The 126,559-nt window shown below is 47.5% G+C and overlaps 6 protein-coding genes across 25 annotated transcripts; 3 read left to right on the forward strand and 3 right to left on the reverse strand.

Annotated features, from left to right (window-relative positions):
- Positions 1–10,917: 10,917 nt before the first annotated feature.
- Positions 10,918–54,040, reverse strand: CSAD (cysteine sulfinic acid decarboxylase). 10 transcript variants are annotated; one of them, XM_049883245.1, is made up of 16 exons: positions 53,883–54,040; positions 32,122–32,154; positions 31,729–31,865; positions 30,892–31,018; positions 30,715–30,805; positions 30,187–30,293; positions 29,633–29,748; positions 28,857–28,936; positions 28,499–28,553; positions 15,239–15,355; positions 15,098–15,162; positions 14,725–14,806; positions 14,089–14,288; positions 13,817–13,868; positions 13,599–13,688; positions 10,918–12,446 (listed from the first exon to the last, which is right to left on the reverse strand). In XM_049883245.1, exons 3-16 carry the CDS (start codon positions 31,852–31,854, stop codon positions 12,273–12,275), a joined length of 1,482 nt encoding a protein of 493 aa, XP_049739202.1. In that variant the 5' UTR covers positions 31,855–31,865; positions 32,122–32,154; positions 53,883–54,040; the 3' UTR covers positions 10,918–12,272. The 10 variants fall into 10 exon arrangements, with proteins under 10 accessions (XP_049739202.1, XP_049739200.1, XP_049739203.1 ...); XM_049883243.1 differs by having other exon boundaries at positions 32,122–32,277; XM_049883246.1 differs by having other exon boundaries at positions 53,754–53,963.
- ZNF740 (zinc finger protein 740) lies at positions 53,414–62,993 on the forward strand. 3 transcript variants are annotated; one of them, XM_049883263.1, is made up of 7 exons: positions 53,414–53,505; positions 54,346–54,660; positions 56,999–57,148; positions 57,492–57,581; positions 58,079–58,202; positions 58,598–58,716; positions 59,698–62,993. In XM_049883263.1, the coding sequence occupies exons 2-7, from the start codon at positions 54,652–54,654 to the stop codon at positions 59,785–59,787; spliced, it is 582 nt and encodes a 193-aa protein (XP_049739220.1). In that variant the 5' UTR covers positions 53,414–53,505; positions 54,346–54,651; the 3' UTR covers positions 59,788–62,993. The 3 variants fall into 3 exon arrangements, with proteins under 3 accessions (XP_049739220.1, XP_049739219.1, XP_049739218.1); XM_049883262.1 differs by having other exon boundaries at positions 54,346–54,861; positions 58,598–59,791; XM_049883261.1 differs by having other exon boundaries at positions 58,598–59,791.
- Positions 62,994–63,468: 475 nt separating this feature from the next.
- On the reverse strand, positions 63,469–76,115 carry ITGB7 (integrin subunit beta 7). Its single transcript, XM_049883238.1, has 15 exons — positions 76,015–76,115; positions 72,041–72,244; positions 70,419–70,620; positions 70,154–70,324; positions 69,260–69,501; positions 68,715–68,873; positions 68,305–68,400; positions 68,068–68,157; positions 66,448–66,594; positions 65,967–66,160; positions 65,374–65,597; positions 64,910–65,129; positions 64,561–64,769; positions 64,092–64,252; positions 63,469–63,794 (listed from the first exon to the last, which is right to left on the reverse strand). The coding sequence occupies exons 2-15, from the start codon at positions 72,239–72,241 to the stop codon at positions 63,714–63,716; spliced, it is 2,397 nt and encodes a 798-aa protein (XP_049739195.1). The 5' UTR covers positions 72,242–72,244; positions 76,015–76,115; the 3' UTR covers positions 63,469–63,713.
- Positions 76,116–78,600: 2,485 nt separating this feature from the next.
- RARG (retinoic acid receptor gamma) lies at positions 78,601–100,831 on the reverse strand. 8 transcript variants are annotated; one of them, XM_049883258.1, is made up of 11 exons: positions 100,574–100,798; positions 99,756–99,822; positions 95,470–95,485; positions 95,154–95,246; positions 83,797–83,945; positions 83,262–83,460; positions 82,446–82,606; positions 82,045–82,221; positions 81,292–81,496; positions 80,687–80,845; positions 78,601–79,887 (listed from the first exon to the last, which is right to left on the reverse strand). In XM_049883258.1, exons 4-11 carry the CDS (start codon positions 95,215–95,217, stop codon positions 79,697–79,699), a joined length of 1,305 nt encoding a protein of 434 aa, XP_049739215.1. In that variant the 5' UTR covers positions 95,218–95,246; positions 95,470–95,485; positions 99,756–99,822; positions 100,574–100,798; the 3' UTR covers positions 78,601–79,696. The 8 variants fall into 8 exon arrangements, with proteins under 8 accessions (XP_049739215.1, XP_049739209.1, XP_049739212.1 ...); XM_049883252.1 differs by having other exon boundaries at positions 95,154–95,485; positions 100,574–100,831; XM_049883255.1 differs by having other exon boundaries at positions 83,262–83,403; positions 95,154–95,485.
- A 7,159-nt stretch (positions 100,832–107,990) lies between these two features.
- LOC126075481 (uncharacterized) lies at positions 107,991–108,815 on the forward strand. The gene has a single exon (XM_049883264.1). The coding sequence runs from the start codon at positions 108,145–108,147 to the stop codon at positions 108,670–108,672; it is 528 nt and encodes a 175-aa protein (XP_049739221.1). The 5' UTR covers positions 107,991–108,144; the 3' UTR covers positions 108,673–108,815.
- Positions 108,816–116,705: 7,890 nt separating this feature from the next.
- On the forward strand, positions 116,706–119,098 carry MFSD5 (major facilitator superfamily domain containing 5). 2 transcript variants are annotated; one of them, XM_049883259.1, is made up of 2 exons: positions 116,706–116,896; positions 117,488–119,098. In XM_049883259.1, exon 2 carries the CDS (start codon positions 117,506–117,508, stop codon positions 118,856–118,858), a length of 1,353 nt encoding a protein of 450 aa, XP_049739216.1. In that variant the 5' UTR covers positions 116,706–116,896; positions 117,488–117,505; the 3' UTR covers positions 118,859–119,098. The 2 variants fall into 2 exon arrangements, with proteins under 2 accessions (XP_049739216.1, XP_049739217.1); XM_049883260.1 differs by having other exon boundaries at positions 116,846–116,896; positions 117,428–119,098.
- The last annotated feature ends 7,461 nt before the right edge of the window (positions 119,099–126,559 follow it).

Consider the following 126,559-nt stretch of genomic DNA (forward strand, 5'->3'; position numbering starts at 1 on the left):
CGTACGAGATCAAAAGAGCAACACGTGCCTAGGAACAAAGACAAAAAGGTGGGAAGAGACAGGAAAACTGGAAGAATGGACACTGTGAACTGGGGTGGAAAGGGAAAAGGGCAAAGTGCAGACGATGTGAGATTGCAGCCAATACCATGAAACAGTTTACGTATAAGTGTTTGAAGGAGAAACTAATTTCCTCTGTAAACTTTCACCTAAATCGCATACACACACACACACACACACACACACACACACAACTAGCTTTTGATTTCATTGAGTTTCTCCATGGTTTTTCTGTTTTCTACTTCATTGATTTTTGCTCTAATCTTTTAATTTCCTTTCTTCTTCTTACTTTGAGTTTAATTTTTCTTTTTTTGCCAGATTCTTAAAGTGGAAGTTGAGGTCATTGATTTGAGATTTTTTTTCTTTTATAATACAAATGTTTAGTGCTATAAAGCAGTGCTTTAAGTGCCTCTCACAACTTTTGATATGTTGTGTTTGCATTTTCATCCAGTTCAAAATACTTGGAATTTTCACTTTTGATTTATTCTTTGACCTATGGGTTATTTAGAAGTGGGTTATTCTCTAGTTTCCAAATATTTGGTGATTTTCCATATATCTTTTTCTTATTTATTTCTAACTTAAACAATTTTGGTTGGAGAACATCCTTTGTATGATTTGAGTTGTTTTCAATTTTTGTAGATTTATTGCACAGAACATGGTCTATCTTCGTAAGTGTTTAGTGTGCACTTGAAAAGAATGTATATTCTGTTGGGTAGATTAGTCTATAACTAATAATAATTTAATTGGGGTGTTTAGACCATTTGCATTTTTGTGTGTGTGCATGAGTGACTTAGGAGATGCTATGAGTTACAAAGAAGAACTGTTCCATACAGTTTTCCGGGCTGTAAACTTTACGGAAGCAAATCACCAGACCTGTTTCTTCTGCAGTGCTGCTGGGTGGGTTTGAACTGCTAATTTTTTGGTTACCAGCCAACTACAAACTATTCATGCCACCCAGGAACCTTTAGATCATTTACAATATGATTACATATCTGGTTTAAATCTACCCTCTTGCTCTTGCTTTTTATTTGTTTTGTCTGTTGTTTGTCCCTTTTTTTTCTTTTTTCTGCCTTCTTTTGGGTTAATTATGATTCCACAAGTGGAATGAATGGCAAACTTGATTTCATTTCTTATATCTTAATGTGTGTTCTTTATTCATTTTATTTTTTGCTGCTTTGTTATTTTGGAAGTTCTACTATAGTTTTCCATTCCCTTAATAATTACCTTCCCTTCCCAGCACTCATAATCAAACCCGTATTTCTCTACCATTACTTGAAAATATACCAATTATTTCCTCAATTAAGATGTTTTATTTTCTGCCACTTCTACCTTATAAAAGAAAACTTTAGAATATTTTTACTTACCTCTCTCACTCTGCTTCCAATTCTTAGGTTTTGCTGAGAGGTATAATATTTATGGTTCTAGAGATAATTAGGTGTATATCAACTCCCGCGAAGCTTTAACGGTATAATATTTTGCCAGGTTAGTTGTTCTTACTACTCCTTATTTTCCTCTGTCTTGACGTCTCTGTTCTCCAACCAAATCTTTCCTCAGTTGAGGTATGGGATTGTTATACTCTCTGAACCTTTTGTATCTCCAAATATCTTACTTTTGCCCTGACAGGTGAATGCTTTCTCAGCTGGGTATGAGATTCCTGATAGCCATCCTTTTCTCTGCTTTCTCACTTTAGCTTCCAATGTTGCAGATTAAAAGTTCTATGCAATCTGATTCATTTCCCTTTATGGGTAACCTGCTCTGTCTAGAATTTGAAAAAAAACTTATCCTTGGAGCTCAGAGGTTTGACATCTAGATGTGTGTATTTTTTTGTATCTTTCTTTGCCCTTCCATCTACAAGCTGAGATCTTCCTTCAGACCAGCAAAATACTACTCTGTTCTTTAATTATTGCCTCTCCTCCATCTATTCCTTTTCCTCCTTTTGGAACTAATGTATTTGAATTTTAGGACTACCAGATCTATTCTCCAAGTCACATATTTTCCTCAAAATTTCCATCTCTTTGTATTATTTGCTCTGTGCTTTGAGATATTTTTTCCACTTAGTCTTCCAAACCACTAATTTGAGTCTCAGCAGTGACCACCCTCTCTTTCAATACATATACTGAATATTTTAGTTGAAAATATGTTTTTTAGTTCCAGAAAGTATTTTTTTGGTACAGGACATGAATCACTAGCAGCTCCTAATATTTTCTTGAGTTGTCATATACCTCTTCCAGAAGTTCCTTTGCTTTCTGGTGGGCAGGGAAACCAGTTATAATGACCTCACCCCCGAAGGGTCAAGCCTTTCTGAGTCACACTGTTCCAATATTCCTATGGACCTGATCTCTGCTCAGGGGCTCTCCAAAGCTGGTCTCCATGTTCCTGCTTGGTGAGGGTGAGAAAGCTCTTCACCAGCTCTCTATACCAGGCCTTCTCCTCGCTCAGCCCCAGTCTAATCCTTCACTTGCAGCACCCTGCCTGCTGGCTCCAGCAGCCTCATGGCTCAGGAGAGGCTGGTGTCTGGAGGTGGAAGAGTGGAAATTCCCTTAGAACAGTGGTTCTCAAACTTGAGCATGCATTAGAATCACCTTAAGAACTGAATACAGATTGCCGAAGCCCACCCCCAGAGTTTATGACTCATTTATTCGCTCTGGGTAGGTACGGAGAATGCTGTTGCTACTGATCCAGGGATCACACTTTGAGAACCACTGCTTTAGAATACACCAAACCCAGCCCTCCTTCTTCTTCCCCACTCCCTCCTTCTTGTTTTCCTCCTCTTCCTCTTCCTCCTCCTTCTCTCGTCCTAATCTTAAATTATACTCTTTTATGGTTAAAAAATTCACCATTTGTCAGGGAGATATTGTCTCCTCATTTTATGTTTGGCCCTTCAACTTGTTCATAGTACTAAGGCTTTTACAGAAGTAGGCTCCATCCAGGCCCCCTCCTTCACAAAAGCCCTCAAAGGTGGTTCCCACCTAAGCCCTGACTCCTACTCTGAGAAAGGGACTTGGGCAGAGGGCTGAAAAAATCCCAGGGCAAGATGCTGTAAGGCAGAGCTGAAGAGGAGGAGAAGTTGGTCAGACCAAAAGGACCCTCCTTTGTGCAGCCTCAGAATTGCTTTCACGCTTTCGTACCCTTGTATTACCTTTGTGCCCAGAGGGCCGTAACAGAGCCATCCCGGCCCTCACTACAGGACCCTCAGTGGTCCATGGGGAATGCAGCACCTCTGTGCATGCACTTTGGGAAGCATGTGGGGCAGCAAGCGTCTGGGGTGGGAGTGCACTCGCAAACAAGGAAAGTTCTGGGGCTATCCTTCCGCCCAGTGCGATTTCCTCTGGCTTTCAGTCTGGCTCCAGGCCTGCAAGTCTTGCCCTCTCTCCTCTCTGTTGCCTCATCTGTGTCCCCCAAACTCTGGACCCACCCACTTGCTTCCAAGTTGCCTTCCCTTCACCCCTTTGATTTTGTCCTGTCTTCTTATCTAAATCTCCTTGCCTACCCTGGGTGCCCCATATAACACTCACTCCACTATTCTGTGTGACTTCCATAACTCTCGTATTCCACTATTCTGCCTTCCTCTCTCCCATGACACCCTCCCACACACTCCACTGTTTGGAGCCCCCTTCCCATAGCACACACTCTACTTTTCTGGAACACAGACCTCAAACGGGCATTTCAGCAATGTCCAATGATCCTTCCCACTCTCCAAAAGAACTATATCATTCTATTCTGTCCTTCCATCATCCATCTCCAAGTCTGCAGATCCACCTGGTCAGCCCTGGTCTATTTCACTTCTCTCCTGTTTACCTGGAGAATTAGTCCTCTTCACATCAAAGGCCATTCCCTCTCTTCTCACCTTTTCAAACACTCTATCCCTTTGATGATCTCCATGCATCATCCCCTTCTTTCACCTCTCTATCAAATTGTTCCCATCAGCATCCAGATAGGCTCCTTTACTATGTCCCAGCTATAATATCCCTGCTCTTCATCCCACGTCCTCTGCTGTCCCCCTTCTCAGCTCCCTGTCATAGCCAAACTTCCTGAAACAGTTTTCTGGGCTCACTCTCACTGGTTTCTCACTTTTGTTTTAATCATGTGTCTACAAAGGTGCCTCTCCATATTTTAGTATGGATTCTTAACCAGTCTCTATTGCTTTCTGTCATTTCCCTTCCCATTAATATATGACAAATCCATAGGTATTGTTGAAAAACATGCTATTTCCCATTCTATTTCATTCATCACTGTTTTTTAATCAAAGATGTGTCAGTGGTACCACAGGTAAAGTTAATTTATTTCCACTGACACCTGCATAGTATTCCATTATATGCACATACTACATTTTACATATGCCTTTACGTTGTGGCAGCCATCTAGCAAGGGCCTAAGGGAGCAGGAGCTGGTTCTTAAGGCATATTTCATTTCATTAAGAACTGCCAGGTGTTCTCCAGAATGGGTACACCTGGAGCCATTTACACTCTCATCATGTAAGTGTGAGATGAGGATTCCCATTTCCTCATATTCTCAAAAGCACTAGGTATCTAACTTATTTTGCATATAGATAGCCAGTTGTTCCAATACCATTTGTTGAAAAGACTATCCTTTCTCCACTGAATTGTCCTTGCACCTTTGTTAAAAATCAATTGTATATGTGTGGTTCTATTTCTGTACTCTCATTTTTGTTCCATTAATCTATTTAACTATATTTATGCCCATACCACACTGTTTTGATTACTGTAACTTTACAATAAATCTTGAAATCAGGTAGTATAAGTCCTCCAGCTTTTTTCTTTTTCAAAGTTCGTTTCCTGTTCACTCTAGTTAGAGTTTTATTGCTACCGATCTTCTCAAAAAAACAGCTTTTGTTTCATTGAGCTTCTTTCCTTTTTTTTTTAAATTTCGTTGACCTGTGCTTTAATCCTTATTATTTCATTTCTCCTGCTTACTTTGGGTTTAATTTGTTCTTAGTTTTCTAGCTTCTTAAGGTGGAAACTGAGGACATTGATTTTAGACTTTTCTTCTTTTCTGATATAGGTGTTTAATGCTATAAATTTTCCTCTAAGTACTGCTTCACCTTTATCCCATAAATTTTGATTTTTTTTTTTATTTAGCTCAAAATACTTTCTATTTTCCCTTTTAAATTCTTCCTTGATTCATGGATTATTTATAAGTATGTTCTTTAGATTCCATATACTTTAGGATTGTCAAGCTATTGTTCTGTTATTGATTTCTAATTTATTTTGGTCAGAGAATATACTTTGTATAACTTGAATCTTTTAAAACTCATTGAGACTTGTTTTACTGCCCAGAATATGGTCCCAAATATGAATATGATATGAAAACCAGAAGACATTACGAGAAAACTACAGACCAATATCCCTCATAATATAGATGTAAACATTCTTAGCACATTATAGCAAATTGAGTCTACCAATATAGAAAAGGGTTATATACCATGATTAAGTGGGGTTTACCCCAGGAATTCAAGGTTGGTTTAATTTTCAAAAATTAACCAATGTAATTCAACATATTAAACAGACTAACAAAGAAAAACCATACTATCATCTCAATAGATGCAGAAAAGACGTTAGCTAAAATCTAAAATTCATTCCTGATAAAAACTCTCAGCAGACTGGGAAGAGAGGGAACTTTCTCAACCTGATAAAGAATATCTATAAAAAATCTATAGCTGTAAACACCTATATTTAAAAAGAAGAAAAATTTCAAATCAATAAACTAAGCTTCCACTTTGTTGCTGTTGTTAGCTGCCGGCGAGTTGATTCCAACTCATGGCATTTAAGACACTGGAAAAAGACATTGAAAAAAGACAAGGCAAACAGAAGGAAGGAGTTAATAAAAATTAAAGCAGAAATAAATGAAATATAGAATAGAGAAAAATCAATGGAACCAATAAGTGGCTCTTTGAAAAGATCAACAAAACGTTCTACTGGATGTTCTAACTACAGAAATTAGGCGGTGTTGTTGCTGTTCCCTCTGCCAGTGAAGATAGACTTGAATGTTATGTATGCCAGATGTTGACACTGGGATTTTCTTTAGAGGAGAGATTTTAAACTACAAATTCAGTTTCTTTAATACATAAGGACTACTCAGTTCAGCTATTTCTTCTTGAGTAAGCTTTGGTAGTTTGTGTCTTTCAAAAAATGTTATCCATTTCATCCATGTTGTGGAATTTATTGACATAAATGTGTTTCCTTATTATCCTTTTAGTGTTTGTAGTGTTGTCACTTCTCTCATTCCTGGTACTGATGATCTGAATCTTCTCTTTTTTCCACCTCTAGTTGACATTAAAAGCACTTCAACACCTGAGCTAACTTTAAGATGTATGTGGTCATAACAAAAAGTTTAAAATAACATGCTATAAACTAAGGAGATGTGCAAGCTAATTATGTTGGCACAAGAGAATTTGCTAAAAATGAACTCCAGGAATATTTTCAAAACTAGGCCATTAGATTGACTGGATCCCTCTAACATGTAGAAACTGGCTCCCAATAACTGACAAAGTATCAGCCTAGAAGAAAAAGGGCAAAATCAAGTTAACCTGTCCAAAGGACTAGTGGACCACATGAACCACAGCCTCCACCAGCACAAGGCCAGAAGAACTAGTGGTGCCGCTACCGCCACTGACCACTCTACAAAGGACCACAATAGAAGGTCCTGGACAGAGTGGGAAAAAACGTAGAACAAAATTCAAATTCACGAAAAAGACCAGACTTACTGGTCTGACAGAGACTGGAGGAACCTCCAAGATGATGGCCTGCAGACACCCTTCAAACTCAGAACTGAAGCCACTCCCGAAGTTCACCTTTCAGCCAAAGATTAGACAATGACACACACGAGGAACATGCTTCTTAGATCAATCAAGTATATGTGACCAAACGGGCAACAACTGCCCAAAAAGCAAAGGCAGGAAGGGACCAGAAAACTGAATGAATGCAACGGGGACCCTGTGGTGAAACGGGGGGAGTTATGACAAATTGTGGGGATTGGAACCAATGTCATGAAACAGTTTGTGTATACATTTTTGAATGAGAAGCTAATTTGCTCTGTAAGCTTTCACCCAGAGCACAATTAAAAAAAAAAAAAATCAGGTTATCTTCCATTTTCTCTGCTGTCACTGTGCTAGCTTCCAGGGCACATCACTTCCCCCTTTAAAGCTCTGGCTTTTGGTTTCCCTTAGCACACCAAACTGCACAGCCTTAGTGGTGGAAATGGTTACGGTAAGACACTGGGCTGCTAACTGAAAAGTTGGTGGTTTGAACCCACTCAGCGGTGCCCCGGAAGAAAGGCCTGGTAATCTGCTCCTGAAAGATCACAGCTGTGAAAACCCTATGGAACACAGTTCTACTCTGAAACACATGGGGTCACCATAAGTCAGAATCAATTCATAGGCAATTGATTACTGGTTAGTTAAGTACCTGACACCATTTTAAGAGGCAGCCATACAAAATTTCTGCTCTTAGAAAACTTACATTCTAGTTGAGTGAGACAGAAAATTTAAAAATAAGTAAAATACAGAGTATGCCAGATGCTTATATGAGAAAAACAGGACAGCTAAGGGGATAGCAGTGCAAGAATGGGAGACGCAAATGTAATTTCAAATAGAATAGGCAGGAAAGATTCACTGAGGAGGTGACATCAGAACAAAGATCTGAAGGCAACCAGGAATCCAGCCAGGCAAATGGATGAACATTCTAGGCAAAATGGGACAGCAGGGGTATGGCTCAGTTGAAGGGTAAAACCAAAACCAAATCTGTCAAGTGATAGAGACCCTACAAAACCCATTGCCATGGAGTCGATTCCAACTCATAGTGACCCTATAGGATAGAGAACTACTCCACAAGTTTTTCAAGGAACAGCTGGTGGATTCGAACTGCTTACCTTTTGGTTAGCAGCTGTGGCACGCTGTAGCTCTTAACCACTGCACCATCAGGGCCCCAGAAACCCTATAGGACAGAGTAAAACTGTCCCACAGGGTTCTCAAGGCTGTAAATCTTTATGGAAGCAGACTGCCACATCTTTTTCCCATTGAATGGTTGTGGTTTTGAACTACCACCCTTTTGGTTAGCAGCCAAGCACTTAACCACTGTGCCACCAGGGCTCCAGATGAAGGATGACTGGTGTCAAATCTTTAAAATATTTTTCTCCTCCTCCTTTTTTTATTGTGCTTTAGGTGAAAGTTCACAGCTCAAGTTAGTTTCTCATACAAAAATTTATACACTATTTGTTATGTGACCCTAGTTACTATCCCTATAATGTGACAGCACACCTGCCCCTTTCCACCCCAGATTTCCCGTGTCCATTCAACCAGCTCCTATCCCTTTCTGCCTTGTCGTGTCGTCTCCGGACAGGAGCTGCCCATTTAGTCTCATGTATCTACTTGAACTAAAAAGCATACTCTTCACAAGTATCATTTTGGTGTATAGTCCAGTCTAATCTTTGTCTGAAGAGTTGGTTTCAGGAATGGTTTTAGTTCTGGGTTAACAGAGTCTGGGGACCATGTCTTCTGGGGTTCCTCTAGTCTTAGACCATTAAGTCTGGTCTTTTTATAGGAATTTGAGTTCTGCACCCCACTTTTCTCCTGCTCCTTCAGGGGTTCTCTGTTGTGTTCCATGTCAGGGTGGTCATTGGTGGTAGCCAGGTACCATCCAGTTCTGATCTCAGGCTGATGGGGTCTCTGGTTTATGTGGTTCATTTTCTCTCTTGGGCTCATATTTTCATTGTCTTTGTTGTTCTTCATTCTCCTTTGCTTGAGGTGGGTTGGCACCAATTGATGCATCTTAGATGGCTGCTCATAGCTTTTAAGAACCCAGACGCCACTCATCAAAGCAGGATGCAGAACATTTTCTTAATAAACTTGGTTATGCCAATTGACCTAGATGCTAGATGTCCCCTGAAGCCATGGTCCCCAGACCCCCGCCCCTGCTACTCTGCCCCTCAGATTGTTTGGTTGTGTTCAGAAAACTTAGTCCAGTTGTGCTGACTTCCCCTGTATTTTGTGTTGTCTTTTTCCCTTTACCTAGTTTTTGTCTACTATCTAGTTAGGAAACCTTATCTAGTAAGGAAACCCTGGTGGTGTAGTGGTTAAGTGCAACAGCTGCTAACCAGAAGGTTGGCAGTTCGAAACCACCAGGTGCTCCTTGGAAGCTCTATGGGGCAGTTCTACTCTGTCCTATAGGGTCACTATGAGTTGGAATCAACTCAGAAGGCAGTGGATTTGGCCTTTTTTTTTTTTAAATCTAGTTAGTGAATTCTCCTCTCCCTCCCTCCCCACCCTCATAACTATCAAATAATATTTTCTTCTGTGTTTAAACCTTGAGTTCTTATAATAGTAGTCTCATACAATATTTGTCCTTTTGCGACTAAGTTCACTCAGCATAATGCCTTCCAGATTCATTCATGTTGTGAGACGTTTCATGGATCCATCATTGTTCTTTATCGTTTAGTATTCCGTTGTGTGACTATACCATAATTTGCTTATCCATTCGTCCGTTAACGGGCACTTAGATTGTCTCCATCTCTTTGCTACTGTGAACAGCGCTGCGATGAACATGGGATGTGCATCTGTCTATTTGTGTAAAGGCTCTTATTTCTCTAGGCTATATTCCAAGGAGTGGGATTGCCGGATTATACGGTACCTCTATTTCTAGCTTTTTAAGGAAGCGCCAAAAAATCTGAAAAACTCTTTGAGGGCAGGGAAAGGGGTTACACATAGTGGGAGTTCAGGAAATGCTGACGGGAGAGAGGGAGGAGACAGACAGAGAGACTGATGCTTGAATCCAGAGGTTCTGAGGTTGAATTTTGGGAAGAGAAGAAAAGTAACAGCAGTTTTATGACCTTGGAAAAAAAATAGGTGATTAAGTGATTTTATGTCCTGTGTTTCTGGCCTTCTCTTAAAACTATTTCCCAAATGGAGATGGTTCAAAGAACTTGAAGAGTTTGTTTTTGTTTTTACTTGCTCGCTTTGCTTTGGGTTGAAAATAAGGATTTTTCTTGTTTGCTTTTTTACTATATTTGAGACATTTTAAGGCATACAGGATCATTTAAGATTAGAGCTTGAAATTCAAATGATGAATATTCTCAAAGCAATTTTATTATTTGGAAGAAATTAAAATACCATTTATAACAAGAACAACAAGTTTATAAGGGAATTATGAATAGAAAGGCTTCTTCTCCCCATATGGTCAAGAGAATTGGGTCTGTGATTTGGATGTTCTTTTGCTATGGTTTGTACAGTCTGTATTTGCCTCTTCAAATAGGTTTGGATGACTTTTACATGACCATTTTATTGTTTTCATAAATGATATTTTTAGGAGTTGGAAATAACAAAAAGTTCTGGTTGGCTTGTGACTAGTCCTTAATAGTTTGTGTAGCAAAATGCCTCTTTCCCAGAAAGTGACAGAGGAGGGATACCAGCCCAGGATTTTAAGTGTTAAGAGGATATTTTTATGTAAGACGGTAGCAAAACCAGAGGATCTAACAGTGGTTTAGTTACTGGTTTTGTTTTTAACTTGGCTTCTGTTGTTTTAATCACAGAAGGAAAATTCTTGTGCATATGTGTATGCATAAGGATTTTTCAAGAATGATAAACAGACAAGGCTCCGCTCCCAAGATACAACCAGTGCGCACTTTGTTTTCAGTTTTACTAAAGTGCCATTGATTTTTGAGCAACTTCACTTCTGGTTTTTGCCCTCCCACAAAAGATTATTGGGAAAAATATTCTTCCCATCTTTAGTCTCTCTTACATCTACTCTCCCCCCCACCTTTTTTCCATAAAGAAAAAGTTATATTTTCCATCGTCTGATTGAGCTTAAAGATAACAAACTTTAAAACATCCCAAGAGACTATAACAGAACTTATAACTTTATTACTTTTCTATTACAAAAGTAATGCATAGTCATCATATAATAAGAGAGGAGCACAAAAGATATAAAGACGTAGATTTAAAAACTGCCCATTATTCCATCCCAGAGAAAACTAGTATCATTTGGGCATATTTCACTTCATCAAACTTTTCCTATGTGTTTTGTTTGTTTTTATTGTGCTTTACGTGAAAGTTTACAGAGCAAATTAGTTTCCCATTCGATAATTTATTCACAAAGTGTTCCATGACATTGGTTGCAATCCCACAAAGTATCAGCACTCTCCCCAATTCCACCCTGAGTTTCCTTTACCCATTTGTCTGGTATTCCTGCCCCTTCCTGCCTTCTCATCTTTGCTTTTGGGCAAATGTTTCCCTTTGGTCTCATATAGTTCATTCTTCTAAGGAGCACTTTCCTCACGGGTGTTATTGTTTATTTTGGAGGCCTGTCTCTTATTTGGCTGAAAGGTGATCTCTAGGAGTAACTTCAGGTCCAAGTAAGAAGGGTGATCAAGGGTCATAGTCTCGTGAGCAACTCCAGCCTCTATCAGACCAGTAAGTCTGGTCTTATGAATTTGGATTTTGTTCTACATATTTCTCCCACTCTGTCCGGGATCCTCTATTGTAATCCTGGACAGAATGGCTGGTAGTGGCAGCAGGGCACTATCTAGTTCTTCTGGTCTAGGCTAGTAGTGGAGGCTATGGTTCCTGTGGGCCATTAGTCCTTTGGACTAATTGTTTCCTTGAGTCTTTGGTCTTCTTTACTTGTCTTTGCTTCAGACAGGGAGAGACCAATAATTGTATCTTAGATGGCCACTTACAAGTTTTTAAGACCCCAGAGACACTCAACAAAGTAGAATGTACAACACTGACTTTATGAGCTATGTTATGCCAATTGACCTAGATGTCCCCTATCCTATGTGTGTTTGAACACAGTTCAGATATTACTGTATATAAAATCTTATATCCAGCTTTTTCAACATTATATTAAAGGCATTTTTTTCTCAGTCAATAAAAATTCTCTTTATAAACATTAATTTTAAGGACAGAATAACATTTCATCATATGAATATACTATGTTTTGTTTTGTTTTAATATATATTCTCTGTTACCTTGAAAACCCTACGAAGCAGTTCTACTCTGCACACATGGGTTCGCCATGAGTCGGAATTGAGCCAGTGGCAACTAATAATAATAACAACATTAAATATTTAGTAGAGAATTTAGACGGTCAATGCATCTAAACAGCGTTAAGGCCACTTTGTTTTCCAGAAAGGAAAGGTTGTTCTTGAGAACACAAGAAGGGAATACAGAGAGAGACTCGGTGACAGGTGGTGGTGGGAGAGGCTCACAGGTCCTGACCTAGCCGTTCCAGCTCGTCCAGGAGGAAGTCCATATCGGCCTGGGTCAGCATGGGGTTGACCACAACCATTCGGAAGAAGTTGGCCCGGGCCCCATGGGGCTGGTAGCCAATCATCATGGAGCCCTCCTTCACCATGCGTTCCTTGAGTACGGGCGCCACCTGTGGGAATGCAGCCTGGGGTCAGGTGAGAGGTGGGCTGGTTTTCTGGCTAGCCCTGCTAGCCCAAGATGCTTTCCCTCCCTATCCAGCCACCCTCCTGAGGAAGCCTTCCTTGCTCTGATCCTGATCACGGCCCCAGTTTACCTTTTGACCACACCCAACCTGCTTTGCCCGCTCTGTTGTTGTTGTTAGCTGCTGTCAAGTTGGCCTCCAACCCACTGTGGATCTGACTGTTGTGATCCGCAGGGTTTTCACAGGCTGATTTTCAAAAGCAGATGGCTATTCTACCTGCTTTTTCCCCCATCTCTCCTATCTCCAAAAGCTATCATTTTCTGCCATATTCTGACTTTTCCCTGATTCCCAACACTGCTTTGGGTCTAGCTCCAAGCCTTAGTCATCCTTAATGCTTTCTCTGCTCTCTTAATTCCTATAATACCTTTCATCTGTACCCTATGATGAAACATGTAATTTATAAAGCTTCTTTGAACACAATGGTTTCAAATAGGTACCCCTTGTTTTCTGAAATAACATTAAAATCTCCTTAAGGGCAAGAAAATGTTTGTCCTTTCGGGTCATCTGCAGCACCTGGTACTGATCTATACTTAGGGACCAAGACAGGACATTCTCCTTGCCTCTAGAAAGCATGGCTGGACTGGCCATACTGGGCTGTTTGGTCCCCAGCAACAGTGAGTAAAGTGCTTCTGTGATCTTTCTGCCTCACATCTCTGTCCTGGGGCCTCAGCTCTCAGCAAAGGCCCAGCACAGAGGTCTAGGTACTGCACACTGGTGACTTCTCCTATAATGCCCCTCTCTGTTATTCTTAATTTCCATAAACATACATTGATCCCCCACCACTGTAAAAAAGAGAAGTTGGTGTTTTCTCCCAGTCCACAACCCCACCTCAGGAGCAAGGGACCAGCAAAGGGAACTGCCATACCACTCAAAGCCAGCAGGGGGCAGAGGCGCATCAGCAACATCAAAACCAGAACCATTGCGGTCAAGTCGATTTTGACTCATAGTGACCCTATAGGACAGAGTAGAACTGCCCCATAGATTTGAACTGCTGACCTTTTGGTTAGCACCCGCAGCACTTAACCACTAAGCCCAGGTCCCTGAAAACCGGTTACACAGAGCCAAGAAGAGAAAACCTACCTTAGCCAACTTTTCACTGTAATCAGGGCTCTCCTGTTTCCCCCGCAGGCTGGGGGGCACGAACCAGAAACACACATTGACAAATTCAGGCTGGGAGGCATGAGGAAGGGGAAGATGTGAGCTGAGGAAGGAGACCATTTTCTCTCTCACTGTCCCTACCTCCCCCATCGGGTCTCTGGTGTGTGGGACAGGCTGGGAATGGGGGTATGGTATCATACCTCCATGACCAACTCAAATCCTTCCCTCTTCTTTATTTCCTCCACCAGGTACCTGTAAACACAAATGGAGGAGAAAAGACAGAAACAGAACCATAAGATACACAGAAAAAAACAGTTGGGTGGGTAGATATGTAGAGACCCACGGAGAATGGAGAATTGGCCAAAGAGACAACGAGAGAGAGGGGAGCGATGTGGGGGTAGCCCTGAAAGCAGGAAAGGAGAGAGGGGGACAGACTCAAAGTTGGAGGACTGGGACCCCTCCCCACTCCTACCGAGCAAGGGCAAAAGCCTGGTCAACACGCTGCTCCAGCCCCTGCCCGCCCTGTGCCTTCCACATGAGCCACAGCTTCAGACAGTCCACACGGCGGCCACACTGCACCACCTTGTCTCCTGTGTCCAGAGCTACATCGTAGAATTTGTCCTGCTGGAACAGGTAGCTGGCCTGGGACCCATGGCAGCTCTTGAGCAGGTTCTGTGTAGGTGTGGAAACACTGTCAGACCCCACCCTCTCCAACAAGGCTTTCCTCTGCGACTGCATCAGAGTATTTCTTAGCTCAGTCTACCCATTTCTCTCCTTAGAATTGGATGCAAGTTGACTCAGGCTCCTTCTTCTGATGTTTTTCCAACACCCAGAGTTCTTCCCAAACTCTACCCAGGATCCCTCCTGTTGCAACTTTAAGCTGGAAACTTTTTCCTTTGCATGAAGAAAGGCCACTGAGGGAGGAAGGGAGGCCAGTATGGGGGATTAGGGTGGTCACAGATATTCAGCTTCAGATAGAGAACACAGCAAGGCCTGGGCTCTCTCTAAGGTGGGGTAGGGGAAAAAGCCGGAGCTCCAGAGTGACAGGTGGAGCTGGACAGGGTTGGGGCCAGGCCAGGGGTTGGGGTTGGGGCAGAGGCAGTCCCACCGAGGTATCCTGGAGAAGAAGAGCTGAGCACTGCAGGCCTGCTGTGAGGAGCTTGTGGGGATTCCATGCCACGGAGTTAGCCCTGGGGTACAGCACAGCAAAGTTGGATCAGTTGGCCCATCTTCAAGCTGCCCAACCAGAGCCCCCATTCCTCTTCTAGATCTCCAGGGAAGAAGCTTTAGTCTCACCTCCACCCACCAGTCAGGAAGACTTCCCATGTCTGACCTCTGACCTCCCAGCCCCAATCAACCATGTCTCTAATCATTCCCACCTGCCCCTTTCCCCCAACCTCATCCTAAGCTCCCTAGTCTATGGCTATTCTCTGGATCAAGGATTTGAAGAAGGGATTCAGGGAGAAGGGAATCATACCTACCTCTGGATTCCATCCAGAAGGTGTCTGTGTGTCTGTGACAACAGGACACTCCCACCCCAGGCGGCCTGCAGAGCAGGAGGAACAACATGGGCCTTGGCCTCGGTTCAGTCCCTCCCATCCCCAGGCCCAAGGCTCACTCACATCCACATGCAGCCACAGTCCATGACGCTGGCACACATCAGCAATTGCCTCCAGGGGGTCAAAGGCCCCCAGCACGGTGGTGCCAGAGGTGGCACTGACCAGGAATGGCACGGCACCCTGTGGCAAAGATGCAGAGGGGAGAAACAGACCATAGGGTCGTCTCAAAAGCTACTCAGAGCCTAGTGCTGGGCCCCAGCTCTAAGCTATTTGCATGTCTGGCCTGAGCCCATTTCAACATCACAACAATATGGTATTGACCCCTTTAATTTGCAGACAGGGACAAAGGGATTCAGAAATATTAAGAAACTTGCCCCAACAGAAGAATGAAGTTGGACCCATACCTCACACGGTACATCAAAATTAACTCAAAATGGATCAAAGACCTAAATATAAGAATTAAAGCTATAAAATTCTTAGAACAAAACATAGGAGTAATGCTTTGGGATCTACTTTTTAACAACAGATTCTTAGGTATGACCCCAAAAGCATGACCAACAACAGACAAAATAGATAAACTGAATTTCATCAAAATGAAAAACTTCTATACATTAAAGGATTTATCAACAAAGTGAAGAGACAACCTACAGACTGGGAGAAGACATTTGGGAATTACATATCTTATAATAATTTAATTCAGACTGTATGAACTTCTAGAACTCAACAACAAAAAGACTCTATTTAAAAATGGCCCAAAAGTGGAAACAACCGAAATGTTCATAAACAGATGAACGGATAAACAAAATGTGGTATATACACATGATAGAATACTATTCAGCCATGAAAAGAAATGAAGTCCTGATGCATGCCACAACATGGATGAATCTTGAAAACATCATGCTGAGCAAAATAAGTCAGCTGCAAAAGAACAAATACTGTATGATCTCACTTATATGAAATAGGCAAATACGTAGAAACCAAAGATTATTAGTGCTAACCAGAGGCAGGAGAGAAGGGAAAGGGGGAGTTTGTCCTTGGAGGGCACTGAGTTTATGTTAAAGGTGGTGGAATGGTTTAGAAAAGGATTGTAGGAATGCTTGCGCAACTTGAAGATAACAGCACTGAATTTTACCTGTAGAAATTGTTGGGATGGCATACCTTTTGTTTTATACATTTTTCACCACAATTAAAAAAGAAAAAAAATAGGGAGGTCAAATCACTTGGATAGATAGTTCACCAAAGAAGATATACAAATGGCCAAAAAGCATATGAAAAGATGTTCAGCTGTCATTAGCCACTGAAACCCAACCCACTGCCATTGACTCATATTGACCCTACAGGACAGAGTAGAACTGCCCCATAGGGTTTGCAAGGAGCACCTGGTGAATTCAAACTGCTGACCTTTTGGTTAGCAGCTGAACTCTTATTAACCACTATGCCATCAGGGTTTTCCATAGCCACTAGGGAAACACAAATCAAAACCACAATGAGATACCACTTCATCCCCACTAGATGGCTATTATCGGAAAAAATGAAAAACAGCCAAGTGTTGGTAAGGATGTGGAGAAACTGACACCCTCATCCATTGCTGGTGGGGTTGTAAAATGGTGCATCCCCTATGGAAAACAGTATGCTGATTCCTCAAAAAGTTAAACACAGAACTATCATATGGCTCAGCAATTTCATTCCTAGGTATATAACCAAAAGAAATGAAAGCTGGGACTCAAACAGACACTTGCACACCAATGTTTATTGCAGCTTATTCACAAGAGCCAGAAGGTAGAAACAACCTGAGTATTCGTCAACCAATGACTGGATGGACAAAATGTGGTATATGCATACAATGGAATATTATTCAGCTATAAAGAGAAATGAAGTTCTGCTACATGGATGACATGGATGAACTGTGAAAATATGGTGAGTGAGATAAGTCTAACACAAAAGAACAAACATTAGATGACCGACTTATATGAAATACCCAGAATAGGCAAATGCACAGGGACCAAAGTTTATTAGTGGTTACCAGGCTGGTTCTTGTTGTTGTTAGCTGTTGTCAGGTCGATTCTAACTCACAGTGATCGGATAGGACAGGGTAGAACTGCTCCACAGGGTTTCCAATGAGCGGCTAGTGGATTTGAACTGCCGACCTTTTGGTAAGCAGCGGAGCTCTTAACCACTATGCCACCAGGGTTCCATTCCAGGCAAAAGGGGGCAGCAGGGACACGCCTCATTTGAAAGATGAAACCAAAATCAAACCTACTGAGTAATAGTTGGGCTGGGGGAAATTGGGCAATATTACTTAAGGGGTACTGCGTTTCTGTTAAGGGTGGTGGAAAAAAATAGGAACTACAGAGTGGTGACATCTTCGCAGCAGATTTACCCAGTGGAATGCGTCTTTTGATTTCTTGACTGCTGCTTCCATGGGTATTGATTGTGGATCCAAGTAAAATGAAATCCTTGACAACTTCAATCTTTTCTCTGTTTATCATGATGTTGCTTATTGGTCCAGTTGCGAGGATTTTTGTTTTCTTTATGTTGAGGTGCAATCCATGCTGAAGACTGTGGTCTCTGATCTTCATTAGTAAGTGCTTCAAGTCCTCTTCACTTTCAGCAAGCAAGGTTGTGTCATCTGCATAACACAGGTTGTTAATGAGTCTTCCTCCAATCCTGATGCCCCATTCATCTTCATACAGTCCAGCTTCTCGGATTATCTGCTCAGCAAACAGACTGAATAGGTATGGTGAAAGGATACAACCCTGACACACACCTTTCCTGATTTTAAACCAATCAGTATCCACTTGTTCTGTCCAAACAACTGCCTCTTGATCTATGTAAAGGTTCCTCAAAAGCACAATTAAGTGTTCTGGAGTTCCCATTCTTCACAATGTTATCCATAATTTGTTATGATCCACACAGTCGAATGCCTTTGCACAGTCAATAAAACACTGGTAAACATCCTTCTGGTATTCTCTGCTTTCAGCCAGGACCCATCTGACATCAGCAATGATGTCCCTGGTTCCACGTCCTCTTCTGAAACCAGCCTGAATTTCTGGCAGTTCCCTGTCGATATACTGCTACAGCTGTTTTTGAATAATCTTTAGCAAAGTTTTGCTTGCGTGTGACATTAATGATATTGTTCTGTAATTTCCACATTCGGCTGGATCACGTTTCTTGGGAGTAGGCATAAATATGGATCTCTCCCAGTCAGTTGGCCAGGAGGCTATCTTCCATATTTCTTGGCACAGATGATTGAGCACCTCCAGCACTACATCTGTTTGTTGAAACGTCTCAATTGATATTCCATCAATTCCTGCAGCCTTGTTTTTCGCCAATGCCTTCAGAGCAGCTTGGACTTCTTCCTTCGGTACCATCGGTTCCTGATCATATGCCACCTCTTGAAATGGTTGAACATCAATTAATTATTTTTGCTATAGTGACTATGTATATTCCTTCCATCTTCTTTTGATGCTTCCTGCGTTGTTCAATATGTTCCCTGTAGAACCCTTCCCTATTTCAACTCAAGGATTGAATTTTTTCCTCAGTTCTTTCAGCTTGAGAAACGCCAAGCATGTTCTTCCCTTTTGGTTTTCTATCTCCAGCTCTTTGCACATGTCATTACAATACTTTACTTCGTCTTCTCGAGCCACCCTTTGAAATATTCTGTTCAGTTCTTTTACTTCATCATTTCTTCCTTTTGCTTTAGCTGCTGGGTGTTCGTGAGTAAGTTTGAGAGTCTCCTCTGACATCCATCCTGGTCTTTTCTTTCTTTCCTGTCTTTTCAATGACTCTTGCTTTCTTCATATATGATGTCATTTCACAACTCATCTGGTCTTCGGTCACTAGTGTTCAACGCGTCAAATCTACTTTTTTTTTTTTAATAATTTTTATTGCGCTTTAAGTTTACAAATCAAGTCAGTCTGTCACATATAAGCTTATATACACCTTACTACATACTCCCATTTACTCTCCCCCTAATGAGTTAGCCTGCTCCCTTCTTCCAGTCTCTCCTTTTGTGACCGTTTTGCCAGTTTTTAACCCTCTCTATCCTCCCATCTCCCCTCCAGACAGGAAGTGCCAATACAGTCTCAAGTGCCCACCTGATACAAGTAGCTCACTCTTCATCAGCATCTCTCTCCAACCCATTGTCCAGTCCCTTCCACGTCTGATGAGTAGTCTTCGGGAATGGTTCCTGTCCTGGGCCAACAGAAGGTTTGGGGACCATGACCACCGGGATTCTTCTAGTCTCAGTCAGACCATTAAGTCTGGGCTTTTTATGAGAATTTGGGGTCTGCATCCCACTGTTCTCCTGCTCCCTCAGGGGTTCTCTGTTGTGCTCCCTGTCAGGGCAGTCATCGGTTGTGGCCGGGCACCATCTAGTTCTTCTGGTCTCAGGATGATGTAAGTCTCTAGTTCACGTGGCCCTTTCTGTCTCGGGCTCATAGTTATCGTGTGACCCTTGGTGTTCTTCATTCTCCTTTGATCCAGGTGGGTTGAGACCAATTGATGCATCTTAGATGGCCGCTTGTTAGCCTTTAAGACCCCAGACACCACAGTTCAAAGTGGGATGCAGAATGTTTTCATAATAGAGTTTATTATGCCAATTGACTTAGAAGTCCCCTTAAGCCATAGTCCCCAAACCCCCGCCCTTGCTCCGCTGACCTTTGAAGCATTCAGTTTATCCCGGAAACTTCTTTGCTTTTGGTCCAGTCCAGTTGAGCTGACCTTCCCTGTATTGAGTATTGTCCTTCCCTTCACCTAAAGTAGTTCTTATCTACTAACTAATCAGTAAATAACCCTCTCCCACCCTCCCTCCCTCCCCCATCTCGTAACCACAAAAGAATGTGTTCTTCTCAGTTTATACTATTTCTGAAGAACTTACAATAGTGGTCTTATACAGTATTTGTCCTTTTGCATCTAATTTCACTCAGCATAATGCCTTCCAGGTTCTCCATGTTATGAAATGTTTCACAGACTCATCACTGTTCCTTATAGAAGCGTAGTATTCCATTGTGTGAATATACCATAATTTATTTAACCATTCATCTGTTGATGGAACCTTGGTTGCTTCCAGCTTTTTGCTATTGTAAACAGTGCTGCAATAAACATGGGTGTGCATATATCTGTTCGTGTAAAGGCTCTTATTTCTCCAGGGTATATTCCTAGGAGTGGGATTTCTGGGTTGTATGGTAGCTCTATTTCTAACTTTTTAAGAAAATGCCAGCTAGATTTCCAAAGAGGTTGTACCATTTTACATTCCCACCAGCAGTGTATAGGAGTTCCAATCTCTCCACAGCCCCTCCAACATTTATCATTTTATGTTTTTTGGATTCATGCCAGCCTTGTTGGAGTGAGACGGAATCTCATCATAGTTTTAATTTGCATTTCTCTAATGGCTAATGATCGAGAGCATTTTCTCATGTGTCTGTTAGCTGCCTAAATATCTTCTTTAGTGAAGTGCGTGTTCATATCCTTTGCCCATTTTTTGATTGGGTTGTTTGTCTTTCTGTGGTTGAGTTTTAACAGAATCATATAGATTTTAGAGAAGAGGCACTGGTCAGAGATGTCATAGCTGAAATTTTTTTCCCAATCTGTAGGTGGTCTTTTTACTCTTTTGGTGAAGTCTTTAGATGAGCATAGGCGTTTGATTTTTACGAGCTCCCAGATATCTGGTTTCTCTTCAACATTTTTAGTAATGTTTTGTATTCTGTTTATGCCTTGTATTAGGGCTTCTGACGTTGTCCCTATTTTTTCTTCCATGATCTTTATCGTTTTAGTCTTTATGTTTAGGTCTTTGATCCACCTGGAGTTAGTTTTTGTGCATGGTGTGAGGTATGGGTCCTGTTTCATTTTTTTGCAAATGGATATCCAGTTATGCCAGCACCATCAAATCTACTCTTGAGATGGTCTCTAAATTCAGGTGGGATATACTCAAGGTCATATTTTGCCTCTCATGGACTTGCTCTGATTTTCTTCAGTTTCAGCTTGAACTTGCATATGAGCAAATGATGGTCCGTTCCACAGTTGGCCCCTGGCCTTGTTCTGACTGATGATATTGAGCTTTTCTAACATCTCTTTCCACAGATGTAGTCAATTTGATTCCTGTGTGTTCCATCTGGTGAGGTCCATGTGTACAGTCGCCATTTATGTTGGTGAAAGAAGGTATTTGCAATGAAGAAGTCATCAGTCTTGCAAAATTCTATCATTCGATCTCCAGCATTGTTTCTATCACCAAGGCCATAGTTTCCAACTACTGATCCGTCTTCATTTTCAACTTTAGAATGTACCAAGTATGAATGTAGGAAAATTGGAGGTCATCAAAAATAAAATTGGAACACATATCCTAGGCATTAGTGAGCTGAAATAGACTGGTATTGGCCATTTTGTATCAGACTATCATATGGTCTACTATGCTGGGAATGACAAATTGAAGAGGAATGGCGTCACATTCATCTTCAAAAAGAACATTTCAAGATCTATCCTGAAGTACAACGCTGTCAGTGATAGGATAACATCCATACACCTACAAGGAAGACTAGTTAATATGACTATTATTCAAATTTACACAGTACATCAACAGGGAACTCCCAGAAATTCAATCTGGATTCAGAAGAGGATGTGGAACAAGGGATATCAGTGCTGATGTCAGATGGAACTTCGCTGGAAGCAGAGAGTACCAGAAAAATGTTTACCTGTGTTTTACTGACTATGCAAAAGCATTCAACTGTGTGGATCATAACAAATTATGGATAACATTGAGAATTCTAGGACACTTACTGGTGCTCACGAAGAACCTGTACTTAGACCAAGAGACAGTTGTTCAAACAGAACAAGGGGATACGGTGTGGTTTAAAACAGGAAAGGTGTACATCAGGGTTGCACACTTCCACCATACTTATTCAATCTGTATGCTGAGCAAAGAGTCCAAGAAGCTGCATTATGTCAAGAAGAACATGGTATCAGGATTGGAAGAAGGCTCATTAACAACCTGCAATATGCAGATGACACAACCTTGCCTGCTGAAAGTGAAGAGAACTTGAAGCACTTACTGAAGAAGATCAAAGAGTACAACCTTCAGTATGGATTATACCTCAATGTAAAGAAGACAAAAATTCTCATAACTGGGCCAACAAGCAGCATCATAATAAATGGAGGAAAAATTAAAATTGTCAAGGATTTCATTTTACTTTGGATCCACAATCAACAGCCATGGAAGCAGCAGTCAAGAAATCAAATGATGTATCTCAACAGGCAAATCTGCTGCAAATGACCTCTTTCAAGTGTTAAAAAGCAAAGCTGTCACTCAATAAGGTGCACTTGACCTGACCCAAGCCATGGTATTTTCAATCGCCTCATATGCATGTGAAAGCTGGACAATGAATAAGGAAGACCGAAGAAGAACTGATGCCTTTGAATTATGGTGTTGGCAAAGAATATTGAATATACCGTGGACTGATAGAAGAATGCACAAATCTGTCTTGCAAAAAGCACAGCCAAAATGCTCCTTAGAAGAGAGGATGAGGAGACTTCGTCTCAAGTACTCTGGACATGTTATCAGGAAGGACCAGTCCCTAGAGAAGGACATCATGCTTGGTAAAGTAGAGGATCAGTGAAAAAGGGGAACACCCTCAATGAGATGGACTGACAAAATGGCTGCAACAATGGGCTCAAACATAACAGCAACTGTAAGGATGGTGCAGGACTGGGCAGTGTTTCTATGGCGCACAGAGTCACTATGAGTTGGAACCGACTCGATGGCACCTAACAACAACAACAATAAAAGGATGGCTATAATCAACGAGATGGATGTTATGGATTGAACTGAGTACCCCCAAAGTATGTATTAGAATTCTAACCCCTATCTATACCTGTGGATGTAGTATTGGTTGGGAACAGGATTGTCTTTGTTATGCTAATGAGGCCGATCAGTGCAGGGCGTGTCTTAAACCTAATCTTTCTGAGTTATAAGAAGAGCAGATTAGACACAGAAGGAAGCACAAACGGAGGAAAGATAAAAAACCAAAAACCAAATCCATTGCCTCATAGTGACCCTATAGGACAGAGTAGAACTGCCCCATAGAGTTTCCAAGGAGTGCCTGGTGGATTTGAACTGCCGACCTTTAGGTTAGCAGCCACAGCACTTAACCAGTATACCACCAGGGTTTCCAGAGGAAAGATAGATGCATGTAAAGATCGTGAAGATTGACAAGGAAATCGAGGAACACCAGGGCTACAGAAACTCCCCAGAACTCATAGAAAGTGAGCCTTCCCCTACAGCCAGTGTCTTGAATTTGGACTTCCAGCCTCCTAAACCCACTTGTGGTATTTCTGTTACAGCAGCACTAAGAAGCTGAGACAACAAATAATAACAAATGTTGGTGGAAATGTGGGAAAATTAGAACTGTTTAAAAACTACTGGTGGGATTGTAAATTGGTCCAGCTACTATGGAAAATAGTCTGACAGTCCCTCAATAGATTAAATATAGAGTTATCATATGACCCAGCAATTCCAGTCTGGCTATATACCCAAAAGAAATGTAAACATATGTTCACACAAAAACTTGTACATGAATGTTCATAATACCGTTATTCTTAATATCCAAAAAGTAAAAACAACCCAAATGTCCATCAACTGATGCATGGATAAATAAAACGTGGTATGGCTATATAATGAAATATTATTTATTTAGCCATAAAAAGGAATGAAGTACTGATACATAATACAACATAGATGAATCTTGAAAACATTATGTTTTCAAGCATAAATGGATATTATGTGAAAGAAACCAATCATGAAAGACCACTTATAATATAAATCCATTTATAAATGTCCAGAATAGGCAAATCCATATAAACAAAAGTAGTTTGGTGATTTCCTAGAGCTGGAGAGAGATACGGAGGTTGGGGATTGATGGCTGAAAGGTACAGTTTCTTTTTAGGATGATGAAAATGCTCTAAAATGGACCGTGTTGATGGTTGGTGAATATACTAAAATCATTGCATTGTATACTTTAAATGGGTGAATTACGTGGTATGTGAATCATATCTCAGTAAAACTGTTACCAAAAGAAGTTCAAACAATAAGAAGTGGAACTCCACTATTCTAACTGCTGCCCATTCAGCTGCTCAGAGATAACATCTATATGCCAATGAATATAAACTTTTCTAAATAACAAAAATGGACACCCTGGTGGTGTCGTGGTTATGAGTTCGCCTGCTAACCAAAAGGTAGGCAGTTCGAATCTACTAGGTGTTCCTTGGAAACCCTACGGGACAGTTATACTCTGTTCTTCAGGTTCACTGTGAGTCAGAATTGACTCGACAGCAACAGGTTTGGTTTTTTTTTTTAAATAACAAAAATAGGCTCATAGTGTCCACAGTATATACTTTATATAGGAAGATATTCTCATGTTAGTATAAATATTCCTATCTTATTCTTTTTAATGGCTATACGGTACTCTAATAATAATAGTAACAACAGTAGCAGCAGCAGCAGAAATGGAAACTAATATTTATATAGTACTTCTATGTGACAGGCACTGTTTTAAGTGCTTTGCATATACTAATTCATGTAATCCTTATAATAGCTCTATGTGGTAATGTCAGCATTACGCCCATTTTACAGAGGAAGAAAGTGAGTCACACACACACACACAAAAAAAAAACCCACACCTGTTGATGTCAATTGCTTTTGACTCATAGAAACCCTATAGGACAGAGTAGAACTGCCCCATAGTCCTTCCAAGGGGTGGCTGGTGGATTCGAACTCCTAAGCTTTTGGTTAGCAGCCAAGCTCTTAATCACTGCGCCACCAGGGCTCTAAGACACACAGATATACCATAATTTATTTTCTCTACTGATAGACATTTTAAGTTGTTTCCATTTTTTTTTTTTAATTTTACACTTTGCTCCAATAAACATTCTCATGCACAGAATTATATACACTTGTGATGATAATTTATAGCATAAATCCCTAGCCCTGGAACTCCTGAGTTGGTGGATAGATACATTTAAAAAAGTATATGTTGTTGTTGTTAACGCTGTCAAGTCAGCCTTCAAGTCACAGCAACTTGTTGTTGTCAGAGTAGAACTGCTCTACAGGGATTTCCTAGCTATAATCTGCTCTTTTATAGCTCCATGGAAGAAAGGCCTGGCAAACTGCTTCCGTAAAGATTATTCTGCCAACACACGTGTTGCTGTGAGTTGGGGGCTGACTTGATTGCAGCTAACAACATATTGTTTTTTAAATGTATCTATCCACTGACCCAGGAGTTCCACTGCTAGGGATTTAAGGAATGAACAAGTCTGTCTCAGAAGAAGTACAACCAGAATGCTCCTCAGAAGCAAAGATGGCGAGACTACATCTCACATACTTTGGACGTGTTATCAGGAGGCATCAGTCTCTGAAGAAGGACATCATGCTTGGTAGAGTAGAGGGTCAGTAAGAAAGAGGAAGACACTCAGCGAGATGGACTGACACAGTGGCTGCAGCAATGGGCTCAAGCATAACATCAATTGTGGACATGGCGCAGGACCAGGCAGTGTTTCGTTCTGTTGTGCACAGGGTCAATATGAGTCAGAACCAACTTAACGACACCAAACAACAAGGAGCTGCTGGGTGGGTTTGAACCGCCACCTTTAGGTTAGCAGCCAATCGCAAACTGCTTGTACCACCCAGGCCCCTTAAAAAATTGTATTAAAAAAAAAAAATTGCCATCCAGTTGATTGTGATTCACAGCGCCCCATGTGTTAGAGTGGAACTGCTCCATAGGGTTTTCTTGGCGGTATCTTTTAGGCCTTTCTTCCACGGTGCCACTGGGTGGGTTAGAACAGCCAACCTTCAGTTAGTAGATAAGCACAAACTATTTATGCCAACTGCCCTCCAAGATGATTGCAGCATTTTACATCCCCTCAACGTGCAGCAGAGTGCTAGTGCCTCCGCATTTCCCACCACTCACAGCCTGCAGTCTTTACCGCTGTCCCACTATCTTCCTCAGCATCTCCCTCTGCATAGAAGCCTTCCCCACTGTACTTCAGGCCCCCAACACCTGCCTGTGGTGCTGCCTGGGACTCCATTCAGTGACTCGATCTTGCCTGTCAGACTCTGATCCTGCCTGGGTATCTCAGAATCCCTGAGGGTAGCCCAGAGAGGCCTGGGCCCTCAGGTTCCCAGGGAGCACTCCAGCTCACAGGGGAGATGGGCATGAAGATCAAGAAGAGGGACGAAGGGAGTTGTTATTGCATTTAAACATGTCCCCAAAAATACATGTTATAAATCCTAAACCCTATACCTGTGGTAACCCTGGTGGCATAGGGTTTAAGAGCTTGGCTGCTAACCAAAAGGTCGACAGTTTAAACCTACCAGGCGCTCCCTGGAAACCCTATGGGGCAGTTCTGTTCTGTCCTAGAGGGTAGCTATGAGTCGGAACTGACTCGACAACAGCAACAGGTTGGGTTTTTTTTCGTTTTTTTTTTTTATACCTATAGTTATAATCCCATTTGGGAATGATTTGTGTTATGGTAATGAGGCAGTAGTAGGGGTGTTTTAGGTTAATCTCTTTTAAGATATAAAAGAGCAGATTAAGCAAGTAAGCACAAATGGAGGGGAAGATACATGCCACATGAATGCCAAGGACCTCCCCCCAGAGCAGAGAGAGAGAGAAAGACAGCTCTCCCCTAGAGCTGGTGTCCTGAATTCAGACTTCTATGCTTCTACACTGTGAGAAAAAAAAATTCTGTTCATTCACACTTATACACTGCTGGTGGGAATATAAAATGGTACAACCACTTTGGAAATCAATTTGGCACTTCCTTAAAAAGCTAGATATAGAACTACCATAGGATCCGGCAATCCCACTCCTTGGAATATAGCCTAGAAAAATAAGAGCCTTTACACAAAGAGATATATGCACACCCATGTTCATTGCAGCACTGTTTACAATAGCAAAAAGATAGAATCAACCAAGGTGCCCATCAACGGATGAATGGATAAATTATGGTATATTCACACAATGGAATACTACACATCGATAAAGAACAATGACAAATCTGTGAAACATTTCATAACATGGAGGAACCTGGAAGGCATTATGCTGAGTGAAATTAGCCTGTTATAAAAGGGAAAATATTGTATGATACCACTATTAAAAGAACTCAAGAAATAGTTTAAACAGAGAAGAAAATATTCTTTGATGGTTATGACGGTGCAGAGGGAGAGAGGAAGAGAGGTATTCGCTAATTAGATAGTAGACAAGAACTATTTTAGGTGAAGGGAAAGACAACACACGATACAGGAGAGGTCAGCACAACTGGACTAAACCAAAAGCAAAGGAGTTTCCTGAATAAACCAAACACTTTGAAGGCCAGCGTAGCAGGAGTGGGGGTTTGGGTACCATAGGCTCAGAGGACATCTAGGTCAATTGGCATAATAAAATCAATTAAGAAAACATTCTATATCCCACTTTGGAGAGTGGCGTCTGGGATCTTAAACGCTAGCCAGTGGCCATCTAAGATGCATCAATTGGTCTCAACCCACCTGGAGCAAAGGAGAATGAAGAACACCAAAGACACAAGGTAATTATGAGCCCAAGAGACAGAAAGGGCCACATAAACCAGAGACTACATCAGCCTGAGACCAGAAGAACTAGATGGTGCCCAGCTACAACCGATGAGTGCCCTGACAGGGAACACAACAGAGAACCCCTGAGGGAGCAGGAGAGCAGTGGGATGCAGACCTCAAATTCTCATAAAAAGACCAGACTTAATGGTCTGACTGAGATCAGAAGGACCCCGGGGGTCATGGTGTCCAGACCTTCTGTTAGCCCAAGATAGGAACCATTCCCAAAGCCAACTCTTCAGACAGGGATTGGACTGGACTATGGGATAGAAAATGATACTGGTGAGGAGTGGGCTTCTTGGATCAAGTAGACACATTAGACTATGCAGGCAGTTCCTGTCTGGAGGGGAGATGAGAAGGCCGAGGGAGACAGAAACTGGCTGAATGGACACGAAAATAGAGGGTGGAGAAAAGGAGTGTGCTGTCTCATTAGTGGGAGAGCAACTAGGAGTATACCCAGTATACAGCAAGGTGCATATAAATTTTTGTGTGAGTGGCTGACTTGGTTTGTAAACTTTCCCTTTTAGTACAATAAAAATTAAAAAGAGAAAAAAAAAATCTCTTCATTAAAGCCACCCACTTGTGGTATTTCTGTTATAGCAGCAGCAGATAACTAAGACAGGTGCATCCAGTAGGGAGAACCCCAACAAAGTTCCAAGAAAGGGGTGGAGGGGCCCTGCTCTACTGCCCAGCACCCCTGGCTCACTCACCTCAGCCTCGGCCAGGCTGATCTGCCTCTCCAGATCCTCAGGGATCATTTTCCCTCTGGAAGAGAAAACTGGGTGGATAGAGAAGTCATAGATTCTCTAGGCCAGGAGGAGAAACTGTTGAATAGAGTAAGGTAGAGTTAGCAATGCAGAGGCCCTAATGCTGGCTTCTCCCTAAAAGGGGCAAAACAAATCTCAGGGAACAGGGTGGAAGACACGAGGGGTAGGAAAAGCAATTCTGCAGGAAAAGAAAGGGGAGGGATGCCCACCAGGTTATGGGCCTGAGACCAGAGCATTCTGGCAACAGGAAGGTACACTGTGAGAAACTGGGTCAGAGTCATATGGACAGAAGGACCTTCACCTCTCATCCGCCTTGACCACTCGAACACTGTCAGTGCCAAGTCCCAGAAAAGCAGCTCCTTTCTTGATGGAATAGTGACACTGCAGAGGAAGGCAGAAGGCAGGTTAGGACAACATGGACCAGAGGCCAGAGGGCAAGGTCAATGAGGAGGATAGAGACTGGTAAAGTGTGAGCTGCAATCGATGGGATCCTGTACACCAGGGCTTCTCAAATGTTAACGTACACACTGATCACCTGGGTGTCTTGCTAAAATACAGTCACAGTCAGTAGATCTGGGGTGTGGCCTGAGATTCTGCATTTCTAACCAGCTCCCCTCAGAAAAAAACCAAACCTATTGCCCATTGCCATGGTGTCAATTCCAACTCATAGCAACCCTATAGGACAGAGTAGAACTGCCCCATAGGGTTTCCAAGGAGCAACTGGTGGATTTGAACTGCCAACCTTTTTGGTTAAAAGCTGAGCTCTTGACCACTGTGCCATCAGGGCTCCCAGGAGATACCAACGCTACTGGCCCATGGACCACACTTTTGAGTGTCAAGAGCGTAGACTGTGTTCACTGGACCTGTTTCTCCTCACCCCGCCCCCAAACAGAAGGCAAAGCGAACAGGGGCTAAAGTTCACTTGGCCCTCTTAATTGGAAGAAAGCATATCTGCCCAGGGACAAGCTGATCTCAGAGCAGATGGGTCAGGGCAAGCAGATGACCTCAGGAGTCTCTGACTCAGCTGGCTAGAGGTTGGAATGAAGAGCCCAGGGTTGCGCTGTGCCTCTTTCCCACCTCCTCTGATGTGAAGAGGGCCAGCGGTGGCAGTGACCGGAGGCCCCTCTGCTTGCAATCTGGGTAGCGCTGATAGCGGGCCAGGTTCATAGCATACATGTTGGAGATGGAGCCACCTGTCACAGGAAGAGGTGGTAGCAAGAGGGTAGGGCAGTGGATCAAGGCTGGAACTTGCCTCTCCTTGCCCCTCTGCCCAGAAAAGCTGACCAAAGGAGAGGTGACTGGCTCTCAGGTCACAGCTGGGCTCTATGAAGGGCACAGGGATAACTGGCACAGCTCCAGCACCCTCCCAACTACCCCCTCCACACCCTGGGTGGCTCCCAGGAGAAAGCCCCGACCAGAGGGAGCAAGCACTACACCACTGATCCTAGGGACTGGTAGGCAAAGGCTAGGATAAGGCAGGCTAGGCACTGTCCTCCCCGGTCTGGCCAGGACCCAGCTGGAAAGACAACAAAGAAGAATGACCCTGTCCTGCCAGTTGTTCAAGCAAGAGAATGTGGGGGAGGTAGAGCCCTTAAAAAAGCCAAGGAAATGGTCCCCTGCTTCTCACATACCAGGGCAGAAGACCCCATCCCCAAAGCTCCAGCCCACCAGGGCCCGGAGTTTCTTCAGCACCTCCTCTTCCATGAGTATAAACACAGGGGCAATTTCATATGTGTACCTGCCAGGAGAAGGAACAATGAGAAAGGGACAGAAGATAGAGGGGCTGTGGATTAGGCCCTTAATCTAGAGAGGAACCAAAGAAAGGGGTGGTGACAATGAGCGGGGGAAAGGGTCCACAAAAAAGAACAAGTTAGTGACAACGAACCAGAGAAGCAGGAATGAGAAAACAATGGGATAGAAGAAGGTAGTTAGCACTAAGCAAGTCAATTATAGTCACCACTGCCCATGAGGAGGCATGGGAAAGCTTGGAGAATGGGGGTCCAAAGGATACGTGAGAAAAGACTCTACCAACAGAGATTCCCAAGAAGCAGTACAGAAGAGAGAGAGAAGAAAAAAAAATTATCCTCTACCCACAAAGGCACTCTCTCCCCGATGCCCAAATTTTTGAGGTGGTGGAGAGGGTCTGTGGGATGGCTCACTGGCTGGTGTTGAGGCTCTCAGTGATAATCCGTCCAGCAAGAGAGTGGGGATCCAACCCTGAAAAGAGCTGGTTGAAGAACCGAGGGTGACCTGCAGGGGGGTGGTAGGACAGCGAGTTCAGGGTTGAACTGGGGTATGAACCCCAGAGATTCCTTCCACCAGATCCCAGGACCCACAGGTCTTCACACTGTAGCGAATCACAGTCCGGCACCGCTCCAGGATCTGCTCTTTCGACTCCCCCTGGCTCCGCAGCTCCAAATCCAGCAGCTCTTTTAGTTCCTCTGGTTCCTTCCACTCACAGACCTAGGAGAAGAAAGGGAGACTCGGGGGTATATAAACCCACAGATTGGTTGCCTGAACTACATCTCAATAGACACAACGTACAACCAACTTACATTAAAAACATCAACTTAGGCAGACCCTGGACACCCTTTGAACTCAGTGCTGAAGTCATTCCTGAGGTTCATTCTTTAGCCAAAGATTAGACAGGCTCATAAAACAAGCAATAATACACATAGCTCAACCATGTGTATGAGAGTAAATGGTCACACCAGCTCAGGGGCAAGGACGAGAAGGTAGGAGAGGACAGGAGAGCTAAATGAATGGAAATGGGGAACCCAAGGTCGAGAAGGGGCAAGTGCTGATACGTCACAGGGTTGGTAACTGATGTCACAAGATAATATGTGTATTAATTGTTTAGTGGGAAACTAATTTGCTTTGTAAACCTTCATCTAAAGCACAGTTTAAAAAAGTCACCTTAGGAATATTTTCAAAGCAACACATAACAAAAAAAAAACCAAACCCTTTGCCATTGAGTCGACTCCGACTCATGGAGGCCCTATAGCAAGGGGAAATAAATACAGTGAGACTCAGTATCTAAATTCCTAAGGCATACAGGAAGCCAGTGATGCATTCTGGGGAGAAGCCTTCTCAAAGGAAGGAAGGTCTGAGTCAGAGTTTGAAAGGGAAAGGGAAGGTTTGATGGGGAAGAGGAGGAGGGAGAAATTACCCACCTTCTCACAGGCACTGGTCCCTTTCTGAATGGCCTCATCCACAATGATCCCAAACACGTCCCACAGCAGGGCTTCTGTGGCCATGGGATCCCCATCAAGGGAAGAGAGTGGTTCTGAGTCAGCCATCAAGACAAAATCTGCGAGCAGAACAGGTATTATTCCCTCCATAGCCTACGTACCCCACCTGGACCTAGTCAGCAAGGACCCCAACCGCTCAACAGGCCCAAGGCCCCAGTCTGACAGCTCAGTCCCAACCTTCACTGCACAGAAAGAGCAAGTGAGAGGGTCCAGGGAAAAAGCCAGTGGAAACAGGTAGGAGAAAGAGGGTGGTTAGCACTAAGCGGGTGAATTACAGTGTCCACCACCCACCTAATGCAAAGACAAGAGGCTTACCTTTCTGCTCAGGTCTCTTTCTGTTCAGGTGAGCTGAAGACAGAGTACACAATTAGCTTTTCAGAAGAGCAGGACCAGAACAGTGGAGGGAGTGGGGTATAGGCAGCAGTCAGGTGACCATGACATCACTTCTCATGACCGTTGCCCTAAGGAGAACTTAGACAGATTTTAGATAGAGATAGTAGGCTAAGTCTCCTGAATAATCATTAGCTGAAGGGGAACTGAAATAAAGTTAAAGACAAAAACACATGCTACAATACATTAATCTCAGGGTTGAAAGGTGTGGAGAGCAAGCAGGGAAGAGACGATTCCCACTGTGAATCAAAGGGCCCAGAGTAGAGACACAGGGAATGTGTGACCAGGAGCCAAGGGAAGTGGGGACAGGATCTGGGGGCTAAGGGGGTAGGAAGCTTGTGAGAGGCCAGCTGCAGGGATGAAATGGTCAGGCAGACCTCAGAGGCCAGTCTCTTTTGCATCCCAACCTTCAGAGTTTTTTCAGAATGGGTCTGATTTCTAAAGCACTATATTAGAAAAGGAAGGAAAGGAGGTTATAATGAGGAAGCATTTTGTTAAACAACCATAGCCCTGTGCCTTGCAAACTGAAAGTGCTCATTAAACTAGAGTTGTTTAAATGAGCACCAACTGTCTTCATGACACTGTTCTGGGAACTGAGGGAACCTCCCTGTCCCATTGTAAAGACAAAGATGCATGTGCAACAGTTGTGGACCAGGGCATGACAGGATGCCAAACCTATGTGCTTTCAGGACTCAGGAAGGGAGAAGACTGATGGAGGCTGACAACTAGGGAAGAGCTGCAGTGGAATTGGAGCTGAATCCTGAAAGTGGGTAGGAGAATTGGGATGGGTGAAAGGGAGGAAGAAGAAGGGGCATTCAGGACCAGGGTAAAGGAATACCATGGGCTTACATTGCTAATGAGCAGGGCTTGTTTTGAGGTCAGTGAAGGTACCTGCTGGCCTGCGTAGAAGGTCTGCACAGGGTGACAGGGGAGCAAAGATAGGGTGGATAGAGCCGCACAAGATTATGGGGAGCCTAGAAGGTCAGCCAGGCCAAGGGATCTGAATTTTATCCTGCAGGAAATGGGAAGTCACTGAAAGATTCCATGACAAGGAGTAACAGGATGAAACTACTGCTCTCCGAAGACCAGTTCAGCAGAAGGATGCAGAAGAATTAATAGGCTGTTGTAGTAAACCAGGCAAGAGGTGATCCACACTTGAATAAGGGTGGTGTTGGTAGCAAAGGACAGTTATAAACATCTGCAGGTCTGTTCACTCACTGGATTCCACTGAATTCAACAATTATGGAGAAAGAAGAATCAAAGGTGACCCTAGGGTTTTACTTCTGGGTGACTGGAAAAACGATGGTGTCCCTAGAAGAAATAGGGATGCAGAAAGGGGAAGCTGGATTGAAAATAAAAGTTATTTCTTAGAAATACTGCATTAAGACTCATCCAAGTGGAGGCCTCCTGAGACTACAGATACTTACAAGGGAAGTCAGGCCCAGAGCTGTGATGAGATGCTAGAGTGGAAAGCAAATTTGAGAGTCAAGGTATAACTGAAACCTTACGATGGCCTCCATTCCCCAAGGGAGAGAGTATGCAGAGAGATGGCCAGGGAGAGGGAGCAAGCATCAAGGCCTGGGGGGTCACCAAGGTCACTCAATGAGTGGGCAAGAGGATCAAGAAAATCTGCTCTGGATGACATTATCCTATACACAGAAAACCCTAAAGAATTCTCAAGAAAACTACTGAAACTAATAGAAGGGTTCAGCAGAGTTTCAAGATACAAGATAAACACACAAAAATCAGTTGGATTCCTCTATACCAATAAAAAGAACATTGAAGAGGAAATCACCAAATCAATACCATTTACAGTAGCCCCCAAGAAGATACTTAGGAATAAGTCTTACCAGAGATGTAGAAGACCTATACATAGAAAACTAGGAGACACTACTGCAAGAAACCAAAAGAGACCTACAAAAGTGGAAAAACATACCTTGCTCATGGATAGAAAGACTTAACATGGTAAAAATGTCTGTTCTACCAAAAGTGATCTATAGATACAATGCAATTCTGATCCAAATTCCAACAACATTTTTTAATGTTATGGAGAAACAAATCACCAACCTCATATGGAAGGGAAAGAGGTCCTGGATAAGTAAAGCCTTACTGATAAAGAAGAGCAAAGTGGGAGGCCTCACCCTACCTGATTTTAGAACCTATTATACCACCACTGTAGTTAAAACAGCCTGATATTGGTACAACAACAAGATACATAGACCAATGGAACAGAATCAAGAATCCAGACATAAATCCACCCACATATGCGCAGCTGATATTTGACAAAGACCCAAAGTCAGTTAAATACGGCAAAGACAGTCTATTTAACAAATGGTGCTGGCATAGCTGGATATCCATCTGCAAAAAAAATGAAACAACACCCATGTGTCACACCATGCACAAAAACTAACTCAAAACGGATCAAAGACCTAAATGTAAAATCTAAAACGATAAAGATCATGGAAGAAAAAATAGGGACAACACTAGGAGCCCAAATACATGGCATAAACAGTATACAAAACATTACTAACAACGCAGAAGAGAAACCAGATAACTGGGAACTCCTAAAAATCAAAACACCTTTGCTCATCCGAAGACTTCACCAAAAGAGTAAAAAGATTACCTACAGACCGGGAAAAAGTTTTTAGCTATGACATTTCTGATCAGCACCTGATTTCTAAAATCTACACAATACTGCAAAAACTCAACCGCAAAAAGACAAATAACCCAATTAAAAAATGGGCAAAGGATATGAACAGACGCTTCACTAAAGAAGACATTCAGGTGGCTAACAGATACAGGAGGAAATGCTCATGATCATTAGCCATTAGAGAAATGCAAATCAAAACTACAACGAGATTTCATCTCACTCCAACAAGATTGGCATTAATCTAAAAAACACAACATAATAAATGCTGGAGAGCCTATGGAGAGACTGGAATACTTAAACACTGCTGGTGGGAATGTAAAATGGTACAACCACTTTGGAAATCAATTTGGTGCTTCCTTAAAAATCTAGAAATAGAACTACCATATGATCCAGCAATCCCACTCCTTGGAATATAGCCTAGAAAAATAAGAGCCTTTACAGGAATGCATATACCCACACCCATGTTCATTGCAGCACTGTTTACAGTAGCAAAAAGATGGAAGCAACCAAGGTGCCTATCAATCGATGAATAGATAAATAAATTATGGTATATTCACACAATGGAACACTATGAATCGCTAAAGAACAGTGATAAATCTATGAAACATTTCATAACATGGAGGAATCTGGAAGATATTATGCTGCGTGAAATTAGTCAGTTGCAAAAGGACAAATATTGTATAAGACCACTATTGTAAGTACTCAAGATACAGTTTAAACAGAGAAGAAAATATTCTTTGATGGTTATGAGAGGGGGGAGGGAGCGTGGGAGAGGGGTATTCACTAATTAAATAGTTTATAAGAACTACTTTAGGTGATGGGAAAGACAACACACAATACAGGAGAGGCCAGCACAACTGGACTAAACCAAAAGCAAAGAAGTTTCCAGAATAAACTGAATGCTTCGAAGGCCAGCATAGCAGGGGCAGGGGTTTGGGGACCATGGTTTCAGGGGACGTCTAAGTCAACTGACGTAATAAAATCTATTAAGAAAACATTTTGCATCCCACCTTGGAGAGAAGTGTCTGGGGTCTTAAACGCTAGCAAGTGGCCATCTAAGATGCTTCGATTGGTCTCAACCCACCTGGATCAAAGGAGAATGAAGAACACCAAGGACATAAGGTAATTACGAGCCCGAGAGACAGAAAGGGCCACATAAACCAGAGACTACATCTGCCTGAGACCAGAAGAGCTAGATGGTGCCTGGCTACAACGGATGACTGCCCTGAGAGGGAACACAACAGAGAACCCCTGAGGGAGCAGGAGAGCAGTGGGATGCAGACCCCAAATTCTCATAAAAAGACCAGAATTAATGGTCTGAGACTAGAAGGACCCCGGTGGCCATGGTCCCCAGACCTTCTGCTGGCCCAGGACAGGAACCATTCCCAAAGCCAACTCTTCAGACATGGATTGGACTGGGCAATGGGTTGGAGAGAGATGCTGGTTAGGAGAGAGCTTCTTGGAATAGGTGGACGCTTGAGACTATGTTGGCATCTCCTCCCTGGAGGGGAGATGAGAGGGTAGAGGGGGTTAGAAGCTGGTGAAATGGACACAAAAAGAGAGAGTGGAGGGAGGGGGCGGGCTGCCTCATTAGGGGTAGAGCAATTGGGAGTATTCAGCAAGGTGTATATAAGTTTTTGTGTGTGAGACTGACTTGATTTGTAAACTTTCACTTAAAGCACAATAAAAATAAAAGAATGAAAAGAAAGATATTTCGTAACATGTGAAAATTATATAAAATTCAAATATAAGTGTCCATAAAGAAAGTTTAACTGAAATCCAGTCATGCTCTTCATTTACAGACTGTCTAAGACTGCTTTCGCCCCATTTAACAGCAGAATTGAGTAACTGTAACAAAAAGACTATGTGGTCTGCGAAGTCTAAGAAATAGAAATCTGGCCCTCATAGAGCCAAGTTTTTCAACCTGTGATCTGGGATATAAAATACATACCGTCTGCTCATTTTTTATATCATCTGTCATATAATTTAAAGCCAGGCTCCCTTTATACTTTCTATCTTCATATTTCATGTTGCCTCCTCATTGACATTCAATTGGATTCCAACTTAAGTTTAACAACAATTATTGTAAAAAGAATAAAATTTGTATGACACACACACAAAAAAGAATGACTCAAGAAACAACCTAATCTTGTAGATTGAGTTCAACCTCATTACCATAACTGCCTCTAATCCTGCCTCATTAACATCGTAAAGGTAGGATTTACAACACTTAGGAAAATCACATCGGATGAAAAAATGGTGGACAATCACACAATACTGGCAATCATGGCCTAGCTAAATTGACACACATTTTGAGGGGACACAATTTAATCTGTAATATTCCACCCTTTAGCCCCCCAAAATTCATGTCCTTGCCACATGCAAAACACATTTACCCCATCATATCATAGCAAAAGTCTTAAATCAACTCAAAGTCCAAAATCCAAAACTTCCTCTTCATCTGTGAAATCTAAAATATATCTGCTTCCAAAGTGTAATGGTGGAACAGGCACAAAGTACAAGGTAGACATTTCCATTACAAATAGTAGAAATTGGAGGGAAAGAACGGATAGCAGGCACCAAGTAGGTTAGCAGAACATATTACATTAGCTTTCAAGGCTTGAAAAATAATCCTCTGTTCTCTGAGACCATTTAGGTAATGGCCCTGCCCTCTCCGGATTCTGGGTGGAGGTCCCTCGGCCCTGGGCTTCAGCTCCACCTTCTAGACCCACTGGAATGGCAACTCTAGTTCCTCAGCTTTGGGTGACCCTGTTCTCCTAGTCCATCTGAATGGCAACTCTACCCCCTCAGCCCCGGGAGGCCCCATTCTTCTCCCCCTTGGGCATGGCAGCCCTGCCCCTTCAGCTTTGGGCAGCAGATCTGACCCCAGCCCACTGGCACTTGTGAAAGCCAGCCCCACACTCCAGAACCAAGATGGTGAAGATCTGACTCTTTGAAACCTAGAAGGCTATGGCTCCACTCTCTGAGATCCAGCAGGCCATGGTTCCATTCTTTGAGACTGAGGCAGCTCTGCTTCCTGTGTTCCTTTTCTCTTCAGCTTCTGTTTCCTGGTTCCTTGGCCTCTCCGCCCTCAGGCCCTTGGGCCAGCTGGCTTCTGCCCTACTTGGGCAAGTATTCCAAATCTCTTTAACTCCAAGGATAAGTAGACTTCCTGCAAAGCAACAGAACTCAGCTCTCTCTTTCCATGGGTTAGCTACAGTGCTGTGTCGAGCCGGTTCTCGGTTCTGCTCCTTCTCGCCATCTGCGCCATCTCCGGTGTAACAGCTCTCCTCACTTCCTTCTGTGTCCTCATCAGAATCATCTTTGATGTCCACAATCCCACCAACAGTCTCTTGAAGGAAATCTAGGCTTTTACTATTAGGCACTTTAAAACTCTTCCAAACTCTACCTATTCATAGTTTTGAAACCGCTTCTACATTTTAGGTATCTGTTAGAGCAGCATCCCATTCCCAGTACCAAATTCTGCCTTAGTTATCTTGTGCTGCTATAACAGAAATACCACAAATGGATGGCTTTAACAAAGAGAAGTTTATTCTCACAGTCTAGGAGGCCAGAAGTCCAAATTCAGGGTGCCAGTTCCAGCTGAAAGTTTTCTCTCTCTGTCAGTTCTAGAGCAAAGTCCTTGTTTTCAATCTCCCCTGGTCTAGGAGCTTCTCAGCACAGGGACCCCAAGTACATAGGACGCTCTCCTCTCCTGGTTCTTCATTCTTGATGGCATGAGGTTCCCCCCTTGCTAGCTTCTGCTTCTCTCTTTTATATTTCAAAAGAGACTGACTCAAGATACAACCTATTCTTATAGACTGAGTCCTGCTTCATTACATAACTGCCTCTAATCCTGCATCATTACTGGGAATCATAGCCTAGCTAAGTTGAAACATTTGGGGGGAACACAATTCAATCCATAGAATCAGAATTGACTAAACCCATTGCCATTGAGTTGATTCCAACTTGTAGCGACCCTATAGGACAGAGTAGAACTGCCCCATACAGTTTCAAAGGAGCACCTGGTGGATTCAAACTGCCAACCTTTTGGTTAGCAGTCATAGCTCTTAAGCACTACACCACAGGGTTTTCCAGAATTGACTAGAAGGCACTAACAACAACAAGCTATCTTGGAGGGCAGGAGGGAAGGGCACAGCTGAAAACACACGGATTACATAAAAATCTGTGCAAGGAACAGTCAGACCCTCATTCTCCTCCCCCAGCATAATCACCCAGGCAACACCCCTCCACTCCACCTATTTCCAAGGAAGCAGGAGGTTTGTCCCCCGGAGAAAATGAAACAAGGAAGCTGGGACTTAGGGGCACCAGGTGCAGCAGGAGGTAAAGATGAGGCACTATACTGAAAATAGGAGGATTACGAGAACATTACATATCAAATTAATCCCTTCCCCCCAATCAGCTCTCAGAACTGGTAGCCAGAGGTAAACCCTTTAGAGCCAGGAGACTGGAAGATTCCTCTCTGGAGAAACTCAACTCCAGAGCCCCAGAGAAGAGATGTACGGATGCTCTTATTTCAGTCCTTGCCCAATCACCAGTCAATACAATAAAATACAGTCAATACCTTCCAATACGTCTTAAGTGCCTTGCTCTTAAATGTGAGCAGAGAGCCAAGGATTACCACACACTTGAGGAAAACCCCAACCATGACCTACATGAACAGACAAACTGAACAAAGGCATTCGGTGCAAGCAGAGAAACACAGGAAGCAGCAGAAGGCCTCAAAAATATGATATTGCATCCATGAAAAAAACAGGTTGCTCTCAAAAAGAAATACGCAGAGAACAAGGAGAAGTGCTAGCATTGTGTGACTGTCCCCCATTTTGTCATTTGATGTGATTTTCCTGTACGTTGTACATCCTACCTCTTTGATGTTAATGAGGCAGGATTGGAGGCAGTTATGTTAATGAAGCAGGACTCAATCTGCAAGATTAGGTTGTATCTTGAGTCAATGAAAAATCACACAAAAAGACTAAGATAAAGTCAAAAAAACCACACAGAAAGACAAAAATTATAGAGATGGACAATAAGAGAGAAAACATAAGAACTTTAGAAGGTCAATCCAAAAAGTCCAATATTCAACAAACAAGAAGTTTCAAAACTAGAGAAGAAAAAAAAGGAGGGAAAGAAATTCTCAAACAAAGTTTTTCAGAACAGAAGGATAGATTCAAATAATCCACTGAATGCCCAACATGTAGTCGTATTATAAAATCATTTCAGAGTAATGGAAGATCCCAAGACTTCCAGAGATAAAACCAACCAAACCAAAACTAGACCAGAAATGAAGGAGAACCAGATTACATCAAACTTCTCCAACAAAGGAGAGAAGTGAAGGGATTTGTCAAGCTGTAATGAAGGTGGTACCAGAAAAACACCGGACTATCAGTCTTCAGAGGGAAAAATAAGTGGGGACTGTGTTCAACTGGACACTCAATGCTGCCCCGCAACACAACTAGTTTTCAACTGTCAGCTCTAACTGTCTGTAGCAACTCTTTCAAAATTTTTCCACACCTCTCAAACTACTGACCCATCTACCTGCTCCCTCCCTCCCTCCCTCTCTAATTTCAATTTTCTTAGGGTTAAAAAAAAAGCCATCAAAATTCACAACTTTTTGCAACCTGAGCTCTGGATCTCTTCATTCATTAAATATTTACTTAGTACCTAGTATGTAAGGAGCCCTGGTGGCACAGTGGTTAAGCGCTTGGCTACAAACCAAAAGGTCGGCAGTTTGAACCCACCAGCTGTTCCACAGGAGAAAGATCTGGCAGTCTTTTCCACAAAGATTACAGCCTTGGAATTCCTATGGGGCAGTCCTACTCTGTCCTATAGGATCTCTATGAGTGGGAATCAACTCCAGAGCAACAGGTATGGACAGGTACCTAGTATGTATGGTCCCTGGGTGGTGCAAATTGTTTGCACTCAGACTATCAAAGGTTGGCAGTTCAAATCCACCCAGCCACTCCCTAGCTCCCTAGCTATCTCCTTCCGTAAAGATTACAGCCAAGGGCTTAGGTGGTCACTGGAGGTAATGTGGAGAGCTCTGCCCTCAGGAAATTCACAGTCTAAAGCCAAAGTAACAAACTGGGAGTAAGCCAAATCCCACCTACAGTCAGGGTTTTGTTTGGCTTACACAGTATGTCTAAAAACTTTTTAAAATAATTGCCAGCACTCGAAGTTGTTTCACATTAATAAAATGCTTCCAGCTTCTTGAGAAAAAATCAGAATACCTGGCAACACAGTGCCTGAATTAATAAAAAGCAACAATCAGCTGCTGTTGGAGCTGCCTCTTAATATTGTTTTTAAATCATTCATTATTATTATTTGTATTTCATTATGGTCCTTTCGATGCCTTCCATTTTTTGATTAAGCAATACATTCACATAGTTCAAAAATCAAAACAATATAAAAATATTAATGTAGTAAAGAATCTAATTCTGACCCCGTCCCTTACGTCCCATTCCTGCTCCCCACTCTGACAGGCAACCCTTCCATTAGTTTCTTGGGTACCTTCCAGGGTTTTGAATGCAAATGCCAACAAATGTGAATGTATATATTCTTATTTTCCTCCTTCTTCACACAAAAGATGGCATATAATCACTGGTCTGCACCTTACTCTTTTTCAGCTAACAACGTATGGGTCATCTTAACATGTCAGTACATGAAAAAATTCCCCTTTTTTTCATATAACAATTTTGTTGGGATGTAATTCGTATACTATAAAATATACCTCATAAAACCAAAAGGTCGGGTAGTTTGAATCCACCAGCCACTCCTTGGAAACTCTATGGGCAGTTCTACTCTGTCCTATAGAGTCGCTATGAGTCAGAAGCGACTCGACGGCAATGGGCGAAAGTATATAAAAATCAGTGGTTTTTAGTATATTCACGAAGTTGTGCAATCATCATCACGATCTAATTCCAGAACGTTTTCATCACCCCAAAAAGGAACTCATTAGCAGTCACTCCCATTTTCCCCTGCCCCCGAGTCCTGGCAATCACTAACCTACTTTCTGTCTCTACGTATTTGCCTCATCTGGACATTCATATAAATGAATCATACAATATGTGATTTTTTGTGATGAGCTTCTTTCACTTGGCATGATGTTTTCAAGGTTCATCCATGTTGCATGCATCAGTACTTCATTCCTTTTTATGGTGGGATAATATTCCATTGTATGGACATACCATATCTGATTTATACATTTATCAGTTGATGGACATTTGTTGTTTCCACTTCTGGCCTATTACGAATAACGTGGCTATGAATACTGATATATAAGTTTTCGTGTGGATATATGTTTTCATTTCCCTTGAGTACATACCTGGGAGTAGAACTGCTGAGTCATATGGTAACTCTCTGTGTTTTAACTTTCTGAGAAAGTGGTGAACCACGTTATTTTACATTCCCACCAGCAATTCATAAGGGTTCCAATTTTTCCACATCCTCACACCAACACTTGTTATTATTCATCTTTTTTATTATAGTCATCTACATTTATAATTTTGATAGAGATTATCAACATCCATACAGGTTGTATCAATGTATGAAAATACCTGTGTTCTTAGCCTCAGCAACAGAACACGTGGTCAAACTTCTGGACCTTTCGTACTTAAAGAGTGAAAAACGGTATCTCAGTGTATTTTTAATTTGGTTGCACTCCTGTATTAGTTTTTCTGTGGTAACAAATGACCTCAATATGTCACTGGCTTACAACAACGGAAATTTGCTTCTCTTTCATGGCTTATGTTGGCATTGGGGTTGACTGCAGCTCATTCACATATCTTTATTCTGAGTCCCATTGTAAGGAACAGCCTCTGAGACACACTGTTCTCGTGACAGAGGGAAAAGAGCAAAGGCAGGGAAAACCATGCAACAACCCTAAAAATTTCTGCTCAGACCTAGCATACGGCATATATGCTCACATTCCATTGACCACATAAAGTCACATGGCTAAGCCGTAGGGCAGTTGGGTGAGGATATATATTCCTTCCACAGGGGGCACTGCAAAATACAGAGCAAAGAATGAAGATGTAAAATCCCCTTACAAGGCCATGGCACACAAGCCCTTTAGTAGGGGTTTGCATTCTGTTTCACCTCAGTCTGCATTACCCACCTTTCACCACAGACATCTGATTCTGAACCGCTGGTCTAAAGGTTTCCTCCCCTTTCCCCTCAGTAATGCCCTCTTCATTACTCCCTCTCATTTCAACTCTCCTTCCTACTGCCTCTTTCTCATAGCATTTAAAATTGTTCAAGCCTCTCACATGTCCCCTTCCAACCACCTCTTCACAGCCAACCTTCTTGAAAGAGTTGCCTCCACTCTGTCTTCACTTTTTCTTCTCTCAACTTTGCTCAGCCCACTGCCATGTGGCTTTCACCTTCAAGGTTACCAAGAATTTCCCTGCCTCCAATCCAATGGACACATCTCATCTTTATCTTATTTGACCCCTCTGGAGCCATCAATCATGGTTCACCAGTCCCAACTTGAAACATTTTCTTCCACTGGCTTCCATATTACTACCCCTAGCTTTCCCCCTCTCTCTGACCATTCCCCAATTTTCTTGGCAGTTTCACCTTCCTCTGACCTCCCTTAAATGCTAGAGTTCCTCAGGGTTCTGTCCCTGGGCCTCCTCCATCTGCACTCTGCACTTCTCCCTGGGCAATCCTGCCCACTGCCAGGGCTACATGCTGGTGACTTTTCTATCCCAGACCTCTCTCCTGAGCCCCAAATCCATGAAGCCACTCCTCCTACAGGTATTTTACACTCAATATGTCCAAATCTGAGCTCATTATCGGCCCTGTCAAACCTGCTCTTCTTTCTGGTGTCTTTAGCTTGGTGAATGGCATCATCCACTACCAGTTGCTCAAACCAGAGAGCTGAATGCCATCCTTGAACTATTCTCTCCCCCTCCTCCCTAAATCCTTCCACTTCTCTCCATCTCTACTGGCATTTCCCTGCCAGGATCATGCCTGGTTTACTCCAATAGTTCCAACTGATCTCCTGCCTCCTAATCCTTGACTAATTTTTTTTCCTTTTAATCTTCCAATGCTGTTATACCTTTCTCTTTCTCTCCTTCAAAAATATCAGCACAACATTAAAACCTGCGTAAAGCTTCACCTCTGGGCTATGTTTTAATATTCCTTTCCTTAAAAATACTTTAAAGGGAAAAATGGTAACTTTAGTTAAGAAACCTGGGACACACCACCTTGATCCAAGTGACCAAAGGTAACATCACCAATAATGGGACAGACTGACATCATGGGCCTCCTGATGTGAGGCACAGAGAAGCACTCAAAATCACTTATGCCTGAATTTAATCATGAGGAAACTGGTATGTCTAAATTGAGGGTCATTCTACAAAACAACTAGCTTATGCTCTTCAAAAACATCTATGTCATAAAAATCAAAGAAAGGTTGAGGAACTGTTCCAAATAGGAGGCTAGAGACGTTATAACCAAATGTAATGGGTAATCTAGATTGACTCCTGGATAAGGAATGAAAAAACCTACTATAAAGAACATTATTGGAACAACTGGTGGAACGTGAATATGGACGGTGTGATAAATAACAGTATTCTATCAATGTTAAATTTCCTGAATTTGATCACTGTATTGTGCTTATGTATGTTCTGGTTCTTAGAAAAAGTGCTGAAACGCTTAGCAACACAGGAGATGCTATCTGCAACTTTCTCTTAAATAGTTCAGAAAAAAGCAATACCTGGTAGCACAGTGGTTAAGCGTTTGGCTGCTAACCAAGAAGCCAGCAGTTTGAATCCACCAGCCGCTCCTTGGAAACCCTATCGGGCAGTTCTTCTCTGTCCTGTAGGGTCGCCAGAGTCAGAATCGACTAGACAACAATGGGTTTTTATATGAATGTAGCTACATGCATTTTAAAAAATAACAGCTTTACTGAGATATAATTCATACACCATAAAGTTCATCTTTTTAAAGTGTACAACTCAGTCGTTTTTAGTAGACCCACAAAGTTCTGCATTAATCACCACTACCCAATTCCAGAACATTTTCATCATCCCAAACAGAAACTCCATACCCATTAGCAGTCACTTCCCATACCCCTCTCCCTCCAGTATACATGTGTTTAATTGAAAAAAAAAAAAAAAAACCTGAAAAAGAAGGGAAAAGACTTCAAAATATTAACTCTGGTTATTTTTGGGTATTAGAATTATGGGTGACTTTAATTTTCTTATTTATAGGAGTCCGTGGGTGGTGCAAATGGTTAATGCGCTCAGCTGCTAACCGAAAGGAGACCTACTTCCAAAATATCCACCACTGAGAACCCTATGGAGCACAGTAATGCTCTGACACACATGGGGTCATCGAAAGTCGGAATCAACTTGACAGGAACTGGTTTTTATAATTTTATGCAGCAATTTAATATTACTTACGTAATGTAAAAAAGTAAAGATTATTTTTAAATTACAAAAAGATTAAGGGGTAACAAGAACTTCCAAAATATACAAATCATCAAACTCAAGGAAATGTCCCTAGTGAGTACCTGATGTGCTTTCCCAATTCCTCAATTCACTATCATCAAAATGGACTAAGGGGTGGCAAAGGTATGCATATACTGTTCATCTCTCTATTACAGAGCCCCAGCTGGCTCTCTGACAGGGGAATGGGTTCAGCTAGTTCAGCCACCATGGACTGTCTACTAGCCCAGATGCTGTATCTGCCCTGTGCGTGGCCAAAAGGTCAGCACAGAGACTCGAGTATAAAATAAAGGCATGATCCCCACAACAGAGTGGGGAGCTCAGGAAGAAAAGGCAGGAATGAATGGGTAACTCCACTCAATTAGCCCAGGGCTGATTTCAAGGAGAAAATACTCAGGCTCTGCAGGAGGAGATAGGGAGCTGGTGTGGGGGAAAGACCTACTAGTAATCTTTACCATGCAATTTGAATACGGGGAGGGGTGGGCTAGAGAACTGGGTTAGGGAAGGTCACAAAGGAAGAGGCTTGCCTGGGGCAAAGGGATAAAGGTAGCTGCCTCTCAAAAGCGCTTCCAATCAGGTTTACTGTTAGTTAAAACACTGCCCTCTCTGCCACCTGTCAAAAAGCCCCACTGATTAAACACCCACATTAATACAGAGGCATCAACTCTCTTCTTGTGTATGTTGTTTTCTCTGCTTCTACATCATAAATTTCTGGGGGGAGAGGGCTAAATTTTACCTTCTTTAATAAAGCACCAAACACAGAATGTTGTTGTTATTAGTTGCCCATGAGTCAATTCCATCTTATGGTGACCCATGTATGCTGAGTAGAACTGCTCCACACGGTTTTCAAGGCTGGGACCTTTTGGAAGCAGATTGCCAGGCCTGTCTTCCCAGGTACCTCTGGGTGGATAAACATAAAAAAATAAAACCCGTTGCCATAGAGTCGATTCCAACTCATAGCAACCCTATAAGGACAGAGTAGAACTGCCCCCATAAGGTTTCCAAGGAGCACCTGGTAGATTCAAACTGCCAACCTTTTGGTTAGCAGCCACAGCTCTTAACCACTACGCCACCACGGTTTCCAAACATAGGCACCTGAAAAAATGTTAAGTTTCCTTCTTGCACAAAGGCACTCAGTAAACATTTGCTGAAACAATCAACTATTTCCAGGTACTGAAAAATAATGCTGCATTCCACTCATACTTGATTTGCATAAACGAAGAGGAATCTATATTAATGATAGCTTAGCAAAGGATGTTTTCTTCTCAAAGCCTTCTCACCTATTATCTCATTTTACCCTCACAGTAGTGCTAGAAATTAGCCACAGTAGGTATTTATTTATTCATCCTCCTTTTCAAGATGAGGACTCTTTGGCTGGAGAAGGTGAACTAATTTGTCCAAGATTACAAAGCGATATGGGAACAAGCCTAGATCACTGATTTTCTGACTACTAAGTTCCTACCTCTCTCATTACAACACTGGTTCCATTTAACTCTGACATTTCTCACTACCTTTCACCATACATGAAAACAAACATCAGCCAAGATAAAAAGAAACTGAAAATACAAAAGGATAAGACTACCAGAAGGAAGTACAGGGAGATGTTTTAATAATTTTAAGGTAGCATGTCACAAAAGCCACAGGCAAATCTCACTACATAAAATTTTGAAAATTCTGTGTAAAGGAAGACACCATTAAAGTGGTTCAAAATCACTCATGGCTTTATCTCTCAATATTTTACCTACTCAATATTTTTCAAAATGTTTTTGCCTCTCCTTGCAATTATTCTTTTCCCTGTAAATTTTTAGATCAGCATTAAGTTCCACACAAAATCCTACTTTACTTAGAGTTTAATTAATGTAATCTATATATATGAAACCCTGATAGCATAGTGGTTAAGAGCTACAGCTGCTAAGCAAATGGTCAGCAGTTCGAATCCACCAAGCTCTCCTTGGAAATCTTACAGGGCAGTTCTATTCTGTCCTATACGGTCCCTATCAGTCAGAATCAGCTTGATAGCAATGGGTTTGGTTTTTTTTAACAGCAAAAATCAATGTCTATGCAGTATTAGGCATTAATTTTTACTATAAAAAGCCAAAACCCGCTGCCGTCGAGTCAATTCTGACTCATAGTGACCCTACAGGAAAGAGTAGAACTGCCCCATACGGTTTCCAAGGAGCGCCTGTTAGATTTGAAACGCCGACCTTTTGGTTAGCAGCCATAACTCTTAACCACTACGCCACCAGGGTTTCCAATTTTTATTATATGTTACATTAAATTAAATTCTATGCAGTATTAGGAGCCCTGGTGGTGCAGTGATTAAGAGCTTGGCTGCTAAGCAAAAAGTCGGCCAGTTCGAATTCACCAGCCACTCCTCAGAAACCCCATGGGGCAGTTCTACTCTGTCCTATAGGGTCACTATGAGTCAGAATCACTTGATGGCAACGGTTTTTCTATGCGATATAGAGTTTTCCTATTCGTAGACATGGTAAAACTCTCCACTCGATCAAGTCCTTTTTGTCTTTCACTAAAATAGTATGGTTTTCTTAATACATCATTTGCAGTTTCCTATTAAATTTCTTGACATATAATTTTTTACTGTGAATAAGATAATCTATGAAATTTTACAGCTGGTATTGTTCTTGTAGTTTATTTATATAATTTTTGTTTGTTAATCTTACATCGGCCATGTTGTTGTATTCCCTTGTTTTAATATTTTGTAAGTTGATTCTCTTTGTAGATGAATATATTGTATGAAAATAATGAGACTTGTAGGTGGCTAGGACCTCTAGTAGAATATTAGTTTTGATGATAAACATTCTTGTCTTGTTCCTGTCTTTGACAGAAATATTTCAACTATTTTCCCATAAAGCAGACTTCCAGCCTTTTAAAAAGTTGAAAGATAAATGAAAAACTGAGACAGAAAAAACTGAAATACATATGACAAAGAATGAAGAGTTAATACCCTGAATAGTGACAGGATTTCTACCAATCAATAAGAAACAGACAAATTGTCTACTTTTTCTTTAATGGACAAAGGATATGAACAGGCAATTTAAAGAAATAATTAAAAGGGTCAAAAAGCAATGAGATGCTCAACTTTACTATTATTAACACACAAAGTAAAACAACAATAAAATGCTATTTTTCACCTACCAAACTGTCAACTGTATAAAAAATTCACAGCATCCAGAATTGCCAAAGTTGTAGGAAATGGGGATATTTACACACTGTTCTGAGTGGGCTTATAAGCTGTTACAAATTTTTGAAAGTCAATTTCACAGAATCTATCAAAATTTAAAATACACATATCTTATCTACAAATCTATAAATCCAAAAGGTTAACTATATAAGGATGTTCATTAAGGCACTGTATAAAAAGCAAAAAGCTGGAACTAACTTGAGTTCATTATGTTACTACTAGGGCTAGATAAAGTACAAACATAAAACAGAATAGTATGCAACAATTTTTTAAATATAAAATGACTTAAAACATTGTCAACCTTGAGCATTGTGCTCAAAAAAAAAAAGCGTTATCTATATAAGCCTAAAGGGTCAACAGCTATTTTTTTTTTATTGTACTTTAAGTGAAAGTTTACAAATCAATCTCTCATATAAAAATTTACATACACTTTGCTACATACTCCTAGTTGCTTTCTCCTTAATGAGACAGCATACTCCTCAACACCCTGTATTCCCATGTCCATTCAGCCAGCTTCTGTCCCCCTCTGACTTCTCATCTCCCCTCCAGACAGGAGTTGCCCATATAGTCTAATGTGTCTACTTGAGCCAAAAAGCTCACTTCTCACCAGCATCATTTTCCATCTTATAGTCCAGTCCAATCCCTGTCTGAAGAGTTGGCTTTGGGAATGGTTCCTATCTTGGGATAACAGGTCTGGGGACCATGACTTCCGAGGTCCTTCTAGTCTCAGTCAGACCATTAAATCTGGTCTTTTTACGAGAATTTGGGGTCTGCATCCCACTGCTCTCCTGCTCCCTCAGGGGTTCCCTGTTGTGTTCCCTGTTAGGGCAGTTATCGGTTGTGGGCGGGCACCAACTAATTCTTCTGGTCTCAGGATGATGTAAGTCTCTAGTTTATGTCGCCCCTTCTGCCTCTTGGGCTCATAATTACCTTTTGTCCTTGGTGTTTTTCATTCTTCCTTGCTCCAGGTGGGTTGACACCAATTGATGCATCTTAGATGGCCAGTGGCTAGCGTTTAAGACCCCAGATGCCACTCTCCAAAGTGGGATGCAGAATGTTTTCTTAATAAATTTTATTTTGCCAATTGACCTAGATGTCCCCTCAAACCATGGTCCCCAAACCCCCGTCCCTGCTACTCCGGCATTTGAAGTGTTCTGTTTATTTAGGACACTTCTTTGCTTCTGGTTTAGTCCAGTTGTGCTGACCTCTTCGGTATTGTGTGTTGTCTTTCCCTTCACCAAAAATAGTTCTTATCTACTATCTAATTAGTGAAAACCCCTCTCCCTCCCTCCCTCCCCACTCTTGTAACCACCAAAGAATATCTTCTTCTCTGCTTAAACTATTTCTCGAGTTCTTGTAATAGTGGTCTTATACAATATTTGTCCTGTTGCAAATAATTTCACTCAGCATAATGCCTTCCAGATTCCTCCATGTTATGAAATGTTTCACAGATTCATCACTGTTCTTTATCGATGCGTAGTATTCCATTGTGTGAATATATCATAATTTATTTACACATTCACCCGCTGACAGGCACCTTGGTTGCTTCCAACTTTTTGCTATTATAAACAGTGCTGCAGTGAACATAGGTGTGCACATATCTGTTTGTGTAAAGGTTCTTATTTCTCTAGGATATATTCCAAGGAGGGGGATTACTGGATTGTATGGTAGTTCTACTTTTAGCTTTTGAAGGACGCGCCAAATAGATTTCCAAAGGGGTTGTACCATTTTACATTCCCACCAGCAGTATATAAGTGTTTCAGTCTCTCCACAGCCACTCTAACATTTATTCTGTTGTGTTTTTTGGATTAATGCCTGCCTTGTTGGACCAAGATGGAATCTCACTGTAAATTTGATTCGCATTTCTCTAATGGCTAATGATCATGAGCATTTCCTCATGGATCTATTAGCTACCTGAATGTCTTCTTTAGTGAAGTGCCCGTTCATATCCTTTGCCCATTTTTTAATTGAGTTATTTGTCTTTTTGTGGTTGAGTTTTTGTGGTATCATGTAGGTTTTAGAGATCAGATGCTGATCGGAAATATCACAGCTAAAAAGTTTTTCCCAGTCTGTAGGTAATCTTTTTACTCTTTTGGTGAAGTCTTTGGATGAGCACAGGTGTTTGATTTTTAGGAGTACCCTGTTATCTAGTTTCTCTTCTGGTGCTTGTGCATTGTTAGTAATGTTTTGTATACTGTTTATGCCACATATTAGGGCTCCTAACGTTGTCCCTATTTTTTTTTCCATGACTTTTTATCGTTTTAGATTTTATATTTAGGTCTTTGATCCATTTTGAGTTAGTTTTTGTGCATGGTGTGAGGTACGGGTCTTGTTTCGTTTTTTTGCAGATGGATATCCAGTTATGCCAGCACCATTTGTTAAAAAGACTGTCTTTTCCATATTTAACTGACTTTGGGCCTTTGTCAAATATCAGTTGCTCACTTGTGGATGGATTTATGTCTGGATTCTTAATTCTGTTCCACTGGTCTATATATCTGTTTCAACAACTATTTTAAAGCGTAAGTGAGAATGTTAGTAGGCAGGGATTTTAGGTAAATGGAAGTGAAACAACTAGAAAAGAAATAACAAGAATGTTGACACAATATGAAAAATGTAACCAACTTCATCCATCATTATGTCTAGAGACTGTGGAATGGGAGTAGGTTTTGCCGTGCATATTTTTAAAAAATAATAAAATTAATATTAAAAAAATGTAAACTGACTTAGAAGACACCTAAAATACATTTGTGTGGCACATCGCAGGTGCTCAATAAATATGTACTAGATGAAAAAATATTTTTGTATGAGCATAGGAAAATGTGCGGAGGTACATATGCCGAACTGAAAACAGTGACTGCATTCAGTAGCGTGGGATAGTAGAAGGTGACACTAAACATTTTTTGCCTTTTATACTTTTGCATTGCTTGGATTTTTTGAAAAATAAACAAACAAAAAAAAACCCCAAACCCACTGCCATCGATTCTGACTCATAGCAACCCCACAGGATTTCCAAGGCTGTAAATGTCTATGAAGCAGACTTCCATATCTTTCTCCTGAGGAGCCGCTAATGGTTCCAAACCCCTGACCCTTCGGTTAGTAGTCCAGTGCTTTAACCACTGCACCACCAGGGCTCAATAAGTATGAACTACTTTTAAAGAAGACTTATTAGGACTAATGGACCACAATTGCCACAATCTCCTCTAGATTGAGCCCAGAACAACTAGATGGTGCCTGGTTAGCACTACTGACTATTCTGACAGAGATCATAAGAGAGTGTCCCGGACAGAGCGGGAAGAAAATGGAAAACAAAATTAAAATTCACACACACACAAAAATACCAGACTTGCTGGTCTGACAGAGGCTGGAGAAACCCCAAGAGTATGGCCCCCTGGACACCCTTTTAACTCAGTACTGAAGTCACTGTCGAGGTTCACCCTTCAGCCAAAGATCAGACAAGTCTACAGGGCAAACAATAACACACATGAGGGGCGTGCTTTGTAGTTCCATGAAGTGTACAAGACTAAACGGGCATACCAGCCCAAAAGCAAAGACAAAAGGCAAGAAGGGACAGGAAAACTGAAGGAATGGAAACAAGGAATCTGGGTGAAAGGGAGTGTTGACACATTGCGGGATTGACAACCAATGTCACAAAGCAATTTGTGTATTAACTGTTTACTGGGAAGCTGATTTGTAAACTTTCACCTAAAGCACAATAAAAAAATTTTTTATATTGAAAATAATAAATTAAAAAACTTATTTCTGGTGACATTTCTCTCCACTTTGTCTCAATTTTATGACAAGCCTTAGAGCACGAAGAACTTACTTTCAATGGCCCAAAATGTGGGGTGCTCAAAGAAATAAAGCTTGTGTACAGAAAATGGTTGGGAATCCTTGACTTTTCTCATAGAGTTTTAGGTATCGCCAATAATTCTCCTAAACTCACAACCTGTTAGCACCTACAGCAGAAACTGAGATCTAAATGCTTTCTTCCTTTCATCAAGTGAACTTTACACATAGTCCATCTTTAGCAGGGGCCCTCCCTAATGCCTAAAGCTGGGGATAGAGTTTGAGGAAAGGTTCGTTTCTATTTTCCCAAAAAGTCTAGCTCAGGGGCCAATCTGTAGCGCTAAGTCTCTATCGAACCTATCGCCTCCTTGAGGGGAGTCCCATGGCCTTTTCCAGGCGAGGAGGCCAATGTTAAGACGCTGGACCGTCTGGAATAAAGGCGGTTAGCGGCATAAGGTAAATGGGCCGGCCTGGGGCGTGCGGACATCTGCAGAGACTTGAGTAGTGCGGCGTAGAGAAAGCGTCTGAGAGAGGACTCATTTTCAACCTGTGGTTGAGTGTTCACGGTAGGGAGGCCCAGAATCTACAGATCTCGACCTGATGGAAAGCCTCAGGGTGGACAACCCTGGCCAAGTTCCGTAAAAATACCGGTACAAGCTATTCTGGCCCTACTTGGGGCTTCAGGTCCAGAAGCGACGAAAGGAACGTCCCTGAGGGAGGGAAAGTGATAGCGCTTTTCAAACAGATTTAAGCAACTCACCTAGCAAACCCTCACAACGAGTACCCAGCACATAATTATTTCAGGACCCTTCTTCGTGCCCTCAGTCAAGATGGCCGCCAAGGCTCACCCTCGCCATAACGCAGGCGCCGTCCCGCTAGCCCATCCTCTTGCCGTCCCTCCCAGCGCCGGCACCGCCCACTCGCCGGCTGCACCCACCCCTCCCTGCGTCCCCAGCCTCACCCTCTTTCAGGTTGCCCCCGCCCGTCAGACTCCCAAGCCCGGAAGTGGATGTTGCTGCTCGGCGGAGCGGACGAGGGGGAGGGGGAAGTGCTTCCGGGGAAACGGGCCCCGGGTTGGTGTTTGTAAACTTGCCTCAGTCCCGGCGGGGGCAGTGGCGGCCGCGGGGTTGGCACGGTTTGCTGGGGCCTGGAGGAGGCGCCGCGTGGCGGGGGAGACAGTGAGAGGCCACGCCTGGCAGGTAGGAATACGCCCCAGGGAGGTCAGCGTCGTCCGGGCAGACGGCAGCGCTTCAGCAGCTCGCAGGCCGCGGGACGCCGCGCGGGAAGGGGGAGGGGAAGAAAGGAGGGGCGCGTGGCGAAGGGAGGGGGCTCGCGGAAGGAGGGGAAGGGGCCGCGCGCGTGCACCGCCCCCAACCCGCGCGTCCGGCCGCGTCCCTGGCCCGGGAGAGCGGGTATTGATTGAGGGAGCACGGGCTCGAGCACGCACCTTGCGCGCTCCACGGCGCTCTCCTCTGGGTTGGTGCCGCCCGCTCAGCTGCTGGCTGGCAGAAGGGAGGGGACGTGCCGCGCAGAGCTTCGCCTCCCTGCCCTTCACCTCCGCAGCGAGTTTCCGTACCTTCGGGCGACTCAGAGAACCCGCAGGAGTGAGCCAGTCTGGGCGCACACTGCCAGTCCAGTTTCTGCTGGCCACCAGGCGTTCAGCGATGGCCCCTGAGGTTTCTTTCACCTCGGTTCTCCAGGCCGCCTATGTAGACTGCTAGTTTTCTGGGCCAGCCCACTCGGCACAGAAGCCTCAAAGGGCCTCCGCCCCCTTCTTCCATTCCTGTATTAGCAAATCCCAGTGCTTGCTCTGTGGGCAAAGCTCCTCCATAAGGAGCCCCAGTTACTTTTGCTCCTGTTGGCAACCCCTCCTTGCCCTAGAGACCTGTTTCTTCTACTGACCTAGAAAGAAAACTCTGCTAGTCTCATGACTACTTTTTGAGCCTCAAGAGCTTCCAGCAAAAAAGCTCATCCCCACCACAGGTTGTATGGCCTGAGGATGTTGCTCTTAATGGCCCCATCTCCCTTTCTGGTTTCAGATTTCCGAAACAGATCGTGAGCCTCAACGAGAGAATTCAACTGGAAAACCAAGACTGGCAGACTCTTTTTCAGACAATAGGCAGGAGGCAGGCAGAGTCCAGGGATTCTTGGAACACCTGTCTTTACTTCGGAGGACACTAAGTTCTATTTGAAGGCAAAGGCAGTTCAATATGGCAGCAGGACTGAAGGGACACAAAGGAGTCGTTACAGTGATTTGGTGACAGTTCTTCAAGCTACAGTGTCTTAAGGAAAAGTGGATTAAGAAACTCCTGAACTTTTGGGGTTGCATTAAGTGAGAAATCAGCATGGCTCAGGTAAAAAGCTCTAGAGTCCTCCTACTTCAAGATCACTGGGAAGCGTGTTTGCATTTTCACTCTCGAATGCTGCCTTAGTCAACATATTGAGCAACCCCAGTGAGCCAAACTCTCTATTAAGCACCAGGGGGAAATCTAGAGGAAGGAAAGGAGAAAGGCCACAGCCCCTGCCTTCAGGGAGCTTCCAGTCAAATGAAGGAGGTAGGCTATACTAAATCACAGGCACCGATGGGACATTTACAAAGCAACATGTACTCAGTTCATACTTGGCATATTAACTGCTAAGGGGCATGAGGGAGTGAACAGTCTGGTGAATGCTTCATTTGTTTTTCAGCAAGAATTTATTGAGCTGCTGTTACATGTAAGGCATTGTGCTAGGAATGTAAAGATGAATAAGACACTGTTCCTGCCCTCAGCGAGCTTCCAGGCTAGTTGGCAGGGATAGGGGATGGAGACACACTATATTTTTTATCTTTCTCCTCAGAGCACCTTGCGTAGTGGCTGGCTAGTGGTAGAAATTCAGTGAATCTTTATTGATAGAAGGAATGTTTAATAATAGAGGTATGTACATTGCAGAGTAGGGAATAATACCTCTGTCTGAGTGAACAAAGATGAGGCTTGAAGGATACATAGGATTTTGCTGGATAAGACATTCAGACAGAGAAGGACATTCAGACAAGGGGAACTGCATGGGCAGGGGCTTAGAGGCATAGGAGAACATGATGCAGATGGGGGAACTATGGGTAGTTGGCTGCTAATGGGGTGAGAGATTTTCACGTGGATAATGGTGGAGGGGAGAGTTGTCTCCTGGAGGAGAAAACAGAGTCTAACCCAAGGGGCTTTTATGTCTTGCTAAGGAATTAGACTTTAGGGAATAGGGACTCTGAAGAATGTTAAACAACAAGAGTGACTGCAGATCGGTGTATTTAGAAGGTAATTGTCATTGTGGAGTGGAGGATGGATTGGAGAATCAGAATGACCAGATAGGCTATTGTAGTTGTATGTGTAGAAGTGCTGTGTGCATGCATCCCCAAAGCTGCTCTAAGCTCTCTTCCAGGGAACCTCCCCTGCCAGTCTCTCCAGGATGGCAGCCTGATTATAGTATAATTGGCTTTCTTCCAGCTGCCTCGCATGCACAGCTTCCTCCTTTCCATGCTGAGTAGGAACCCTTCAGTTTCTTCTTCCTTTGTCTGTTTGCATCGCACTTTGCAGCAACTCTTGTTCTGAGAAGGCTGCCTTTCACTAAGCAGTAGCTTAGCACTGGGCACCACTAAGCATTTTATGTCTTCATTTAATTCTCATCAAACCTATGAGGATAGGTGTTCCAATAGGCATTTTGCATTTAAGGCTTAAGGAGGTTGAGTAACTTGCCCAAGATTACACAGTTTGTGAACAGCAGAGCTAAGGTTTTTTTAACTCCAGACCTTTTGCTCCAAAGTCCCTGAAGCAGGGCAAAGGCGTCCCAGGTTATAGTAATAATAGAAAAACAAATTTTTCTGTAAGTCACTTTTGGGAGTTTGCTGACCAACTGTTTTTTGAAAGTTTTCTTCGGTAAAAAAAGTATACTCTCTAGTGCTAACTAAGCAAAGTTCATTTGAAGCATGTAGTGATGAAAAGTGAAAATTTGCTTAAACATCCCTTGCTTAAGTAGCTTTTTAAACTATGTGAAGCAGGGAAAGTGAAGAAATTTGGACATACATGCACACATATAAATGGCCTAGGGGGTCAAGAAAAGTTGTATATTCAACTCTAGAATCTTTCCAAGTGGTTTAATTTTTATACCCTTTGTAATTGACAACGCTTGGGGAATTTTAAATGCGAAGGGAGAAATGACCTGAGTTTACTGATAAACATATTTGTGGGACATGATAGAATATATAGTTGGCACCGGTGAGGTCTGCCACTCAGAAATGGGTTCTGTGAACCTGAGTGCTATTGGGAGAAGAAGAACGGTCCCCTAGGAATCTGTCATTTCAGTGGGTCAACAGAACAGACCCTCATGCCCATTCACAGTTGAGGCTTAGAGGTATCTTCAAAGTAATACATACGTACACATATTGTATGTGGTAACAGTACTGATGACACTGACGTGTTGATAATACTTGATTATTCGCTTGATCTGTATATAAATGGTGAGGGACTTCAGAATAAGTAATTAGTTCCTGGTGAGATGAGTTAGGGAGGACTCTTGAAAGAAGCAGGGTTTGGAAGTGACGAGCGACACTCTGGAGAGAAGCAGTTTGTCTATAGTTGGGTATAAAAGGTAGTTCTATAGGATGGCAGCCTGTTTTGCCCTGCCCTGCCAGGTGACCTGACACCTTATCTCCTTTCAACTTAGGCAAGTCTCCTGGCTTGTGAAGGCCTAGCAGGTGTGAGTCTGGTTCCCACTGCAGCCAGCAAGAAGATGATGCTGAGCCAGATTGCCAACAAGCAGGCCGAGAATGGCGAGCGGGCAGGTAGCCCTGATGTCCTGAGGTGCTCGAGTCAGGTACAGCGCTTGAGTCCATTGTGGCACCTGGGGGTCGGGTGGCCCAAGCTCTCTGCCTGGAAATGCCAGGCTTTGATTCCTCAGTGCTTTCGTTTAGGGAAGTGGGGAAAAGGAATCCAGTTGGGGAATGAATGAAGTGGATATTTTAGAGCGCTAATGAAGGTGTTTTCTCTATACCCCTTAAGGCCAGGGTCCATAGAGAGGAGATGAGTGGATACTTTCTCTAAATCTTTGGTGCAGGTGGTTTACTCTCATTTATAATTGTATGTCTGAAAACAGCATCTGGTTTCCTGTCTTGTATTCTGAGATGGACTATGAGTTTAGATTTGATTTGTATTTAAAGGGCCACCGAAAAGACAGTGATAAGTCCCGGAGCCGCAAAGATGATGACAGCTTGGCTGAGGCCTCTCATTCAAAGAAGACTGTTAAAAAGGCAGGTAATGGGGTAATTCCCTGAACTTGTGCAGTTGGGTAATGGTGTAATCCTCCTCCTCCCCTGTGACTCAACTTTGAGCTTTTCCTGGACATTTTGGTCCCTCACAGCCAGTAAATGTGTCACCTTGATTTCATCCAGAAACCACTGTGGTAGTTGATCTCTGCCCTCTCTGGAACATCTTTGCTAAGGGAAAGAAGTGGGTAGGCATGAGACCCTTTGGCAGAGGTCCAGGCAGATTTCCCCTCCGGTCATATTCAGAGTGTTAGGTTTGACAAGGCAGACAGCTTACCCACCACACCTCCTTCCCCAGAAGGGGGTCTATTAATGTTAAGCAATATGAGAGATGATAGCATCTTTAGTCAAAGCAGGGAGAAGAGCAAACCAAGCCACAGACAGGTTCCTTTGTCCAGCAGCTGGAGGAGGACACAGTAGAATGGTATCTCCAGGAAAGACACAGAGGAGTAGCCTCATGACTTGCCTGATATTTGCCCTAGGTGGTGGTAGTGGAACAAAATGGTTCTTTTCAAGTAAAGATTCCCAAAAATTTTATTTGTCAACACTGCTTTGGAGCCTTTAGGAGCAGTTACCACCTCAAGAGGCACATCCTCATTCACACTGGTAAGTCTCTTGTCTATATTCAAAGGGAGAGAGTAGTCTATCGCTTGTGTTCTGTGTGTGTGTAGAACCTTAGTTGGATTTATTTTAAAGTGCACATACTAGAAATGGAGGAAGAAGGTAAGTGAATGAGGTAAAGAGGTTGCATGGCTCTCTGTCTGCTGCCAGTGGGACCATCAGCTTTGAGGACCTCTCCCCATTTATGGTAGCTTAGACGGCACTGGGTATTTTTTCTGGGTTTTTTAGGTGTCTATACATTATACGATGACAGTGGGTTTGATTTTGTTTTTTTCTGTTATACGTTAATAAGAATTAAATTGTTTGGGACTACACCTGGAATGAGTTTCCCTACCATATATATATCTCCTGAAATTCACTTCTCTCTCTACCTGGGCCAGGTGAGAAGCCATTTGAGTGTGATATATGTGATATGCGCTTCATCCAGAAGTACCACCTGGAGCGCCACAAGCGTGTACACAGTGGTGAAAAGCCTTACCAATGTGAACGGTGCCATCAGGTAAGGCTTATATGTCATCCCCCAACCTCCACACACAAAATTTTCCTTGACCAGGGCCATTCCCCACTCTGCCTCGACAAGGAGCCACCTGGTGTTCCTTACCCTGATAGGGTCAGTGCCTCAGAAGAGGTGCAACTTGCTGTTCTTATGCAGTTGATTAATGGTGGGGGCCGTTAGAATAATCATAATAAAGACAACAGTAGCATTTCTTAAATGTTTATGTCTGGCACTGTAACAAGTTACTTTACGTAGATTATTTCATCTAATCCTCACAGTAGCTCTGTAATGAACTACTGTGTAAAGTTGTCTTTATCCTCATTTCGTATATGGGGAAGTTGAGATTCAGAGCGGTTAAGTTTCCCAAGGACACAGGAGATAAAGACCAGAGCTGGGATTCAATCAAACTTCAAAGCTCCCGTACTTTGGAGGAAGAGAGAAAATCTCTGCCCTGGATGGCAGTGTCCGATCTGATGAGAATGTCAGAGCCAGGACCAAAATTGGACAAGAACAAGAGATGGGAATGATAACAGCTAACACTTCCTGGATGTTTTGCTGGGTCTCAAGCATTATTCCATGCTCTTACATCGAATATTCAAAACACGAGAATGAAAGTTCCATGAGGGCAGAGACTTTGTCCCACTGGTTCTCAAGTATATCCTCAGCACCAAGAGCTGTACCTGCCTCAAGATAGATATTCAGTAAATTTTGGTGACTAAAGGAGCCTTGCTGTGAGCAGATCATTTTAGCCCTTTCTTACAAATGAGCATACCGATTCAGGACTGTTAGATAATTTGCCCAAGGTCACACAGGTAGTAAGTCTGCAGCCAGGACTCAGACCTGGGCACTCTGGCTCCAGAGCTTGCATTCCTAACTGCTGTGTGCTTATGCCATCTGTGTACATACTGAGGAGACATAGAGTGTGATGTGTGCCAACAGGTGGCCGAGTTTCTTTTAGGCACTTAACCCTCCCTCTCTTCTCAGTGTTTTTCTCGGACAGATCGATTACTCAGACACAAACGGATGTGCCAAGGGTGCCAGTCCAAGACTTCCGACGGGCAGTTTTCTCTATAGGTGCAAGGGGCCCCAGGTGGTGGGAGTGATCAGAAGAATCTACCGAAGAGCTCACCCCCTCTGGTCGATGGTCCCACCACCACCCTGTCTGTATCTGCCCCCTCCTGGAGGAGTGGACCCAGGAGACCAGAAGAGTACATCAGGGGACAGAAGCCCCAGAGCCTCAGTTCTGTAAATAATCTGAGACTATGAGTATCTCGGGGAAGTTCTACAGCATTCCTGGGTGGGCGAACTAGTCTCTGGACCCTTGGCTGAGGTTGTAAGAGGGGGACTCAAGGTACAGGACCAAGACTGAAGTGTGGCTCCCACAACCTTGGACTCCAGCTGGCAGCTGAAAAGGAAAAGATTGGGGAAAAGAATTTTTTTGTTTCTTTGTTTTGTTCTTGTTTTTGTTTATTCAAAAGCAATTTCAGCAGGTAAACTATGAATAGAGGTCATCTGGATGCATAGAGTCCTGGTACAAAGCAGGGACTATGACTAGTCCAGCCCTCCCCGGAAATTGAGCTTTTAGTTGCAGTCGATCCTCAGTATTCCACAGCCCTGTACCTCACCTCCTGTATAAGGGAGACTAGGATCAGGGATGGCAGCTGAGCTTACTTGGGCCTCCTTACACACTGTGGGGACAAAAGGAAGAACAGCGGGAGGAACAGATAAGGGCTGGATCCAAGAAGAGTGAACAGGTACCTCTTACTTCCTCAGGGGACAAGCGTGAGTTGTGCCCATGGGTATTGTAATGGCCCATGCCGCACAGGTACCTGATGGGGTCAGCTCAAGTGCCTTTTTGGAGGAAACTTGGGTGGGAGTGACCCATAAAGCCCTTTCCTTTCCTTCTCTCTTTGGGCAGTTTTTGGAGATAGTTTGTGGCTACCTCACTGCCATTGACTTCTGAAGCCAGACAGAGGTGTTGAGTGGGAGAAATGGATGTCAAAGTGAGTTCTCTCTTTGTGCCCTCTTAGGAACAGCCCAAGACTAGTCCAAAGTTGGGCAACAGCTGTTGGAAAAAAAAAACAAATTTGGTGTCCTCTGACATGACCGTTGAGCAGTAGGGGCTGTTCTGCCTGCCCGAGTCCTATCACTGTATTCAGGTAGAGAAGGGATCTGGTTTTTTGTCCCAAAGAACAAGATCTTGGCTTCCTTCTTGATGGCCATTCCTACCCAACAGTGAATGGTGAGAGAGGGTGGAGTCTGCAGAGAAAGAACTGAGGGAGAAACCTAAAGTATTTAGGTTTTATTCTTAACCAACATTCTTTGCTCCTCTCTGCTCCCACACCACCACCCTATTGACTCCCCAAAAAGTGATCAGGTGTGTATGTGGTATGTGAGTGTTCGTGTTTGTGTGCTTGGAGGAGATGGCGTATTATTGAGCCAAACCCTTTTCAGGCCCTCAACTTCAGGGAGGGTGTGGGTAAAACAACCTCCTCCCTCCCAAACCTGAAGGGTACTTGAGAACCCAGCAGGAGCTGAGGAACTCAGTTTAGGGGACAGGAGAGCTTTGTTTTGGAGGGTTTTAAAAAATTGATTGAATAGACTGGTTGTTAGGGTGTTCTGATCCAAGCCAGGGGCTTGTGAACATGAGCTTTCTAAGGTGAAATAAAAACGCTTTCTTCCTGTTAGGGAAAGGATCCTTATGGGAAGTGCTAGGGATTGGTTGACCCCCACTGTGGCCTGCCCTGACCTATGGGGACAGGGGAACTATCTTAGGAATAATCATGGAGACTGGGTAAATCTGAACACCAAGTTGTCATGGAGGCCTGAGATGGCAACCTCCAGGAAGTGTGATTTCATTTCCCAGGAAGTGTAGGGAATAAACAGCAGCAGCAAACTCCTGGCTAGTCTCAAGGGGGGGGTCTTCCATATTTCTGAGGTATGAACATTTGTTTTATGAACATTTTAGGGGAAAAAGGAGGCAGGGGACCTTTTAGATTTTCCCTGAGAGCATCTGAGATGCCTTGTGGGAGAGACCGGAGAATGTGTTTGCTGTTTTATACTCTTCCAGCTTTATACCGAAGCTCCCGTTTGATACTGTCCAGATCTTAGACCTCAGCCTTTGAATTTGTCCTGTGGTCCCTGCAAGCAGGCGCATCTTTCTGCATATGAGCCAGCCCCCTTCCTGGTAGAGGGCTCTGATGAGGCTGGGGTTTTTCTGTTTCGTCTCTGGGAATATATTCTGGAAAGCAGGATACATTTAGAAAAAATTATCCTCCCAAAAACACTTTTGAAAAGAGGGGATAGCTAATCCAGGATTGGGGTGTGGGGTGGAGGGGAATCACAGGAGTGATCAATGGCCCTAAGTTTGGGAGTGTGTTCAAGATGAGAGCGTGCCCTGGCCCTTCACACAGGCCTTGGCTTCCTGCCTAGGTGAGTGTGAGGGAAGGAATTTCTGGTCATATGGGCAAAGGGGCATACCAGAACCACCCTGCCAAGGATTGAGGTGGGGGGAGGAATTCAGGAGCACGTCGTTGGTTCAGTCATCCAGGTGCTGACATTCTAGAGCAGTGGATGTGTGAGGAGAGAGGAGCAAATGGGTGAGAGGAGTGATTTAATGCCCAGAGGGCCCAGGAGCCCCACTTATACCCCAGGGAAACCACAGACTTAAGATGGCTGCAAAGGCTCCTTAGTCCAATGCTCTACCTCTCCTGCAGGGGTGGAGCCTAGCACTGGAAAGATGCCTCAGGTGTGTTTGGAGTGGGGGAAGGGAGGTGGGGCAGGCTCTCAGAGACCAGGTTGTGGAATGTGGGGGCCTGGGAAAGAGTAGCGCCAGTTTCTGGGTGGGCAGCTGCCCCAGGCCCTGCCAGCCCTGTCCTTCCCAGCACCCCAAGTCTTTTCCATCCACCCTCCAACAGCCTCTTGTCATCACTTAGCTACTGATTGTACCCCATGGCTTGATATGGGAGGGTTAAATGAGGTGTGGAGTCCCACCACAACTTTTAACCCTCTCCCCCAGGTGCCCTTTGCCTCTGCTGTGGCTCTGGGACTTTTATCTTCAACAATCCCCTTCCTACCCTTCCTCTCTACCCTTTTTTTTTTTTTTTTTAATATACTTATTTTGCTATTGGGGGAGGGGAGTATCAAATGAACAAGATCACTTTTAAATGGTAGTTTTTATAAGATGTTATAAACTTGTATCTTTTTACCATTAAAGTGCAGTGTATGTTCCTTCGTGATATATTTAGGATATTTAATAAAAAGAAAATGGGGCTTTTCTACATATTATCTCCTCTTTGGGGGAAACAGACTTTGGGGAAGCTTTTCACTAGGGCCTGAGTGGTTTCCTTCATCCCCCCCAAGTGTGACCACCACACAACTTTGAACACCCTACAGACCAGTGTTTTAAAACTGTCTCCCATCCTACAGAGGAGCAGTAAGTAGGTATAAAGAGCATTGATTCTGAACAAGTGAGAAAATGTGTACAGCAAGACGGAATGAGGTTAGATAATCAGCAAATCTGGTAATTCTCAGTATGTGGTTTGTATCCCTCATGCATCAGAAATACCTGGGAAGTGAATTCACCAACCCATTCCAGACCTGGTGAATCAGCCTGTTTCATGATTCAGCACATTGAATTTTGAAAACCTCTTTATGCCCTCAGTGGCTGGAGGGGGAATGAACAGGGTTTTCCGGAGGCCCAGGCTAACTAGCCTGCTTTGGCCTTGGTGGGGTAGAGCAAAATGACAGCTGAGGTCTGAGATACGACTTTATTGTACACTTGGGTGGAGGGAACGCCCACTCCTTGTGAGGTAGGAAAGCTAAGTCTCAGCAGTAGGAGGCAGCCCTCTTGGGTATCTCTGAAAATAAAGTAAGGTGGAAACTGCCCCTTGGCAATGGACGGGTTCCCTGCCAGGCTGCTGCCTGATAGACCCCTGCCATCCCACAAAATGCCCCTTGTCCCAGAGAGAAGAGCCCCAAGGCGAGTGTCCCTCCCCCAGTCAGAGAGGGGGACTCTCTCTTCCTTGAAAGCGAGGATTGAAGGTTGTCGTGATGGCGCTTTTGTAGAGAGGATTGTTGTCCTGGGGAAAGAGATTAGAAATTAGGAGGAAAGGTCCCAGAATTCCTCATCCGCTTTAGCCCTAAGAGGCCAGCCTAGGACTTGAGCAGGACCCTAAAAGCTGATGGAAGCTGACAGAGGGATGGGGCGGAGAAGTAAGGGTAAGTGTGCAGAGGAAGGACAGACCAAGGTGAGTATGGCCTAGGTGGGAGGAGTCAGGGCTGGGTCTGGGGTGGGGAAGCAGAGAGCAAGAAAGGGATCCTACCAGGGAAAGCAAGTAAAACCCAGCCCAGAGGGACAGGAGACAGAATGTTTTCACCTGGTTCCAGTTAAGTTGCTGCTGCTCCTTCTCAAAGCGACTGTATTCCCGGCGATCATAAATTTCCACTGAGATCCGGTAAGCCAGGACCAGCACCAGACCCACTGCCACGATGCCCCCTACACAGCCCAGTACAATGGCCTGGGTGTGGTCTGCTCCCTCTATGGGGGGGAACAGGACCCAAATGTTTGAGGGCTGGAGCACAGGGATAGATCAACAATTGCCTCCACTGTACCCGGTCTCATCTAGCCTCCCCAGCCCTGCCTGGCATTGAAAGCAAAGGGAACCCTGTAGGACCCAAAGATATTCTCAGGACCCAGAGCCTTTGCCTTAAGCTCGTAGTCCATCGCCTTTGCCTTGTGATTCATAGCTTTGCTTCAACTCCCAGCCTGGTTTCCCATTATCTTTACCTCCCCATCAAACATGCAGGGTTGCACTTGGCATGCCCACAGCATCCCCACCCACTTACTTTCCTGGGGTCTCACTCTCAACACCACCCTGCCTCCGGCCTCCTCCTCCACCAGGAAGAAGAATAGCTGGTTGTCCAGGGTCCTCTCTTTGCACCAGCCATCATCCAGGATGGGGGCCAAAGCCAGAGTCACGTTGGCATGGGCGCAAGCCATGCTGCAATTGGTGGTCAGGGGACCAGTCCCGAAGGCTCCGCACTCTGCACAGTCCCTGTCCAGCAAACCCCAAGAAGTTACCAGGTGGGCATAACCCTATTGGTCCTCACCCCAACACATGCAGAAAGGAGAGCAAAAGTGCTCACCAAGACGCCCCGTACCCTTGCTCCCAAGATGCAGGACCTGCAGCCTCACCTGTGTCTCTCGCATGGTGTCTTGCAGCCTGGGCACTGATCACATAAAGCACCGTAGTAGCCGTCCAGGCACTGGCAGCGGTTGCATTTGCAGTGTCCATGCCCACTGCAGAGGCCTCCTTCAGAACTGACACAACTGTCCACGGACCCACTGCATTCGCAGGCTCTGCCCGTGCGGTTGGCATGACAGTGACATACTCCACATTGGCAGCGCCCAAAGCCTGGGGCAGAGTCATGCATGCAGTGACAACCATATTCCCCACACACAATTGGACATCCTATGCCGCCACAGCTGCCTAGAGTTGACCTATTCCCCTCACTGGCCTAAGCACCCAATCCCTCTTAAGTATGCCAGACACATCCAGAACCTTTGATACTTGCTCATAGTGCCATAAATCTCCCAGAGCCTAAGTGCCCTTGGGATAGCCTCTCAGACCCTACCCTTTTCCCAAAAGCTCCAGGTACCTCCACAGAGGATGCCCTCGTGTCGCTCACAGCTGGCATCATCACACTCGCATAGACGCCCGGAGCTTTGTCCACTGCAGCTACAGCGTCCACACTGGCACCGACCCTTCCCGCTGCATAGAGGGCCTGTCCCATTGGGGGCCCGGCACCCAGATTCCAGATCCGGGGAGGACAGCTCAGCCTCAGAGCACTCACAGAGCCGACCCCGACGCCCGGGGGCACAGCTGGAAAGAGGAGGCAAAGGGGTAATGGGGAGAAGGTGGGTCACAGAGTTTGGCCATCCCATGATCTGTCATTCCCAGGGTCCTCTAAACCCAAGTTTCCACAAATATTGGGAAGAGACGTGTGGCTGAAGGAATGCTGAAGTACAGTGGAGCACCCAAGGGGTAGAAGAACCGAGGAAGTTCTGGTCTAGGGCAGGGTGTGGGCATATCTATGAGGCTTTAGGGGAGGAAATTCAGGGTGGAGGCTTGGAACTACTAGGAAAAGATGCCTAGGGGCCCCAGTGGGAGGATGGAAGACTTTCAGCAGGAATACAGGGATTGATCATTAGCAGGGAGCCAGATGGGTGAAGGGAAGCATGAGGTTCTCACCTGCACACCCCGCACTGCAGGTGCCCCTGGCCATCACTGCAGTGGGCAGCCTGAGGCTGGGTGTCACTGCAGTTACAGTCACACAGTGTGTGCAACTCCACAGTCAGCTCCTCTGAGAAGCCAAGGGCCCGGAACCTCAGAAGCTGGGGCTCTGTGAAGCAGTGGGCAGCTTGGAGAGTAACCCAGAAATTCACCTGAGGACGGTGTGAGCAGGAATCAGACTAAGATTACACACACACACCCTGCTGATCACCCAGAACATTTCCTAAGGGTTAGGATCACGCTAACACCCATCCTCTAGAGACACGCTCGAGGGAGCTGCCCATTAAACGCTCTCAGAAGGGATGGATGGAGGACTATTCCTATGCTTTTACATTGTTCTCTGTGCCTGCCCCATCTTTTCCTGCCTGCTTCAATTTCCCACTCCTACCCAGTCTTAAATCCCACAGCCTTCCTTCTCCCTCTCCTGGCTGGCTCTCACCGTCTGGTTGATTCGGACGTGATTGCACTGGCCCCGATCCCCAGTCTCACCCTCCCTCTTCTTGGGACCGCCACACTGGGATTCGTAGGAGATGTGGACCCCAGGAAGGGGTGAAACGTGTTGAAGGGTCACAGTGGACGACAAGCTCTATGGGAAGACAGGGAGTGAGTAACCGCATGAAGGCAGGACTCCAATTCCATCTTATGCTCTCTCCAAAAAAAAAAAAAAAAATCATTGTTGAGTTGATTCTGACTCATGGCGATCCCATGTGTTGCAGAGTATGCACCCCATAGGGTTTTCATGGCTGTGACCTTTTGGCAGCAGATCACCAGGCTTTTCTTGCAAGGCACCTCTGAGTGGGTTCAAACCACTGATGTCTCAGTTAGTTGAGCACTTAACCAATTGTGCTACCCAGGGACTCCTTATATTCTCTCTCCAGCCACTCCAAATTCTGCCAGAACCCTGCCCTCCAACTGCCTTGGTGCTCCTTCTACTCTGCCCAGTGAGGAAGCATTTCTGGAGGAAGGAGCTGTGCAGAACTGTGAGTGGAGTGCATGGGGATCCTTGAAGGCCTGGACACAACACTTCAGTGTAGCTGCCAGCAAGGGCCTGCTGGAGGGTCAAGGGCTGGCCAGACAGTAAATGTGCAGTGACTATGATTGTCAAACTCCAAGTCAGGAAACACAACCTGTGTGCATACAAGGTCTAAAGGGCAGAGTCTTTAAATTGGGTTTGTCCTGGGAAATTTCATGTTGTCTCAAATTTTCTCGCTGTGGATTTAGGACACAAAATTTAGGATGATAGTCTCTGTCATCAAGGAGTCCCTGGGTGGCACAAAAAGCACTCAGCTACTAACCAAAAGGTTGGTGGTTTCAATCCACCCACAGGTACCTTGGAAATAAGACCTGGTAATCTACTTCTGAAAGATCACAGCCATGAAGACCCTGTGGAGCACAGTTCTACTCTTACACACATGGGGTCTCCATGAGGTGGAATCAACTCGACAGCAACTGGACTGGCCCCTAAGTCAAGAAGCTCACAGTCTAATTGCGGAGATAAGACCTAAACCCAAGAAACACCAATTTTTATGGTTCCTTCCACCTGTAAAATTGTGTCTGTGGCTCCAGTGAAGTATATCTCTGAATTGTTTACAAGCTTATTGGAAGCTGGCTTCAGGTGTCACATTTTTTGTGTACAGACAGACTGGGGACATATGCCACCCCTTTCATTTGTGATCTGTGCGAACTTGGGCAAGTGACTTAGTCTCCTTGTGTCTGCTTCCTCATCTCTAAAACAGGGGCGATATTAGTTACCAAGCAGAGGTTTGGGTGGAGTTAAATGAGATAGCAAACAGTATGTGCACTTAGGACAGTGCTTGGCATGAACTAAAAGCTCAATGAATGTTTTCTCCTTCGACTGGAGCAGGGCTCCATGCTTTGCATACAGCATACACTAAAGATTTATAAATGTAAGATTGAGTAACTAACTGTTAATGACAGTCACATGCAAACTGTAGGGTGGAACTCCGGAGGGTTGGACCAAAAGGTTAGACTCTCTTAGTTCTGCCACTTCCATCTTTCCCCAGTGCCCAGCCTCACACCCCACACCCCAGGCCCTCACGTTATAAGCATCCATGATGAGCTGCAGCACATTGCTGGAGTTCTCGCTCAGCTCCCCAACTGTGGATTTAGGAATCAATTTACTCAGCTCCTGGATTAAAAGAAGTGGCGGGGGGGATGGGTTACAGCTCTAGGTAGATAGACTTCTGGGGGGTCTGGGAGGAGAGCATATGGGGAGGGATGAGTCTTTGGGGGAAATGAGAAAGGCTGGGGGGTTCTGGCATTCAGAAGTTCTTACCTGGTAGACAGGCAGCGTGGCACTGGTGACAGCGAAGATGGGCTGGATATTTGCCGCAGAGAGGGCCTGGGCTACCTGACCCACGGAGGGGTAATCCTGGCGGGGGGGATAGTTGGGGACAAGGTGAGCACCACAGTTCCCCCCAAACACACAAGGTGCTCTCAGCCCAGGGAATCCAGGAACCAGAGTTCCATCAGCAGGAGGAGCTCTGGAGGCTTGACGAGGAATAGGGAGTGGGGAGAGGGTGGGGTGACACAGGTTTCCTGTCTGACAGCTGTGGGACACAGAGAAGAGGAACTCCTGGGGAACACAGGAGGGTGGTCACCAGGGAGGAGTGTGAAACTGGGGGCTGGGAGTCCTGGAGGGAAAGGAGGTATGGCTGAGATGAGTGGGGTGAAGGCAGGACTCACAAACTCCGGGCTGCGGCTATAGAGGCCATTGCTGTCCAAGTGGCAGCGCCCATCGCTGGGCCTGAAAATGCCACCTAACTTCCCATCCCCAGCTGTGTGGAATGTGTCATCTGAGGTGAACACCAGCAGCCGGGACACGTTTCTCCAGCCAATCTGCTCCTGGGATGGGGGGTGGGTGGGGAGTCTGTGTACCTGGGCACAGCCCTTGAGCCACCCCAGCCATCTCTATGAGCCAAGGATTTATTTGACCAGTCTTGTTTTGAGTCAGTTTGTCCATCCCCCATCTCCAGTTCCCTGCTTCTCTGTGCCCTCCCCAGCCCCCCAAACAGGGCTGCTGTCAGTGAGAACCTTCCGATGAATTGGAAAAACATGCTTCTTCCTCAAGACACTTTATTCTAACCTACAAAGAAATCGTGAACATAAATATGCACACCTACAGTGACTACAATATGAGTGACGCCCCCTCATTTATGCATTATACAACATAGGTGGCAGTCCTGGACCCAAATGGTCCTCCAGGCTCAGATCCCGTCCCACCTCCTTACCTGGCAGACTGCGGCCTGCAGAATGGCGTCAAAGCCACCTTCAGGCGAGTCCAGATTGCCAGACACATTCTGGAGCCCCACCTCCCGCTCAAAGACCTTCGCCTCAGTCGTCAGGGACAGCACATGGTGAAAGCTGAAGGGTGGCTGGCAGGGCTCGAGCCGGGTGGGACAGGGGTGGCGAAGCTTCGAAGGTACTGTGCTCACAAAGGGCAGCACCGTTTTGTCCACAAAGGAGCCAAAACCTGGGAGGAGGAGGTGTGAAGGCTGTGCCAGAAGTCACTGGGCAGCAGCCAGTTGAAGGGGTCACTGCTGAGGACTCAGAAGGAGGGAGTCCATGGGAAGGTGAGGGAGCAGCTATAAAGGAGATGATGGAGAAAGTGCTCCTAGAGGGCCGGAACCCAGTACCTGGCAGGAGCAAAGGGGTGAGACCACCAGCCAGGGAGGTGAGGGTTGGAGGACAAAAGGACGGGACTGGGACAGAGCTTCCTGACGGCTGAGGAAGAAAAAGGTGAAGGTGTAGGGTGTAGAAGCAGCACAAGGCAAAAGAGGGGAATTTTGAACGGGGGAGAGGTGAGCGCAGAATGTGGAGCCAGAGACTGCAGGATCAGAGTAGTATTCAGGTTAGTGGGTCCAGCTGTCTGATCTGGAGAGCTGTCTGAACACAGCCTCACTAGACTCTGGGCCTCAGTTACCCCAGATAAAATAAGGGTCATACAGTCTCAGAAGTCCCCTTTACCTCAGACCTCGAAGATGGGTGTCTTGGAGAGAGATGTCAGAACCTGGGGTCTGGGGCAGGTCGGGACACTTGTGTGTCCAGTTGTCAGAGGGTAAGACTGCGGTAGAAGTCAGGTCAGAGACAAGGGCTGGCGGGGTGGGGGACAGCGCTCTGCTCACCAATGCGAACGGAATGGGTGACCTCCTGCAGCCTGAGCAACAGGTCGTGCCCGAGCTGGCGCACTTGCTCCAGGTCGTCCTTCATGGAGTAGCTCAGGTCCATGAGGTAGTACAGGTCCACTGGGTAGCCCTCCGCACGGAGGAAGCGGACCTGGAGTCGCTGGGGCTCCCCTGGTGGGGGATGGGGGAGTCGCGGGCGCTAAGTTAGTGGGGAGCCTTTGGAACCCAGCTCAGACCTCTGCCCGGCCCCCCGCCCCTAACTCACCTGGGCGCAGCATGACCCGGACCCGCTGCGGGGCCAGCTGGACGGTCCCTTCGCCGCGGGCGCCCTGGCTGAACGGGTAGTCCTGCAGCACCTCCTGCCGGCTGCGGGGCTCCTCCAGCTCCTCTAGGGGACAGCCCCGGGCCAGCAGCTCCTCCCGCCCTGCGCAGCGCCGCTCCTCCGCCTCCCCCGACGCCGTGAAGTTCTGCGCAGCGAGTGGAGGCACATCGGGACCCCCCACCTCCCCACGGGTCCTTCAACCCCGCTTCTAGAATCACCCTGCACTCGTGCCCGCTTCTGACCCCTCCCCTCTCAGTCAGCAACCTGAGCCCTTTTGATACTCTTTCCTCCCCTCCCTTCTAGTGCTACCCTTCATCCCTTGTCCTCTCCCCCTGTGGGAACCCCACTTCCTATAGCACTCCTACTCTCCTACCCTTATCTTGACTCCCTCTTGCGCCAGTCGCCCACCCTTGCCCTCCACCTAGGGCCACAGACTTCCTGTTGAGATCTCAGGGACATGACTACCACAAAAGAGGGGCAGCCTGGCCTCTAGCCGAACCTCTTCTACATGCTCAGGCTGAAATGGGAAAGGGGTTGGGCTTAGACCCCACAGTTCCTGAGAATAGGAAGCGCAGGGACAGAAAGGAGACCCTTTCACTGCCCCCTGCCCCACACGTGTGTCTGGCACCTCTGGGACTGGCTGAGAAACCACAGGGGAAGGAAATGGTTAGAGTGGCTTCTCAGCTGGCCTAGGTGCCAGCCTCTGGTCTGAGGATTGGAGGAGGCAGACACAGACCTGACTGTCCCAAGAGCCTCAACTCCCCTCCCCTAGCCTGGCATCTCTGCCTCTCCAGCTCCCTCTGGCTCTGGATCTACCATCCTGTCTATGTGCCTTTCTCCTGGGCCCTCTCAGCCTCTGTAACTCTGCCTCCTTGAGTTTGCCCCATCTATTATCTCTTGCCTGCACTGATCTAACTTCCTATCTTCCTGTGATACAGTTCTGTCCCTCACCCCCAGCCTGGGCACCCATCATGCCCTGCAACTCAGTGAGCCCTGTCTCTTTTTGGCAAAAACAAAGAACACCCTTGTTTGAACATCCCCTCCTTAACATCCCCTTCTCAGCCAATCACTCCTCACTTAGGGGCTCAAGCCTTACCCCCCAAGCCCACAGGCTTCAAATCCCTTCCCACACTTACCCAGCCAGTCACAGGCTGCTACACACCCAGGAACATAACCCTTCCCCCCATAAACACAGACTCAGAAACTCCAATCACTTTCTCACATGTGTACAGGTTCCTCCAATTACCTCTACACAAACATGAATTCTTACAAACACATACTTTAGCCACAGTCATTGCCATAGGCCCTGTCCATATGTACACAAATATGCACACACAGCCATAAGCACACATGCTCTGGAGGCTTGTATTCATGTGTGTGCCTCCCCCAAAACACGCACACACAGGAATCCTATGTGCACAAACTCACACACAGGGCTGTGGAGTGCACCCAGAAAATGACACACGTGCCCACACCATCACACATAGAAGCCTTGCTTACACATACACCCAGGTTGCATACGCACAGATATACATACGGTTCAAAGACCACAGGCCCATCTTTACCAGTTGCTTGCACCACGCACAGCTGGGGTGTGATAGGATGCACTGCTGGCAGGAGGGGGCTGGCTGGCAGGACCCCAGCAGAGACAGGTCAGGATCCCCCCATTCTGTGGCCTCCCCTAGAGATGGGATCTTGGTGTCCAACTCCCTCTCAGCTCTGCTCAGGGCCAACAGGGACCAAATGACCATCGATAAAGCTACCATGGCCTGTAATAGAATGTAAAGGGGAACATGTCAGTCCTCAGAGTAGACTCCCAAACTCTCAGTCCTCTAAACTTAACCTGTGGTTGTCACTCTCAGAACTCTACCCCAACTCCTTATCTCCCCTCATAGTTTCACTTCCCCTGTGGATCCAGCAGTTTCTTCAGGATGGCGATAAGGGACATTTACAAGTCTGGGGTAAGGGCCTCAGAGAAGACCTGTCTCTCCTGTGTGCAGACTCCATGAGTCTACCCCAAAAACTAATTGTTGGCTAGGGTCCATTCCGACTCATAGTGACCCTATAGAACAGAGCTGAAATCTTTAAGGAAACAGATTGCCACATCTCTCTCCTTTAGAGCGCTGCCTGTGAGTGGGTTCGAACTGCTGAACTTTCAGTTAGCAACCAAGTGCTTTAACCACTGTACCACCAGGGCTCCTTTCCATGAGTCAAAACACATTGCTGTCGAGTTGATTCTGACTCATAGCGACCCTATAGGGCAGAGTAGAACTGCCCCATAAGGCTTCCAAGGAGCAGTTGGTAGATTCGAACTGCCGACCTTTTGGTTAGCAGCTAAACTCTTAACCACTGCGTCACCAGAGTCCCTCCATGAGTCAAACCTGTTGCTATCAAGTCAATTCTGACTCACAGCAACCCTATAGGACAGAGTAGAACTGCCCTATAGAGTTTCCAAGGAGCGCCTGGCAGATTCGAACTGCAGACCCTTTGGTTAGCAGCCATAGCACTTAGCTACTACTCCACCAGAGTTTTCTCCATGAGTCAGTCAAGGGTGGGCAAAATAGCCTAACCAAAGTCCTGGGAACTGGGCCTGGAGGCAATAGGGGCTGCACTCAGGCCTCTTCACCAAGACACCAAGCCATAGTGGAGGTAGAACCAAACGAGAAATGGACCAGGTTCTAGCCCTGCCTCAGTCACTCACTGGCTGTGGGACATGGCAGACTTTCTCTCTGGGCCTTAGTTTCCCTATCTATAAAGTGAGGGAGGTGAATAAATAATCTGACAGTGCTTTACAACTTTCACATTCTTGCACTCTAAATAAGGGATTCTAAAGGATAATAGTAAGGGATTCAACGAGTCTGAATAAGGGAAGGAGGTCAGGGGTAGGAAGCAGAGGAAAGATGGCTGAAGCAGAGGAGAGAGTGTGTGGAAGAGGCAGAGAAGGGTAGCTCTACTTGACTCACATGGTAGCAAGGGGAATGAAGATTAGACCACAAGAAGGACTTTCTAAAGGTCTGAGATGAGAGGAAATAGGCCAGAAGTGGTAAAGAATTTTCTCTTGATTTTGCACAAAGAAGATCTACATTAGCGAAAGAGTCTGGAGGCAGGGTAATTAATTCCTGGTCATTAGAGGGTAATGACCTCTGTGATGACCTAGGGTAAGATCAGGCAAACTCTGAATTTTTTAAAACTTATTAACAATTTGAATAGGCAATCCATTCCCATGATTCAAAAAAGTTAAAAAAGGTATATAGTGAAAAGTCTCCCACCCCTACCCCCCATCCACCCACTCCAAATATATAACCATTATTATTCATTTCTTATGTACCTTGCCAGAGATTGTTTTCTGCATACACAAACATGTGAATATATATTCTCTTCAAATGGTAGAATACTTTATACCCAGTTCTGCACCTTCTTTTTTTTTTTCTTTTTTAACTACTTTTTTTTGGAGATCTTTCTACCTAAGAAAATGAAGAGCTTCTTTGTTCATTTGTACAGCTACATAGATTTCCACTGCATGGATATGTCATACTGTACATAATCAGTCCCTTAATGATGGACATTTAAATTGTATCTAATTTTTCACTATTATAAATCAAAATTCATGTGTTGATCATTTCACATGTGTACAAATAAACCAGTAGGATAAACGCCTAGGATAAGATTTGCAAGGGCCAATAGACAGTAGCGTTTGTAAGATCCATGGGATACTGCTGACTTGGCCACCTTGGGGATAGAACCTGTTTACACTCCCATCAGCAGTGCAGGAGAAAGATCAGGCAACTCCTTGCCATAACGCATCTGCATCTTCCTCAGCCTGGGCCTAGACTCAGATCCAGATGCTCTGCGTGGAGTGTGGGGTGCCAAAAAGTCGTTGGACCCAAGCCCTGCTCCCCACCACCTGTGACCCCAGGTGCAGAGCGCAACACATCCTCTACCCCTCTGTGCAAAGCCCAGCCCAGGGCTCGGCCTTGGTGTAACCTCAGCCCTGCTTGCTCTGCACCCCTGTGGTCAGAGAGACTGGGGGATGCTGCAGCAGACAGCCCAGTGTTGACTCATCTCTCATAGGTGGGGCCTCACTGCCACACTGATTTCCCAGAATAGGGCAAACCCAGAGACCCCCAAGCCCCCCTCATCTCCCCCTAAAGGGGGCCTTCGACTCCCTAGACAGTTCTCCCCAATCTTCTTCCAACCCCACCCCCTTCTCCTTGCCTCAGGGATACATGCCCTGCCACTCACTGCCTTTTTCTCTCCATCTGTCTGGTTCTCTCTCTCTCTCTGTTGTTGTGTGCATTCATAGCGACCCTATAGGACAGAGTGGAACTGCCCCAAAGGAAGGAGCAGCTCACAGCCTGAGCTCTTAACCACGTTGCCACCAGGGCTCCTTCTCTCTCTCTATCCCCTTCCTATTCAAAAATTTTATTACCTCTCTCTGCTGTTTTTCTCTACTTGACCTCTTCACACTTCTTTGTTTTACTTCCTTTTTCCCCTCTGAACCTAACCATAGAATGTCAGAATCTTCTACTTCAACTCCCTCTTTTTACAAATGGAAACCTAAAGCCCAGAGTGGTAAGTGACTGGCTCAAGGTCACACAACAAACTAGAGGCAGAGAAGGGACTGAGACAGGTCAAGCCGCTTGGATTGTTTGGGCCTTCCTCCCCTCCAACCCAGGCACCATCATCATCATCAAAAGTTGTATCTTCTTGGTGGAAAGGAGGAGTGTGCTTTCTGTCACATTATAGGGAGAGCAGCTAGGGTCACGTAACAATGTATGTATAAATTTTTGTATCAGAAGCTAACTTGAGCTGTAAACTTTCACTTAAAGCACAATAAATTCTTTTATAAAATTGTGTCTTCTCCCCACTCCCCTTTCTCTTTCCTGAGGATTTTCTTCACTCTTCCCTTCTCTTTCCTCTATGGTTGTCCATTTTCCTGGACTCAGTTCTGACTCCAATACACCCTTTACTCCCCTCTTAGCTGCTGCAAAACAGAGGCTCTTCGCAACCCAGCCAGGCCTCCCAGGTCAGGCAGAAGCCTCCACTGCCCACTTAGAGTCACAAGGAGGGGATGGGCTGAGCAATTGGGCCAAGTCTCCCAGGAGCATGGAATCTGGAGGCCAAGGTGCTGATTGGGAGGAGGTCTGAGCTAAGGTCAAGTTACTGGGCAGCAGGGATGACAGCTGGGGAGTCGTGTTGGGAGACCCCTACCTTGCCATTGTCCGTGGCACATGGCAGGCACTCATAGACACCCCCACCTCCTTTTCCTTCCTCCAGTCCCACTCTTTGGAAACTGATGCAAAGAGATAGGTGTGGGTATGTGCGTATGCATGTGTGTTTGTGTGTGTGTGTAGGGGTAACACTGAAGGAGAGAGCAGGAATGGGGCACTCAGGAATGCAAAAAAGAGTTCAGAGCCTTTCTGTCTAGGCAGGCCCCTGGGTGTCTTCAGGTCAGAGCCCTCTTCCCGGGAGGTTGGGACCAGGTGGAGCCTGGGCTTACAAGGAGAAGAGGCAGGAGGGCTGGTGCCCTGGTACTCACAGGTGCGTGCAGAGCAGCCCTTCCTCCAGCGGCAGTGGCAGGCTTTGTGTACCGATCTGCAGCTGCATCAGTGGGTGAGGAGGCTGCAGAGGAGGAAGTGACACGCCCTGGGGTGGGGGAGACTTGAGGGTGTGGGAGTGACTGATCTAGGTGAAGGTGGTACAGATAGGGTTGGGGCTGGGGCGAAAGAGTGAATGATAAAGGGATCTGGGAGAAGGAAGCAAGAAAGCTTACCTATTGAGCTATTGAGCACTTACCATGTGCTGGGTGTATCATGACCGTAAACTAAAAAAGTTGCCATCAAGTGGATTCTGACTCATAGAGACCCTGTAGGACAGAGTAGAACTGCCCCACAGGGTTTCCAAGGAGCAGCTGGTAGATTTGAACTCCCGACATTTTGGTTAGCAACCAAACACGTAACCATTGTGCCACCAGGGCTCCATGATGTTAAATAGATGTTAGTATTTGCCCCCATTTTAGGGATGTAGAGATTGAAGCTTAGAAGCAATAAGTAAAGAATTTAGCCCAAGGTCACATAGCTAGTTAAGTGGCTGGAAGTAGACAGCCAGCCTTTCTTCTGAGGCACCTTTGGGTGGACTCGCACCACCAATCTTTAGGTTAGCAGCCAAGTGTGTTAACTGTTTGAACCACCTACAGACTTTAGGAATATGATAAAAATAAAGTAAAAAACCGTTGCCTTTGAGTCAATTCTGATTGGCAGTATTTATTTTTTATTTATTTATTTTTACTGTAGGGAAGGAGATATGAAAAACTATTGATCATTTTGAAAACTCTGTGTTCCATTGTATCATAGTAGGTGCTTAACTTCAAGGGCTCTGGAGTCAAAACTGCCTGGGTTCAGATCCCACCTCTACCACTTATTAGCTGTGGGATCTAAGGTAACTTACCCCTTCCTGTGGTTGTTTTCTTATCTGTCAAGTGAAGCTCATAGGATTGATGTAAAAATTAAATAATTCATATCAATTGCTTAGAACAGTGCCTGGCATGCACTAAGGGCTTGGTAAGAGAAGCAGTAGGGATGAGAAGTAATGGAGGTGGGAAGCAGAAAGACTTTGAGAAATACAAGGGCTAGGCAGCTAGAAAGTTGGAGAGGGGGAAGGGCACAAACTCAGGCTCTGAGAATGAGATTGGAGGTCCCAGGGGCCAAGATGGGAAGGCCTGGAAGAGGCAAAATGAGGAACTGGGAGAAGCAGAGTGTACTGAGGCAATCTTGAAGCCTGCAAGGAGATCTGCTTGCAGGTTGATGAGATTCGCCCCCTGCCCACGCTTGACCACAGGGAGCTTTGAAAGGAAACTGAACCCTGAATTCTGGTTCACAGTTCTGTTTCCCCTACAGGCACTCCTTGAGGGGAGGGACCAGCTCCACAGGACTCCCTGCTGTAGCCACAGCACCTAGCACAGTGCCCATCTCACAGTAGGTCCTCAATAAATGTCAGATGGGTTGTAGCTGCTGGTAGGAGGCAGTTGGGGGAGAAAGGGCAGTGGGAGAGGCTCTTCTACCCTGCCCCCACAGCCAGGGAGGTTACCATGGCAATGGCCCCTCCTTCCCCCAGGCCCTGTGGTTTCCTCTGTAGCTTCTTTCACTTTCTTCTTCTGCTTTGCCCCCACTCCGCTCTCCTCCCTGTAACCCTCTATCCAGCCTCCACATCCTCAACTTCCCTCTCCCATATGCACACAGATCACGGGTGAAGAACGCCAAGGACAAAGCAGGCAAGGCACTGTCTCAGGGAAGCAGGTGGGTCACAGGGGAGGTAAGAGGCCAAGGGAGTGACAGTGAGGTTGGAGGGGGTCCAAAGGCAAAGCATCCTAGGGGCAGGGAGAGCTATTAGGAGAGAAGGTAACAATGGGGTCATAGAGGGTGAGTGGAGGTCGGTCATGGGGTGAAGACAGGAATCAGAAGGGGTAGAGGGAGTGAGTCATAAGGTGATAATGGGGTCACAGGTATGAGTGCTCTCTGGGTGAGAGGCTGGGATACAACAGAAACACTGTAACACATGCAGGCTGTGCTTTTAAACTTTTCTAGGGCCAGGAACCTCCCTAAGAACAAAAGGAGAGTGCAATGGACCCTTCCCCAGAAAAGGGCAGATCTGCACATACACATAACTGGGAGGGGAAGGAGGGGAACATGTTCAGAGACCTCTGAAGCCCATTCATGGCTTCCCTGAGGTCCATAAAACTCACTGCCATAAAGTTGATTCCGACTCATAGCAACACTACAGGACACAGGAGAACTGATGCATAGGGTTTCCAAGGAGTGGCTGTGGATTAGAACTGCCGACCTTTTGGTTAGCGGTTGAATGCTCAATCTCTACACCACCAGAGGTCCATAGGATCCAATGTTAAGAACCATACTTCTTGACTGGGAGGCACCTGACACTCAGTTGCCCCCACACCTGGCCCCATCTGATTCAGGTGCATTTTCATCCCATTTCCTTTGTTCCTCTAAGCAAGCTGCCAAATCCAGTAGTTTAGTTTACCCTCGTCACCCAGTTCCCTCTCCATCCAGCTTCCCAGCCCATTGGCCAGTCATTTCCCCTACCACCTCCTAGAGGGAGCCACATGCTATGAGTTTCCATCACTTTATTTTGCAAAAATAGAAAACTCAGCAACACGCGATACAGCTGGGTGGAGGGGAGATGTAAACAGAGGGGTAGGGGACAGCACCCTGACCCCCCAGAGAAAAAGGGGAGCCAGTGGGAATCTTATTCGGCAGCTAAATACAAACTGGGGATTGGAGGAAGAAGGGAGGAATCACAGGGGCCCCGGGCTCCCCCTCCCAAGACCCCTGGAGGAGGGGTCAATTCCAGGGTGTAAACAAAAGCTAATAAATAAATAGAGGCTTCCTCTGGGTCAGGGTGGGATCAGCTAAGCAGCGCCTCTCCCTGGGCCAAGCTGCTCTGGGGTCAAGGGGGAAGGCACTAAGGGGAGAGGGATCCCCTGGCCCCTCTGTAGTGTAGGAGGGTCCCTGCCCCATGGCTGAGATGGGGGGCAGAGGGAGCCCAAGGCACATGGCAGGGCTGGGGGAGGGGCTTGTAACGGAGGGCACAGGGTAAACTCTGGACCCAAGCAAAGAGGTGCAGACTGGACCTGCATCTGTCCCTTTCACCCTCTGGCCCCCACAGAAATGCAGGGTCCAGCCTGCCCCCACCCTGAACCTAGCACAGGGATGGGTGCACAGAGGGCAGCGTGCACCCAGCAGGTGCATTACGCAGCATTAGGCACCAAGGGTAGGGGCAAGAGAGTGGGCTCAGCCCTCCCCTTGCACCCCCATTTGGTCTCTAGTGTTCCCGTTTGCTCCCAGAGGCCTAAGCACCTGGCAGGGGGAGGGCTGTGAATGGCAGGATTTTCCTCCTGCCCCAGGGAGCCTGGGACCCTGGTATCTGAGGGGCAGCGCTGAGATTTTAGAGTCCAGACCCAGGCTCACCCCTCTGCCCTCTCTCCTGGTGGGAGCAGGGCAGGCCCCCGGAATTGGAGGGGGAGCCAGTCAGAGCAAGAAGGGGGTGAACAAGGCACCCCTGGAAACTTTGGCAAAAACAAGGAGCTGGCTGGAAGGGGTGGGGAGAGGGCAGAACAGGTCCTCTCCCAGTCACTGATGGTGTCTGGGAGATGGTCAGTCTGCTGCCTGGAGCCCCAACCCCCACAGCAGGGGAAGTCAGGGGCCCTAGTCAGGCTGGGGGCTTTGGCCCCCTTTGCCCTGGCCCCTAGGAACCTCATCCTCGCTGGAGGCCTTGGGATGAGGGCCAGGCTGCGAGGAGTCGTCCTCAAACATTTCGGGGTTCTCCAGCATCTCCTGGATCAGGGGAGGCATTGGGCCTGGAATCTCCATCTTCAGGGTAATGGCCCTTTCTGCTCCTGCAATGAAGAAGCAAAGAGACTCAGGGAGACAGAGGCACATGCCCATTGAGGCCACTTACCTTTCTCAACTGTCCTTTGACTCTCTTCTGGGTACCCCCAGCACAGGCCTGCCACCTCTTTGTCCTCAGCTCATCCTTTCCTCTACTTGAGGGTTGCTGTGGGTGACTCTTCTGCCTGGACCCTCTACCTGGTCTTCTCTGCCAAGCCAACTGCCTATTCATCCCATTCCTTCAGGACGTCTTCTCAAAGATCACACTGCTCCCAACTTCCAGCTCCAACCCTTAGGCACCCCACCTCTAATGTTCAAAGTTTGCCTGTTGTTCCTAGGCCCATTCTTAATAACATTTATAGTAATAGCTAATATTTACACAACGCTTACTATGTGCCAGGCATCCTCCTAAACAAGCACTGTCCAACAGAACTTTCTGTGATAATGGGATATCTGCTCCGTTCAACACAATAGTCACTGGATACATGTGCCTACTTAGCTTTGAAATGGGGCTAATAAAACTGAGAAATTGATTTTTAATTCAGTGCAGTTCCAAGTTCACTGGGTATTAATTCAATTCTCACAATAACCTTAAGAGGTAGTATGGGTATATCTCATTTTATAAACAGGAAAATGGGTGTACAAAAAGTAAAGGGATTTTCCCAAAGTCTCCCCGCTAGTAGGTAGCCCCAGTGTAGACCTCCTGCTTCTCAAGCCCTCTGTTCTTGTCTTTTCCTGTCCACCTGTCTGCCTTGGGAGACCAGCAGCTCCAGGAAGACAAAGAGGGAAAGCTCACTCCTGACTAACCCTTGGTGCTGATGCCCCGGAGGTCGGTGATCTTCATGAGCATCCTTGGGAACATGTAGGGCTGGCTGGGCCGCCGGCGCCGGGTGTACAGCCTCAGGGCTTCCAGCAGTGGCTCCTGAAGCTTGTCTACCTTTTCAGGTTCCTCTAGGTCCATGCGGTCTGTGATTACAAGTACAGTGGAGTGAGAGGGGCAGAACCTGAAGGAAGGGGAGGACAATGACAGGTGGCTAATCCCCAACTGACCCTGCCCTATGGGCCTCCAGACCTCAAACTCTGTTCCATCAGACCCTCACCTATCATCCTTGAGCCCCACCCTGCTCCAAGCCCTGTACCTTCTCCCCTTCAGTAAGAGGCTTTCTATGAGACATCGACCCAAACACCACTCCTGCCTATTTCAGCACCAATATCTGGCATCTCTTCAGCAACCCCTGGGTCTGCCATTCTTTTTTGTCCTGTGTTGCAGGCTGCTAGGAAGCCTGTACTAGATCAGAGAAGTCTGTGGATGTGGCCAAGGCCTATGGCCGGGTCCCAGTCAGCCAAGACAGAGATCAGGTATGGGTGTGGTGGGAAAGAACCCAAGCAAATACCAGGGGGTACCCCTGCACCTCCGCAGATGAGACAGATGGCACTGAGCAGCCCTGTCTCTGTGTCATCCATCTCCAGCGGCAGGAGTTGCCCAGCAAAGGCAAAGACGAGGTCTGTGAGGGGCCCGAAGCCGGCATTGTGCATCTGGGTCCGGTTCAGGGTCAGCCCATCAGAGAAGGTCATGGTGTCCTGCTCTGGGGTGTACCGCGTGCAGATCCGCAGCATCTAGAGGAGGTGGAGAAAGGGGTAGGGTTATTGTTGGCTCTGGAGAGGGCCATATATAGTGGATAGGGAGTAAAGGGAAGATGAGTGGGGGGAGGCACAGCAGGAGGTGTTTGAGGAAAGCAAGGAGGTTGGGTCCAGACCAAGTGCCTACAGCAGGCATGGGGAGGGAATGCAAAGAGGTGGAGGAGCTGATACTTGGGAAGGGGAGGTCCTGAGAAGACAGGAGTTGGCAAGGGGTCCAAAAGTCTAGGACCAGTCTTACGGGCAGGGTTAAGAGAAAAAGAGCTTGGGAATCTGGTAGAGGAGGTCTGGGGAGTCCACGGTTTGGGGGGAGATCAGGAAATCTTTGTTTGGACCAAGGAATTGTTGAGCGTCTCATATAAGAGTCAGGCTATGGAAGGGGTTTGAATTTGGCCAAGTCTGGGATGTAAAGTGCTTTCAGAGTTGTAAAAGGCTCCAGTAGAGCTGGTCAGGGAGGAATGAAGATACAGAGACCAGAGAGGAGATGCTCAGCTGGGTGGCTGAGGTAGGTGCAAGGCCCAACCTACCAGGATGTCCAGGCAGGCAGCCTTGAGCAGAGTGATCTGGTCAGCAATGCTCAGCCCTGTAAAGCCGGGCACCCGCTTGGCAAATTCCACGATCTTGATGATGCACTTGGTGGCCAGCTCACTGAACTTGTCCCACAGCCCTAGATCCAGCTGTACCCGGTGGTCTGCACTGGAGTTCTAGCGAGAAGAGAGGATTGGAAGGCATACTAAGGCTCACTCCTGGGACTTCTTTCTTTCCGCCAATACCCCAAACTCTTCCCTCTGCATACTCCCATGGTACCCCTTCTGATGTCTCCTTGTCTCAGTGCCAGACCACAGCCTCCAACACAACCCCTACCCATTCCCCAAAGTGACTAGTGCCTGCCTGCACTAGGGCTACACAGGTTCCGCAGGTTCCTCACCGTGGTGTATTTGCCCAGCTGGCAGAGTGAGGGGAAGGTCTCCTGATGGGCTTTGCTGACCTTGGTGATAAGTTCTTCTAACTGGGGGCTCAGCTCATAGCTGTCAGGTGACCCTTCTTCCTTCACCTCTTTCTTCTTCTTGTTCCGATCATTCCGCACGGCTTAGGAGTGGAGGAAGGAGCAAGAAGAGTCAGGCCCCTCAGAACTTTCGTCTGGGTGTCCTCTCTCACCCTGATTTAATGTGCTCAATTCCAACCATGAACATTTATTCCCTGGGCCCAAACAGTGCCTCAGTTTCCCCATCTCCTAGATTAACTCCTACACCCAGGCTGGCTCTCCCCAGCCCCACCCAGGGCCTGCAGCCCCTGCTCCCTCCCCAGGCCACTTGGCTCCATCCTGCCCTTCCTGTCACCCTGCAGGAGCTGGGGGGGGGGGGCAGGATATGCAGGCAGCAGGATATCCACTTATAGCCTTGGCAGCACAATGGCAGGGGGGAGGCACCCCAGATACACTTCAGGCTCAGTCCTGTGGATGGGGGAGGGGACTGGCAAGCCCCCCACTTCCCCACAAAACAAGGGGAACAGACCCTAATTCCCATTCACTCATTTAGAGGAAGGATTAAGCCCAGAGCGTAGAGGGGGAAAGGGTGAGGTCTTCTGGGTATAGGAACTAATCAAATAGGACTGGCCAGGGAGAAGGCAGTACCCCAGGGCAGGCTAGGTCTCAGAGGTCAGGGAGAGGCGGAGCCGATGGGAAGAGGGTGGCCACCACAGGGAGAACGGGAGTGTTCCTGCCCAGGCAGGGCTAGGGGCCTACCTTCCTTGGACATGCCTACTTCGAAGCACTTCTGTAGCCTGCAGTATTGGCAGCGATTCCGAGTCACCTTGTTGATGATACAGTTTTTGTCACGGTGGCATGTATACACCATGTTCTTCTGGATGCTACGACGGAAGAAGCCCTGGAAGAAGCCCGAGACCCACCATGGGGTTGCCGCTCCTGCCCACAGGAGGGGTCCCTGCTGAGGAGGAAGGGGGTAGGCTCTGGGTTTTTCTCCTTTTAAAGCCCACGTTTGTGAAATTGAGGAAATTCCTGGACAGGCTAAGCAGCCAGGTGTAGGAGGTGGTCACTGAGGCAGGATGCTGGGAGTACCAGCCTCTCATAGGCCTTACAGGTTGCCCTGGGCCTAACCCAGTAGTCAATCCACTAACCACCTGTGTGCAAAAGAGCCCCCTCCCACCCCACATGTGCCCACTCCCCCACAGCATCTCACCCCTCTGGTCTGGCCCCTGGTCTCTGATCTTACCCAGGTTAACTCCAGACCCCAATCCACCCAACCCCACCACATACACACCTTGCAGCCTTCACAAGAGCTGACACCATAGTGGTAGCCAGAGGACTTGTCATTGCACACGAAGCACGGCTTGTAGACCCGAGGAGGTGGAGGAGGTGAGGGTGAGCTGGGTACCATCTCCTCTGAGCTGGTGCTCTGCGTCTCCACCGCTGGGGGGAAAGGAGTGATGTGAAGGTTGAGGGAGAAGGACCTCTCAGGTCTCCAGGAGTCCTCATCATACATACTCCAATCCACTTCCTCCTCCAGCCCAGTGGTGACAACGCCATCACTACCACAGTGCACTAGTCCCAACAACCATGGATAGCCCTACAGAAAACATTCCAAGAAACCCCCTAACAACCACTATTACTACAGCTCATTGGGATCCTAGCCCACCTCTCCTGGTTTGGCCAACCTCTGCCACAATAATGCCAGCCCTAGCCCTATATGACACTGCTCAATTCTCTAAATTCCAGGCCAAGGCCATCCTAGAAGTTAGCTTCTCTGGGCCTCAGTTTCCCCAACTATAAAGTGAGTTAAGTTATGGCCCTGCCAGTTCTGCAGTCTCTAGTAGCCCCCAGGTCTTTCCCTGTCACTTTGGCCACTCTTTGTCAGGTAGTCTACCTCCCACCATCCTCCTCCCCATGATACAATAGATTTGGGGGCGGCAGGCAATTACAGGCCACCTGTAGCCGGCAGCTGGAAGAATGACCTGCTGGGATAATCAGTTGGTAGAACAGGACCTCATTTTCTCTCAAGTAGTACCGGGTAGATAATCCTCGAGCTTCTCCCTCATGTTGTTGTTAGCTGCCATCGAGTCGGCCCCCAGACTCATGGAGACCCCACGTGTTAGAGCAGAACTGAGCTCCATAGGATTTTCTTGGCTATCATCTTTATGGAAACAGATTACCACCAGGACTTTCTTTCGCAGTGCTGCTGGGTAGGTTCCAACCGTCATCCTTTTCGTTGGTAAAAAAAAAACTCATTTTCGTTGAGCTGATTTTGACTCGTAGCGGCCCTATTGGACAGAGTAGAACTGCCCCAGAGATTTGGTTGGTAGCCGAATGCTACCCAGGGACATTTTACCCCTCCTACCATTCCTCGAATAACCGCTAATGTCCTTTTCCACAAAAGCCACTGAAACAGTGAAGCAAATGGGATATAGATGTCAGGAAGGTAGGTCAGGGGATATGCAATGGCCTTATTTTACACCTGAAGAAACTGAGGTCAAGGGAGGGAAGTGGCCAGCCCAGAGCCACACTACCAGTAAAAGGAGGAGGCAAGGTTCTCTGGTCTTCTAACTAGATCTAAATGCCCATAAGGCAGAGAAGCTGGGGAATGGGACACTGGGGTATTTGCTTAGATCCTCAGGTGTAGAAACTGTTGGGGGTGGGGTACAGCAAACCAGAGAAGTCAGGTGACAGTGGGTATACAGGGCTGATGGGGGAGGGGATGTGTCTCAATCACAGCTCAAAAGGGGTCTCAGCCCATGCCTCAGATAGCATGTGGAGGGCACCCTCTTTGCAGGGGGCTGCTGAGTAATCTTTTTTGTGTGTGTGGTTGATCTTCAGAGACTAGGAGAATCTATAAATTATTCAACCTGTAAAACCTGTTACCCAAACCTGGAAGGCCCGATTTAATGCAAGAAAACCCTAAGACCTCCCTAAAAAGTATCCCATACGCCCAGCTCATGAACATCTTCTTTCTAACCCTCTGCAGCCCGCCTGGTAAGAAGTCTGCTCAAATGCAGCCAGAAGGGCAGAAGGAAAGTCCAGGATGCCTAGGTTCCAGCCTAGCTCCATCCACCCAACGAGAGGGAAGCCCTCCCCACCCCCAACACACACACACACACACACACACACTCAATTAACATAAGAATCCTGCTGGAGTGAGATTCCCCCATGAAAAAGGAGAGAAAGCAGGGAGGAAAGAAGGGCACTTGGGTCTATTCAAGACTGGGGGCAGGGGACTCCAGAAGGGCTCCTGTTAAGAGATGTGGGGAGGGCTGGGATATCTTTCAGGACCTCCCCTCCTCTCCACAGGCCCACCATGTTGTCCTCTGAGGGTACATGTCTGCCCAAGGGCCTGTGCGTGGGGTGGTGCTCACTCCAGTGCTGACGCTCTCCTGCCCGCAGAGCGCTGCCTCATTTCCTCTCTTACGCAAGGGTCTGGGTGCGGTCAGACTGGCATGGGGCAGTGTCAGCCAATTATAAGACTGGAGGCCACAGGGAGGCAGGCCTGGGGGCAGCTTTTCCCATCTAAGTGGTACTGTCAACCCATTCTCAACACCCCTGTGGCACATTCCCGGCTCCCTGAACCCTAAAGCGCATCCCAGTGACTCTGAGGTCAATTGGGGGGTGGACGGTGCAAGAAGGCAAACTGAATCTACTCCACCTGGACTCCCTCTTCAGCCCTGGGCTAAGACCCACCACGGGGATGCTGCTTCTGCCCATGGCAGGAACCCCTTGGCCGGACTGGCTAGGCCAGGGCAGGGGCCCCTGCTGAGGAGGAGGGGTGTGGGCTCTAGGTTTTTCTCCTTTTAAAGCCCAAATTGCTGAAATTGAGGAAATTCCTGGCCAGGCTGAGCGGAGCTTCAAACAAACTCTTTATAACCGGCTGTAAACGCTCCCAGCTGCGAGGCCCAGGCTGAGAAGCCCAGGACTCTCGGTCTGACACACATCTCCCTGGAGAATGGAGAGACACACACTCTCTGAAATGACAACAGCACATAGGGCACAAACCAGGCATATCGATGGGCTTTTATACCACGACCAGACCCTGGCACAGAGGAACACACAGGCAAAAAGGCACACTCATTCGAGCCGCATGAGGGAGGTGAATGCACAAGTCACAAAGCCGATACGCAACACCAGCACTGGAGTTCGTATTTGCAAGTGAGCAGCTACCACCATAAAAACACCCAGCCTGCCAACACAGCACCAAGACTCCAGCCTCCAAACATGCACAAACACACCATCCGGCCCTCCCCTCAGAGGACCTCTTTCCTTCCCTGGTTTAGACACACAGGTCTAAACTACTTTCCCTCTGAAAGTGTGTGGGAGCAGGCCCGAGGCTGGTTTTGTCTGGCTCACCAGGACCCTAGAGGCCAAATTATTAGTCCAAATTTAAATACAAAAACATAATGCCAGCCTGAAAAGGGCTGGGGTCTCCACCCAGCCCCCACAAAAAGCCCTTCCTGGGAGATGCCTCTACCTTCGCCCCCACCCTCACCTACCCTTGTTTCCCATCCTATTGGGCAATGAGAGGAAGATTAAGAATTCTCAAAGATTTGGTGCAAAGCAATAGTTCGAGGCTTTCTCCACCCTTTAAATGCCACACTTTTCATTCTTGCCTCATCCCAGCCAAGACTACGGTCTCCTGTTTGCCACCTCCCTCTTCAGGCTCCCAGTCTTTAAATCTGAGCAGTTCTGTTCTAGAACCAAAGACAAAAAAAAACAGCCTAACTTGTAAACAGCGCTGCCGAGTGCCAAGGAGCGAGGCGCGTTGGCGGGGGCTCAGTGACCCGGCGTGCGCACTCCCCCAGCGCCCGCGCCCCGCCCGCCGCCCGCCCCTTCTGAGCGTGCCCTACACCCCTCGTTCCTAGACGTCGGCACCGGGGCTGCAAGCGCAGCTCCAGTCCAGGGCAAATTTGGGGGGGTGTTTCAGGCTTCCCTCTCGGCCCCTCCCCATACCTCACCCCCGCCAAGCACTGTAGCCCAGGCTTCAAAGACGCCTCTCATCTGGACTTCATTTTTACTGCCTCTCAGTCAGTCCCCAGCTTTTTATTACCGGTCTGGAAAGGGGTTCCAGGGCCCCAGGCCTGGCATCTCCCGTTTCACAGAGGGGAGAGGATGGATATTTGGGGACCCAGTACTTGTACTCCCACTGCCATCTCCAGGCCACCCCACTGCACACACAGACTTCGCTTTAAACTTTCCGCTTCCTGCTGAAGTTGTGTGTGTTGGAGCCATAGGGAAAGTCACTGCTCTTCACACAACCGCAACACACATTTACAAACTTTTTTCTTTCTGAAATGGGGCGTGGGGGCAGAGCCCAGCTTTCTCCCTATGCGCACAGCCCCTTCCACGCCGCGCGGAGGACACACAGGATGCACTCTCGCACACATCACTTTCCAAAACCGCCCCCGCAGCCACGCAGGGGCACACGCCCTCCCGCCCTCACGCCACAAACATCCCCCACACAGGGCCACGCGGACCTGCCAACCCTATCCGAGGGCGACAGTCCGTGGAGAAACCCCTACACCTACACCCACACGCCCTAGGGAAGGTGCTGCATACTCCAGGGATTCGCACGCTCTGCAAAATATCTTTTACACTCCCAGCTTCCCACACGGACTTTACAAAACGCCACCCACGGTCCTTCGGGCGGCAGACTTGCGGGCACAACTACCAACACATCTCGGTCTCTCCCTACCCCCAGGAACTCTGGAGTGGCAACAACCATACATCCTAGCTAAACACCCACCATAAAAACCACACACACTCCAAACACTATTGCACACACCCAAAAGAGTCGCTGAGGCCCCCACGTTTAAAGGGCCAGTACCCCACTTTCCCACACCCGCCCCTCACATTTAAAGGGCCAGTATCTCCGCTTGTACCCCAGTTCTACCCGTTGCCCACGGAAAGAGTGAACCCCTGCCTCTCCTGCACCCCACACCCCATCGCCTGTCTCCGGTACCTACATTGCAGACTGGCGGGTTGCGGCCAGGCAAAAGGCTCAAGTCCGGCGAAACAGGAGCTGCCGGTGGCTCTGCGCAGCAAGCCGGCCCCGGGCCCCGCCGCGCCGTACAGTCGTCGCGGGCCCGGGGCAAACGTTTCCATGCAGTCGTACATGGCGACCCGGCTTAGAGGGAAGCTGGGTGCTAGGAACACCAAGGGCCAGCAGCCGACTCCCCCTCCTCCCCTGGCGGCGCCCCGCTCCTGGAGGGGGGAGGGGGAGGGCTAGCACTCGGCGCCGGTCTGCATGGGAGGTAAGGGCTGGGCGGGGAAGAGGGGGATCCCCAGCAGGGAAAAGGGACTGGGTGGGGCGCGAAGCCGGGGCTGCCGCTACAGCTGCGGTCCGGTTCACTCTGGGCGCCTCAACAGCCAGCACTGGGGAGACCTTTTGTAAAAGCGAAGCCCGGAGGGGTGGGGGGTGGGGCTTGGAGAGCGGAGAGGGCCGGGCACCAAGATGATCAGAGCTGGGAGTGGAGCGCACACACTTACACATACATACAATTCGCTGCGCGGCGCGCGAGCTTGCTTAGACAAACATTCGTGCATGCGTTTATCTTGGCAGGCACCACGCAATTGCAAGCATGCGATAGTGCACATATATGCCTGCATGCACCTTAAATCATATATGCATACGCGTGTGTGCAAGCACACCTAGCTCGAGAGAACGGTTGCAAGCCATCTCTCTCCAGAGCCCGAAGGCTTTGCACGCATCTGCACTTAGGCGCGTGCCCTGGTCGAGGATGGGGGAAGGAGTGGAGGAACCAAGCACACGCATTTCCTTTTCATAGAGTTCTACCCCTCTCGCCCGCCAACACTCCCTCTTTCACACAAGTCAATACAGGCAGGCGTGTCAAGTATGACTGGGGAGAGGAGAACGTGGCGGTCCCCTGCGCGCGGCAGTCCTCTAGTGCCTGGGGACCTGAGCTACCTACACGCCCATCCCTCTCTCATTCCCAGGCCTGGCTCCTCCTTCTCCCTACGAGCGCGCGCTTGAGGCCAAACAGTACATTCCTGCGGCTCAGCGCGCGCAGCCTCCTCCTTCCTTCCCGTCCTCCCCACCCCCGGTCCAAGGGCCGGAGCGCGCTCCCGCCGTGAACTCTCCGGGAACCCCCCTCGGGGCGGGTGGCCGGGCGCGCTCACCTCCTCCTGACCCGGCCCCGCCCCACCCCGCCCAGGCCGTCGCCAGCGCTGCCGCGGAGTCCCCCCGCCCCCTCCAGCTCGGCCCAGAGTCTACCCCTCCTAGCCGAAGCTGTGCTCCCTCCGCCGCGTCCCGGGCCGCCTCCCTCCAAGTCTTCGAAGCGCCATCCCACGACTGACGCTCCCTAGCGCCTCAAATGCCTCTCTCACTGCCTCTTCCTCGAATGTTATACTTCACTTTCATACCATTAAACTACCCCCAAAACTGTCCCTTCAGTGCCAAGTGAGCCTCGGACGAAATTGCCCTCCAGAGTGCCAAGAGTTTCTACTACGCCAGTTGCCCCCAAAGTGCCAAGTGCCCCCTCGGCAATAACAGCACTTCTGTCCTCAGGGTTATTAAATACCCGCACCACAGGCAACAACTGCCCCTCTTCCCCTTCAGCGCCGCGCCACACTTAAAACTTAGTGCCCCTCAAATCTCCAAGGATCGCTTCACCGTTCCCCGGGTTGCCCCTTCCGGGCACTGAGCGCCCTCGCTCGGCGGAGGGGGTGAGGGGGGCGGGGGTTTGGCCACGTCATGAGTTTGCCCGTGCCGGGCCGAATCGGGGGCCCTAGCCCGGGGACAGCGCCAGCGGCGGCGACTCCCGGAAACCACCCCCTCCCCCGCACCCCACCCGCCGTCCTCCCGGCCGCCCGGCGGGCCTGCCCAGCCGGCTCTGTCAGCGCCGCTCGCACGGGGAGCGTCGGGGGAGCGGGAACGGGAGCGGCGCCCGGCCCGGCCCCTTCCCCCGCCCGGCGGCGGTGGCTGGGCCAGGGCGGGGCGCACTTTTCTAAGAATCTGTTGTACCGGGCGGGGGGCACATTGGGGTGCTGCAGGAGTGGGGGGCCAGTTTGGAAGAATAAAGAGCAGGAAGGGGTGCCAGAGTAGGGAGGAAGGCGGGCGAGGAGGAGGGGCCCGGGTGGCTGCCGGGGACTGAGAGGTGGCAGGGCTGGGGGGCAGGGCTGGGAAGGAAGGCCGGGCTTGCGGATGGGGGGGACGCGGGGTGGCAGGGCTGACTGTGGGGTTTGAAGCAGGGATGGAGAGGGAATGCAGTGTTCTTTTCAAACCTGAGTGAGCTCTCGTTCTTGCCCCTGAGCCCCAAATACCCCACTTCGGAATCCAGCCCCCCCCCCAAAAAAGGGGGTGATACATTTCTGAACTGGAATTTGGCCAGTGGCAACAACATAAATACGAAATGGAGAGCACCCCAAAAACAAAGGCGAATGAGCCCTGATTAGTCAACTTCAGGCTGTCAGTCAGTCTCCCCCCCACCTTCCCCCTCCGAAATCTGAAAGATCCCAATTAAGTCAGGCCTGCCTGGTTGGTAATTAGAACCAGAAGTGGCCAGGCCACACGGAGGGGGGTTGGGAGTAGGGCACAGGAGGAGTAGGGGGAGGGCTTCAGGAAGCCATGAGTCCTCAGTGGCCCCCCTTTCTTTTCACCAGATGCACCCCACTCCTCATCACCCATCTGTGTGCGCTTCCCAGGCATCGCAGGGAGAAGGGGGCTTTTGGGATTATGCATTAGGGTGTCTGGCCCACCCTTCCCATCAACTCCAAGTCCAAGTTCTAGACAGACTTAGTACAACCTTGGGGAGAATATAAGAGGATGGGGGGAATCTAGTGCCCCCACTTTTCCCCAAAGTCCCCCCAGCCCTTATTGCAGCAATTAGACCCATTAGCCTTCTAGCATTTCATGGGAACCAGATGTTCTCCGCCAGTCTGGTGGGAGTATAAGGGGGGGCTGCTGCCTGACTCACCCCCTTCCCTATGATCCCCACCACCAAGGAGCACCCCCACCTCCAGTAAGAGCCTCACAAAGGCAAGGTCCCAGAGGCAAACAGGACTGTACCCCTCCCCACCAACAAGGCTATTAGCTAGCACTCAGAGTCTTGCACCGTCAACCTTCAGAGTCCCTACCACCCTGGCAAGGATGAGTCTGGCCAGCGAGGGACTGTGGGGGAGAGACAACTAACTCCTTATGCCCCCCTTTCTGAATAGGGCTTAAGGATAACTGGCTCTGAATTCCTCTAGCTAAATTCTCCTTTTCTTACAAAACCCTCACTCAAAAATTGAAGAGTGGGCATTTCAAAGCAAAGCAGGCCCTGCCTGCCTCAAAGGGTAAATCCTAACTTTGGAGTCCCACCTGAAGGGTGGATAGCCCAGGGCTATGGGAGGGGTCTCTGGAGGAGGGGACAGCAGAAGCAGGGGGGGAGTAGGGAGGTGTGAATGGAGGACGGGGCCCAAAGCAGGGATGTGAGGAGCACTGGGTAGGATGGGGGCTGGGACCGGGTAGGGGGCCAGGAGAGGGGGGTGCAGCCTGGGCCCCAGCGGCGGCGGCTTGCCCAGCTCCCCCCGCCGGAGAGGTTTCCTGTTGTAATCAAAGCCCCGTTTGTGTCGGCCTAGAGCTGGAGCTGGAGGAGGAGAGAGCAGGGGAGGGGAGGGGAAAGGAGGCAGTAGGCTGGGGTTTTTTCCTAGAGAAGGCCTCACTGCCGCTGTTTGCCACCCCTACCCGCCTGCTTGTTCTCCTTGCCTCTCCCAGCATCTGGGTTCTCCCTGTATCTGCGCCTTTTGGCCTGTGTATCTCTCCCTCATCTTGTTTCGGTCTGTGAGTCTCTCTTTTTCAGTTTCCTTAAAGTAGGACTCTTTCTTTCCTTGTGCCAGCCTGTCCTCAGTTTCTCCATGTGACTTAATGTAGTGAAATCAGAGCTGTGTGCTTGTCCCATACACACAGTCCGATGGCTGGGGCACCATCACCAGGGACAAAGGACAAACTGAGCCAGGTCCTCAGAACCACAGCTATCTCCTCGAAAGGAGGAGAGCAAGGCTTCCTTTCCCTCCTATCGCACTCCGTTCCCCTGTACTTTTGATAAAGTAAACATACAACATACTAGTGTTCACGTGGAGATACGGGGACACAGACACCAAGGTTTCATGTACACACACACACCCCTCTGCTTTCTCATGCACACAGGCCTGTGCTTGCCTGGCCAGGACATGCTCTCCTCACCTCTCCCTTCCTCCTCTGCATGGTTCTGAGATGCCTGCCTCACCCACTCCGGCCCCTGGAGAGCCCCAAGAGGTGGGGCAGGACTGCTTTTCTCAACAAGGAGATCCCTGAGGTGCCAGGGACCCAGCAATAGAATCTAGGAGCCAATCCCAGGGAGAAGTTCCAGGCTCCTTCTCAGACTACTCTGCCTCTCATAGAATAAGAAACACAGGGTGATGAGAGAGACACAGACCCTAGGTGAGTATGGCTTTGGCATCAGACGTAAGCTTCTAATGCCTCTCCATTGGATGGTGCGAGGCGAAAAGGGACTGCAGGTCAGAGAAATGAGCAACAGCACCCTCTCACTCTGGCTACCCTGACTTTGGGAGATTACCCAAACTCCAGAATCCCTCCCCCCTCCTCTGCCTCCCTCTCTACTACCACAAAGCACTGCATGCCCCACCCCCTCCAAACATGTCCCACCCCCTCCAAGCCTTCTGGGCCAAAGCCTCCCCTTCCTCCCTACCCCAACACTGCCTCTCTGCCCAGGCCTGTTCCCCTCTGCCAGCCGCACCCTCCCCAGCTACCTGCCCTAGTTCTGGCTCCTCCCTCAGATTTCTCCTCGCAGCCCCCCTCCTTCAGGGCAGCCTTTGGGGATGGACCCCTTCCCTCCCTTAACCTCACTTTGAACCCTGACCTAGATGTCAACATGTCCAGGGCACAGGGGCACAAGGAGAACTTTGCTGGGGACTGACTATTGGCTCTCAGGATTTTCCCCAGCCATTCCCACCCCACTACCATTCTTGTTCTCTTCTCCCTCCTAACTTCAGCTCCTTTAGTTGCCTCTCCCAGAACCTAGGAGAAATCAAGTCCCAAGAGACTGAGTTATATGGTTCCCTGCAAGAAGTATATTCATGTGGGGAGAGTGGTTCCATCCCACCTCCCCAGGCCCCTGGGACAGACTCATGGAGGTGAAAAAGGGGTAGGGAGAAGCCCAGCTGGGGCTTCCAAAAAGGGGGTCTTTGTGCTCTCTTGCTCACCTGCATGCCCCCCAAATAACCCCTGTTGGACTACAGACATGCCACTGGCAGGCCTCACCGAACACCAGACACACCATCAGCAGCCCTATTAAATACCTCCTTACTCCTCACACTGACTCTTTGTTGCACACACAGGAATTTTGTATATGAACAGAGTCTCAGGAAGATGTCGTGCATACACACTGCACGTGGTCTTCCCACATTTGCACACATGTGCTTACAAACACACACACCTTCTCCAGATGAGCACATTCTTTCCAGTGGAGCTGCCAGCCTAGTCTAGTTACCCCCTTGCACACACACACACACACACACACACACACACACACACACCCCGAGTGCCCCCCTCTTGAAGGCAGGGTCCCTTCTCTTCCACTTCTTTCCTTAAGTTTGTGGAGCAATAAAGGATATGTCTTTTCTCTTTTTTATCTTTTCATCTCTGTCTCTGTCTCTCTAGAACTGTTACTCTCTCTTAATTTCTTTTCCAGTCACTTTCCCTTCTTTTCAAGTGAGGCCTTCTCTTCAACAGCTGACATGCTGACCCTTTACCCCACTAAACCTAGCATGCCAGCCCCCCAGGCCATTGGCTCCCCCACCAGTAATGGCCTGGCTAGGAGGAATAACTATAAAGTGAGAGGAGAGGGGACCCAGAGGAGGAGAAGCTCAAGCTTTGCCTGGCTGTCAGCACTCAAAGGCTTAGCCCAAAGAGGGCAGGCTTGGGGAACAAGTAGGGATCTGCACGGTGCGTGGGCAATATGCCAGACCTGGAGGGAGAGGAGGAGTCCAGAACCCACATGACTGGAAGAGAAGATGCTTCTGGAATACCCTCTCCACCTCCCCAGATTACTTGTGGCGTAAGAGCCATCTTCTTTGCGACTGTTTGCATCCTTCCCAGAACCAAGCAGGAGAGTCTCCTGAGCCCACACATCTTTGGACACCTAGCACTAGATTTCTTCTTTTTTGCAACCTCCTCCTAATTCAGAACAATTTCACCTCTTAATCACAGAGCCACCTGACTGGCCTCCAGACTCTTCTACTTCCCAGTCCAGCTTCCCCCACCTGCCACTGCATGCAGACAGCAGCCTCAGACTTCACCAGACCCGCCCTTGGCTGCCCGCGCAAAGGTGTTCTCCTCTGCGAGTTGACTGACTCAGTAAGAAATGTCAGCCTTCAGCCAGCTACACTTTCTAGATCCCCAATTTTAGGCCTGCCACTTCCTCATCCTATTTGAACAGGAGACCTCACATTTGCAAATACTTCGTTTGCTCCATCCCACTGCCATCCAAACCCCCTCATTACCACCACTGCCACCTTCTACATTAGATCAAACCCTGCCTTCTTTCCTAATTGGGGTGCCAATTTTCTGTATCACCCACCCTCCAAGTGCCCTCCTGTTTCCACTTGCCCTCATCTCCCAAGATCCCTGAGACTCACACAGAGAGGCCATCTCCTTGGGGAGGTCAGGCTGGCCCAGGCCCCGGAAGCTAGGGCTCAGCATCTCGAATGGTGGAGACCCTCTGAGTGCTCCTGGGAAGGCAAAGGGGAAGCCAGCCCCTGGGTAGCCAGATCCAGGCCCCAGGGCACTAGTTGCAAAAAGTCGCTCCTTATTGGTGGCCATGGCAGCAGCGGTGTGTGAAGCTGAGTCCCCTGGGGTCTGCGGTGGGTAGGGGTGATCTTCAGCCACAGCCCCCGCCCATACCCACTGCCCCAGCTTGGGAGGCTCCGTGCCCGCCCTGCCTGGCCTGCTCACTGGGGCTCCAAGAGTCCTAGGAAGAAACAGAAAAAGGGGGAGTAAGAGAATGGTCACTTTGAGGTTCCAACTGACCCCTCTCTCAGTTGAAGCCTTGTCCCTCTGTGCTACTCCTGTTTGTTCTGCTCAGGCTCAGGGGCATGGTAGAGGGGTAAAAGAGGCAGGGCAGGGGGCTATGCAGCTCGGAGAAACTCTCCAGATTAGCTCCAGGAAGTGTAAACTGAGGTTCAGAGGTGAATAATGGTCTGAGGACTCCTAGGCTGAGAAGCGGCCACTTATTACACACCCACTGTATGCTGGGCACTTGATAAGCACCCACTGTATGCCGGGCACTGGGCTGGACATTTGATTTAAGCTTCACATGAATCCTGTGAAATAGGAACTATGATTCCCATTTTTGCAGGCCAGGAAACTATGGTTAAATGGCTGGGTTACGGTCACATGGCTGTAAACGGTGGGTGGTGGAGCCAAGATTCAAACTCTCTACCACCCTGGAGATACATACATATATATATATAGGTAAAGCACCTGGCTGCTCACTGAAAGGTTGGAGGTTCGAACCCACCCAGTGGCTCCGAGGGAGGAAGACCTAGTGATATGCTCTGATAAGATAACACCCCAGAAAACCCTATGGGCAATTCTATTCCATCACACGGTGTTGCTATGAATCTGAATCTATTTGATGACACTAACAACAACTGCATACATTTATACATACATCTGTTGTAACTTTGGGGCCCTTTAACTCCTGGGAAAGAACTATAGTGTAATGTTTAGGAGCACAAATTCTACAGCCAGACTATTTGAATTGCTATCGCCACCACTTGCTAGCTGTGGGACCCTGAGCCTGTTACTGAAATTCTCTGGGCCTCGGTTTCCTCATATGTAAAACATGAATAGTAATAATAGAGCCCAGGTCATAAGATTATTGTTAAGATTAAATAATCTATGGGAAGTGTTCAGGATAAAGTAGGGCACATTCTAAATGCTATATAAACCAGTTGCCATGGGGTCAACACTGACTCATAATGACCCCATGTGTGTCAGAGTAGAGCTATGCTACACAGGGTTTTCAATGGCTGATTTTTTTGAAGTAGATTGCCAGGCCTTTCTTCTGAGGCACTTCTGGGTGGACTCGAACTTCCAACCTTTCAGTTAGCAGATGAGCACATTAACTGTTTGCACCAAATTAGCGCCAAATGCTATATAAGTATCTCATATTATTTTTCTTTGTACCTTCTCTTTTTCCATAAACCAAAAACCCACTGCCGTTGAGTCGATTCCGACTCATAGCGACCCTATAGGACAGAGTAGAACTGCCCCATAGAGTTTCCAAGGAGCGCCTGGCGGATTCAAACTGCCGACCTTTTGGTTAGCAACCGTAGCACTTAACCACCACGCCACCAGGGTTTCCTTATCTCTTTTACTTAGCCTTTCCTTCTGTCTTCCTCAATACTTCCAATTTCCCCTCCCAGTTCTTCTCTGTCTCCAGTTATCCCTCATTTCCTAACCACTTTTGCACCCTGTCCTTCAATTCCACAGACACTGATAAACCTCCACTCTGTACCCGGTGCAATGCCGGGGAGCTCCTCTCCTTGTCTTCTACATAATTTGTTTCTCCATCTCCTTTTCTCTTTCTTTTCTGGGCTCCCTGCTTCTGAAAGCCCTCTCTGCATCTTCCCCTACCTCAGATGTAGCCTGTTCCCTAAGACGAGATTTTTAACTGGAGCCCAGGAGAGAAGAAGCCAAAGAGCAGAAATGAGAATCCTTGGGCCAGGCTGATGGTTCCTCTCTTGATACTAACTGCGAAAGGCTGACTTTCCTAGGAGCCCCAGAGCTACTCACATCTTTGGGGAGTTACTGGGCCTGGAAGAGAGAGTCACCAGGGCCTGGGCACCTCCTTCACCAGCCAGAATCTTAACAGGCTGACATGAAGAAGGGTAGAGGACAACAGAGAGCGAAACACATAGACACTACCGAGCGGGCAGGCCCAGAGGTAGGTGACAGGTATTTCTGTATCTCTTTCCATCAGTATTTACTTCTAGAATCAATAGTTCTCAGTCTTTGTACCTCCCCCTCGTCCCCCTTTTTCTTCTTTTTCTTTTCTATGCCCCATCTACCTTGGCCTTCAAGACCGAGGTTAAATTGCTATGGTGGTTGCTGGAACTTAGACCCTAACACCACTACCTCTCACTCAGCCCCAAAGCATGAAGCATCCCCTGCCCCTTACCAGGCACTACCCATCTGCCCAGCACGCTCAGCTTCTTTAGCCCATTGTCTCCCCAGGCCCTAAAAGTCTGAACTTCAAGCCCCTAAGGTCCTTCTCTTTTTCTTTCCCCTACTCCCTAAAGTCCTGCCCCTGATAGAACCCAGGTGGAGCCAGGAGTCCGGGGCCCCTGAGGCCCCTGGGCCATAGCTCAACAGGCCAACAGGCTGGGCCACATTCCAGGTAGATTAACCTCCAATGCCAAGGGTGAGAAGCTACTAGAGGCCCCCCCTCCCACCCATATTCCCCAGACTCAGCTTAGCCTGGGAGCCTGGCTCTGTTCTGGCCCTGATTGTCTTGCCTCTCACCTGAGATGGGATACAAAGATCTAAGGGTGGGGCAGGAGGACTTCGTGGGCAGGGGGGGAGGGGGGATCCCAGACAGCGATGCTCAGACTTTTGGTCCTCATCAGGTAATGAAACTCATAAAAGAGCCAAGGGCAGGCCACCTCTCCCTGGCTTCCTCCTATTTTGCCTCAGGGAGGGACTTGGGAGTTGAATGAAAAGAGGAAGGGGGCAGAGATTCATCCCACCTTTGAGCCTCAATTTCTCTGCCTAGGCTAGGAAGGGAAGGGGAGGGTCTCAAGTGTGGTGTGGAGGAAGGGACCAGGAATTGAAGACATTGGTGCAGAGTGTAAAATGAAATCCTAAACTAGGGACCCAGATACCTTAGTTCTTTGGGGAACGTGTAGAAGGGAGAGAACGCTTCTTTCTTCTAGAGATGGCACCTCAGATGGGGTGGGGGGTCATTAGGGAGAAGGGGCTCTTACAGAGCTGCTTCTCTTAGAGCTGAGGTGGAGCTGAGGGGAGGGCATGGATGAAGGGGGCTGCCGGATGGAGGGGGGGCATCTCCCTACCGCCCTGCCCGCTCCAGAGCCTGGAACAAAGCCTCTCTTGTCGGCTGCTCTCCACCCGCTGCCCCCCTCCCCTCTGTATAAACACGACCACCTTTTTCCATGACCCCATCCCTAGCCTGGGCGGAGAACCCAGGCATCCTCTGCTCTAGCCTGGGCCCCCAGCCTGCTCCCCAGGAGGCAGCGGTGGCAGCCTGGGTTTCCTTGGCCTTGTGCCACTCCTGGGGGAGTCCAGACCCTTGAGTCTCCACCTCTCATCCCCAGGTGCCCTCCCTCCACCCCACTGGCCCCAGGGAGGGGCACTGCCCAGGAGGAAGGCAGGCAATGCCAGTGGAATGTGTGTGGGCATCAGAGGGCACGGGCAGGGTGGGGCAGAGGGGGAACTGGAGGTGCCAGTTAGGTGGCTTTCTGAGCCAGGGGTGGGGGTGTGCCAGGTTGGGGGGCGTGCCCTGTGCTGCCTGCCAGGCTCTGAGCCACAGCCTGTGTGTGTCTGTGTATGTGTGTGTGTGTCTATTTGGGAAGGGATACCCCAGCACCCTGCACACACTCCCCCCATGCCCCTCCCCCATCCTCATCTCTTCTTTTCTTGCCTTAAGGATGTGGGGTGCTGGTAGGGGCAGATTATCCATAGGTAAGGTAAGCACGGTGCTTACGTTGCTTACCAGATCATCTGTAGTGAACAATTTTACATTTTGTCACCACATCAAAGAGTCTGCTTCTAAGTATGGCTGGCATCTGTCTCTCTCCCAACCCCACAGCACCTTCCTACAGAATCAAAGCCTCTTTCTAAATTTACAATCCCTGACAGGGCAGATGGCTCAATAAGCAAGGTAAGCAACAGCTTACTTGTACTTACTAATCAGCAGTGAACAATTTCACATGGGTTTCACCATATCTTTCACTATAGATGATCTCGTAAGCAAGGTAAGCACTGTGCTTACTCTGCCTATTGGATAATCTGCCCCTAGTTACTGGCTGTGATCCTCAACTTCAACTCAGCATCAGAGGAGTGACAGTGAGGGCAGAAGTTTGGGACTTGAGGACTGGGATTTCAGCTGCCTTGGACACGGGCCTTGAAGGGACACAGTCACCTCTGCTACTTGCCCTATAGACCCTTTTTCCAACGCCCCTGTGTCCCCTCAGGCCACCAACCATACACACTCTTACCTTCTGGCCACCTGCAGAGATTCCCTCCTACATACTGGGTCAGGTTGAGGGGACTGGGCTGTAACTGCTAAAGACAGAGAGGCAGTGTCAGTCAGCTTCCAGGACTAGGACTCCTGGGTCCATGTCCCATTGTCTGTTGTCTTCCTGCTCTTCCTTTGTTCCATTTGGGCTCCCCTCAAGAATACTGCAGAGGAGTCCCCCACTTTGTCTGGAAGGAGCCAGGACTCACACTTATGGTTGGGGATATGTCAGAAGGAACCTTGGACTGGTGTTCCAAGGACACTTCACAGACCCCCTATTCTATCCACTTGTCCCTCCAAATTTCTGCACCCAGAGGGCCGGGATCATTTGCCAAGGACCCTTCTCTTGCCCTTCCAAGGTCCAAGCTGTGCCATTCCACTTGGACTAGTTTGGACCATAAAATCCACCCCTCAGAGCTTCCCAGGGAAGCCTCAGAGAGGGCAGTCCGGTCCCTCCCCACAGGGGGACCCCCTCCTTCTCTCAGGCTCCAAACACAAAAGTAGGAGAAATGCTCCCGGGCTGAAGACCCTTCCCCAGATGCCCTCCCACGCTGCTTACCAAAATGAAGGGTAGATAACCAAGCCCATCCCCAGACTCTCTAAAAAAGCTTCCCTATTCCCTTCGCACACCGGGGCTGACCCCCAAGTCTGGGCAGGAAGCCCCCTCAAGCCCTGCGAATAGCCTAACAAGACCAGAGGGAACGACCCGGGTCCGCAGCGCTCCCTCGCCCATCCCACCGCTCCGGAGGACCCAGGCGTCCGAGCGGGCAGACAAGCCTGCTTCCCCGCCTGACTCACCTGGAGGGGGAGGGAGGGGGAAGGAAGGCCGAGGAGCCCCGAGGTCCCGGCGTCAGGCGGTCGCAGGATGGAGCGTCGCAGTGTCAGGGGCTCGTGGTAATGGGGGTTGGGGGGCGGGGGGGCAAGGCTCTAGGCTGGGACTGTCCCGGGGCCTCTAGGAGCCCGCCTGCCCACGTGACCGCCCCAAAATATCCGACACATTTTCTCCCAAACCGCACTCTGACTCTGCAGGCGGGGACACGGAAAATATTTTCTTTCTTTTTCTCCCTCCCCACCCCCCACCTCCCTCCCTGCCCGGCTCCCTCCTCCCCCTCCCGCCCTTGCTCCTCCCTCCCCTGCCGCCTGCCCCTGCCCGGTTCCCTCTTCGGTGCCCTGGGGCTAGGGGGCGAGGGGGGGTAGGAGGGGGGTTGGGCGGGGCGGCCCAGGACGCCTGGGTCTCTGCCCCTCCCATTTGCTGGGCTTCCTTGGCTCCATCCCCAGAGAGGCCGGGCAAGGCTGGCAGAGTAGGTCAGTGTCCTGGTCTCCATGATGCCACCCTTTCTCCTTAACACTTTTCCCCATCCTGCTATTTAGGGGGACTGGCTAAGTTGTCTCTGGCCAGGCTGTGGTTGGGTGATGCCAGTCCCTCCTACCTCTCCAGGGCAGGCAGTGGGGGCTGCACCCATGCCCTTCCAGGGGTGGAGTGATGGGGCAGGGGTATGGCACAGCAGATGCCATTGTCCTTACCCTTTGCTTAGCCTTCACTGCAGGTAAAAGTAGTCTCTCATTTCCCTTGCCTATGCCAGAGGGTTCTTTGGTCCCAAGTGCAAACTAATGAGGGTTGTAGGGGGTGCTGAGGCCTGGGCACGCAGACCTCTCTCCTGCCCTGGCTTGACTAAGCTTGGAAGTTAGGGCCCCTGGGTCTCTGGCTGTCAATGTTGTCCCCACCTTTAGACTTGGATCTGGAGGGGGAAGGACTGGGGTAGGGTAGGGGGAATCATCCGGAGCTGGGAGTGGGAGGAGCCATGCGCTGGGTGTGAAGGAGAAAGCCCAGGCAAAGGGTGTGTGTCTGCCTTAGCCAGAGCTTGCCTGCCTGCCTGCCTGCCTGCCTGCCTGCCTGCCTGCCTGCCTGCCTGCCTGCCTGCCTGCCTGCCTGCCTGCCTGCCTGCCTGCCTGCCTGCCTGCCTGCCTGCCTGCCTGCCTGCCTGCCTGCCTGCCTTGTAGATACACCATAAATGTTGACTCTGTGTGTGTGTGTGTCTGTGTGTGTGTGTGCTTGTGTACAGTCAGTGTCTAATGGGGACAGCCTCTGACTTCAACATGACCATCACAGACTGTCAGCCCTAAGGTGGGAACCCAGGGGTTTTACTCTCCAAGGCTGGAGAGAGAGATGCACAAAGGACCTTCCCTGGCAACACTCCCAGGGTGGTCAGCACTTGGGACCTGGACTCCTGAGTCACATCACATTTTCCGTATTGGAATTACTCTGCTCTGTCTTTGCTGTCACCCTGGAGGCCAGGTGTCCTCCCTCCTGGGAAAGGCCACTTTGGCAGCCAGAGTCAGGTGAAGGGGAGGGAAGAGAAGAGGCATGTTGTGACCATCTCAGGAGAGCCTGGACACATCAATAGGGGTGCAGACAAGGCCCTCCTTTTCACTCCAGGGGTGGGAAGAACTGGGAGTAGGTACTCCAGGGTCCCGTCCCCAGGTGGCCTGGCTGCTGTTGACTTTGCTTGGTTACCCTGGGAGCAACTCTCAGCAGTGTGGGAGGAGTGAGTGTCAGGGAGTTGGACCCAGGCTTCCAGGCTGGGATGGGATGGCAGCCCCGCCTATGTGGCAGGGCTTAAACTGGGAGGCAGCAAAGTTAACCCCTCCTGTCCTGGTGGTGCCTGGCGGAAGGAGGGAAGGCCCAGCTGCGGTTTGGGAATGTGGCCCCAATTTCTCCCCTCCCCCCCAACAGCACATCTGTACTTGGTTTACAGTGAATGAGTCTCCTGTCCTCGGGAACCAGGCAAGGGCACCACTCCCTCCCTGGCTGGGCATCCTGACACAGAACCAGGCACCACCCCCATGACGCGCTCCCTGCTGGGATCGCCTCTCTCAGCTCTCCCCCTTCTCTTTCTTCAGAGGGGCTCAGGGCTGGGCTGGGAGGTCAAGAGCTGGAGCTCTGAGATTATGTGGCCAGGGTAGCAGATGGGGACAGGGAAGCTAAAACAGGGGACAAAACACTTGGGGTAGCCTCAAATGGGAAAAGATTCCATTTGTCTCTGCCCTCTTCTTTGTCGAGGTTTGTCTTGTCTGCCTCTGACTTTGTCTCTGGTGGGCATTTGTCCATCCATCCATCTTAGTAACTGTAACTCTTCCCTTCTGGCAGCCTCCTTTGTCCCCAGTCAGCCACAGCAGCCAGGGGGGCGATGCCCGGGAAGACCCGCCCTATGCCAGCTCCTGCCTTCGGAATTCCCAATGCCACCTTCGCCCCCTCTCCTGCCCCTCCCCAGGACCTAACAACTGGGGTCTGTTTGCTGCAGCAGGCTGGAAGTCAAACCAAACAGCAAAGGCAGATTGGGGAGTAGGGAGGAGGGACATCAAGAGGAGGTCAGATTCTTCTCCCTGCCCTTCACTCCCCATCCTGCAATGGAGCCAGTGTTTTGCCCAGGATTCCAGAAGCAGGCTTGGAGAGAGGGCCCCTCAGTTTGGGAACTGGTGGAGGGGGCTCCCTTCATTTCTCTTTCCTTTAGATCATCCCTATTTCTAGGTTTTGCTCTGTTTGTGGCTGCTCCACTCTGTCACCCTGGCAACTTGGAGAGATGATAACCTTAGGGGGCTCTAGAGCTAGGCTTCCATTGCTCCCTTCATCAGAGAGCAAAGACCAAAAAGAGAGATTATGAGGAAAGGAAAAGAATCCAGACATCTGTCCCACCTGCCCTGACTTTGCTATATTGCCCACTCTTAATTTTCACCCTTGTCCCCTTGCCACCAGCCTAAGGACACTGACTAGGCCATTTTTCCAGGCCCAGTCTGATGCTGTGGGGGATGTCCTGTGCCATGCTCAGAGGTGGCTGGCAGATGTCTGCAGGAGTGGGGGGAGGCTGTGTTACAACCCCCGAGGACATCATTAAGGCACGGAAGTGCTGTCGGGGCTTGGAGACCAGGGCACCCAGGGAGCATGTGATGAAAACATGTTTTGTACAACATGGGTCTTCTTTCCCTTCCTCCCCTCCTCTTCCACCTCCTCCCCTTAGGCCTGCGCTATGCCAAGGCTAATGCCAACCCTGCCCCCAGTACTTGCTCAACTCCAACCCTTATGTCAGGCCTATTCTGCTGCTTGCCAGGTTGTTGGCTCTCCTGCTGAATGAGTTTGTGTGTGGAAGGTCCTTACCAGCCCCAGTGCTGCCCGGATCAGACTACAGAACAAGGCCTCAATTTTGAAACCCAGAACTAGCCTAAACAACTCTAGGAATGTCTTCCTGGAACATACACCATTCATTAATTCAACAAATCTTTATTAAACATTCACTGTGTGCCAAACACTGTGCTAACCAAAACTAAACCCATTGCCGTTGAGTCAATTCCAACTCATAGTGATCCTATGGGGCATAGTAGAACTGCCCCATAGGGTTTCCAAGAATGCAGCTGGTGGAATCAAACTGCCGACCTTTTGGTTAGCAGCCGTAGCTCTTAACTACTGCGCCACCAGGGCTCCAGCACTGTGCTAGGCCCCGGGAAAACTCAGGTGTGGTCCTTGCCCTGGCAGGTTTACAGTCTGGTAGAAGAGTCAGACGTTATCAAATAATCCACAAAACTGCAGCTGAGATATTCATAGTGGAGAGACATGTGGTGTCATGAGATTGGGTAGTGGTAGGATTTCTCCCCAGCCAGGAGATCAGGAAAGGCTCCTGGAAAAAAGTGAGGAAGAGAGTAGAGAGAAGGGAGGGAAGAGTATGTGCAAAGACTCCAGTGTCAGGGTCCTGACTCAGCCACTCTGACCCCCAGAAAAAAGAGGGACCCTCTATTCCTGCTCCTCAGCTGGATTTTGCTATGTCACAAAGGAAAGATAATAACACCTCCAAATAGTCAAAGCTGGACTTTGGGACACCTGGAATGATTCCACCTGTTCCTTCATCTCTTCCCCCAGAAAGGTAAACAGAGGCAATCCACAGGCTCAGCCCCTGAGATTATACCACAGAAAACAAGGACCCAAACTGGCGAATCCCCTAGTTGAGGGATTCCTGCATTTGCCCAGCTGGAGCCTCACCAGACAGAAAAGCCTTCTCCTCCCCGCGGCCCCTGCCCCACCCCCAGCCCTGACCTGTCCTACTCTCTGGAGCAAGCTTGTCTGCCTGCAAGGTTGCCTGGAGTGTATGTGAGGTGAGTGCTTAAGGTGTCTGCCAGTCAATCTGTGTGGGTGTAGCAGTCTGTTTGCACAGAACCTCCATCTAGGATCTGGGAGGTATCTCTTCCCTGTCTACTGGGGAACTTCCAGTTCTTCTTGCCCAGGCACTAAGGTTCCACACAAGGTCTGGAGAAAGTAGAGGGTCCTGGAACTGAGGTCCCTTAGAGGAGGGAGCAGGCCCTCTGTGGCTGCACCTCCTCCAGAGCTGGCAAAGAGGTTATGGAACCAGTGGGGTTAAGTTCCAGCCTTGCTCTGACCCACTTTCCTCCCTGTGCCCACATCCCCTGGGGCCAGGGTGTTGGGTGGGGCCAGCTTGGCACCCCTGCACCCACACCTGGGACTTCCCCTCCGTGGAAACTCCCAGGACCTGGGTGTCCTGCCTCCCTTGCCAACTCCCACCAACTGCCTGGGTTCTGTTCAGCTTCAGTGAATCTCCCTGTCTGTCAGACTACAGCTCCTCTCCAGCCCTAGAGGACCCAAGGATGTGAGCCCACCCTCTGGGGCCATCTTTGATGTTTGGCTGCCTGTTCTTGTGGAATCTTCTGAAGAAAAGATGTGAGACTGGGGTGGGGTGGTATTGGGAAGTTATCCTTTGTGTACTTACTATGTACCAGACATTGTGCTAGGTATTATATTATCTTATTGAATCCAAATAGCAGTTCAGAGAGTAGCAGTTATCATCTTCATTTCCCAGAGGAGGAAACTGAGAACCAGAGAGGTTAAGTGACTTGTCCAATATCACACAGCTAGGTAGCAACAGAGCTAAAATGGGAATCCAGGTCTTGGTGGTCCTGAGTTCTCTTCACCGCAATATACTTCCGCCCTTTTTCCTGAACCTGCCTACCTCTGTATGGGATAAGAGACTTTGGGATTTAATTCAGTGCAATTCAGCAAAATTTTATTGAGCATCTGCTGTATGCTAGGCACTGATAGGTGCCAGGAATACATAGAAGGTGGCCATCTGTCTTCAAGGTCTGGTGGGAAGGGCAGGTGTATGGACTAGGAAGTGTCAAACTTCAGGATACGGATCTCAACACGGTGCTATGGAGCAAAGAAAGAAGCAGTACTTTTCTCTTTAGGTATGGAGAATATATATTATGAACAGTGTGAATAAACTGGAATTAACTGCCGTCCAGATCAAAAAATAGTATTTCCTGTACTCTAGAAGCTCCCCATGTGTCCCTTCCAGCTCCTAATTCCCTTCTTCCCCTAAAAGGTAGCCACCAGTCTGACTTTTGTGATAATTATGTCCTTGTTTTTCTTTATAGTGTCAGAAACTATGCATGTATCCCTAAATAATATTGCTTAATTTTGCCTGTTTTTGAGGATCATATAAATGAAATATTGTACTACTCTTTCGTGTCTTATTTTGCTCAACATCTTGTTTGGGAGATATAGCCAAGCTATTGCACATAGCTTTCTTTTGTTCATTTTCATTGTTGCATAGTTTTCCATAGCATGAATATATCATTTTTTTTTTTCATTCTACTGCTGATGGATATTGGATCTGTTCTCAGTTTGGGCTACTATAAACAATACTGCTAGGAACATTGCTGCATGTTTCCCAGTACACGCAGACAAGAGTTCTTCTGGGATATAGAACTAAGAGTCAAAGTCTATGATGTACAGGCTCGACTGGAACAGATAATGCCAAACTGTTTTCCAAAGTGGTTGTGCCAATTACACAGGAAGCAGAACGTTCTACCCAGGGGCAGGTGTAGGACTAAGAAGACTCCTACGCTTTCTTACTTAAAACCCTCCAGTGGTTTTCCCTTTTTACTTAGCATAAGATCCAAGCTCCTTGCCATGACTCCCAAGGCCCTGTGTGATGGAGCCCCTGCCTTACTCTCTGACCTGTGCTGTTTATTACGCTCCCCTTTTCTCATTGCACTCGCTGTCTCTGCTCTCTGGAATGTTCTTCCACTAGTTATTTCCATCGCCGGCTCCCTCACTTCCTTCAGGTCTTCACTAAAAAGTCACTTCTCAGTGATGCCTTCCCTGATCATCCCCATTTTAGACAGTAGCCTCCACCACTTCTTATGCCTGTCTCAGTTTTATTTTTCTCCATATCCCAACCTTCAGGAGTCCATCTAACCTCAGGCAGCTCTCCCTCTGTCTGCAGTGCTTCATAGACGCTCTCTCTCCCAAAGTGCTAAATGGCTGTCAGACCAGACTGTTGGGGGCTGTTTAGCTGTCCTCGATGACTGATTCATCTTTCTCTGAGTCACTTTTTATCATATCATTCTGCTTTTTCATAACCATTCTAATGCCCTGAAATAAGCTAATTTGTTCCTTTGTTTACCTGTTTGTTTTTGTCCCCCACCCTGCCTCACCATTCTCTCTTGCAGAAACACCATCAGAGGGGACATGTAGCTGTCTTGCCCACTACCAAGGCCAGTGCCTGATGCGTGATATAAACGAAAAAAACAAAGCCGTTGCCATCAAGTTGATTCCAACTCATAGTGACCCTATAGGACAGAGTAGAATTGGAAGCTGCTGGTGGATTCGAAGAATTGCCAACCTTTTGGTTAGCAGTCAAGCTCTTAACCACTGCACCACCCAGACTGGTTGCTAGTCTTCCAGGGACAGCCAGGCACCCCCATCCCCATACCTGGAAACTCCCAGAATTCACGCATCCCACCTCCCCTGCCTACTGCCACCAATATCAGTCTCCCAGAGCTCTTCTGCTGCTGCTGCTGCCCCTGCTTCTTCCCTGAGTCCCCTCCGTGGGCTGCTTGGGGCCTGAAACAGCAGTTCTCCCATCAGGATTGGAGAGTGATGGGTGGGGAGCCTCACCCAGGCAGGTGGCAGGTGCCTAGGGCTCAAGAAATACTTTTTGATTGAATGAAGGGGAAGGCCTCCCAGGGGATAGGACCTTGCGAGGTGGAGAAGAGAAATAGGGCACTGCAAGCAGAAGGATCGGTGTGAACAAAGGACGGGAGGCATGAAAGTGCGCATCATATTTGAAGAACAAGTTCTGGTCTGGTGTGGTTGGAGGGTTTTCAGTTGAGGGGAGGGTAGCAGGAGAGCACTGCTAGGCAGGCCTGGAAGGGGAGGGCTGAGCTCCCTGCAGGATCAGCAAGGCTCAGCGTGTCTTAGGTTTAATCTTGCTCCCGTCCCTGCCCCCACAGTCTGCCCCTCCTGCTCTTCCCCATTCCTCTTCACCTAGCCCCCAGCCTGGCCGCTCCTGCAGCTGAATGGAATGGACTTCTCTTTGGGGCTACGCGTGGGACCTCGCAACAAGAAAATTGCCCTCCAACAGCCTCCTACTCTCTCTGGGCACAGCCCACCAGCTGCCTCTCCTTGCCTGTCTTGTCTCCACTCTGTCTGTGCCTGCCCCTGCCCTGCCTGTCTCCCTCCCATCTGCTCCTGCACTGCCTGTCCCTCTCACACAGCTACCTGCCCCTCCTGTCCCAGCCTTCCTGGCCCACCCTGCACCTGCTTCTGCCCTCCCTGCCCTGCCTGTCCATCCTTGGTTGGTCCCCATACCTCCTGCATTCTCTGTGCCAGTCCACCGTTGACCTGCAGTCACCTCCCACCTTGCCCCATTTACCCTTGCCCCAAGGGCCGAGCTGCCTATCCGAGCTCCCGCTTGGGCTGCAGTGACAGCTGCAGCGACAGCTGTGGCCATGGCAGAGGGGCTGCCTGGGGCCCTCCAGGCTCCACTGGCCACTGCAGCTGCTGCTTCAGGGGGCAACGCACCTCTCAGGGGTGCTGCCTGATAGTATAGGAGGGCTGCTGCCCCCCTGAGAAATTATCAGTCTCCCAGAGCCCTTCTGTAGCTGCCTTCTCAGTTTCCAGAGTCCTTCCCACCTCCCCACACCCACCCCTCATCAGATGGGGAGTGGGGGTAAGGGCAGGGAGGCAGGCTAGATGGGGCTTGAAGCAACAGCAGCTCCAGATGGACCCCTCACTGAGGCAGGTAGAGGCAGCAGGCTGTGAACAGCCCCCTGGCCTCCGCCTCTGTCCCTGCTGGGTGAGAAGGGGCATGTGCTTTGAAGTTAGTTTCTGGGCAAGCGTCCGGTGGCTCCAGAACCTCCTCCTCTGCAACTTCTGGAATGGAAAATGTTCTCAGGGCCTTTCCCATGGCCCCTGAAGGTGAGCAAGTTGGCCATTTCTTTCCCTCTAGTCAGCCTCCTTGGAGATCCCTTCTTTGCTAGTCTCCTTTGCAGCTCACGTGGATAAAATGGTCTCCTCCTCTAGAGAAGTTAGGGGGTCCTTTGTCCAGGGGCCACTTCTTTCCTTGGACCTCTGTCCATCTCCTTGATTGACTCAAGAGTCTCTGGACCCTGACCTCTCACCTTGAATCAGGCAAAGAAGGTCTGTGGCCCTTGGTCCAGAAAAGGAGGCTGAGCAGAGGGTTCCTGGATCCTCCCTCCCCTCAGATATCCTGACAACCTTCACAGTCCTTAGCTTCTCAGAACCTGGTGCTCTGTAGCTGGACAGCTGCCTTTCAAATCCCTGAGAGCTCTCTGAGCTTCATGACCTCAATATTACAGCAATAATCCCATCTGAGACATCTATGCTCCTCTGGCTTGGGGACTGAGGGAAGCTAGGAACCCTTGACTCTGGCTCCCAGTTATTTCATCCACATATAAAAACCAAAAAAAAAAAAACCCATTGCTGTGGAGTCAATTCCAACTCACAGCAACCCTACAGGACAGAGTAGAACTACCCCATAGGGTTTCCAAGAAGCACCTGGTGGTTTTGAACTGCTTACCTTTTGATTAGCACCCATAGCACTTAACCACTACACCACAAGGGTTTCTAACTCTTATACTAGTCTGTTTCAATCTTCTTTTTCTCAGCCTCCTTCTCTGCGACCTTTTGTTCTTTCCTATTTCTGTTAATCTTCCCTTCTTTCTATTTCACTCTCCATTTCTGTTTCCTTCTCTCAGTCCGTCACTTGGACATTCTGCCTTTACCTAGCTTGTGTCTCTGCATTTGTTCTCCCCACTCTCTATCCCTCTATTTCTCCTTCTATTTTCCCTTCTAATTTAAAATCAATGTAACATGTCTTTTTCTTGCCTTCTTCCCTATCTCAATCCCTGTCTTCATTTGGTTTTCCCTGTATCACTCTGCTTTTCTGTCCTGTTTTGCTTCTGGGTTCATTTTGCTCTCTATTCCATTTCTGTTTCCCCTTCTGTCTTTGTCTCTCTTCCTATCTTCTATGTCTAGTTGTTTTTTTTTTTTTTTTTTTTCACTTCCCATCTTCCTTTCTGTCTCCCTATATCTGGCTTCACGTCTCTATCTATCACTCGTTGGGTCCTACAGCTGTCTGCACAGCCAGCCTGTGTCATGTCCACCTCACTGCTGCCCAAAGGCCAGGACACTGAAGCTTCCAGTGTCCGTCTACCCCATGTGCAGCTCATGTGCTGAAGGGAACAAGGGCTGGACACAGCTACTAGAATAGCCACTCCTTCCCCACCCACTATCCAGGCCACCCATCCCTGCTCAGCTCTTCTAGACCTTTTAAAACCCTCAAACCTTATTTTAAAAATGATGCTTCTCCCAAATGCCTATTCTGAAAATTGGCAATTAAAAAGAAAAAGAATTAAGCATTTGTGCTGCCTGTCCTGTATAAACTACATTTCAGGGTAACCAAATATCTCTAATTGATCAAGAAGACTTCTTATTTACAGAAGTCTAGCTAACAAATGTGGAAGGAACATGGATTTAGAAAAATCATCATTTTGCAATTTCTAATGAAATGATTGAAGCAAGAATCATCAATAGGCAAAGCCAACGATGGTGGTTAATGGAGAATTTACAATGGTGGAATCAAGCGGTCACCACCTTACCCCCCGGATGAATCCTAGCATCACTAAAAGGGGCATACCTAGACACCATGTGCCTCTGGATGGAATGCAATATGAAGCACTCGACATTACCTAGGAAGGACTCTTGACAAACGAAAACCTAAAATGAATCTAATCAAGCCTCTACACTTAACTTCCATTACATAGAAAATACAGAGCATGGAGGAACAATTTAAATGACAAAATGAGGAAGCAAGCAAACACATCCAGACAAACCCAGAATGTGAGACATTCATTCTAAAGAAAAACAGACTCAGTTTCTTCAGCTGGTCAATGGCTGGGGGAAAAAAGTGAGAGGGGAGTTAAAAAAAAAAAAAAAGACATAACTACTAAATGGAACACGTGGCCTGTTACGGTTAAGATTGTGTGTCAACTTGGCTGGGCCATGATTCTCAGTGTCTTAATGTTGTGATCACTTTACTGTTGAAATCTGATATGTGGTCACCCACATGATGGCAACTGCTGAGTGGTACCAGTGGGGGTGGGGTCCATGGCGGCTCACTGCCCCCTCAGCCTTCATCTCTTTCCGCCTTCTGCGGCCTACTTCCTTCCTGCTCACCTTACAGAGGTTGTTGGCTTGTTCTGGATCCAGCAGCTGTCTCTTGTCTGACCTCTGGTTCTTGGGACTTGAGTGAGCACCTTACCTGTCCATCTTGGGATTTGTTGATCTTCATGGCCTGCGAGCAAGAATCCTGCTCCCCAACCTGCCTATCTTGGGTTCACCAGCTCCTGCAGCTAAGTGACTCAGGTGAAACCTTGTGGTTTTGCCTGCCGGCATTGGGGATTCTTCAACTGTCACAACCTGTGAGCAGGATCTCTGCTCTCCAATCTGCTCATCTTGGGTTCACCAGCTTCTGCAGTTCTGTGAATTGGGAAAGGACTCTATCCTGATCCAAGGACTCAGGATGTTCCAACCCCTACAGTCAAGTGAGCTGTTTCCTTAATATAAATGTCTACATATATTTATACGCATTACTGGTTTTGTTTCTCTAGAGAACCCCGCCTAAGACAATTGGTGCCAGGAGTGGGGTGCAGCTCTAATAGATACCTAAAATGTAGAAGTAGTTCCAAAACTGTGAGTGGATGGAGTTGCAACAGCAGCAGAGAAGCAGCAACAACAGAGAACCAGCAGCAGCAGAACCAGGAGACCGGCGCTGGAGCCAACCAACGGAGTGAGAGAGCTGAATGCCTGTGGGCAGGAAGCCTCCTAGCAGAGTGGGGTGCCTCTGGGCAATTATCAGTGAAGCTACAGAGTTTTGGAACACTTGTCACAGCAGGGCAGATGTGGGCGTGAGGTCCGAAGAGCGCAGAGGCCAAGGAACCAGAAAGCAGAAGCTAAAGAGACAACATAAGAAGCCGAGCTGCCTCAATCTCAAAAGGTATGACTATGACCTCAGGGGTTACAAAGGGTGCAGCCGTGGCCTCTGGTGTTTCTACGGGTGGAATTGCCACTCAGATGGACTAGGAGAATGGTGCGCCTAAAACCAAGGGAGCTGTGTTGCAGTCCCAGTGAGACTGGAAGGTGGAGCTGAAGCCCAGGGCCGAGAGGCCTCCACTCAGAATCCAGAGAGTGTGGCCAATACCTAGAGGCTGGAGGGCAGGGTTATTGTGTAAATTGTCTCAGAGAACAGAGGATTATTTTCAAAGCTCTGAGAGCTAATGTCAGGTATTCTGCTGACTTGTTTGGTGCCTGTTATGCCTTCTTTCCCTTCAGTTTCTCCCATTTGTAATGGAAATGTCTAGCTTGTGCCTGTCCTGCCATTGTACCATTGGAAGCAGATAACCTGTATTCTAGATTTCACAGATGAGGAGGAATTTTTGAATTTTGGACTTGGAGTTCAGGCTTTTGCTATGATATGATGGGGTGAACACGGTTCGCATGTTACAAGGATATGATTTTTGGGGGGCCAAAGGGTGGAATGTCATGGATTGAATTGTGTCCCCCAAAAAATATGTGTCAATTTGGCTAGGCCATGATTACCAGTATTGTGTGGTTGTCCACCATTTTGTGGTTGTAATTTTATGTTGAGAGGATTAGGGTGGGATTGTAACACCACTCTTACTCAGGTCACCTCCCTGATCCAGTGTAAAGGGAGTTTCCCTGGGACATGGAAAAGAAAAGAGAACCAAGCAGAGAGTTGGGGACCTCATACCACCAAGAAAGCAGCACTGGGAGCAGAGTGCGTCCTTTGGACCCCAGGGTCCCTGAGCCTGAGAAGCTCCTCAACGAGGGCAAGATTGAGGACAAAGCCCTTCTCCAAGAGCCAACAGAGAAAGAAAGCCTTCTCCTGGAGCTGACACCTCAAATTTGGATTTTTAGCCTACTTTACTGTGAGGAAATTTCTCTTTGTGAAAGCCATCCACTTATGGTATTTCTGTTACAGCCATATTAGATGATTAAGACATGGCCCTTATTTGGTTCCTGATTTGGACAACCCAACTATAAAAAGGCATTTGGAGACAGTTGGGGACATTCAATTATGGACTGAGTATTTATGATGCCAAGGAATTTGTTGGATTTTTTTGAACATAAAAATGGCTTTGAGGTGATATAAGAATAGGTCCTTATTTCCTGGAGATGCATACTGCAGTATAAAGTGAAATAACATTTAATTTTAAATATTTCAGCCAAGAAAAAAAGGACAAAAAGAAAAGAGCAGAAGGAGCAAAAGTGACAAAATCTTAGTAATTGTGGAATCTGGGTGATGAGTATATGGGGATTCACAGAGCAATGCTCTCTACCTTTGTGTATGTTTGAACGCTGTCATAATAAAAGTATTAAATGATGCTTCTTCCCACCTGCTCTGCAAGCCAGGACTTCATCTGTGGCTCCCTCCACACAGATCCCAGCCTTCCCTGCCCTCTACTAGAAGTATGTCCCAGAGATGGATTGCACTTGGACACTGCCATTTATCCCCTGAAGTCCTCCAATGGCAAATTTCTCACGCTTAGTACTTTTCCCTGGAAACCCTGGTGGCATAGTGGTTAAGTGATATTGCTGCTAACCAAAAGGTTGGTAGTTCAAGTCTGCCAGGCGTTCCTGGGAGACTCTATGGGGCAGTTCTACTCTGGCCTATGGGGTCGCTATGAGTGGGAATCAACTTGATGGCAACGGGTTTGGGGTTTTTTTGGTTTAGTACTTCTCCCAGCTGTGCATCACAGTTCTGAGGAGCCAAGGGAAGCAAATTTTGAATAAGTTCTACAATAAACAAAGATAATCCAAAATAATGTAATCTTGATTTTGGTCTGTCTCTGGCAGGTACTTCTTAGCAAACGTACCTCAGTAATGGGAGAAAACTGCTCTCCTTCCCGGGAAACAGAAACCAAGGAATGCAAGGTCATCCTGTCCCATCTCCTGCCTCCATGCAGGGTGACCCCCACCCCAAAGAAAAGACCACCAAGAACTGAGAAATTTGGTGTCATGAGTTCAAGGGGCTAAAGCTCAGGACTGGGAAGGAAGGCATTTGGGTCCACCATGCCATCACTTTCTGAGTGACCTTGTGGAAATCATAATTTTTGAATCTTAGTGTTTTTAGATGAAAGCATGGGAATTATTATTCCTTTTGATGCTCTAGAAATTTGCCAGCTAGGATGAAGGCACTTTGAAACTTGTAGGCTGTAAATCTCAGCTATTCACTTTATCATAAGAAAGGATTTATCAAGATGTAAATCCAGGGCTTCCTACCATCTTCCTTCATGACTCAGGATTGTTGTTGTTGTTAGTTGCCATTGAGCAGATTCCGACTTATGGTGACCCCATGTATTACAAAGTAGACCTGCTCCATAGGGTTTTCTTGGCTGTAATCTTAATGGAAGCAGAGAGATCACCAGGCCTTTTCTTCCATGGTACTGCTGGGTGAGTTTGAACAGCCAACCTCTAGGTTAGCAGACCAGTGCAAATTGTTTTTTTCTTTATGACCCAGGAAGAGGTCGTTAATAGTTATGGAAGGCCAAAGTTTAGTATAAAGACATTTACCTGCACAGGTAGGTGAACTCATTTAATCTTTTCAGAAACCACATGAACATGGAATCTCAACAATCTGGATTCCAATTCTGGCTCTACCTCTTGCCATGTGACTCTGGGCATGTTACTTACCCTTTCCAACACTGGGAGATAATATTAGCATCTTCCTTATTAGTCCACCACTCATCTGTCAGTTTGTCTTACTGTGGTGGCTTGCATGTTGCACAGGACCGGGCAGTGTTTTGTTCTGTTGCACAGAGAGTCACTATGAGTCAGAACTGACTCAACGGCACCTAACAACAACAAAAACGCCTTATTAGTTGTTGTGACAGTTAAATGAGATAATTTATCTACAGCGTTTGGCCCAGGACTTCTTAATACAGAGGTTAAAATGCAAAACCAAACCTGTTGCCCTGGAGTTGATGTTGACTCATAACTGCCCCATAAGGTTTCCAAGGAGTAGCTGGAAACTGCCAACCTTTTGGTTAGCAGCCAAACTCTTAACCACTGCACCACCAGGGCTCCAACACAGAGATTATTGTTATTGTTGTTGTGTGCCATCGAGTCAATTCCAACTCATAGCTATATGATAGAATAGAACTGCCCTATAGGGTTTCCAAGGAACAGCTGGTGGATTTGGACCACCTTTTGGTTAGCAGTCTGAGCTCTTAACCACTTCGCCACCATGGCTCCACAAAAAGATTAAATATATAATAACTGTTCAATAAATGTTAACAGCTAACATGGATGAGGCACTTTTAAAAGTAATTTACACTGATTATTCACCAAATATTTATTATGCACCCATCACTGTTTTAAGTGCTGGGGAGTCAGCAAGTGAACAAAACAGATAAAAACCTGTAGGGAGGAGAGAGAGTAAATAAACAAAATATATAGTGTGCCAGATGCTGTTAAGTGCTATGAAGAAAAAATAGCAAAGGAAAATAGAGCATTGTGAGGAAAGCAGGTGGATTACTGTATTGGAGATGGTGGTGTTGCTATTTTAAACAGGATGGCCAAGAAAGGCCTCACTGATAAGGTGACATTTGAGTAGAGAACTGGAAAAGATGAGGGAGGGAACCATGTGGGTGTATGGGAGATGAACCTTATAGGGAAAAATGTGTGCAAAGGCCCTGGTGGTAGCCAGTATAGATGGAGTAGGAGTAGGAGGGAGACTGGTAGGAAATGAGGTCAGAGCACTAGCAGAGAAAGGGCCAGATGAAGTAGGATTTTGTGGGCCATTATACGGATTTTGACTTTTATGCTTGGTGAGATGGGAGCCACTGGAGGCTCTTGAGGAGATAATATTGAGGAGTTAATACCGAGGCTGGAGAGGGATTAACTAACTTTCCCAAGGGAGCACAGCTGGTAAGTGACAGAAGGAAGGAATGGAGCCTGGCGGCTGTAGCTCTTAACCACTACCCTATGTTGCCTTTGTTATTTGGGCTCTGCTCTCCTATGGCTTCAGACAAAGAAACTCGGACACTGAAAAGTTATTTAGCTTGCCCAAGGCCACACGGCTGGTAAGCGGCAGGAGTAGGGTTTGAGCCTTAGTCTGTCTCCCCAGCATGAGTCCAAGTTCTCTACACCACACTGCCTCCTTCAGGTGTCTAGGCCATACTGACATCTTGCCTGGAGGTCACTGCAGTGAAGAGGAAGAAAACCGAGGAGCCCGTCTGTTCAGGGTGGCGATGTTCTTTAGGACGCTCTGATACTTAGCTCTGCGGGACTGCGGACATCTTTCCCGCGCACCGCTGCGGTCTCTAATCCACGGAACCGAGGGAGAAAGAAAATGCGCCTTTATTTCGAGGTGGCCCAAAAGGCGTCCTCGAGTCGAAGGAGAGGGTGTTGCAGAAGGCCAGTGGGACAAAACACACCAGGCACGACAACAGCTCTCGCGCGGCCCTTAACCCCCCTCCCCAGTGTCTTCGGTGCCCGAGGTGGGGCAGGAAGGCGGAGCAGGGGCGGGACTTCAGCGCCTCGCCCCCGTCACGTGACGGGGTCATCATGGCGGCGGCCAGAGGACAGCCCAGCTCCCGGAAGCAGGCTTTGAGGGGCGGGAGCGCTGGTGGAATCCGAGCCGTGGCCGGATCCGGAGCTAGAGCGGGAAGGGCGGCCGGGCGGCCTGGAGCCGGACGCGTCCGGAGCGTCCCCGCAGACCGGGACAACAGGTGAGACGGGGTCTGGGCGAGGCGCGAGTGGGTGTGGCGGCGCTGGGCGGAGGCTAGGGGGCGCTGGGGGGTGACAATGACCTGGAGGAGAGGGAATCCGAGATGCACGCGCGTGTCCCCGAAGCAACTCAAGGGGCCCGCGCGGGCAGGAGGGATGGCTGGGACAGATGACGCGATATGGAGGGCAAAAACAGTCTCCTTTGCGAGGATGGAAGGTAGTAGAAGGAAGTGTACAGAAGCTCTTGTGGAAGAGGGCAGCCCTTTGGAACCTGCGGGACCGGCATTATTGAAGGGACTCCCTCTTTGCTATGCTAGGCACGGGTGGGGCGAATGCTGTCTTCTCCCCTCTCTTCTTACCTCGCCCTTCCCCATAGTGTCCTAGGAGACCGCTCCTCCCACCCACCCAACTGGTCCTTCCGGTCTGAGTTTTGGGGGTGTGGAGCTGAGGGGTGGGGAAGTGGAGTTGGCGGGGTGGGGGGGCTGGGGGGTGGATGGAGCTGCCTTCTGTTTACACACCCAGTCCCTTGACAGTGCTACCCAGGTAATGGATGTGACTCTGGCCCCCTCCTCATCCTGCCCATCACTCCTCAGGTCGTCCGGGGGCCCGCCATGCTGGTGACTGCCTATCTCGCCTTTGTTGTACTCCTGGCCTCGTGCCTGGGGCTGGAGCTGTCAAGATGCCAGGCTAAGCCCCCTGGAAGAGCCTGCAGCAATCCCTCCTTCCTTCGGTTTCAACTGGACTTCTATCAAGTCTACTTCCTGGCCCTGGCAGCTGACTGGCTCCAGGCCCCCTACCTATATAAACTCTATCAGCATTACCACTTCTTGGAGGGTCAAATTGCCATCTTCTATGTCTGTGGCCTTGCCTCCACAGTCCTCTTTGGCCTGGTGGCCTCCTCCCTCGTGGATTGGCTGGGTCGGAAGAAGTCTTGTGTCCTCTTCTCACTCACCTATTCTCTATGCTGCCTAACCAAACTCTCCCGGGACTACTTTGTGCTGCTGGTGGGCCGAGTGCTTGGTGGACTGTCCACAGCCCTGCTCTTCTCGGCCTTCGAGGCCTGGTACATTCATGAACACATGGAGCGGCATGACTTTCCTAGTGAGTGGATCCCAGCTACCTTTGCCCGAGTTGCCTTCTGGAACCATGTGCTGGCTGTAGCAGCAGGTGTGGCAGCTGAAGCTGTGGCCAGCTGGATGGGGCTGGGGCCTGTAGCACCCTTTGTGGCCGCCATCCCTCTCCTGGCTCTGGCTGGGACCTTGGCCCTTCGCAACTGGGGGGAAAACTATGACCGGCAGCGTGCCTTCTCACGGACATGTGCTGGGGGCCTGCGTTGCCTCCTGTCAGACCGCCGTGTGCTGCTGCTGGGCACCATACAGGCCTTGTTTGAGAGTGTCATCTTCATCTTTATCTTCCTCTGGACACCCGTGCTGCACCCACATGGGGCCCCGCTGGGCATTGTCTTCTCCAGCTTCATGGCAGCCAGCCTGCTTGGCTCTTCCCTGTACCGCATTGCCACCTCCAAGAGGTACCACCTTCAGCCCATGCACCTACTCTCCCTTGCTGTCCTCATCGTTGTCTTCTCCCTCTTCATGTTGACTTTCTCCACTAGCCCAGGCCAGGAGAGCCCAGTGGAGTCCTTCATAGCCTTCCTACTTATCGAGTTGGCCTGTGGGCTGTACTTTCCCAGCATGAGTTTCCTGCGGAGAAAGGTGATCCCTGAGACAGAGCAGGCTGGTGTACTTAACTGGTTCCGCGTGCCCCTGCACCTGCTGGCCTGCCTGGGGCTCCTTGTGCTCCATGACAGTGATCGCAAAACAGGGACTCGGAACATGTTCAGCATTTGCTCTGCCGTCATGGTGATGGCACTGCTGGCGGTGGTGGGGCTCTTCACAGTGGTACGGCATGATGCTGAATTGCGGGTACCCTCACCCAGCGGGGAGCCCTATGCCCCTGAACTCTAACCTTGTTCCAAGATCAGCGGGTTGGGATAGACTCTTGAATCCCTCCTCTTCAAGGCTGTACAAATCTCTCTGTGACTTGACTTTTGACTCGCAGTCCCTCAGCCTGTCCTGGGGCCCCTGCTGCCAGTGCTTTGGGTTGGGGAGGACATAGGGGTAATGGACTGGAAAGAAGGTGCCAAAACTTGCCTCTGTGTTACTCCCTTTCCCCTTACCACTTTAAAATAAACTCTCTTAACTGACCATTGATTTGATTTACTCATCCTCACCTGTACCCACCTCAGTAGCTTTTGGTGAGTGATCAATTGAAGGTTTTAAGGATAGAGGTGGGGTTACCATCAGAAGGTTTGTTTTTCTAACCTCTCCAAGACTGTCTCCAGTTCAAACTGAGAGCTATGGAATTACCTCTCAGCAAAACTGGGGGGTGGGGGTGGGGGGGTGGGGAAGGGCCTTAGGTTCCTAGGTCCTCCGTATTTCTCTACCCTGGGGAGAAGCACCCCCTTCCCAGTTGCCAAGCAGAACCCTTGCTCCACAGCCGGGGTGAGATGATCTCTGGAGCACATGGGGTAAACGCCCAGTATGCCAAGCCACTTAGCAAAGATTCCAGGGGCTTGGGCTGCTGCTCTGACAACCCACTGGGACAAACCTGGGGGGCGGGGGGCTTCCTGTAGGAAGCAGCTCACACTTCAGCACATGGATGCTTCCTGTTTCTTCTGCCTTGATGGTTGTGACTGCACCATCTGTCCAGCTTCTGGGCCCAGCAGATCCTGTGTTCCTGCATGAAACCTGAGTGAAGGGCTGCCAAGAGGAGAGAGCAGTGAATGGCTGAGGGACTGAGACACCCTGTCTGTACCTGACTGTTCCCCACCCAGCCTGAGTGAGGGTGAGGGAGCCACCAGGGCAGGAAACAGGACCAGTGGGAACACCAGTTCTGTGGGCCCCTCCCTGCCTCACCTCGCCTCTGATTATATCAGCTTTTCCTCCTCCCACCAAAACCTGGGCTTCTCAGGGGAAGCAGAGCCAATCTTAAGAAGGGTGGGGATGGAGGGAAGGTAGGCTCAAGGTGTGTCCTAGAATGTATTTGAGATGGGCATGGGGGGCCCACTGTTCTAGAAAAGGGATGAAGGCCTATCCTTGAGTCCCAGACTACTTCCCAGACAAGAGGATGCAAAACCTTCTAAGACCTGCAAGTTCCAACCTGTGTGGAGATAGTATCAGCTGGTGCTGAAGGAATGTAGGGTAGATGGGCTTCTAGAGGATGAGGCTGAGGGGGAGGAGTGGGTGGTGGTCTCAGGTTCGTACTCAGAGCTGGTTCCTACTAGGCTGCAGGAAACAGAAATTGAGGTTAAGTAAAAAAAAAAAAAAAAAAAACAGTTATCTTTTCCTCCCGCCATCAACTTGAGTCTAAGACAGAGTCTGTTGCAATAAGCCCACTTCTTCTGCTCTGCTGATCTGGAGTTACATATATAGTTATTTGTAGACTTTCCTTTTTTTCTTACTATATTGTGAATTTCTAGAGGGCAGGAGGAAACTGTCTTAGTCACCTTTGTGTCCCCCTATATACTCCCAAGTGTGTGCTTTGCCTACAACTGTGCTCAGTGTGTGTCTGGAGAGGAGACAGGCTAGCTCACATCTGGCTTTTCAAGAACCACCCATTTGGGAAGTCTATTAGACTGGAATCTACAGCGTAATTAATGGATTTGTGGGTTTTTTTTTTTTTTTTTGTAATTTTTATTGTGCTTAAGTGAAAGTTTACAAATCAAGTCAGTCTCTTACACAAAAACTTATATACACCTTGCTACATATTCCCAGTTACTCTCCCCCTAATGAGACAGCCTGCTCTCTCCCTCCACTCTCTCTTTTTGTGTCCATTTTGCCAGCTTCTAACCCCATCTACTCTCTCATCTCCCCTCGAGGCAGGAGATACCAACATAGTCTCAAGTGTCCACCTGATCCAAGAAGCTCACCCCTCACCAGCATCCCTCTCTAACCCATTGTCCAGTCCAATCCATGTCTGAAGAGTTGGCTTCGGGAATGGTTCCTCACCTGGGCCAACAGAGGGTCTGGGGTCCAAGACCACTGGGGTCCTTCCAGTCTCAGTCAGACCATTAAGTCTGGTCTTTTTATGAGAATTTGGGGTCTGCATCCCACTGCTCTCCTGCTTCCTCAGGGGTTCTCTGTTGTGTTCCCTGTCAGGGCAGTCATCGGTTGTAGCCGGGCACCATCTAGTTCTGGTCTCAGGATGTTGTAGTCTCTAGTTTATGTGGCCTTTTATCTCTTCGATGGGTTTGTGTTTTGGGTGCCAGTAATTATTTACTGTTGGAAGTGTGAGGGGCCCCACATTCCTAAGTGATAAAGAAACAGGGGACTAGGGAAGACAGACGAATGGGGTTTCTTTAACTTTGTCCATGTTGAGCTTTAAAGGGGCTGGCAGCAGATAGAGTGGAGAGGGTTCTTTCCTGTCAGACTCACAGGGTGTTAGGGGCTGGAAGGCATCTTAGAGACTGTTCATTCAACCTTAAACATATATTTTTTTTCTGGTTCTTTTTATTATTTTTAAATTTTTATTGTGCTTTAAGTGAGAGTTTACAAATCATGTCAGTCTCTCATACAGAAATTCATATATACCTTGCTATATACTCCTAATTGCTCTCCCCCTAGTAAGACAGCACACTCCTTCCCTCCACACTCTCTTTTCGTGTCCATTTGGCCAGCTTCTGAACCCCTCTGCCCTCTCATCTCCCCTCCAGACAGGAGCTGCCTGTATAGTCTCATGTGTCTACTTGATCCAAGAAGCTCACTCTTCACCAGTATCATTTTCTATCCCATAGTCCAGTCCAATCCCTGTCTGAAGAGTTGGCTTTGGGAATGGTTCCAATCTTGGGCTAACAGAAGGTCTGGGGACCATGACTTCCGGGGTTCTTCTAGTCTCAGTCAGACCATTAAGTCTGGTCTTTTTATGAGAGTTTGGGATCTGCATCCCACTGCTCTCCTGCTCCCTCAGGGGTTCTCTGTTGTGTTCTCTGTAAGGACCTTAAACATATTTTTATTTGCACACCTGCTACATGCTATGCGTTGTGTTGCTAGGTGCTGGTGAAAAAAAGATTTTTTTTTTTTGGTGAAATTTTTTACCCAAAAGAAACACCCGTTTGAAGAAAGGAAGTGACTTGCCTAAGGTCATGCAGCAAGTGGGTAGTAACCTAAAAAACCCTTTACTGTCAAGTCGATTCTGACTTGTAGTGACCTTATAGGACAGAGTAGAACGGCCCCATAGGGTTTCCAAGGAGCAGCTAGTGGATTCAAACTGCTGAACTTTTGATTGGCAGCTGCACCTCTTAACCATGACACCACCAGGGTTTCTGGTGGATGGTAAAGCTGAGGCTAAACCTTGCCTCTTACTGGCAACCCAGTGTCCCTTCTATGGCATACACTGCCTGTGCCCCATGAGTGTTCACCTACCTGCCTTTTCTTCTCCAGCCCTGCTTCCCTGTCCCAAGACCTGCCCCTGGAGAAGGACAAGAAAGTGGGAGTGTCTAGCCTTGGTCTTCCTGGTCTATTTTCGGGACCTGTCCATATGGGTCTGAGTGATAGGTTCACTATCTACAAAATGCTGAGAGGCAGTAGAGAGAGACGGTTCAGAGCATGAATCCAGACCCCAGCTGGCTGGGGCTGCCTCAGTTTCCTCATCTGTAAAATGGAGATGATAGCATAGTTTCTACCCTATAGGGATTTTGAGAGAATTAAATGCACGACTCAAAATGAGAAGAAACAGCTGCAAAGATCCATTAATAATCAGAACCTGGAATGTACGAAGTATGAATCTAGGAAAACTGGAAATCATAAAAAATGAAATGGAACGCATAAACATCGATATCCTAGGCATTAGTGAGCTGAAATGGACTGGCTCCAGGAATTGAAGGAATATCAATTGAGATGTTTCAACAAACAGATGCAGCGCTGGAGGTGCTCACTCGCCTATGCCAAGAAATATGGAAGACAGCTTCCTAACCAACTGACTGGAAGAGATCCATATTTATGCCTATTCCCAAGAAAGGTGATCCAACTGAATGTGGAAATTATAGAACAGTATCGTTACTATCACATGCAAGCAAAATTTTGCTGAAGATCATTCAAAAACGGCTGCAGCAGTATATCGACAGGGAACTGCCAGAAATTCAGGCTGGTTTCAGAAGAGGACATGGAACCAGGGATATCATTGCTGATGTCAGATGGATCCTGGCTGAAAGCAGAGAATACCAGAAGGATGTTTACCCGTGTTTTATTGACTATGCAAAGGCATTCGACTGTGTGGATCATAACAAACTATGGATAACACTGTGAAGAATGGGAATTCCAGAACACTTCATTGTGCTGATGAGGAACCTTCACAGTTGTTCGGACAGAGCAAGGGGATAGTGATTGGTTTAAAGTCAGGAAAGGTATACGTCAGGGTTGTATTCTTTCACCATACCTATTTAATCTGTATGCAGAACAAATAATACGAGAAGCTGGACTATATGAAGAAGAACGGGGCATCAGGATTGGAGGAAGACTCATTAACAACCTGCATTATGCAGATGACACAACCTTGCTCGCTGAAAGTGAAGAGGACTTGAAGCACTTACTAATGCAGATCAAAGACCACAGCCTTCAGTATGGATTACACCTCAACATAAAACAAAAATCCTCACAACTGGACCAACGAACAACATCATGATAAACAGAGAAAAGATTGAAGTTGTCAACGATTTCATTTTACTTGGATCCGCAATCAACAGCTACGGAAGCAACAGTCAAGAAATCAAAAGACGCATTGCATTGGGGAAATCTGCTGCAAAGGACCTCTTCAAAGCGTTGAAGAGCAAAGATGTCACCCTGAGGACTAAGGTGCGTCTGACCCAAGCCATGGTAGTTTAAATCACATCATCTGCATGTGAAAGCTGGACAATAAAAAGAAAGACCGAAGGAGAAGAACTGACGCTTTTGAACTGTGGTGTTGGCGAAGAATATTGAATATACCATGGACTGCCAAAAGAATGAACAAATGTGTCTTGGAAGAAGTGTGGCCAGAATGCTCCTTAGAGGCAAGGAGGGCGAGACTGCATCTTACATACTTTGGACATGTTGTCAGGAGGGATGAGTCCCTGGAGAAGGACATCATGCTTGGCAGAGTACAGGGTCAGCGGAAAAGAGGAAGACCCTCAACGAGGTGGATTGACATGTTGGCTGCAACAATGAGCTCAAGCATAACAACGATTGTGAGGATGGCGCAGGACCAGGCAGTGTTTCGTTCTGTTGTGCATAGGGTCGCTCTGAGTCGGAACGGACTCAATGGCACCTAACAACAACAGCAACTGTAGTTTAAGGAGCCTTGGCGGTACAGTGGTTAAGCGCTCAACTGGAGACTGAAAGTTCTGCAGTTCAAACCCACCAGCTGCTCATGGGAGAAAGTAGTGGCAGTCTGCTTCCATAAAGATTTACAGCCTTGGAAACCCTGTGGGGCAGTTCTACTCTGTCTTACAGGGTCACTGTGAGTTGGAAGCGACTCTACAGCACAGGGTTTGGTTTTTGGTGTTCTGTAGTTAAGTGCTTAGAACAGTGTTTGGCGTACAGTGTAAGCACTACATAAGTGTTTGCTTTTATATTTTATTTGCTAATTTTTCAATCCAGCTGAACGTATCTGGATATGGGTGTGAGAATGAGGAGATGGGGCTGTAATGGTGTGTAACTTTCCAACACTTCTCAGTGGTGGGGTGATTCCCTACAGTGTTTATACTTGGTGCTGGCCCCGGATGAAGTATCAATCTATTTGAGAGGTCTTCTGCTTTGGGGTATGTGAGCAGCTGAGTTGGGTGTCAGTATGTTCCACTTGAACTCATTTCCTCCTTCTCAAGTGGGAAGGTCAGTTTGGGGGCAGACTTGATACACACCACCATCTTTCTCTAAGAGGCTCCTGATTTTCTGAATTTCCATCCAGCTGGACATATCGTTATTTGATGTGGAGCTTTTCAATGATCCTGAGGAAAGCAGAGAAGCTTCCCAAGGAAACAGGAACCAATGGGCAAGGGGGCAGGAGGACTGGCAGTGAAGACAGCCCTGAGGCCTTCTCTTCTTGGAGATCCGGTCACTGCCCAGAGAGAGGAGGGGGCTGATCCCAGCTACGGCCATGGCCCTTTTGCTGGGTGTAGGCTCTGCTCCCCATTGCTCTTTTCTCTAATCCCAACCGTGTGGTCTTTTCTGTCCCTTTTATTATTTTCTGCCACTGCTCCCCACAGAATAGAATTATAAAACAAAGTTTGTCATGCTTGGGATCAGATATAATGTTATAAAAATACTTCATATTTGCTTTAAGTTTTTTTGTTTTTTTTACAATAAAGTTACATATGTTGTTACGTGCTGTGGAGTTGGTTCTGACTCAGAGCGACCCTATGTACAACAGAATGAAACAAAGCGCAGTCCTGAGATTTTGAATGCTTTCCAACCTAAGGGACTCATCTTCCAGCACTATATCAGACAGTGCTCTGCTGCTATTCATAAGGTTCTCACTGGCCAATTTTTTCAGAAGTAGACCACCAGGCCCTTCTTCCTAATCTCTCTTAGTCTGGAAGCTCCACTGAAACCTGTCCACCATGCGTGACCCTGCTGGTATTTGAAATACTTTTGGTATAGCTTCCAACATCATAGGAACATGCAAGCCAAAACAGTACTACAAACTGACAGAAACATGGTGGAAATTTACATATACTCATTGTAAAATTCCTGCTGTCAAGTTGAATCAATTCCAACTCATAGTGACCCTATTGGATAGAGTAGAACTGCTCATAGGGTGTAATCTTTACAGAAGCAGGCTGTCACATCTTTTTCCCATTGAGCAGCTGGTGTGTTCAAACATCCGATCTTTCTGTTAGCAGCTGTGCCCTTAACCACTGCACTACCAGGGCTCCTCATTGCAAAATAAAACCAAAAAAAAAAGCCCAAACCCATTGCCGTTGAGTCAATTCCAACTCATAGTGACCCTATAGTACAGAACAGAGCTGCCCCAAACAGTTTCCAAGAAGCGCCTGGTGGATTTGAACTGCCGACCTTTTGGTTAGCAGTGTAGCTCTTAACTACTACACCAGCAGGGTTTCCCACTGTAAAACAGTCAAGTGCAAATACAGAAGTCCATATTTGAGACAAATATGTTAATATAATGTTATATTAAAATACGTTATATTTGATGTATAAATATAATACAAATATATAGAAATATAAAATGTAAAAAATGACAGGTTCCCTTAATCCTGCCCATCAGAGATTACCACTGTTAAGTGTTTGGTCTAGCTCACTGGCTTTAAAATTAGTACACATACATATATCCAAAAAAACCAAAAACAAACCCAGTGCCGCCGAGTCGATTCTGACTCATAGCGACCATATAGGACAGAGTAGAACTACCCCATAGAGTTTCCAAGGAGCGCCTGGTGGATTCGAACTGCTGACCCTTTGGTTAGCAGCCGTAGGACTTAACCACTATGCCACCAGGGTTTCCCATACAGATATATCAGTAAAAATTGTATCATACCGTTCATGCTGTTCGGCAACTTTTTTTTTTTTACATAACCATATATCTTTATTATTATTTTTTGACAATTAAAATCCACAGGAAGACTATAGCCATCATTCATGTTTCTTAGGCATCTTGATATGTCAGTACATGTAAGA

Source organism: Elephas maximus, chromosome 4 (genome assembly GCF_024166365.1).
Source record: "Elephas maximus indicus isolate mEleMax1 chromosome 4, mEleMax1 primary haplotype, whole genome shotgun sequence".
Taxonomy (NCBI): domain Eukaryota; kingdom Metazoa; phylum Chordata; class Mammalia; order Proboscidea; family Elephantidae; genus Elephas; species Elephas maximus.

Coding starts and splice junctions, on each gene's coding strand:
- CSAD (XM_049883245.1), bottom strand. CDS start 31,854: ATGGCTGACTCAGAACCACTCTCTTCCCTTGATGGGGATCCCATGGCC. Junction 13,869..14,088: donor CAGGCTTTTGCCCTTGCTCG/GTAGGAGTGGGG, acceptor TTGTGTTTACAG/GTACCTGGTGGAGGAAATAA. Junction 13,689..13,816: donor GATTTGAGTTGGTCATGGAG/GTATGATACCAT, acceptor CATGCCTCCCAG/CCTGAATTTGTCAATGTGTG.
- ZNF740 (XM_049883262.1), top strand. Junction 57,149..57,491: donor TCCTGAGGTGCTCGAGTCAG/GTACAGCGCTTG, acceptor TTGTATTTAAAG/GGCCACCGAAAAGACAGTGA. Junction 58,203..58,597: donor GCACATCCTCATTCACACTG/GTAAGTCTCTTG, acceptor TACCTGGGCCAG/GTGAGAAGCCATTTGAGTGT.
- ITGB7 (XM_049883238.1), bottom strand. CDS start 72,241: ATGGTAGCTTTATCGATGGTCATTTGGTCCCTGTTGGCCCTGAGCAGA. Junction 68,401..68,714: donor ATAGCCGCAGCCCGGAGTTT/GTGAGTCCTGCC, acceptor CCCCCCCGCCAG/GATTACCCCTCCGTGGGTCA. Junction 63,795..64,091: donor AGCAACTTAACTGGAACCAG/GTGAAAACATTC, acceptor CTCTTTCCCCAG/GACAACAATCCTCTCTACAA.
- RARG (XM_049883251.1), bottom strand. CDS start 84,733: ATGACGGTTGGAACCTACCCAGCAGCACTGCGAAAGAAAGTCCTGGTG. Junction 81,497..82,044: donor CTGCCTGCCTGGACATCCTG/GTAGGTTGGGCC, acceptor CACCTCCTCTAG/ATGCTGCGGATCTGCACGCG. Junction 80,846..81,291: donor CATCTGTCTCATCTGCGGAG/GTGCAGGGGTAC, acceptor TTGTAATCACAG/ACCGCATGGACCTAGAGGAA.
- LOC126075481 (XM_049883264.1), top strand. CDS start 108,145: ATGGACTTCTCTTTGGGGCTACGCGTGGGACCTCGCAACAAGAAAATT.
- MFSD5 (XM_049883259.1), top strand. CDS start 117,506: ATGCTGGTGACTGCCTATCTCGCCTTTGTTGTACTCCTGGCCTCGTGC.